Genomic DNA, 144179 nt, shown 5'->3' on the forward strand with positions numbered 1-144179 from the left:
AAAATATGTATAAGGAACTAAAATATGAAAAAACAGAGATGGAAGATCCACATTGCAAAACAAAAGGATAAAATTAATCTTTGGTGTAAACTTGGCCCAATGTTTTTAGGCCTTTGTCTGTACAAGAAAAGTGGCAGTAGTTTAACTAAATTGATCTAGTTAAATCAGTGCAAGTTAAACTACATCAGTCTAAAAGATTTATATTAGTTTAGGTGTATTTACATAACTCGCTTGATTTTAAATCAGGTTAGTTAAACTGGTGTAACTTTGGGGGTATAAACGAGGCCTCACTGAAGGAAGTGGGGAAAGCACAAATCCAGACTATTTTACAAAACTCAGCCAAATATTCAAATGAACAAATATTCAAATGAACAAATGATGGAAATGAAGCAGAAAATCTGAAGCCTATTATACCATCACTAATTTGGCTCTTCCTTTTTGTAGACTAAGGCCCCAATCCTGCAGCTTGTTCCAGGCCAGACCCCTGAGTCCAGTGGAACGCCACTGATGTAAACAATACTCTATGGAGCATGTTCATATTGAACAAATTGCAGGATTGGAGCCATTGTGCCTGCCACATTCTTTGCTTGCTTAGGAGGTGGAAGACCTGGGTGCAAATCCCTGCTGCACATCAGGCAGAATGGGGACCTGAACCCATGGCTCTCACATCCTAGCAGCCTCCTCTATCCACTGACTATGAATCCCTTTTTCAGTCATCTAAACTCTCCACATGCACTGCACAGCAAGCCTGTGCACCTAACTGGGGTTGTGAATTCCGCTCGGCAGCAGGGCATCTAAAAGGCACTGTAATGTGTAGACAAAGCCTATGAGCCCCATTACAGCGTCAATGTCTTTTATCCCAACTAAAGTGTGTGTGGTGGTGGGGGAAGTATGGCAACTACAGGCCAACTCTCCCTAATCCAAAGTTTTCTCAATATATACTTTTCAGGATGCATTTTGCTGGGTGTGCACACTCCTAGGTTGAATACATGGCTGCATCTACTTGAAGAATATACTTTTCAGGATGCATTTTGCATGTGTATTTTTGGTATATGTTTTTCTTCCCCATCTTTTGGATGGTTAGCACACTGCATGTGGCAGAGAAAGAACAAAACAGTAGCTCTAAAAATAGGTCACTAAAATGACAGAATAAACTATAACTGGAGCAGGAGCAACAATCTAATGAGAGTGGGAATGCTGAACAACTCAAATATCAGAGAGGCAGGAATAGCAAAGTGGCTAACCACACAGATCAAAGGCCTGATTCAGCTTCCATTTGATTCAATGGGAGACTTTTCAATTAACTTTAGTGAGATTTGAATCAGGCTCCAAGGCAAAGAGAGAGGCATGCACATTTCCAGTTATGTGGGGCAGGGAAAAATGCTTACCATGGGTCTTAAAAGTAGGCAGATATTTTTCAAATTAAACCATGTTTAGGAAAAACAGTAAAGGTTCTATTGCCCAAAAAGTTAAGCACCAGATTCTAGTTCTCTTAACTAGGATTGAAAAGTACCTTTCTCTGTGAGTCATTGCAATGAAATCAATCAGATCGTTCAGGAAGTAAAATACTACTCAATGTAAGCATGGCAGAATTTGTCCTTAGATGTTTTATTTTTTAAAAAATATTGTAGTTATTTTGCTGATGCACATAAACATCAAGAACAGAAAAGATCTTTTAATATTAAAAATTATCGAATCAGAATGGTTCCTTTAAAATATAATACTGGGATTATTAATTTGTGTAATGGGTGCCCAGTGTACAGGATGGGCACCTCTCAAGCTTTTAGTTTTTTTCAGCTCTATAAAATATTTAATTTAAAATAGGGTTTTTACCAGATAGGCCCAAATGTGTGTCTTCAACTGCATATCCCAAAATGTCAATTAGCAGCTGTTTAAGTATTATTGCAAATAGAAGTAGTTTATAAGGCTATGTATCAAAAAACCTATCCTTTAGAATGGGAAAGTATATTCTAAAACAAAAATAATTACTAGTAATAATTCTACATAATAATTCAAAGTGGATGTGCTGTTGAAATCAACTACCAAAAATCAAAATGGTGGTTGAGGCATAAAGCACCTCCAAAGGCACAAAAATTACTGAAAAAAGCCAAAGGCACAAAAATTATAAAGGAAAAATGCACATTTCAATTAAGCAAGTAAGCAGCAATTATAGCAGTCAAGCGAGCTAAAAACCTATTAGCATTTCACCTACATGCCTGTCAATGGTATCTCAAGTGGGAAAAACTTGTGGGTGTTCATTTTGCTTACCTGCCACAAGCACTTTAGTTAAAAGGTAAGTTCTCTCTCTGTATCCTTGTGGTTCTGGGGTTCGCTTTTGTTTTTTAAATGTGGTGGTTTATTTTCTCCCCTCAGAGAAGTGGTTGATCATCATTTAAATTTTTTACAAAGATGTTCAAATGGAAAACAGATGAAATAGACATTAAAGGTTTTTAGAGTTAGACTCAAGACATGGCAATTTTTTTAATGGCTTCAGTTATTTTAGCCTTTGAGAAACAGGTTTTACCAATGCATACCAAGGGTTCAATTTGCTTTTTTTAGCAGTTTGTGGAAAATGCATGATGATAGTCATAAGGAGCAAACAGGAAAAGAAATTCCCTGACTCTACTCACAGCCAAATTATAGACTTGCTTAGGGAAAATATATAAAAGAAAACTAAATATAAGGCAGAATACCTAGGAAGTTACTTTAGCTTTTCTAGTTCACAAAGTAATATATTCATCATGTCACTTTCAACCCAGTGAACACTCCAAAGCATTTCTTTAATGTAGAGTTAGTTTGCATTACCTTGATGCCTTTGCATTGGAAATCAAAAGTAATTTTTAACTAGTAAGAATATATTTAAAAAAATCCTAGTTAACGTAATCCTCCAAAAGGAAAACTATAGTGATTGAAAATACATGTAAGGACAAGTTTCCCTGTTTTCTGTACGTTACTAGATAATAACAGCAGTCAGTTACCTTTACTGATAAAATAACACCACTGAATGGCTTATGTCAGATTTATGCTTTAAAATTCTTTGACGCATTATGGTTTGTTTCAAATCTTTTTCTGTTCTAAGAAAATGTGTCAGTTTGAGAGTTGTAAATAAAGTTTTAACTGTTGCCTTCCTTTATATTCATAAAGCTGCACAAAGAAACTTAATGATAGGGATGCACTTAAATCTCTTTTGGAGTTATGAATAAATACGCCACCCTAACCAACATTTTTTTTTTTTTTTTGGTGGTGGGGTCAGATGTATAATTAGCTATTTTAGAAGGTTCGTTGAATTCAAATGTTGAGAAAGGGATCATTCTCAAAATCCAAAATAAATTAAATAGGACACTTTCAGGTTAAAAATCATGCTTTGGCATACAAATCTCCTTATCTGTAATATTAACTATTCTTTGTTGCAAGAGAGACTTTTCAAAATCCAATTTACTTTGAAATACATAAGCAATATGTTTCTTTTGTGCAATGCAGAGTAGTTATAGCTGTGCAAGTCCCAAGATATTAGGCAGACAAGGTGGATGAAGTAATATATTTTATTGGACCAACTTCTGTTAGTGAAAGAGACAAGCTTTCAAGCCACACACATCTGACTTGAAGAGCTCTGTGTGGCTCAAAAACTTCTCTCTCTCACCAACAGAAGTTGGCCCTATAAAAGATATTACCTCACCCACCTTGTTTCTCTATTTATGCAATTTATTGGGCTTGGACTGAACTAGAAAAGCCCTAGAGTCAATTTCACTTGTCCATGCAGTAGCACAGTGCTGCAATGTTTGTTGTTCGAACAATACAGGAATTACTTCAATATTAACCAGAACAGTTCTGAGTAAAATTTTTAAAAATGCTTGATACATTTTTATATTAGGTTTTTGAATGATTTTTAACAGCATCTAAAGTTTGGGCCTAAATTACCAGTCAGTTAAGTACTCAGATACCTTAATATGATAGTGATTTGCATAGCATGATAGCCTAAATAGAATGGAAGTGTCCCAGTATTTCAGCAATGGTTTTCAGACTTGAAGATGGGGATCAATAACAGTGCCAAGAAGGCAGATTTACCCAAAAGAGTGACAAAAATTACGTTTAGAGGGCAGAACAGTGGTCGTCGTGGCAGCCATGAATTCCAGAGACAATCCAGGAAGAACTATCATCTGTATGGACATTGAATTCATTGGGTGCTTTAAACTGAGGTGCCTGCACTATCACCACAGCGAGCAATGGGAGAAACTCAGCAAGGGATTTTGGGGTACAGATGTGCCAGCTGTACCCCAGGGTTGAACCCAGGTACTAGCCTGGGACAAGACATTCAATTACAACCATTTTTGGAAGGTAACTTATTGCACGCAAGTTTAGATACAAAAAAGATGGTGTCATAAATATAAAGGGAAGGGTAACCACCTTTCTGTATACAGTGCTATAAAATCCCTCCTGGCCAGAGGCAAAACCCCTTCACCTGTAAAGGGTTAAGAAGCTAAGATAACCTTGCTGGCACCTGACCCAAAATGACCAATGAGGGGACAAGATACTTTCAAATCTGGAGTGGGGGGTGGGGAAACAAAGGGTTCTGTCTGTCTGTGTGATGCTTTTGCCAGGAACAGATCAGAAATGCAAGCCTTCCAATTCCTGTTAAGTAAAGTAAGTAAGTAATCTAGCTAGAAAATGCGTTAGATTTTCTTTTGTTAAAATGGCTGGTAAAATAAGCTGTGCTGGATGGAATGTATATTCCTGTTTTTGTGTCTTTTTGTAACTTAAGGTTTTGCCTAAAGGGATTCTCTATGTTTTGAATCTGATTACCCTGTAAGGTATTTACCGTCCTGATTTTACAGAGGTGATTCTTTTACCTTTTCTTCAATTAAAATTCTTCTTTTAAGAACCCGATTGATTTTTCATTGTTCTTAAGATCCAAGGGTTTGAGTCTGTGTTCACCTGTACCAATTGGTGAGGATTATCATCAAGCCTTCCCCAGGAAAGCGGGTGTAGGATTTGGGGGGATATTTTGGGGGAAGACGTCTCCAAGTAGTCTCTTTCCCTGTTCTTTGTTTAAAACGCTTGGTGGCGGCAGCATACCGTTCAAGGACAAGGCAAAGTTTGTACCTTGGGGAAGTTTTTAACCTAAGCTGGTAAGAATAAGCTTAGGGGGTCTTTCATGCAGGTCCCCACATCTGTATGCCATCTATACCCCAGTGTTGAACCCATGTACTAGCCTGGGACAAAACATTCAATTACAACCATTTTTGGAAGGTAACTTATTGCACGTAAGTTCAGATACAAAAAAAGACAGTCAACTCCTTCTACCTGATCCTCTTAGTTCATGCCCATTCAAAACCATCTGGGTCAGACTCAGTTCTGCAGCCTCATCCAAGTATTCTGTGCTTTGACGTGTAAAGATTATCAGCCCTGATCCAATCGTGTAAAAATAATTAATGACCATGTATTAAATAGCATGAAGGATCATTGAGAGCCGACATCCAGCATGCCTCATAATTCTGATAAATTATGCAGAAGACCTTCATGCAAAGGCTGATGGGATGGTTGGACAGGCATATACAAGTAGGCATCCAGGGCTGTATACAGGTAATCTTGGGGGTAGATCTCCTGAATGAGAAAAGACAATCATCATCTGGATGTGTCCACTGAAAGTGGAAAAATCCATTGTAGTTAAGACTCCACTGTATCTTAATATCACTCCAAATACTTCATGATGCCTATGTTCTATTCCATAATGGGAATTGGGGAATAAGCCTGGATAAGTTGTGCATTGTTTCCACAAAAGCATGTTTTCTTTGGCTTGATGGTAAATGGATAGATCTGAGGGGAGAAGACAAATTGTATTGGCCCTAGATCCTCTGAGGCTCATTGATAGGGTGGAGGGAGGGGGATGCACAACAAAATACCTAAGTCCCACACTGAGGCCAAGACTGGGCTAAGATTTCATGGGTATTTGGAAAGCTAGGCAAATACCTTTGACTTACCCCTGGTTCTCTGAATGGATAAGTTGCTGCTGCAACAACAAATATATTTGGAAGAACTGAAACTGTTGTTTGTATCGCCAAATCAAGTTAGCAGTGGTTGATGAAACTCCAGAATAACTTCTCTTTCTTCTGCCATTTGGGTTTCTGTACTTTCCTCTAGTTGGTGGCTTATTGATTGCTGTACTGAGTTCCACTGAACAGCGAAAGGCTGCCAAAGTTATTGTTAGATCAGATGCTCTGTCTGCCTTCCCACAATGGAGCACAGGGAGAATCAAGAGAAAATAGTCACAAGAACCATCATTTACAAATAATAAAACAACAACACAAGAAAGCCCTCAACATTCTGATATCCTGTCTGTTAGATGTGATTAGAGCACACGTTAGCTTAGACGTTATTACACAGGCCACTGAGAGTTGAAACAGGTATCTCGTAATGTTTTTGTAGGGACTGTGTAAGTGTTGTGACATATGCCAGAAAAACAACCTGTTTCTTGCTGTGTTTGTCCTTCTGGATTTTTTATTATTTGTGGCCCATCCTGCAGTTGGAATGTTTACACTATGGGGTGATCCAATTCGACTTGTGCAGGGGCAGATTCTCATTTGAATTTATGCATTTTGAGAAGGTCCCTTTTCTGCACTGAAATATTTAGGATTAATAAGGAAATAAAAAGAGAATAAAAAACGAGAGAGCAGAAGCGCTGCTGGAGACCAAACATGGAGGAAAACAGGCACCAACTGTGAAAGTGCCTAAAGAAAGAAATTTGCACGCATTAGCTCAAGCTGAAAGTGGGCTGACCCAATCAGCATGTGAATCAAATTGGCAGATGGATGCTCACCTGAGAAAGGCCTTGCTAAACAAATATCATTGTTCTGAAAATGAACAGCTCCTTTGTTTACAGTTAAGCAAAGGACCAATACTGGCTGCATCTGAGCTAGAAAACTGGCCCACAAACAGAGACCACTGGCTTCAGTGATAATGCAATGGAAGTAAACCAGTGTATACTTTTGAATATTTAAATGTTTGATTAACCTTTGCCTTCCTTTTTATATCTTGGACATCACCCAATTATCACCCTTATTATATCACTTGACTAAACCTTGATGCACAAACAGAAATCATCATATCCTGTGTAAGGCGATCTGAAATTATACACTGATCACAAGTTTTATTAATATACGCACTTCAGTTTCCCTGAAAAAGAACCAGAATTATTGTACTATTACATAGGGTGTAATAGTTACAGTTAAATACATAAACACTTAAAACTACAACACTTCTGTAAATGATCATCATCACTTGAACCAAACATTATTTTGAATTTAGGCCTGGAACTTTTAGGTCCACAGAAAATCACAACACTGCGATCCACTAATAGGGCTGGATTAACGCCAGGGCTTTAGGGGCTGCAGCCCAGGGCCTTGGGCTAAGGGGGACCTTGCAGGCCAGATGCAGCACACTGCTTCTTTTCATCCAGCCCACGGCAAGTCTCCACGTCGGTTCCCAAGCCTCGGCACCCCTCCACCCACCATGGGGCTGGAGCTGCGAGCACCAGCTCCCCAGCATGCCCCTGCGGCCCTTAAGTGAGGGACATTGAGGGAATCTCTGCACACTGCCCCCGCCCCCAGCGCTGGCTCTGCAGCTCCCATTGGCCATGAACCTCGGCCAATGGGAGCTGTGGCAGCAGCGCCTACGGGCACGGGCAGTGTGCACTGCGAAGGGGTGCCTGGCTCCTTTGCCTAAGGGCTGGACACGCCAGCCACCTAAGGGAGCAGAGCAGAAGAGTCAGGGATTCTGCCTTAGCCCCACTGACCAGGAGTCACCCGAGGTAAGCACCTCTGGGCCAGAGCCTGCACTCCTCACCCCAACCCCCTACCCCAGCCCAGAGCCCCCTCCGGCACCCAAACTCTCTCCCAGATCCCCCACCCCGAACCTCCTGCTGTACCCCCACCCCCTCACCTGGAGCTGCACCACCTCCTGCACCCCCAATCCCCTGCCGCAGCCCTGAGCCCACTCCCACACTCCAAACCCGCAGGGGCCCCACAAAAGCTAATAGCCCTGGGTCCACAGGAGAGTTAATCCAGCCCTGTCCACAAAGCCTGAGTGAGGCACCTTGGCTCCCTAAACAATGAATAGGGAGAGAAAGGTGATTCATAAAAGCCAGCATGCTAGGTGGGGAGCTGCCAAAGCTAGCCAATGGGAAATGTTGATAAAAGGAGTGAATCCTCAGCCCTGCTTCACCCATGAAGAAGATGGGTGCCAAAGTCTGGGCTGTAGGGAGGCACCTAATAGCCTCTCTCTGCTAGCGATCCAAGCTGGAAACCTGTCTCCTGGAATCAGGCAGCTTAGGCACCTGAATTGTTTCTTGTGAGTATCAGTTGGCTGCCTGACTCACTCTGTACAAAGCAGGGGTGAAGGGGAGAGTGGGAGGATGGCCATCTTATTTTTTGTCCCAGTTAGAGCACTCACTTGGGATGTGGGAAATCCCAGTTCAATTCCCCCCTCTGCTTGGGGAGCAGGAGGAGGAAGGATTTGAACAGGGGTCTCCACCTCTTACGAGAGTGCTCTAACCACTAAGCTATGGGATACTCTGATATTGGGCTCTCAATCTCTCCTGTTCAATGTATTCCTCTTTGGATAGAGTCCTTGCAGTTCAGGGTCTTTCACCTCTCTGTGGGTGCCCTAACTACTGGACAAGTCTCTCTCTCTTTCTCTGGCCCAATTCTTATTTTTTGTAAAGTGGAACAGCTTCAAACTGAGGCAGCCCCACATCAGAGTATCTCATAGCTAAGAGGTTAGAGCACTCTCCTGAGAGGTGGGAGACACCTATTCAAATCCTCTCTCCCACTCTGTTCGAAAGGAGAATTGAACCTGCGTCTCACATCCCAGGTGAGTGCTCTAACCACTGGGCTAAAATTTATGAGGTAGGCCCCACCACCAGCCAGATTTTGAATGAGACCCAAAGCAGTCCCCATATGCAAGTTCGGTGGACAAACCCCTATCTTTCTCAGGTTCCTGGGTCGCTTTGGGGCTTCAGCAGGAGATATGTGCCCAGACACCGAAAGCAGAGCAGCAGTTCACATGCCTACAGGAAGAAAACTTAGGTGCCTAGGGAACTTTTACCTCAAAAATGTAGACACTGAGTTAGTTTAGGCACCTAAAGGGTTCGACAGTTCTGTGGATCACAGTAGACCCTAAAACTGGGAGTTCGGTGCCTAAGTACCTTTATGGATCTGGGCACTTGTGCCTAACAAGTGAACCACTAAAAACATATCTTACACTACCTTTAATGGCAACTAATGTACTGAGAAAAAATGTACATATTGTTTCCTCTCTCTCCATGCATTGTAATGTATTAATACATTTTCACCCCATACCGCTTCAAGGTCTGGAAAACCAGCCATATTGTGAGAAAGATTCAGAGGGCTCTTTAATTTAGCAGAGAAAGTCATAATCAGATCCAAGGGCAGAAAGCTGAAGCTAAACTAATTCAGATTACAAGTAAGGCACATTTTAAGTGACCATAATTAACCATTGGAACAACTTACCTAGGGACGTGAGTGGTACATTCTCTCTGTTACCTGAAGTCTTTAAAGCAAGACTGGATGTCCTTCTCAAAAACTCAACCAGAAGTTACGGGCTTGGTGCAGGAATCACTTGGTAAAATATTATATTGGAACAGACATGTATTGGTTATGTTTTATTGTTTTTAACAATATTAACCTCCCAATAGTGAAATAAGGGCTGAATTTTAACAGTAAGATTGGTATCCTGCTTAAAGCTGCAGTTAACGCAATTCCTTATCTAGTAAAATGGAAATAGCCATCTTTGATTCATGGCCAGCAACAAAATGGTGACACCAAAGAGCTGACACATCAGTTATGCTCCAGCTCTCCTGTGAACCAACTGCACTCCTCCACAAAATGGGAACACTTTTTTGTTTAATAAAAGTTGCTTGTTTATTTTAAAAGTAGAGATAAATGATTTATGAAAAACACTCCTATAAAAAGAAACTGGAACAAAATTGAAGCCAAAGGGTCGTCTTAAAAAAAACATACATCTTTTGCGAGAGAGACTGTAAAATGTTCACGTTTATGTTAAATAGCAAGGAATTTCTCTTTGTAAAAGCCACCTTTATTTCAGATACAGACTGTGTGTTACCACAACCATAGCTAATGTTGCTCTATGAAATTATTTTGCATATAGCGCAATATTTTTATTAAATAGGAAAAACGGTCAAAAAAAATTATAGCAGTACCAGAATTTATGCTGGCACTTCTTGAAATATGCCAGAAATAGAGAGTTGTTTAAAAAAAAAAAAAGTAAATTTGTTTTATGTATTAACCTTTATTCAAGTGCCTTTTCAAGGCTCTATTAACTGATACACAGTATGTAAAAGAGTTTATAATGTGAATGTTAGCAGCCCATTAACAGAGTGGACTAAGTGTTATTGCAAAATTTGGAAAAATATGGTGTGTTAAGAAATAAGCTTGTACAACACAACTATAATCAAGAAAAGGCCACAATGACACAACAGCATACTGCGGAGAGTTGGTGATGTAAAGAAAATCAATGACAACCACCAATTGGAATTCTTCTGTCACAAGCATTCCTTCAGAATTAACCTTTTCAGTGGGATTCTTAGTTCAAGGCATTACAGGGAATAAAATAGAAAGATTTGAGACTGAATACTGAAAAGTGAAAGTTTTCAGATTCACAGCAATTTGCATTTTAGTTCATGGTGTAAAAAAATTCAGGGAGAAAAGTCAGTCTTACACAGCACTGAGGGCAAGCTATGGAACTGACTCAACTGTTACTTTTGTAAAACTCTCCCATTGTGTATACTTACACTATTGCTTTATACACCTTATGCCAAAGGACCCTCTGTTTCTTTAGGTATTACTCATTACCCAGCAATATTTACCAGGTTGTTTTGATTTCTCAGGTGACTAGAAATATATTTATCTTCCTCAGCTATTTTGGGTCTGTCAAATTTATACTAACTATTGCTACAACTACTTTTTCTGGTCTCATATAACATTTTGTGAACTTAATTATTCTCCTGTTGGCACTTCTGGAAGGAATTTTGGAGCATCTTCTGTACCCATAACCAACTTCTTCACATACTCAGCAGGCACAGGACTAAGGTCCTACTAAGGCTTGGCAGTTATAATGACAGAGATCAGAGCTGAATGACCTCCAATCAAACTCACAGGTTGAAAAAAATATTTGGGGGGAAGGGGGAAGATATCTTTATAAGCAAGCTAAGACAGGCTGGTCCAAGAAACTAAAGTCTTCCAGAAGTAAAAAGTTTAAAAAGTAATATAAAAACAAGTTTCTAAAACTTCAAACTGTGATGTTTACAAGTGCAATTTTTTTTTGTCTTAAGAAAAAAAATCAATAATTTATATTATATCAGATTACTCAGAGGCCTGTGCTCACATCTGCCTCCAAGTTTAACTGAGAATCTAAATTGAAGAACATGCTCTACAGGTCTCTATTGTTGGTATGTACTTCTACAGTCTGCATTGCCGGTGCAGATATGTTTATAAAAAGACTGAAGAAAAAAAGATTCTCACATAACACTTATCTGAGCCTTACCTCTTAGGTTTGAAGTTCACTGAGAAGACGCATCACTGAAATAGGAAAACATCAATCATAGTTCCAGTTGACATTTTAAACTGTACTCAGAGCATAACATTTTACAGTATTTCAGCTCAGCTTTTTGAAAGTGTTATGTTTTTATACCGAATGGTAATATGCAAATACTTGAGACTCCTTAATTTGTTGTGTCTGTTTTCATTTTAAGAGCATAAACTATTCAGGGTGTCCATTTGTTTTTTTTTAATATATATATATGGGAATATGAAATTTCTCACCTCTGTACAGTAATCTGACTGCTCGTCAACTACTAAACCAAACTAAAAAGTAGCATTTTCAGATACAGTAACTCAAACACAATATTTACAAAACATCTGAAGTTAAGCTGATAAAAACATTCATTTCAGTGAGATCTTAACTATTTTATTCACAAAATATAAGCAAGCTTCTGTTTTTCTCTCTCTCAAATGAAAATGCTCTTCCAAGGAAGAAATTTAACAGAAGGGTTCTTCACATACAGTGATTCTACAAGATTCAGTACTGAAAACCGTAAGAAGGCCAATAAACTTTACAAATACAAACCTGCACTTTGTACAAAAGCTCCTTTTTTAAAAGAAAGTTCAGTAATAGGGAGTTAAAAATACACAGTTTTAGCTGCACAGAAAATCATTTATTTCAAACTCAGTGGCATAGAGTTATTTTCGCCTATGTGGAGAATTCTCCCTTCGTCTGTCCTCATTTTTCCTGGATTCTCTAGATTGGTCAGAATATCTGCTATACTTCTCTGGGCGTTTCTCTGCACCATTCCGATATCTATTCTCCTGCTCCTCTTCCTCTCTGGGACTTGAATTATTACGGTTTCTTTCTCTAGATTTTGACCTTTCTTTTCTCCTGCTCTGATGTACATTGTCTTTACTCCAGTGTTTGTCCTTTTCATTATCAGAAAAAGAAGTTCTTCTCTCTGCTTTCTTCTTTTTGGAATTACTGTGTTTGTTTTCTAAATCCATATTTCTTTCATAATACCAGTCCTTTCCACTCCGATAACTGTTCCTGTCAGTGGCATCATCTCTGTCATAGGGATATTTAGATAGATCATCTCTCCTATTTGGATCTCTCAAATTTCTGTCAGCATTTCTTTCTGAATCTCTCTCAACATCATATCTACCTTCCTGCTCGCTCCTTTCTATTTTCTTTTCAATTAGTTTCTTTTTACTCCCTTGTTTTTTCCTGGCAACTTTATCCAATGCTTTATTTTTCTTTTGCATCTTCTTCCTTTTTACTTTAGCAGCATCTGAAAGTACAGCATACATGAGAGTTAACTATTTTTTAATTTATTCAGTGTCATTAATTATGCATAATTATATTATATTATATAGAAAGTTCTGGGCGAAATGTTTTGCCAAATTTTATATTCTTAAATGCTTATCTTGCCACAGGGTTCAAAATAATGAGCTTAGAGTTTTATATTTCTTTCCCTCGTGTGAGTCTCCAAAACATGCTGGGGAAATCTGCCCATGCTCTATTAATTTAAGAGAAGGGACTTATCTTTAAATGGCAGTCTAAAACAGGTTTTTTGTTTAAAAAAAATAAAGAAATTCTCTAAAGGAAACCCACGGAAAAAGAAATTTGGTAAACTGGCTATCAGTCCCAAGATTTCCCCACATTTTATTCCTCATTTTCTAGGTTTCGTTGCTGGCCTATACGTCCACTCGTTATATTAATACAAAAACAACAACTTCATTTAGTGACAATAACGTTGCATCTGGACACACTGCATCCACCCACAATTTTAAAAGCTTGGAAATAAAGGGAGTCTTCTGCATTCCTTCCCATTTTATATTGCCCACATGCTGTCAATACCACACTCTATCAACATAAGGCTTCCACTTGCATCTCCAACGGATAACAAAAAGAAATACATATTCCAGCTTCATGAAATGCTCACTCTAACAGAACCTTACCAGCAACCTCAGCACTGTTTTAGATACTAAAAGAGCACTTTTAGTATCTGTTGCAGATGGAAGTAAAAACCTTAGAGTGCTTGAAGTGTGTTATTGACAGCACTGGAGACAATGTGAGGGTGGCAAGGAATGCTGGAGACATTCCCCTTATTTTCATGCTTTTAAGATTTTGGGTGAGGTATGTCCTGTGCAACCTTAACAGTCACTAAAAAAGTTTTTATTTGTGCTACAATTCCTTAAGGACAGCAAAGACAATACAGCTAAAGAAGTAAATTATGTTGCTAACTTAGAAGGGGTCATTTTTTTTCTCTCCATCCCACCCAAAAAATAGTTTTCCAAGTTCTACATTTACCTCACAGAGAAGCTAAGCTTTAAATAACATCTAGATTTCCAAACAGACTAGAGTCTCTCTCCATTGTGGAACAAGTTTTATTTAGCCAACCTACTAATATCTGTCAATACAGAACCTATTTAGTATTCGATGGAATGAACAAACATGGTGGACTTTTCCAAAAACATGGATAGTGTCATTATGTTGACTGGTCACTAAAAGAAGAGCTTAAAGGATGAGCTGCAAATAAAATACAAACATTACATCAACAATATTTGCTGAACATCCCCTAGAGTAAAAAGCACTATAAAGAATACAACTAAAAAAAAACCACCTTTGTTTCTTTTTACTCTAAGCATTGCGATGTCACACTGGCCAGCTCTAGCTCTGCTTAATTGTCTTTTGAAAGCATCACCGCTACCAAGGAGACACTAATACATTTTATTTTAGATCAAATAACTGAATTTTACAGCAGTCGCCTAACCTCTGATGTGGAGAGAGAGGTTGCTGGTGCTTCTCTAATGACATGTTTAAAACCAGCCCATAGGGAGTCACTTAAGTCATATTTTACAATATGTTGTATTTTTTTAAATAGTTTCTTTTTCATTATTATAGCTCTACTGGAATGTAAAAAATAAGAGAGACTTTGTAAAGTTGTTTAATGGATAAAAAAATAACTGACTTATTTGACTATAAGCAAGCTTCATGCTCCTACAGACAATACTGAGTCATAGCTGAGCTGGCAGGGGAAAATATTGGGGGACACAGTAAAAGACAAGTTCACTATTCGTTATGTGCTCAGTGCCCTCTTTCTCTGTTCCATTTCGATGTTCAGAACATATTGCTGAAGCAATTTTCTTTTAAAGTTCACCCTGGAAATGTACCTGAAGAACAAAAACACCCTTTCCAGAATAAATGTTTTTAAATCTGGTTCACTTCCTTTCTGTTGTAAGAAACATGGCATTTCTTTAATTCCTGGCCCACATCCCACTTACATATGCACAGAGTTTCCATCAGCACAGGAATCACAAATTCTTAGATTGTTCCTTAGCAAGAGACTTTTGCCTAGCAACATTTATGTGCCAGGTTTAATTGCTAGACCAGTACTACGCTGGTAAGAGAGTTGACAAATACAGTCCTCTGGGAAATGCTTTTCAGAATACTACTAGGAAGTCCTCATTATAGTCTATGGAAAGATGCAAAACTGTGAAGAACCTGAGATACAACCAACAATTAGCCTTTGCTTTCTAGCAAAACTGTGAAGTTTAAACCACTAGGGAATACAAAGTTACAAAAATGAAATCTGATTATCTCACAGAATTATTATAGTTAACACTGTAATTACTTTTGCCACATTCCTGCTTCTAGCGTACATAAATCAAAGCATACTGCAGAGATTATCAAAATGCATATATTAATCTGTTTTTGGAAAAAGGACAAAATAGTAGAAGAGAGTGTCCTTTTACAAAAAAAGCATGCTCACATTGACAGACTGCAGAATCAGTTGGTTTTTCACTAAGGACTTACCTCTCTGGTTCCTATCAAGCAGCTCAGCCAAGCTGCAGCTGTCTATGCAGAAGCCATCTGGCTCTTTGTGAACTTACGCCTCTCTGACCCGGTTAAACTGTGCCCTCCACTAGAGTTTTGTCATCATTAATGCAATAGCTTTATAGCGATACACAATCAGTTCAGACTTTGTAAAGTAAGCTTGCAACATAAAACAGAAATGCATTTCTAATGCATGTGTAATTCATATTGCTTGTGTACTTTTTATTAATAATTTTTTTGCTGCTAAAATCATAATAAATCAAATTAACTTTGAATCAGCAAGCTTCCTAACTACAGAAGTTCATGCTGTGCTATCATCTGCTCTCCCACCACACTATATAAGACAAAATGCTCTAATTTAGAATAGCAGATATATTTTAGATTAACAATGTTTATTATACTTCATGTCAAATAGCAGATTTTACATCAGCAAGATGATCTTATTAAAAATACTAATTATAATGCATGAAATTCTTGCATAACAAATTGTCGGCAAAAGTTTCATCTTTCTTGGAGAATTCTCAAGGGACAGGAGCCTGGGTTATTATAACAGCGCACCATACTGCTTCTGAGCAATAGGAATGGGAAGTGGATTCAGAAACCTAGACCTGCATAAGAAGCTAAATGAATTGAAGAGAACTCAGCAATCCCTTATCTGACACATGAAATAGCACAACTGTGGTTACAAGGAAGGAAGCCAAAAAAAAAAAAAAAAAAAGAGAGGATTGGAATCCAATGGACAGATCAAGAAGAGCCGTGAGACAGGTCTGTACTAAAAAAATAATAATAATAAAAAAAACAGGTGTGTTAACCTTTACAGTTCACTGATAATCCTGCCAAAAAGATACTGGTGCTAGGCCATTATTTATAAACAAGTATCAGGAAGTCTTAAATTAAATTGGGATATTAACTTTATGCAATGGACCCATCAGTTTAAGGAAACAGCCTCCAATATAATATGCTTCTCAAAAACCTCACTCTCTGGAAACAGGAGCAATTTCTTTTCTTTTAAGATTTCCAGAATTTTATCAAACTTACAGATAGGAATTTTTAAAGTACAGATTTAGCAATAAATAATTAAATATCAACTATAACTATTTCCTCATGGTAAGTATATAAGTGCACACAGTAAAGAGAGAATGAGTTAAATGATAGATGTTTAATACCTGAGACACTGCTATGGCCACTGCTAGAAGAGGAGTCACGGCCACTAGATGATCCTGAGCTACTATTACTGCTGTCAGGATTGGAATCTGAGGAGGAGTCAGACTCTGAGGAAGATGATGAGCTATCTGATGACTCAACATCTTGTTTCTGTGTCATGATCATCTTTGGTGCATTTTTCAGATGTTCCCGTAATTCATCCCTAATTAGCAACAAAAAACAAAACAATCTCAATCCTTAAACAGAAAGTCAAGCAATGTCAAATCAGGATTAAGACCAAAAAAAACAACAATGATTTCTTACGTTAGTCCTCCAAGACCAATGGAAGTGAAAAAATTTATGGCAAATCGAGTGTTTCTTGGGTTGTCCCGAGGCAATAATCCTTCAAAAAAAGGTTGCAGTGTTCTGATAAAAACAAAACATAGACGTTACACCTCACGCAGCAAACTATTCTTAATTTCTACATGCATTTTTTGAAAAATACATCATAGGAATCCCACAGGACAAAAATAGTCTTTGTTCACCATTGTTTTTTGCAGACACTGCAATGGATGAAAAAAAGCAATGCTTTTGTGGGTCCAGCAAAGTAAGTGTTCCTTTAGCAGAATTTTAAAATTTCTTCATAAGCCTGTGGTGGTTTTATTAAAAAAAAAAAAAAAAAAAAAAAGGACAGCCTTTTCCTGTCAGATGATGACAAATTTAAGAGCCTGATTCTGTAGCAGCTCTCCATTTAGAAATTCCATTGAATTGGGCCCTAAGGTAGGTCAAAGTTTGGGCTTCAATGAGTTTTGAGTGCTTGTTTAATTTACCATCATACAGGAGAATAGCTCCTGAAAAGGAGTAAGCCTTAGATCCTCAAGAAATAACCTGAACAATTGGAAGGATCCTCACTGTTGTGTAAGTACTGGAACACACACACACACACGAGAATGTACTACTTTTGTTGTGCTTAAAATAAAGCAATTAATCTTATAAAAATACAAAGTTAATATTTTTGAGGTCTTTCAGGCTCTGCCAAAAAAAAAAAAAAAAAGACTATCCTGCCCCACATCCTTCAGGAATGATGCTGATGTATACAAATAAATGTCCTTCAGCTAGAGAAGTTACTATTCAAGTTGAAACAGCAGTGGAACAAAACCAAGAAAATACAGGTCCTGATCCTTCAAATATTTATGCATGTTTAACTGACTAGTCAGAGCGCGTACACGGACATCAATCGGGGCCATAGTTTGTTATGTATTTTCACTTAGAAATTTTCACTTGAAAATGGAGAGTCTGTATGTACTCTTACAGGGTGAAAGAATTCAAAGGACAACGCTCAGAGTAAAATTTCAACTTACTCATCCTTTAATCTTGCATTAAGATTAGGAAGTCCCATATATTCACTAAGTTCCTGGAAGAATATTTTGACGAAAATTCTACTGGACGATGTAGTAGTTTCTTCACTCAATATTATACATTCAAGGACCTGAAAATGTTAAGAAAAAACAGATTTTAAATATATACACCCAGTTCTATTTTTAGAAGGTCAAGCTCAACCTTTGGCCCGTATATAGAATAGCATCTTTCACCCCAACACTATAGCAATATAGTTTGTAAGAATGTTAATTAAAATAACACATTTTGATTTTTTTTTTTTAATCAGAGTCTTAGTAGTTTAAGTCTCAGGCTTTAAAAAACAAGACTTAAAAAAAGGCATCCCTGACACCAAGCATGATATATTGTAATTTATTTCTGAGAACTACAGACTAGCTACTGAAGAAAGAAGCTAGGACAAAGCCCTTTTCTACTTACACTCCAGGGAAGTGAATCTGTGTACAGAAGATGAGCAAACATCTTGGCTACATTTCTCAATTTGTTTGTTTCCAAACGGTGGATAGTATCATACTGTTCTTTGAAAATAGCTTCAAAGGATTCCATGTATTCTTTTTTTAACATGCAGAAACGCTGAAATAACATTGTACAGTTAAAACAACCAGATTAAATAAAAACAGAACATTAAACAAAAATATATTTAGAACTAAGCATTTATATAGAAGTCTTTCCTTTTAAAAGGAAAGGAAAAAATACCTTTAAATGGAATATAAAGATCAATTTATTACCTCCAGCAGTTGCTCGGAGGAAACTCATCTTGCATTATGAAACAATAATTATCAATTTTGACATGTTACTAGATAAGGTAATTTCTTCTACCTTGCAACATCTCGATTCTAGTAGTCTCACCTGGTGGGACCCCTTAATACAATACCACAGGACATAATATTTTTAATTACATCATTGCAAGTTTATTTGAAACTAGAGAAATAGAAGGGAGCATAGTTAGTGTCAAGACATTTCAGGCAGAAACAGCAATTCCAAGAAATATAAAGAACACACTTTGTTCCGTAATAATCCTGGATATTGAAATATTTTTCACGGCAATCTGTAATAAAGTACGATAAATTTATTCGGTAAATTTCAACATCCAGGATTATTATGGAACCAAGTGCTTTCTTATAACCGGTTACTAGCAAATTATAAGGTAACTGTTAGTACTAGGTGAGTAATAGAAAAAGGAAATATGGTCCTTTGTGCACAGCTACATCAGCAGTAACATTTTCTAAAAATCTGATTGTCTAGAAATTAATGAAACTTCTGTAATTGTAAGTAACCTTGGTAAGGACATCAAAAGTTTTACTTATGTAAACTTTATTAGAGTCAGCTATACTGAGATTACAGATGGAGTAAAAGGAAAACTGCTACTTAATAAATAATTGTAACAAAAGTTATAACCAATTTTACACACACACACACACAAAGAAGAAGAAAACCAGATTTGTTTCTTTTAGTGAGAGAATGGTGCAGGAATGAGCCAAGTCATCCTAATTTGCTAAATAAACTAACTAAGCAACCTTAACGAAGTGGAGAAACAACGGAGAACTCCAAAATACTATCTTTCCTGCTGCAAGAAAATTATTTATAACAAAGCATAGTACTTTGCACTTATGTAGTTCCGTTACTGTTAGTGCTATCCATTGGCCACTGACCATCCTCCTACAAGATAGGAATATTTAAAAAAAACAGGGAAAAAGTGTGCTCCCATTCTGCATTTACTGTGAATGCTTATTACCATCTAATGGATAATCCAACCACCTCAGCTCATATAACCAACTTCAGAACGAAAGAGCCACACGTAATTGACTTATTTATCGTAAAATATCAGATGCTTATATGAAAACTTTTACTGCCATATTATATAAATTATGTTTCTTGCTGTAAAATTTGAAGTCTGAAAGTGGAACTCACCCCTGCCAGTAAACCAAAGAATTTCTCATATGTTCTTTGTTGAGCACAGCAGTCAAGGATCATGTTGCAGAGTTCTTTCTGTTTTAAGATAACACAAAAATTCCTCTACATAAATTCTCTGTAGTAGTAGAAATCCACTCCATAAACGCAAAAATATTAAAGAATGATTTTCGCATGGACGCCATCTTTGAAACAAGCACTTAATTTTTTTCTAAAGAAAGGTCAGAGGGGTCAATTTCAGTAGTTTTCTGAATTTCCACTATTTTGGAAGGTATCTGGGGCTTAGCTATTAACCTTCTCTATCCAAATTTCTCCACCTGCCCAGATCTGCAGGGAAGTTATAATCCTGTAGTCTTACTAAAGAAATGTCATCACAAATTCAACATTATGATATAACTGCAAGATTAAAAAGACAATGGGCTGTAAAAAGGGAAACGACTTTTAAAACACTGATACCTTTATGCAATAAGGAAAGGGTCTTAGAAAGTGAATGATAAAGCCAAGCGTAAATATGAAATTCCTTGAGTAAATGGCAGTTGAGAATGCTCTGTGGTCTCAAGATCAGAACTTAAGGTGTTGATTTTACAAAGAGACTTATACATTTGTGAGTAGTGACTTCTTTAGGACTAGTCATGTGTGCAACATTAAGCATGTGTGAATGGGTACATTTACACTACAGACTACACCAGCATAGTTATGCTTGCATAACCTCATAATGTAGATACAGCCTAGCTGACAAAAGGGGTTTTTCTGCCAGTGTAGGAAGATTTCAGAACAACATCCGTGTTAGTCTGTATTCGCAAAAAGAAAAGGAGTACTTGTGGCACCTTAGAGACTAACCAATTTATTTAAGCATAAGCTTTCGTGAGCTACAGCTCACTTCATCGGATGCATACTGTGGAAAATACAGAAGATGTTTTTATACACACAGACCATGAAAAAATGGGTGTTTACCACTACAAAAGGTTTTCTCTCCCCCCACCCCACTCTCCTGCTGGTAATAACTTATCTAAAGTGATCACTCTCCTTACAATGTGTATGATAATCAAGGTGGGCCATTTCCAGCACAAATCCAGGGTTTAACAAGAACGTCGGGGGGGGGGGGGGGAACAAGGGTAAATAGGTTACCTTGCATAATGACTTAGCCACTCCCAGTCTCTATTCAAGCCTAGGTTAATTGTATCCAATTTGCAAATGAATTCCATTTCAACAGTCTCTCGCTGGAGTCTGGTTTTGAAGTTTTTTTGTTGTAATATCGCAATTTTCATGTCTGTAATCGCGTGACCAGAGAGATTGAAGTGTTCTCCGACTGGTTTATGAATGTTATAATTCTTGACATCTGATTTGTGTCCATTTATTCTTTTACGTAGAGACTGTCCAGTTTGACCAATGTACATGGCAGAGGGGCATTGCTGGCACATGATGGCATATATCACATTGGTGGATGTGCAGGTGAACGAGCCTCTGATAGTGTGGCTGATGTGATTAGGCCCTGTGATGGTGTCCCCTGAATAGATATGTGGGCACAGTTGGCAACGGGCTTTGTTGCAAGGATAGGTTCCTGGGTTAGTGGTTCTGTTGTGTGGTATGTGGTTGCTGGTGAGTATTTGCTTCAGGTTGGGGGGCTGTCTGTAGGCAAGGACTGGCCTGTCTCCAAAGATTTGTGAGAGTGTTGGGTCATCCTTCAGGATAGGTTGTAGATCCTTAATAATGCGTTGGAGGGGTTTTAGTTGGGGGCTGAAGGTGACGGCTAGTGGCGTTCTGTTATTTTCTTTGTTAGGCCTGTCCTGTAGTAGGTGACTTCTGGGAACTCTTCTGGCTCTATCAATCTGTTTCTTCACTTCTGCAGGTGGGTATTGTAGTTGTAAGAATGCTTGATAGAGATCTTGTAGGTGTTTGTCTCTGTCTGAGGGGTTGGAGCAAATGCGGTTGTATCGCAGAGCTTGGCTGTAGACAATGGATCGTGTGGTGTGGTCAGGGTGAAAGCTGGAGGCATGTAGGTGGGAATAGCCGTCAGTAGGTTTCCAGTATAGGGTGGTGTTTATGTGACCATCGTTTATTAGCACTGTAGTGTCCCGGAAGTGGATCTCTTGTGTGGACTGGACCAGGCTGAGGTTGATGGTGGGATGGAAATTGTTGAAATCATGGTGGAATTCCTCAAGGGCTTCTTTTCCATGGGTCCAGATGATGAAGATGTCATCAATATAGCACAAGTAAAGTAGGGGCATTAGGGGACAAGAGCTGAGGAAGCGTTGTTCTAAGTCAGCCATAAAAATGTTGGCATACTGTGGGGCCATGTGGGTACCCATAGCAGTGCTGCTGATTTGACGGTATACATTGTCCCCAAATGTAAAATAGTTATGGGTAAGGACAAAGTAAGGACAGAGCCAGAAGAGTTCCCAGAAGTCACCTACTACGGGACAAGCCTAACAAAGAAAATAACAGAACGCCACTAGCCGTCACCTTCAGCCCCCAACTAAAACCCCTCCAACGCATTATGAAGGATCTACAACCTATTCTGAAGGATGACCCAACACTCTCACAAATCTTGGGAGACAGGCCAGTTTTTTTGGGGGGGAGGAGCATTCATATCAGCACAGCTATGTTAGTCAGGGACATGTTTTTTTCACAACCCTGACTGATGCTGCTGTAACTTTCAAATGTAGACTATGCCAAAATCTCTACAGGATTGGGGCCTAAATTACTCTCTCATTCACATTCATGTCCACTCTAAACCACAAAAATCTAATCCAAATAATGGCTAAAATTATTCCCTTCTTGTATTACAATTAAGGGACTGTTGAGTAATTCAGATACCAAATTTAGGTTTTAGTAAAGCCCAATAGGAACATAAAACAAAAAGAACTAAGAAAAACCCAACAATTAAAATAGATTAATTTTTTGGGTTTTTTTTGGGTTAAGTTTCTTCTCAATGCCAGAAACCCAAATATAAGATCTGGGCTAGTTCATTAAAATTAAAAAGAGACCACATAAATGTTGAAAAGTACATTTGTTTCTCTAATTCTTTTATGTTTAACTGTCAAAATATAGTATAAGGCTTTTTTTTTTTAAAATGACACTTTACTTGACAGTTCCAGTTTAGATATTTTTATGCACATTCTATTCTGCTATGTAGAGAACTTTCTGGCATCACTAAAAGATGGAGTTTTTGAAGAATTTTACAAGTAAAATAATTTAGAAGAATAATTGATTAACAAGAGTAAGTTAAGTTACCTTACAGATAAAATCACTTTGAAACATACCATTTTTTATCTGGACTTCCCTCACCCCAAATCAGAAATTTTTGTACATTTTAATTACTGTACACCAAGGAAAGCTATATAAAACAATAAGGCTCAATCATGGTGTCAGGGTTCCTTCCCCACTCTGAACTCTAGGGTACAGATGTGGGGACCTGCATGAAAGACCCCCTAAGCTTATTCTTACCACCTTAGGTTAAAAACTTCCCCGAAGTACAAACTTTGCCTTGTCCTTGAACAGTATGCTGCCACCACCAAGTGTTTAAAACAAAGAACAGGGAAAGAGACCACTTGGAGACGTCTTCCCCCTAAATATACCCCCAAGCCCTACACACCCCTTTTCCTGGGGAGGCTTGAGAATAATATCCTAACCAATTGGTTACAAAACCATCAAAGACCGAAACCCCTGGATCTTGGAACAATGGAAAAATCAGTCAGGTTCTTAAAAGAAGGATTTTATTTAAAAAAAAAAAAAAAAAAACGTAAAAATCATCTCTGTAAAATCAGGATGGAAAATACTTTACAGGGTATTCAGATTCAAAACACAGAGGATCCCCCTGTGGGCAAAACCTTAAAGTTACAGAAAACAGGAATAAACCTCCCTCTTAACATAGGGAAAATTCACATAAAACAAAAGATAAACTAATCCGCCTTGCCTGGCTTACCTATACTGGTTGCAATATTGGAGACTTGGATTAGGATGGGTTGGAGAAAATGGATTTCTGTTTGGCCTCTCTCAGACCCAGAAGAGAACAACCACGTAAACAAAGAGCACAAACAAAAGCCTTCACCCCCCCGCAAGATCTGAAAGTATCTTGTCCCCTTATTGGTCCTTTGGGTCAGGTACCAGCCAGGTTAGCTGAGCTTCTTAATCCTTTACAGGTAACAGGATGTTGCCTCTGGCCAGGAGGGATTTTATAGCACTGTATATAGAAAGGTGGTTACCCTTCCCTTTATATTAATGACACATGGATTTGCCACAAGCCCTAACAAGGGGAGCGCCTTGTTGCATTGCTCCTTGGAGCAGACCAGGAGATCATGACTCTGAGACTATGTCTACCCTAGAGAGCTTTCAGCTGCGCAGCTCTAAGATCTCTAGTGTAGCTGCTTTATGCAAACATAATTAGTCCACCCCCAATGAGCGGCAGTACTTATGTTGGTGGGAGAAGCTCTGCCGTAGACGTAGCGCTGTCCACACAGGCGCTTATGTCAGCGTCATTTATGTTGAGCTGACATAAGCGCCCCTGAGTGACAAATTATACTGACAGAAGTGGTAGTGTAGACAGCCTGAGTCACAATCTGCTTTCCAGTTTCCCTCTGCTCCACTGGGGAGGATACACTTGTGCAGAAGTGAGATGGGGAAATGGGATATAGCTTCTTTTCTCTCTGCATTGCTATCTGGGTAGCTGTCATACAGGGATATGGGGGCACCTTACACCTCCTTACTCCCTTGCACAATTGTGTAAGCGGGTCCACAATCTGCCCTGTGGCAGCAACTTAAAAACCATTTGTAAAGAATAATTAATATTAAGACAACAGAAGCAAACATTTTCATATAAATGGACAGTGCATTTAACACTGTACTTCATTCAATTTAGTTAACATATTTTATTTTCCCCATAAGATTTAGTCCATTAACAACAACAAAAATGATGGTAGTTCCAAAATACATTATGTTTAAGATGCCAACTTTGTAGATTTTTGCAGATGTCTGATCTAAATCTTGTTATGAAGGATCTGTCTAGCTGTTTAGATCATTTCATAGCATTTTAATAAGATGACTTGTCAGACTTGTTAAAACACAAAAAAAGACATTGCACGCTAAAAAGTAACAATTAATTAGACTGTCAGCAATTAGACCTCTTTAGCAATTAGTTTAAATATGTTTGTCTCTTTAGACTAATTAGAAATCTTAGGAAAAACAGAACACACACATTTATATTTATTTTCTCAAAACTGAGAAGTCACAACAACAAATTTCCCGCAATCAATAGAGAATAAATATATTTAATGCCACTTCAATTAAAAAAAAGTCTAAACACATTTATACTTTAAATATGGTAAGTCTTATATTAAATCTGTTGTAATGTACTCCCATTTGTACCAATCCTTCTATCATGAAATCCTAAAAGAAACATTTTTTCCCATTACACAGCTCAAATACACAAAACAAGCTAACAAAAATAAATAAAATAAAAATAATAAAGGCATAATCTATTCAGTGTTAAACAAGTAACATTCAGCAAATACTGTACCAAAAAAGTTAACTTACAAATCTGTTTAAGGCCATTCTTTTCAACTTAGTCACATTGTGTTAGCTTGATATATTAAAATGCGTATTAACTTTTTTATATTACCCTCCCGTTTTACAGTAATGCTGTAATCAGTTTTCAAACAATAAAACAGGGCAAAGTGCTGATGCCACTGCTAATAAAGTCAGCACGACTTGCAAAACCAATTACTTTTTCCTCATATTAAATGCAATTACAACATTGATATCCCTTGTGGTTTACAGTAATTAAATATTTTAACATTTTAATTAAATATTACAATGATTTCTAGGAGAGTATCTTGAATAACCACATGCATGAAAATAGATTTACCCACAAAGACATTCTTGCTAGTGTTATCAAAACAAGTTGAGGTTAGGTCTAGAGTAACTGTCTTCTAGATTAAAAATTAACAAACTTTGAAATGATTTAATTAATTTTTAGAGAGATGTGACAAGTTCACATTGCAATTTTAACTTCAATTATAGCTTTAAAGGTTACTTCACTAGTTTCTCTGCTCAGAACACTTCTGATAATGCCTATGACACCAACAGTCTGGACTTTAAGTCCATCATTTGCTTTAAAAAGCCAGTGAATTTTAATTTTTATAGACAATTTATATACCAGATAGCTCCAAGGTTTTTACATACTTAATGCACAAATTGCATGCAAAAATGACTGTCATCAATGTTTTAATGATACCTTTCCAATCATGATGTAACTAAGTATTTCAAAAGTATTACAGAGTTCTCGAGTCCCACATGTGAAGTGAATCACTTATTTTTTATGAAGACCTTTAGCTCCAGATGTGATTTTGTATCATGGAAAGGTCACTCCACTTGGAAGTGTCCCTGTGTGTGGGTGGTTGAAAGATAAGTTAGAAGACTCAAAAAAAGGTGCACTCTCCAAAATGCCTGCTCCATTTCTACCTCTATCCTACAGAACAGCGGTTCTTAGCTAGGGTTCCACGAGCAAGTTTCAGGGGGGCCACCAAAATAAGTCAGAGAGTAGGGCTGGCGTTAGACAGGCTAGGGCCCAGGGCAGAAAGCCATAGCTCAAGCCCCGCTGCACAGGGCTGAAGCTAAAGCCTGAGCAACTTAGTTTTGCAGGGCCCTGAGCAATTGCCCTGCATGCTACCCCCTAACACCGGCTCTGGCTTTTAATTTACTGGATATGCAGAAAAACAGCTGCTGTGGGCTGTGAAGTTTTTATACCATATAGGGAGTGCGAGTGCACTCAGAAAGAAAAAGGCTGCTGAGAACCCTTGCTATAGAAAAACCAACCAGAAAAAGACAACTGGGGCTAAAGAGAAGAAAAAGACAGTTACCTGTTCTGTAACTGGTGTTCTTCGAGATGTGTTGCTCATGTCCATTCCATATTCGGTGTGTGTACTCGCCACATGCACCGGTGCCAGAAGTGTTTCCCTCAGTGGCAGCTTGAGAAGCACTGCTCTATGGATATCTGATGTGGGGGGACCAGCAATTTATTTCCCAATGTGTGTGCAGACCGGCAGCCGATGGCTCGCGGACTGGCACCGGTCCACGGGAGAACCACTTTGAGTAGCACTGCCGTAGAGGACTGGCTCTGGCGCCCTCTGGAGTGGCGGGCACATGCTCCGGTATAAGGGGCGCCGCCAGCTCCCCCCACCCTCAGTTCCTTCTTGCCAAAACTCTGACAGTGGGGAAGGAGGGCAAGTCATGGAGTGGACATAAGCAACACATCTCAAACACCAGTTACAGAACAGGTAACTGTCTTTTCTTTTTCAAGTGCCTGCTCATGTCCATTCCGTATTTGGTGACTCCCAAGCAGTACCAATGGAGAAGGGTAGGAGTTCAAGGATGTGTAGATTGCAACATGGCTCTGCAGAACCCAGAGTCATCCAATGGCCTGCTGCATGAGGGCATAATGTACTGTGAACGTGTGAACCAAAGACCACGTCGCGGCTCTGCAAATGTCCTGGATGGGAATGTGCGCCAGGAAGGCTGCCAAGGACACCTGAGCTCTGGTCAAATGGGCCCTCACAATCGGCGGCAGTGGGACCTGTGCCAGCTCGTAACAGGTCCCGGATGCAGGAGGTGATCCAGTTGGAAATACTCTGTGGACACTGGAAGGCCCTTCATCCTGTCCGCTGTCGCGAAGAAGAGCTGGGTCAACCTGTGGAAGGGCTTGATATGCTCCAGCTAAAATGCCAGGGCACGTCTGACTTCCAGGGCATGTAGCCTCCTTTACTCACTGTGCAGCCAGGGACAAAACACCATGAGGAAGATGTCCTGGTTGACATGGAAGGAAAACACTACTTTTGGCAGAAATGCCAGATGGGGTCACAACTGAACTTTGTTCTCGTAGAACACTGTATACAGTGGCTCCAATGTCAGGCCTTTAATCTCCGACACTCATTTAGCTAATGCTACCACCACAAGGAAAGTGACCTTTCATGACAGGTGGGAAAGGGAGCAGGAGACCATAGGCTCAAAGGGCAGGCCCATGAGCCTAGAAAGAACTAAGTGAAGGTCCCACTGTGGGACAGGAGCCTGGACTGGCGGGAAGAGTCTCTCGAGGCCTTTCAGGAATCTGACCGACATGTTGTGCGAGAACACCGTCTGACCTTGGATTGGCGGGTGGAAAGCAGAGATGGCTGCAAGGTGCATCCTGATGGAAGAGAGGGTCAGCCCCTGGTTCTTAAGATGAAGAAGGTAATCTAAGATTGTAAGGAAGAGCATGACGGAGAGATGCTATGCTCAGACACCCAGTCGGAGAACCTCATCCACTTGGCCAGGTGGGTTGCTCTAGCAGAAGGCTTCCTGCTTTCCAGGACGACTTGCTGGACCTCATTAAGAGCAGGTCCGCTCCTCCGGGTTCAACCACGCAACATCCAAGCCATGAGGTGGAGGGAGGTGAGGCTGGGGTGTAAGAGGCTCCTGTGATCTTGCAAAATCAGATCTGGTCGGTTGGGAAGGAGCCCGGGAGCAGTCTCCACCAGCGTGCCGAACCAATGCTGGCACGGCCACACTGAGGCGATCGTGATAACTTGGGACTTGTCTCTCTTGTTCTTTGACAGGTCTCTGCTGATGAGTGGGATTGTCAGGAATGCATTCATCAGACCCCCCTGACCATGACAGGAGGAAAGCGTCAGAGAGAGAGAGTCAGTCCTTGCCCAGATCTTCTGGAAGAGCAATCAGGCTACCTCCGGATGCAGTGACCACTCGTGGTGAGAGAAAAAGGACCTGCGGAGGCACTCTGCCAGCGTGTTCCTGACACTGGGGAGGTGACAGGTCTCCAGTGGATTGCTTGATGCAGGAATCCCACAATCGGAGAGCCTCTTGACACAGAGCTGATGAGCGTGCTCCCCCTTGCCTGTTGATGTAGAACATCGAGGCCGTATTGTCCATCAACACTCTCACCACCTTGCCTGACAGATGCGGTAGGAAGATCCCACAGGCCAAACATACTGCTCTGAGCTCCTTGACGTTTATGTGCAATATCATCTCCTCCGGAGACCACGTACCTTGGGTCTGTGTCTCGCCTAGATGCGCTCCCCAGCCGATGTCTAAAGCATCCAATATCAGTTCAACCGAGTGGAACTCCTTCCAGGAGAGCCTTGGGGTCAGTCCACCATTGCAGGGAGTTAAGTATCCCCGGCGGGATGGTAACAACTTTGTCCAGGTAATTTCTGGACTGGGAACAGACTATTGCCAGCCACAGCAGCAAGGGTCACATCCTGAGCCTTGCATGGCGGACGACATATGTACATGCTGCCATGTGGCCCAGCAAATGCAGACATACCCGGGCCATAGTTAGAAGGAACACGGTATGATGTCCACCATCGTCTGGAACCTCTCCTGTTGCAGGAAAGCTCTGGCACAGGTGGAGTCGAGCACTGCTCCAATGAACTCTATCTTCTGCACCAGAACTAACGTAGATTTCTTGTCGGTCACCAACAGGCCCAGGGACCGGCACATGACCTGTTGCACTGTGAAGTCCCTTTGGACTTGGGACCTGGAGCGACCTTTGGCCAGCAAGTCGCCAAGATATGGGTAGATCTGAATACCCCGAAGCCTGAGGTAAGCTGCCACTACTGTCATGCACTTAGTAAACACCCTCAGTGTTGTTGCTAGGCCAAAAGGGAGGACCGCAAACTGGTAGTGGTTGGATCCCATTGTGAAGAATAAGAAGCATCTGTGTCCTTGGAAGATCGCTATATGAAAGTATATGTCCTTCAAGTCGAGGGCGGCATACCAGGCTCCCTGATTCAGGGAGGGGATAATGGAGGCCAGGGACACCATGCAGAACTTTAACTTCTTTAGGTATTTGTTGAGGTCTCACAGGTCCAGGATGGGTCTTAGACCACCCTTGGCCTTTGGGATTAGAAAGTACTGGGAATAGTTGTTCCTGTAAGGAACTTCTTCCACCACTCCCAGCTGCAGCAGGCCCTTCACCTCCTGTGTGAGGAGACTTTTGTGAGAAGGGTCCCTGAAGAGAGATAGGGAAGTGGGGAGGGTAGAAAGAAACTGGAGGGTATAGCCCCGGGCCATTGTGTGGAGGACACACCTAACTGTCCAAAGTTATTGTGGTCCATGCAGGGAGGAAAAAGAGAAAGGTGGTTGGAGAAACATAGGGAAAACGGATCCAGGGTACAGTCTGGTAGGTTGCCCTCTGGCGCACCCTCAAAATGCCCACTTGCCACCCTGCCTGTTGTGGGTGGAGCCCGACGGGTAGAGATCAGAGGTTGGTGGCTCTGGCAGCGTTTGTAACCTCTGCTCTTTTTATGAGCCGTCTACTGTCTGAGTTGGTTCCCTTGACCCTGTGGTTGTTGCGGCTTAAACCACTTATGGGCTGAACCCGGGACACAGAGACCTAGGGTTTTCAATGTATTACAGGAATCCTTCAACCCATGTAATTTATTGTCTCTCTGCTCTGAGAACAGTGCCTGGCCCTCGGAAGAAAGGTCCTGTATCAACTGCTGGACCTCCGTCGATAAGCCCGAGAGAAGTAACCAGAGATGGCCAAGGCCATGGTGCATGCTGCGGAGTCCGCCACATCCAGGACTGCTTGAAGGGCTGCTCTGGCCGCAGCCTTGCCCTCATCAAGGATCGCCTGGAACTCCTTCCTGGTGTCCTCGGGAAGCGAATCCTCAAACTTGGCCATGGCTTGTCACATATTAAAGTCATAGTGGCCAAGGAGGGCTTGGTGGTTGGCCACCCTCAACTGGAGGCTTGAGGATGAATAAACTTTGTGTCCGAATAAATCCAGCCTCTTTGAGTCTTTATTTTTAGGTGTAGCTCCCGGTGGGCTTTGCCTCTCCCACTCATTAATGGCCATTCCTACCAGGGAGCTTGGGACTGGGTGGGTTTTGAGGTACTCATGACCCTTAGGTGGCACAAAATACTTTCTTTCTGCCCGCTAGGAGATGAGGGGCAGGGATGAGGGGGTTCGCCACAGGGCGTTTGTAATCTTTGACACCCCTCATGCAGGGACAATGCCACCTTGGCCGGTGCCATCGAGCAAAGGACATCGATTAGGGAGTCCGATGGTTCCTCTAGCTCCTCTGCCTGGAGCCCCAAGTTAGAGGCAACTCTTTCCAACAGCTCCTGTTGAGCCTTAGCATCATCCTGAGGAAGTGGGTGCGGGCGACCCACAATCACCTCATTAGGCTAAGATGTGGTAGAAGCCGGTGTCATGGGGTCTGCCACATCCCTTGGTGGGCCAAATGGCTGTTCCCCGGGGTCCACGTGAGCCTGAGGGCTTCTCCCTTCAGGGCCGTCTGCCTCTGGGGGAGGGCGGGATACTGAGGCCGATGTTTTTACGAGGCCCCCGCCACCAGCCTAAGCCCTTGTGAAGACTGGGTAAAACCCCACAGGTTCAATGGGTACTAGGCAGCTGGGCACTGGCCATGGAGTAGTTGGCAGTGCCGCTGATGTAGAGGGTACCACCGGTGCTGGGGTTTGGCAGGAGGTCAACCCTGCGGTGCTCGGGACAGAGTCAGACCTCAACTGCTCCGGTACTGGAGTTAGAGCCGACTCCACCAGGAATGCTTTGAGATGGATGTCTTGCTCTTTCTTAGTCCGAGGCTTGAAGGACTTGCAGATATGGCACATTTTGCTTATATGCGACTTGCCCAGACACCTTAAACAACTGTTATGCGGATCGCTGATAGGCACTGGGTTTTTTGCAGCAATCGCAGAGCTTAAAGCCTGGGGACTGGGGCATGCCTCGTCCATAGGCTGAGACCTGTTCAGGACTAATCAAGTAAAACACACTAACACTATAACTGTTAACTATATACAACTATTTTACAAGAAAAGTTCGTAATACTGAACAAAGCAAAAAGGCTAACCAAAGCAGCAGACTTTCTAGCACCATCACTGGCGGCAAAAAGGAACTGAGGGTGGGGAGAGTCGGTGACGATCCTTATACCTTGGAATGTGCACGCCACTCCAGACGGCACCAGAGCCAGTCCCCTACAGATACCACTGAGGGAAAATATTCCAGCACCGGTGCATGTGGCGAGCACACACACCTAACATGAGCAAGCACTTGAAGAACTTAAGTTTTCTACTTATTCAGACCGCGCATATGTTTTTTTATATTTAATTTTTATTTACTTCTCAAATCTCAGTTTTCACCTCCTTTCATGCATTCTCTTATGCTTGGGAACTGCATGCCACTGAAAGCTTGTTTCTACACACACTTGCACTCATTTAACTAAAGCTATATTTTTAAATGTGATCAAAGTTTGTTTGTTATTTCAGTTTAAGAATGGTTTATTTTGGTTTTGCTTAATCCTGTAAAAACAGATTAATCAAAAACAAATAAGACACTCCTTAAATGGAAATCAGAGTAATTACACACAAACTTTCAATTAAAAAATACAGCTCTAGTTGAATGGGTACAAGTGTGTTTAATGACAAGGATTTAGTGTTAGCCAAGTACCCAACTCTGCACTCCTTAAACTCACATTTTTCAAAAAACCTTCCTATGTTGATCTGCTCACCAACAATATTTTCATGTGTTTAGTTGTCTGAACTGTATAATGCCTTAGTTGGACTGAAAAGTCAACTGGGCAAGAAAACTCTTCTTTTTAATGTACTTTGTAAAGTTAGGACACTTTCTTAATTAGGAAAACAAGATCAATGCTTCATATTAACACTAACTGAAGTGATAACAAAAGATTCACAATACGCAGAGATGTTTAAAATATTTAGGATTTTGACTAAAATGTTGCTCTTTCTAGTTTAGCACATTTTAATTAATTAAGAGTAATTACAATGGTTTATATTTACCCAATAGCATTCTACAGCTATTTCTCTTCCTTCTCTTCTTTGGTTAGCAGGGATACTACTCAGATTCAAGGCAAGCAAAGATGTGGAGAATAGGCCTTTCAGCAGCATCTGGCTTCTTGGCAAACTCTGCAGGCTCTTGTGCTGGCACAGTTACTGCACTCCCTCTTGGTCTGTCATGTATTTATTCTATTGGTAGGCTTCCTGAACTTTCTGTCCCTCTAAAATGCCATTTTCTCTGTATTAACTTGCTTTTAAATTCCAGAGCAATTAGCTTAGAATTCAACCTGCTTGCTGAACTCCTGAACAACTCAGACCTATAATTACTGAACAGCAATTGACAAAAACTGCATTTTGAATTTATAGTATGTTGTACTGCTACATAATGCAACTGAGAAGAATGTTATTTAGCAGTTCAAAAAAGGATGTTGGCAGAATTATATGATAAACCTATACAATACCTGCCTACATTCTGGCCCCAATCCTTCAACCATCTATTCAGATAAACCCCCTGTTTAGCACCTCAGTGATGTTTCAGTACTATGGAACTCTGAAAACTATTTCGTTTAATTATTTTTTCTGTGAAATAATGTAGTTTTCAAGAAAAATATAATGTCAAGTTTATCAAGGGAATGCTATCTACCTCTAGGAAATCCAGAGGATTCAGTGAAAAGGTTCAAAATCTCTCCCTACCATGCATGTAAAGTCCAAATGACTAAAACATTCACTACTGAGCTCACAAGCGGCCATAGCCAGAACTTTAAAAAAAAAAAAAAAAAAAAGTTACCTGACACCGACTAGCCTGATTTCTCAGCCTACTAGCCTTGGTTCAAAAATCAAACATGTAAATACCACTTGTACCACGAGGCTCCCCGAAAAGGTCACTGTTCCAAAGCCATTTCTCCCTATCCCCCACAGTGAAAAGAATAAACAAGCTGTGTACTGTTATATTGTATACCATACTGAACTGTAAAATAAATCAATTCTACCAGTATTAATCTAAATACATTTTTTCTGAGTAGTATTTGACCAGCTATAGAGCTGGTTGATAACCACAAAAAAGTAGTAACCGAATAAGCTTTTTAACGGATACCAGTAAAATTGATTGAATAATATATTTGCCAAGTACTATTCAACCAACTCTACTTATTACAGATCTTCTTTCCTTGGATGCCATAACTCTTTCTATATTATTTCTATTATAGATCATGGCAGATCTTTTTCCAATTTGTCTTCAGTGTGTTTTTTCTTATTTAATCTCTCACCATCTTTCTTTCACTTTCCATGCATTGTGCTCGCCATCTCTCCATGTATTTTGTGTCTCACTTTTGTTCTCTTAAAACCAAACTCGAAGGGTATGTCTACACAGCTACTAGACACCCATGGCTGGCCTATACTAGCTGACTTGGGCTCACGGTGCTCAGGATGCAGGCCTGTTTCACTGCTGTGTAGACTTCTGGGCTCAGGCTGGAGCCCGGCCTCCAGGACCCTGTGGGGCTGGAGGGTCCCAGAGTCATGGGGTTTTTCTTTGCTGTGTAGACGTGCATTAAAAGAAAGTCAAGTACTATTTAGGGTAATTAATCAATCTCTCTCTTCCCCCACTCATACCTACAGCATTTGGAAATTTTACCAGACATCCCATAGCTAAAAAATTAAAACCTACTATCCGCTTAATGAAACAAACAAAACAATTAGGGAGCGATACTGTTCAGGAGCAATATGCAGGGAAACCAAATTCTGTTCCATTCCAGCGGCTGGAAAAGGAGAACATTTGGGATTCCTAACAAAGTGTTGCTCTCTGGGTCTTGCTTGGGAGCTGCAAACCGGAATGTCCGTTAGCCCAGTGTTTCCCAAATGATGGGTCGTGGGAAGATTCTAGATTGGCCACCACATCCAGGGCCAGATTAACCCATAACGGGTCCTGACCTACCCAAACACACACTTCTCCCAGTCTGGTGCGGAGGGGAGGGTCCGGAGTAAGGGGCCATGAGAGTGAGCCCTGCCCTGCATTCACCCTGCAGCCACAGCTCCTGTCCTATAGGGCTGGACCTGACTTCCCACTCCGGGCATTGCAACCTGCTGTATGAGGTCACTGCGCCATTCAGATTTAGCCCAGCCATTCCTACTGGCCAAATATGAGTGGTGCTGCAACCCCATATACCAGGTTGCAGTGCCCAGAGTGGGGAGCCAGGTCCAGCTCCAAAGGACAAGAACCGCTGCTGCAGGTGAGTGCAGGGTGGGCTCACTCTCCAAACCCAATCACCACCCCTCTAGGCTGGGGTTAGGGTTGTGATGCTTGGGCAAAGTGTGTGTGTGTGTGTGGGGGGGGGGTGTATATGATGGGTTATAAAAAAGACAAAATGCATTTGGTGGGTCACCTTAGTAAAACATTTGGGAACCACTGTACTAGCCAGAGCCCAATAATGAAAAATGGAGTCCCGTCAAACAACAAGTCTGGCTTCTGGGATGGAGAAGGGGTATTCTCCTTTCGTCTTCCTCCCCACACCTCAGAACTTCCTGGCCACTGTGAGGATATCAGGTTCTCTCTACTTCACCTCTTTCTCATCTTTCTGGATGCTGAACGGGGAGCATTTGCCACTATTATATCCTTCTCCCAACATTCATATTTTCAGTCGTCTCCCCAGTAAACAGTCTCCGAGCCTGCTTCTGCTATTACTCAAAGCTTCCCCAAACTTTGGCAGAATGAACCTGACCTGAATCTCTTCAGCTTTACTGTTGCCTGCAGGAGTCTGAAAAACAGCAAAAACTGACAAAATTCGTCAGCTTTTGCTTTGTTTCAGGCTGTGGCAGCTCAGGGCAGGAACAAAGGCACTGACGCTGCCTACTGATTTGGGAATTCAGCGCTGTGATGATTTCAACTCATAAGATAACCTTCACATCAATGCAGGCTAGACAGGTGCTTTTTAAAAAGATGAAATCTTAGATTCTGCATTTGCTCAGTGAAGTTTTCTACTCACCGGACCATCATACACATATTGCATCTTTGGCAATTTAGGAGGAGGGTTAGGGAAGTCAGGATGCCCTGATACACAGTGTCTTCAGTGTCCTTATGTGGAGGAGATGGTATGGGTGCTTTGGATACCCTAACTTAGACACCCCAATACACAAGTGTGATTTAAACAAGCAGCTAGTACGCCTGAACAACATCCTTAGTAGCCAGGCTGCAAGGCCTTATCAGTGTGGTAGGGCTTTTTTGTAAATAGACTCTTACGAGAGGGTGCTGCCGGTGCCTGGACCATTTGCAGGTAGTTGATGGTTGTATGGAGTTGTTTGGTGATGCATTAAAGTTGGAGAAATGGTTGTGAACCTTGGGGCAAGTCACCTACTGAGAGTGGTATAACAGCACATACTGTACTGTAAACTGTATTTTCTGGATTTGTTTTTAATAACTAAACGGATTTGCCTGACAACAGGATTTTTTTTCTCTTCAGAATTTTCTGGGTATGCCTCTGGAAATCCCTGGAAATCATAATCCTCTATTGCTGAACATCACATTTATTCGCTGCTGAATCATTTCCTACAAAATGACTTTGAGCTTCAGATAGGGAAATACACAGCAGGATCAGATAACCTCTTAGTCTCCTAGTTATCTGCAAATAACCTTAATAAGAAAACATAGTAAATAGCAAAAATAATTTCTAATGATAATATTTATCAAAGTTTTCCTAAAGGGCGTCAACTGTTTCTTTTTGTCCAGACAAAAGATATTTATATCATATTGACTTCACCTGCACAAATTGTTGCATTGATAAAAGTGAGCTTCATGCATCTCTGGATCATATTTTGTTTTAAATAAAAGAGATTGTTCGTCTTTCATGCATTGAACTTCAAAGTCACAATTCAGATCCCTAAGCTAGAGCTCACTTATCTGTTGATTATTGACAATCTCACCACTGACTAAATACCTGTCTTGGGAATTACGTGGCTATTTAGATCCTGCCCACTGCTTCAGGATCTGGTTTAAGTCATAGACAAACAGCAATTTCCTTTTCAGAACACATAGCAGTCAAATGGATTTTAGATGTACTATCTGCAGACAAACAGTTAGACATTCTTCAAGCTTACACCAAAACAGCCATACTTGGAGATGATTGCTTAATATAGTACATATTGCTTAAACAAGACTGTGAAAGCAACAAAACCTTTTTTAAAGCATTCCCATAAAATACAGGGTGCAATTCCATCTTTTGAAGCTATCACGTTGAATTTCTAGCTGAACAGATAAAATCAACAGCTATCCAGAAACCTACTAAAAAAATCTTCCTACAGAAACATTTCTCTGGCCTCTAAGTTGTAGCTGTTCTATAGCAGTAGTTTTGTCATCTGTGGCAAATGACATCATTTCAACAGCTTGCATAACAAACATTTTTATAAATAGAATGACATCACTTTATAGTTAAAAATGTATATTGAAAAGAAGGAATTTCACCCAACTGTCTGAACTGCTAACCAGTGTTCCCTCTAATGTTTTCCATCCATGTGCGGAATGAATTTTGTTATGTGTACCATATCAAAGTAATGTGCGGATGTGTGTCACCAGTACAAACAAAAAACCTAGATATAATATATATTTTTAAAAAGCTACCATAGAGATAATTACTCCAGCCCGGACAGGTTAGGCATTTTCGAACTCACTACTCAAAAGAATTAAAGTTAAGCATAAGAGAGAAATAAAAATTATGAAATGCATAGACCAGTCACAAAACTAAAACACACTTTTAAAGAAGTATCAAGTAACACCACCACCACAAGTATGTTTGGAAGGTGAGTGTGACAGAGAGACACACATGCTGCCCCTTGAAGTAGATTGGTACTCAGCAGTCTGAAGTCCGCTTATTGAGACACAGCAACAGCTGCCAGCAAGCTCCTTCCATCCTGAACCCTGTTGTGTCACACCCCCCAACCCCACTATGTGGAGATTGGGTACAGGGGCGGGGGACACCCTGACACCAGCATCTCCCCCCCCGGCACAGCAAGCGGGAGGCTCCTGGGAACAGCTGGCCAGGGGCTTCAAGGCAGAGGGCAGGAGCAGTGTGGCAGTGAGGGGAGGGACACCCGAAGTACGCGGCACTTGATAGCTGGCTGGGCGGCCACCCAGCCAAGCAGCTTAGAGGGAACTTAGCTGCTAACTGCTAAGTGAGAAAGAAAAACCAAAAATATCAAATGTCATGGTATTTATCATAAAGATTACAAAATGAGAAACAATAGCTGTAAGAGCAGTTAATTCCATTTTATAAGTAACATGATTGCATTGTAGGTGTATATCATGTGAATATTAATTTTGCTAAAATGTTAATGATCAAATTATACTCCCCCCCAAGAAACAGAAAGGGAATCAAAAGCAAGGCTTACAGTTTGACTGTCAGGAAAGTCCATCTTCAACAATTTATGAGCACATTCTTCAAAGTCTAAGCTGCAAAGAAAAAATAAATAGTTTTGTATTCCCATTGAGTACACATTATGTTAAAAACACATACAGAATTATGCTGATACCAATGATGTTAAACGTACAAACCAAAGTGTTTTAGCATGACAAAAGTATGATGTAATTGAACTTGTTGCTGTTAAAATGCCCTAGCAATGCTAGTTTCGGCTCCTTCCAAACATAAGGGTGGTTGAGGAAATCAGTATTTGAAGTATGGTGACAAATGAAACAATAAGGCGAAAGCTGTCTAAATCAAGACTATGATCTGCATTTTAGAGAAGACTGAATACATTCTCCTTTCACCACACTTTAATTACTCATCAAAAGCATTGTGTTCAACAGCTTTCTTTAAAAGTTCTCAAGCTTAAACTAAAATATTTCCCAACAGCATTCTGCTATTCAACAATTTTATATCTGAAAGTGAATCCAAAGCTAATAAATCTGCAGACATACTAAAAACAAGGTGACTCTCTTTTATGAGACACTGCTATTACATCATACTAAATGGAAATACACAAAGTCTAGTAACAAAAATACATAAGTTCATTCTGACTCACTCCTGTAAAATACCAAAATGTAACCTCTGTACCCATGCCCATATACTTTTCTGAAATTTCTATCTTGATCTTTAGTATCTCAGGTTTCAGAGTGGTAGCTGTGTTAGTCTGTATAAGCAAACAGAACATGGAGTACTTGTGGCACCTTAGAAACTAACAAATTTCTTTGAGCATAAGCTTTCGTGGGCTAAAACCCACTTCATCGGATGCATGCAGTGGAAAATATAGTAGGAAGATATATATAGACACAGAGAACATGAAAAAATGGGTGTTGCCATACACACTATACTGAGAGTGATCAATTAAGGTGAGTTATTATCAGCAGGAGAAAAAAACCTTTTGTAGTGATAATCAGGATGGCTCATTTCCAACAGTAGACAAGAAGGTGTGAGTAACAGTGGCGGGTGGGGATAAGCATGGGGAAATAGTTTTACTTTGTGTAATGACCCACCACTCCCAGTCTTTAGTCAAGCCTAATTTAATGGTGTCCAGTTTGCAAATTAATTCCAATTCAGCAGTCTCTCGTTGGGAGTCTGGTTTTGAAGTTTTTTTGATGTAATATTGCGACTTTTAGGTCTGTAATCGAGTGACCAGGGAGACTGAAGTGCTCTCTGACTGGTTTTTGAATGTTATAATTCTTGACCTCTGATTTGTGTCCATTTATTCTTTTACGCAGAGACTGTCTGATTTGGCCAATGTACACGGCAGAGAGGCATTGCTGGCACATGATGGCATATATCACATTGGTAGATGTGTAGGTGAATGATATATGTGATATATGCCATCATGTGTTAGCAATGTCCCTCTGCCATGTACATTGGCCAAACCGGACAGTCTCTACGTAAAAGAATAAATGATATATGTGATATATGCCATCACTTTTGTCAATAAAACTGTGCATCGTAGACAAGGCCTGAGGAGAGTTTGGAACAATAGTTCTGAGAGGTATGAACTGCCTCCATTCATCTCCGTAAGCTGCCCAGTAATAAATTACTGTTTACTATTTCATTCCTCATGTAGGAAAGGCGAGAGAGGATCACACATCTATACAATTTACTGTGAGCAATGACTCATTTTGGTACCACAAGAGGCTAGCATTTGGCAGATACTACCAGCTATTTTTAACCCTCATGAAAAAGCCAAGCTCAAGGAGCCTAACAGAGCTCATGGAGTATTCAAGAAACAACGAAAGGGAGCCAAGTAACATACACTATTATATTTTGCATATTTACACAATTTGCTGTAAGACTGGAGATTCACACGGGTGAAGCTTATTTTGTGGGCAGTCTGGAAAAGTACTGTTTCCCCGTACCCCCAGTCTGTCCTGACTAAACCAGTGCTCCATAAAACAGAAGCATGATCTAGTGTAACATTTTAAAAGTCTTCACCCAAAAAGGAAGTTTAGAAATGTAATGTACTAAATCGTTTCTAAATTAAGAACTTAAGAATGGCCATTCTGGGTCAGACCAATGGTTCATCTAAAACATCTGTTCAATTTGTTTATAAGACTGTAAGATAATGATAAAGCTATTAACAACCCCATATTCAACAGATTCAGTACAAATGCACTAATTTCTAAAGGACCACACACTTTTTTCAGTATAAATTATATACGTTTTACCTTGACTGAATAGCAAGATAAATTGTACGACGAAAGGAGACCAGGTTAATTTCTGTTTGGTCATGGATAGTCACTTTTTGTCCTTGAAGAGAAAAAATTGGATATTTAGAAATTGAAACACAGACATACATTCTAAGACAGTAGAGATGTATGCATCTTCAGTAAGTCTTCAGTCTATTACGTAATATTGTGTATAAATATATTTAGGAGCATTTAGTAGGTGCTGTAAAGTTTACGAAAAACACTGGTACTTGCATGATGTGAGACTACAACTTAAAAAAAAAAATCAAATTCAAAAGTTATTCACAATTTTCAATGATACATGTATTAAGGTCCTGATTTTGCGAAGGGCAGAACCATATTCCTGTGCAGAATACAGACACCTGTTTATGATCTGGGACTAACTGAGTGAACATTTTCTTTTCATGTGCTGGCTGGCTGATGTTTAGCCATCCAGAACTTGAACAAGGACTACAAAATTAAACCAAAACGTTTAATACAAAACTTAATAAAGGCAATTACTTACACCAGGGATGGGCAAACTTTTTGGCCCAAGGACCACATCTGGGTATGGAAATTATATAGCAGGCCATGAATGCTTATGAAATTGGGGGTTGGGGAAGCTCTGGCTGGGGATAAGGGGTCCGGAGGGCAGAAGGGGGATCAGGGCTGGGGCACGGGCATGAGAGGGATACAGGGGGGCAGGCTCCGGGCGGTGCTTAACTCAAGCAACTCCCAGAAACAGTGGCATCCCCCGCCTGCTCCCCTCCCCCCCCGCAGAGGTGTGGCCAGGCGTCGCTGCATGCTGCCCTATCTGCAGGCGCTGCCCCTGCAACTCCCATTGGCTGTGGTTCCCAGCAAATGGGAGTTGCGGAGGCAGTGTGCGGAGCTCCCTGGCTGCCCCCACATATAGGAGCTGGGAGGGGGAACATGCTGCTGCTTCTGGGAGCCGTGTAGAGTGGGGCAAGATCCCGACCCCGCTCCCCGGCTGGAGCGGGGCAAGCCCCGGACCCCACTTTCCGGCAGGAACTTGAGGGCCAGATTAAAAAGCCTGGAGGGCCGGATGTGGCCCCCAGGCCGTAGTTTGCCCACCCCTGACTTACACAATTGTGTGTATTTAGATCCAGACTCAGTTCCCATTAACATAAACAGGAACCTTTCCATTCACATCAATGGTAGCTGGATCAGGCCCATCGTGGCCCACCAAAGGATATTTGATGTCATGCACTGGAACAGAATTAAAAAGGACTAAAATAGCTAAACAGCTGCTCTGAAGGAAATTAATATCCTATTTCATATGGGAGTTTTCAAATATGCAACAGAAGTGACAACAGGCTTCTGTGAATTACCATCTTTTTCTTCAGCCTACTATCTAAGTAAATTTGTGTTTATTTTTTTTGTACAATACTGTAACAAGCTGGTGAAGAAATGATTCCCACCGCTCTACAGAGTAGAGCTTTCCTTCTACATTTTGCAGACCTATGAAGTAAACATCTATACTTATTCTCATTCATCATATCTTTCTCAGTAATTGCATAAGACGTTCTACAAAATGCACAGACGCCAATACGATTGTTTTATTTGGAGTAAATAACTTGTAACAATGGCCTGTACAATAAATTATCCTGTCTTGAAACTCCCTTTTTAAAAAACCATCAGTTGAAAGGTAATTGCAAACTTGAATTTTGAAATTGACCTTAAAACATTCAGACAGAGCACAAATAGCATGTCCTCAACTGTTCTTAAAAATTCCTTCAGAAAAATTACAATTTTTCTACTCCCTGGTTTATATTTACAGGGATCTTTCTGGAGTGCAACTGACACAATCAAACATACAAAGCCACAAATTCCTCCCTACTCCCGTTTCTCTTTCTATGGGCCCCTGCCCACTTCCTCCCACCTCTTCAGTTTTAGCTTTGCTGTTGCTATAATTGGTAAACACCCTCTTGCAGAGCCCGTGGGAGGACATGCACCATCAACAAAAATGAAACTTAATATGCACAAAGTGCTGTCAAAGACAAAGTAAACAAATTGAAAAAAGAAAAATAAGCATATTTAATCTTGTAACAGTAAAAACAAATTTTAAATAGAAATGTGATTTTTGTTGACTGCACACTTTAAATCTCAATTGCTTCAGATAGCATATAGCAAGTTACGTTCTGAGATTTTCTTTTCTTGATCTACTATAAAAAAAGATCAATAGTAAATGTCTATAATCATACTCCTACCTTCTTCATCCTCTTCATCCTCTTCTTCATCCTCTTCACTGCTTCCAGCATCTTGATCTGTTTCTGAGTCACTACCACCTTCATCAAGAATTTCTAGAAGCAAAATTCCAAAGTAAATATTCCTGGGGTGGACAGTTTGCCTAGTGACGCAGAGATGTGGCCCCAAATACCTCGGGATATGTCTAGTCCTAAGGGAGGGAGAGCCTGACAAAGCTGGAGCATGAAGACATGCTGCAACCGAGCTTCAACAGAAGGAAAGTCACTCTGACACAAGGCTTAGAAAAATGGGACTCCAGAGGGCCTAGATACCGTAGTGACAGGTATATTAAAATATATGGCAGATAGACAAATAAAAGGATCCCCCCCAAAATAGGGATGCCAAACTCAATTCAGGCATACAAGAATGAAAAACTGGTGGAGAGGGAAACTGGTTGGTACTTTTCCAAAAACCTATTTTAAAAATTCCTTTCACTGGTTTGACATAGGCAAGCAATGGAGGGCTCTGTGTTGAAACTCAACTCTTGGTCAGAGGAAAAATCGTTGTGACAAAGGCTCAGGAGGAAAAGCAATGTACTCAGTGCTCTCAGGAGATCCCTGTTCTTGTGGAGAAAAAGCTGCCTTACATTTACTTTATAAAACCAATATTACTTTTAAAATAATAGATTTCATATTTGAAAGCAGAGTTGTTATTTAGAAACACAGAAGTGTTGCCAAAGAACACACAGTAGAAAAATCTTTATTAAGTGTGTATTAAACTATTACTATACGAATCTTTGGGACACAAATGACAGATTAAGAATTGTGTAACTACAACAAGGATGTAAGTAACTGACAATATTTATGGTCCATTGTAATAAAAAAGGTGGTGTGTGTCTCATTGTGCATATGTGCAGTTTACATCATCATTTAAATAAGAAAAATTCAGCTAAAATTAAAACCAGCTTTTACCTCAACAATAAATATTGTTGGCAATTTTTTTTTTCCCCACTACCCCCTACAAAACATGATCTATAAACTTGCTAGAATGCTATAATATGCTTCATAGTTTTATACTCCACTTGAGTGCTTAAATGAACCGGGTTTACATACCCTTCTTAAGGGTTTTGTACTTCTCTTCATTTTCCATGAAGTCAGGATCCATCTTGAAAACATCTTTAAAATAAAATAAAATCTTATTTAAACTAAGAAAAAGAACAAAATTATTGCATGTTTAATTTTCATTTGTTTTCATAGAGAATGAAATTGTTTGAAGTTAAATTTTTACTTCTCACTTACTAAGAACATCTTCTGGGTTATAATCATCTTCTAAAGGTAACATATGAGTAAACTGATCCTCTTCTTCTACTAGGTCTAGTCCCTCTGGAATGATTGGGTGATCCTTGAATCCATCCTTACGTACAGCAAACATAACTTCTATCATGTACTGAACGCGCATGTCAATTTTAGATTCGTGAAGAACGTGGCGAAGGCGGTCAAAGATTGCTTTAGATTAAAGAGAAAAACTAATTCTAATTTGAAGTGATCAGATACTAATAAAAAAAAGACTACAGATTTAAAAGATAATTATACCAACTAATTATACTCACCATTAATACCTCTAGGAGATACTTCTGTTAATTTGAGTCCACATTCCTTTAGAAATCCAATTGCTACTTCAATACTGTCATCTGTTGGTCTTTCAAGAAGCAACGTGAGCATCTCCAAACATAAAACCTCATGAGCCTTCAGGGAGAAAAACAGAAAAGGGTTTTATAAAAGCAAGAACGTCTGACTTCCAAAATAACAATCCATTTTATTGCACTATTGTTATAAAATACTAGTTGACCGAGAACTATGCTTTTTGTGACTGCTATATCTTGTTTCAGTGTGGGAAGTTATCTTGCCACTTCCACATAAACTAAAGTCAGCATTTCAAATAAAGGTTCTGATTCTTATATTTGCACCTTCTTTGTACTGGACATCATTCTACTACTCAAATATGGGTGTCCTCATTCAGTCAAGCAATGCAAGAAAATCTTTGCCATCATGAAAGGAATGGAACACATTTTGAAGGAACACTAACATCAAATATCATTTAGAGAAATAAAGTTTGGCACCTTCCTTTCATGCTCCTCTCCTTTACATTTACTGCTAAAGCTTATTTAGAAGGGAGAAAAGGAAACAACTGCTGGAAACCAATTTGTTTTTAGGTGCAATTAAAGAGGTTGATATTGATCTATAAAGCCCTACATTGTTTAGGTTTCAGAGTAACAGCCGTGTTAGTCTCTAAGGTGCCACAAGTACTCCTTTTCTTTTTACACTGTTTAGGTGCTGACTATTTTAGGCAATGATCCTGCAACTGTCTTTCCATGAACAGATTCTTCTGCCTGTATAGAAGCTCCACTGCAGGCACTGGGGCTCTCTGTGGGCACCAGGATCTGCTCACGTAGTCTTAAGTGCAGAGCTAGGGCCTAAGAGATCCCTGCTCTCCCTAAGCAAATATTATTATTTGTTTGTGGTCTTATTTCTTTAAAAAAGGAACTGCTTCTTTATCAAAAAGTAATAAATTAAGCATCTTACTGTTCAAAGATTGCTATAAGTGTAACTTGTAGTACGACCATAACGTGTGAAACCATATCAAATACAAAATAACATACCACATTCTGATTGATTAGATGTGCAACGAACTTTGAAGCTGTCAGACAAAGTTGCTGAAAAATGAATAAAGAACAGTTAAATATATGTCAATTTCTTCACATATTGAAAGAGCTCTCAACTTAAAAACAGATCTCACAAACTGTGTATTTACGTAAATCACAATTTAAAATTAACCGGGAAGTCCTATGGCTTGTGCGATACAGGAGGTCAGACTAGATGATCACAATTCTCCCTTCTAGCCTTGCAGTCTATGAATCTATTAAAGCACTGCTGCAGGATACCGAAGCATTTCTTTTAAGATTATTAAAAGGATTGTACCCTATAGAATAAAAGCCATTGTTGTTGCATTAACTGAAGTTAAAAAGAGTTTCGATCTTCAAGCTGCAGGGCATAAGATGTGGTCAGTTTAATAAAAAGACCACCATGATATACTACCACTACTTCTAGAATGAATATAGTGCATTTTGCCAGGTTCTGGGTAGTCACACACATTCCTTTGAAACATATATTATTGATCACTCGGTAACAGGATAACACACTAGTGGGATCACTGGTTACAGTGTGGCACTGTAAGTTCTTACATGAGCTTTTCTTACATACCTTATCATTTCTGCGATATCCTTTGCGAAAATTTAGAATTAGCCTCTTGAGAATCAGTTCTCCAATATTTGGAAACTTTGAATTGATAATTGCTACGACTGCTGCATAAACGTGTGTAAAGATTGGAGAGGCACTTTGTGCTTGCAAAATTGATCTAGACAGCAATCCCCTGTAAGTAAGAGTACACACACACACAAGTATAAGTGCCAATCATGAAAATATGAAATGATGTCATTCACCATCTACATTGTAACAGAAGCATATTCTGTGTTCCAGATACTTAAAAGGTAGTTCCAAACAGTGGTTATTTTCATACTAAAACCTTGGATTATGTTTGGAGTACCAATTCTAAATCATATTAATGTTAACAACAGGATTACAATTTACTTAAATAAGATTTTTAAATCAGCGATTAATTGTATGATCTGAGAACTAGAATAGGTTTGTCTTTGAAAAAAATTAATCTTTCTAGATCTCTCTTTCTGAATCTCTAGCTGCCTCTTAACTTAGCCCTAAGTTACAAAAGCCATTCACTTGCAGGGAGGCCACTTTAAAAAGGGACAAGTGTAAATAAACAAAACACAATGGTTACTGTATATTGAGACCTCTCAATTGAAGATTAAACCTAGTTAAATTTCCTAGCCATTATTTCAATGCTATTTCTACTATCTACTAAAAAACTAACTTTTTACTAAAGATAAGGAATGATTTACACTTCCAATTGGTCATTTTAAAAAAAAAAAACCAAACAAAAAAAGAAAATGAAGATTAAAGGTGAAATCCTTTCGGAAGTGATGACATTCTGGGGAAAAAGCTATTTCAAGAAGAAAAAAACCTCTCCTTTTAATTTTTCAACTTAATTTAGAAAAAGTAAGATCAGAGGCAAGAAACTCACTTTAACCTTTTTATTAAAAAGTGAAAGATTAAAGACCGTTTGGGAAAACGTGTGTGTGTGTGTGTGTAATCTAAAGTACAAAAAAAAATTACCCCAAACAAATACAAACTCTAGCTAACAATATGATCTGAAAGCGTGTGATAGGTATATAATGTAACTGAAAAAATATGAGAGCAGAAAATGTCACTAAAATTAGATGAGAATTAATCATTACTTTTTATCTTACCATAAATTGTTTCTTTTCATAACTACATTTTGTAATTGTTGTTATTCAAAAGGCCACTAACACCTTATAAAAGTAATTCTGCTGCTACCTTTTTTTAATTACAGTAAATAAGTGTGTGTGAAAGCAGCTTCTTTGTGGCTTAAGAGTTCATCTGACCTTGTTCCTTACTTCTCAACTGAATTAATAATATTTATTTGTGACAGAATAGCCATCTCCACTGCAGTTAATTATGAAAACAGAGAATTATGACATTTTTAATAATGAGTATACTCAAAAGCAAATGAACGTCTCAGGAATAGAAATCTTGTTTCTATGCAATGTCACCAACCCCCAAAAAACAAAAACAAACCCCAAACCCAGTGTAAGACTAATAAAGAAAATCGGATGTTCAGCAAGACCAGAACAGTCTTCAAATGGTAATGCTATAAATTTTCCCCACATGCACCAGCAAACTTTTAAACACCGTAATTATGCTTTGAACTGACAGCTGGGGACAGAAACATTGTTTCTGAGAATGTAAACAGTGAGACAGGGAGGAGATGATCAAGTGGTTATTTTAACTACTTTCCCACTCACTAAAGACTGCTACTGTTAACTTGGCCCAGTTCAGCATAATTGGCAGACTCAGATCAAAAGAAACCCAACACGTTAATTGGGGTATTGTTGCATGTCAGGATTTAAGTGCACTGGCAAAGCTATGAGGAAGCTAGCAAAATACCTACCACTACCTAATTCTATTAGTTCCTCATTTTCAGGGACTCCAACTTCACCCAAATCATTAAATGGCTACGTTAAGGTTTTGACAGAAATCTAAAAGATTAAGGCACCATCCCTTGCCACTTCACTAAATCATGGTATCACTATGATATCACAAGCACATCAAATGCATTTACCAAATGCAGCATAATATTATTAGTACATGCTACTCATCTGAACACATTACATAAAAACTATCACGATTCAGATATGCTCGACTGTAATAAAAGAGTTAACTTGTCTCAAAGGACATACAGTGAGTACAATAGAATCTGTGTGTCCAAAGACTGAAATATCAGACCTTAAACATTTATTTTCAGGCTAGAATTCTGCATGTCAACTTTTATCCTAAATTTGCAGTTTTGTTGGAGCCATGCTGGTCTCAGGATATTAGAGAGAGACTTTTATCCTGTGAATTGGTCTAATCATAAACCCCCAAAGATCAGGAGTAGATGATTCAACCTAAATTGAAGTATACACTCAAATTGTAATCTGCCAGTTAGTGGACATATTACCAAATTTAAATAATTATATAAAACTGGGCTCAATGCACCACATTTTCATTTTAACTTAGAATCCTAGAATATCAGGGTTGGAAGGGACCTCAGGCGGTCATCTAGTCCAACCCCCAACATCTCCTTCCAGGTAGAGCTGTCTGAAAATTATCCGATTTTTTATGCTGGAAAATGTCAATTTACCAAAATTAAAATGTTTCAGGGGAGGGAATATGCTGATTTTAACAATATTGTCTCCAAAAAAATCTGAAATGATCCTATTGGAATGGAACATGTACATGTTTAGTTTTAAAATGACTGTGTAGAAATTTATTTTAGAATATAAAATTTAAAATTGAAATAGAAAAAAACACGTTGGCAGAGCCCAAACAAAATTTTTTTCACAAATTTCATTCTGCAGGAAATTTCAGAAATTATGTTTTTGTTCCAGTTCAGAATGAAAAATTTCAGAACTGAAGATTTTTTGCATGAAACTGAAATTCTGCTTCCCACACAGTTCTAGTTCCAGAAAATTAATGGAGTAGCAGAAGACTAGGAGTACTTGTGGCACCTTAGAGACTAACCAATTTATTTGAGCATGAGCTTTCGTGAGCTACAGCTCACTTCATCGGATGCATACCGTGGAAACTGCAGAAGACATTATATACACACAGACCATGAAACAATACCTCCTCCCACCCCACTGTCCTGCTGGTAATAGCTTATCTAAAGTGATCATCAAGTTGGGCCATTTCCAGCATTTCTGTGGGGTGTCTATACTCTGTCTTTGCCGGGGATAGACCAGGAATGGAATCTTAGAACTTTTAGTAAATAATCTAGCTAGGTACGTGTTAGATTATGATTTCTTTAAATGGCTGAGAAAAGAACTGTGCTGAATAGAATGACTATTTCTGTCTGTGTATCTTTTTTGTAACTTAAGGTTTTGCCTAGAGGGGTTCTCTATATTTTGAATCTAATTACCCTGTATCTACCATCCTGATTTTACAGGGGGGATTTCTTTATTTCTATTTACTTCTATTTTTATTAAAAGTCTTCTTGTAAGAAAATTGAATGCTTTTTCATTGTTCTCAGATCCAAGGGTTTGGGTCTGTGGTCACCTATGCAAATTGGTGAGGCTTTTTATCCAACATTTCCCAGGAAGGGGGGGGGTGCAAGTGTTGGGAGGATTGTTCATTGTTCTTAAGATCCAAAGGTCTGGGTCTGTAGTCACCTAGGCAAATTGGTGAGGCTTTTTACCAAACCTTGTCCAGGAAGTGGGGTGCAAGGTTTTGGGAAGTATTTTGGGGGGAAAGACGTGTCCAAACAGCTCTTCCCCAGTAGCCAGTATTAGTTTGGTGGTGGTAGCGGCCAATCCAAGGACAAAGGGTGGAATATTTTGTACCTTGGGGAAGTTTTGACCTAAGCTGGTAAAGATAAGCTCCCCACATCTGTACCCTAGAGTTCAGAGTGGGGGAGGAACCTTGACATGGCCCAACTTGATGATCACTTTAGATAAGCTATTACCAGCAGGACAGTGGGGTGGGAGGAGGTATTGTTTCATGGTCTCTGTGTGTATATAATGTCTTCTGCAGTTTCCACGGTATGCATCCGATGAAGTGAGCTGTAGCTCACGAAAGCTCATGCTCAGATAAATTGGTTAGTCTCTAAGGTGCCACAAGTACTTCTTTTCTTTTTGCGAATACAGACTAACACGGCTGTTACTCTGAAACCTAGCAGAAGACTGTGCATTCTATTCTCCTGGCTAGCCTAAGTAACACAGAAACAAAAGAATTATTAATATTTACTCATTCTCTGTAGTGTGGGGGACATGGAACCTAAAAATAATGTAAAAAATGCCTTTACCTATATTATTACAAATGTAACACAGAAAACTGATTTGCCCTCCAAGACCTGGATCTTGAAATCTGATCTATGTACCCACATGGAGCTCTCCACTCAACTGAGCTCTGATTGCTTGCCTTTCAACAGAACTCTCCATGAGTGCAAGAGTTCACTTGGCATAAAAATTAGTCTTATGCTTCTTCTGGGACCATCTTAAATAGATATAAAGATAACTATCAAGACTCTATTTTAACAGCTGAATAAAAAAAAATTGTCTTTCCAATTTTGCATTCACCTTTAAAAACTTGTGGGGTTTTTTTTGGCCAATTTAGGATTTACAATTTAATTATGAGATAAAGCCAAATGGTGCCGTTTTTATATCTAAAATTTGTGCCTGCAACTTAATAAAACTAGATAAAAAAGCTTTATCAGAAGCATACAAAGAACTCCCAGAGACTAGACAACTATTCTAGTAACAGTTATGTAACCCATATTTTAAAAATAATCACTGCCTGTAAGAAAAAAAATACAGTTTTTCAGATATAAAATTCATAAAGAGACAAGTGCTACAATAAAAACTGTTCTACAATAGGCTGTCAGAGACTTTACTGTCACCTCCTGCTAGAAATGATGCCTGGGAGCTAGACAGTTATTTCTTGTTTTTAGATTCTCTGCAACAGTTGGCTCCCCCCTCTCCTCTTCAGATTAAAAAAAAAAATTAGCATACCCAATACATCCCTGTCCTCTAATGGTACATCTACACGGGGATGCAAGCCCCACAGCATGGCATGGCTGGCTCAGGTCAGCTGATTTGGGCTTTAGGACTAAAAAACCACTTTGCAGACATTCGGACTCAGGTTGGAGCCTGAGCTCTGGGACCATCCAACCTTGCAAGGTCCCAGAGCCCGAACATCTATACAGCAAATTTTCAGCCCCGTGAACCCAGGTTAGCTGACCCAGCCCAGCTGCGGGTATTTTATCCCTGTGTAGATATACCCTAACACAGGGTGGGGAACTTTTTTTCTATAGGGGCCACTGACCCACAGAAAAAATCAGTCACGGGCTGCACACAGCCCCCTGGGGTGTGGCATGGAGGCTCGGAGCTTCCCCCCTGCAGCGGGGTGAGCCGGCGATTATGGCTCCAGCCCCATGGGTGTGTGTGTGTGTAGACTGAGGGCTTCCCCTAGGCTCCAGGGTGGGCCAGAAATGAGGAGTTCAGGGTGTGGGAGGGGGCTCTGGGCTGGGACAGGGGTTTGGAGTGCAGGAAGTGGTGAGGACCCTGGCTGAGGGTGTGAGCTCTGGGGTGAGGTTGGGGATGAGTGGTTTACGGAGCAGGAGGGGGCTCTGGGCTGGGGCCAAGGGGTTTGGAGTGCAGGAGTAGGCTCAGGGCTAGGACAGGGGGTTAGGGTGTGGGAAGTGGTGCAGGGTCTTGGAGGGGGTTCCGACCTGAGGGGGGCAAGTGGTTCAGGCTGTGGGCTCCGGCCGGGCAGCACTTACCTCAAGTGACTCCCGGTTGGCAGCACAACAGGGCTAAGGCAGGCTCCCAGCCTGCCCTGACTTCACGCCACTTCTGGAAGCAGCCGGATCCGGCCCCTAGGTGGAGGCGTGGCCAGGCGGCACTGCACAGTGTGCACTGCCTGCGCCCGCAGGCACTGCACTTAGCTTCCCTGATTGCACCTGCACGTACGGGCAGCAGGGACATGCCAGAGGCTTCCAGGAGCTGTCCGGAGCCGACCGGACTTTTAATGGCCTAGCAACTAGCTTCCCCCCACAACAGGGCGAGCCATGGCTCGGGGCTCTAGCCCCGCGCAGGGAGGAAAAAACGGTGCTCAGGGCTTCCGGCCTGCGGCACTGAGACTTGCTGCGGGCTGGATGAAATTAGGCAGCAGGCCAAATCCTGCCCGTGGGCCGTAGGTTCCCCACCCCGGCCCTAACAGTACCATAATTGTAACATTTACATTATAGCAGGTGTTATAGTCTGCCTAGAGCAACAACAAAAATATGTATTTCCAGGTATTTTTAACATTATTCGTTCTAGACATAATTGCCTTTGTTCAAGGCAGAATGTGTTGCTCTTGGTTTTTCTGCTTCTCTTTCTTGCCAACCTTAGTAGAAGACCAAAAGGCTTTTTTACTTCTCACATTAAAAACAAAGAGGGCATCTCTATTTTTCTGGATTAGCTGTTCTGATATCAATATATCTTTATTAATTTTAAGACTGCTGACTGTAGTTTAATATCTATTCTTTATACCAATCTGCAATAACTACTGCATGAGATTAATACTATAAAACTGAGATTAACGTAATTTTTCTCCTTTCTCAAAATGTTTTTGAGGATTTATCTTGCTAGACAAAACACAGAGGTATAAACTGAGGGAGCTGAAGGGGAGGGGGAAAAAGAAAAAAGGACACGAGCCACCTAACACCAGCTGTTAGGTCAGAGATATTCTGCACTGTCTATATATCAGAGAAAAATGGACATTTAGAACAGAGAGGAAAGATGGTTCAGCAATTACAGCACTACTCTAGGATTTGGAAGATCTGAGTTCAAATCCCTGCTCTGCCACAGACTTCTTATTTGGCCTTGCCCAAGTCACTTAGACTTTCTGTGCCCATGGGAATAACAGTACTTCCCTACCTCACAGGGGTATTGTAAAGATAAATGCATTAAAGATTATGAGACACTCAGATGATTGGGGCCATAGAAGTACTATTGATAGACAGGATGTGATTTTTGCTTCCTGCACTGTAACCAACCCAAAATCAGCACCTTATCTAAATTAACTTTTGCAAAGTGCAGATGTCATACATGCTAGATCTTTTGTTTTCATATAACACTCTACTTTTACTCAATCCTGTTTTACTGGGAAGGTCATGCCTGCTGTCCTGATGATATGAAACAACTTTCAACTTCTAAGCAGAAGCAGTGAAGACACAGCATGTGGAGCCTATGCTGCTTGGGAATCTCAGTCAAGCAGCCGTAGACTAAGGCATTTTTTCCCATTAGGTCTGCTACTTTTAGGCTGTGGTCTTCCAGATGCATGGGAAATGCCTCGTGATCAGGGATGAGAAATGAATTTGAAGATCTATTCTAATGCTTGAGATGAAATCATTCCTACTCAATAGGTTCTCCCATCCTATTCCCTAAAATTCTCTAATAACAGTACGCCACTATTATTTAACAGTATAAAACTCAGATCCCCAGAAGTCTGCCCTTCTGGCCTCAGATGATGTTACTGCTACAGTGTGTGTAATCAGAAGTATCATAATAATAATTTAGATGGCCTTGTTCTGCTTGGAAGAATTAATCGAAGTTGGGAAAGTAACAATGCTGAATATTTCTTCTCAACTGTACTACCGCCACGTTGCGTGTCTGCAGCAACATTTTTAGTCTTGGACTAAATCCCCTTTTAATCCTCACCAATTTTTATTAGATTCCTCTAAAAACTCACTGAGCAAGAATTTCATCATCCTTCCAAACTATCCTCCTACAATATCTGTGCTTGCTTCTTTTGATTCTGTAACTATACCTGCTCCCAACTATTCAGTGTGGTTTTCCCTTTTTTATACTATGTCCAACTATTTAAACCAAGAAAAGCAGATACTATATTATGTGAGGTATAAAGGGTCAGCTAAGATTACCTACAAACTGACCTTTCAGAATTGCTTTCAACATTTTAACTCAGTTTTTCAGTTTTTAAAACCATTTAATCATGAAAGACTTTTGATGCTGTACAAAATACCAATAACCTGTTGAATAAAATAAAAGTGTTAAAAGCTATTTAAAACCTCTGTACAAATATAAATTTATGACCATTAGCAGGCAAAAGACAGAAAGAAGAGTTGGCTGTTGCAAGGTCCCTGGAAAGTCAGCAGAATTTGATATTGGGAGATCAAGGGCCCTCCTTTATTTAAATTTGGAGAGGGTTAGCAAAAACACTCCAGATGACCTCAGAGGTAGGAATATTCTCATAAGTAAAATCCAAACTATAAATAGCTTCATAGATCAACCTATTGAATAATACCTAAAAACTAGGAACAAATCTGGTCTTTGAAAAACTGGTATAATATGCTACCAACCACACCACAAGCAACACATTACATATCAGCTATAGTTTCCATACGGCTTGGGAACACACTGCAGTAGTCTATTCCACATGTTACAAAGGCAAGGATAATTATGGCACAGCACATACACATCAGACAGCAGTGATCACAAGCACACTACTAGATGTGGATTTTTTTTTAAAAGTGATTTTCTCCACTGATACACCTATAATTAGGGATAAAAAAAAGTATTCCTAAAATGAAAACCACTTAGGCACAGAGTGGGTAATCCCTTACTCTGTTTTTTCCAACTTACCAGCAGCAAATGTGTTTTCTCTGCAAACAAACCATTCTTATTTTCCATGCAGGTTCTTCTTCTTATAGCATAGAAGAGTTTCAGAGCTATTTAAAAACCTGACTATTATTAGTTTGTCTTAGTGTTACTATTCTTTACATATTATAAATAGAAAAACTAAAGAATTATTTATTATGAAACAATCATTTGACACTTACCTTCCTCTGACAATATTTTCTTGAAGAAGTTCATGGATGATATTTTCTATATTAGAAACGTTCACCTTATTGACAAGACCGTTGATTGACTTCTTCAGGGCTTCCCAACTCATCCTTTGATATGCTAAGCTATTATGAAAATATTACATTAATACAGGTATATCTAGGTACACTATAAATACACTTTAATATAAAAATGTGAAATTAACTTGTAGTCAATAGGAGCCCCAAGGTGCAATGCTCACAATATATTTTGCTGCCTTTTTCAATTTTGGTTTTATGATTATACTGACAGTAACTCATTACTACTAAACCAATCTGATTTACAAAAACCTCTCTCTCTCTCTCCCCAAACCAAATAAAAACTGTAAAGCTAATGCTGAAGTATGGTTTTCTACGGAGAAGACAGACAAGAGAAAACTTTATCCCACAAATCTCTCTGCTAATAGCAAGTACAGGAAATGAACTAGAACAAAAGAACATACAGGAATGTTAAACAGTATTAAACTAAAATATTATACTTCAAAAAAAACCACCACAATATAATTAAGACTTATCTGAAATATTCAATAATAGATTTTTGAAAGACTTCCTAAGGAATTGTGAAAAACATTAAGTTTGTTTGCAAAGAAGACATTTGATTTTGGCATATTTACAGTTCCTGCCAAAATTACTTTGTAACACAGAAAAATGTCACAAATTATACAGACTCATACCCCTTTCCATGTAATCATGTTTCTTATTTATGAATACGTATGATTAATATTTAGTGAGTGTAGATATGAATTCACTCCTCATTCTTAGTGACTAAAGAAAGAAATTCCAGTAGTAGTGTAAGTACTTATAAATGAAAGGAAACCTCCCTTTTTTTTTTTTTAAACAAAATTGGAAAATATATGTATTCCAACCCCTTTTTGCTGTGTATGTCCACTGTATTCATAACTATCAACTTTCTCAAAATATTTTGATATATTTTAATTAAAGAAGAAGATATTCCGAAGCTATTTTACAGGATAAAATATCAACATACACATTTATGATGCATATTTATATACTACTTTTTACTATTTACATTTCAAAGGTAGGTCACAACCCCAAAAATTACAGCACATGGCATCGCTGCTTCAGCATTTCACAGGTTTTGAACAACTTTCATGTCTGATCAGCCAATCAAAAATATTTTACACTTCTGTTTTACAGTGCTCTACTATGCCAGTAAATCCTGTTAATTGTGATATTTGTTAACTTTGACTTACCTATTTTTATCGGTAATTTGTTCCTGCATCATCCTGAGCTTTGCTGGAGGAATGTATGCACCACCTGTACGGGTGAGAATTGGATCCAGCTCTTCTCTTCTCTTCTTTGAAGGGGGTTCATCGTGACCAAGTGAGCTCTGGGGTACTGATCTTTCTGGACTTTTTCTATCAGGTGAAGGGAATTTTTTCTGTTTCCTTCGATCAGATTCCCTCTCTTTCCCCTTCTCTTGGGGAGTTTCTCTCCTCCACCCCCTATCAGACAAAAGTTGGAAAGTAAACGTTAAAGAATTTCCATCTTATGGAGATGAAGGCTGAACATATTGTTAAGAATTCAGACCAAGGCAAGTGTAATGGTTTTACTTTTAAACAAAATACTAATTGTTGAAAATTAAATTAAGCAGAATGAACACCTTTTCATTTTCAAATACTTAATACTCACCTGGCTTCCACAGTTTTATCATCACGCCCCTTTCCCGAATATTCTTGATCATACTTGCTGTGATCAGAGTAACCTCTGTCTCTAGGGGACCAAGACCTCTCACGCTCTGCATACCTACTCCCATCCCCAAACAAAAACCTTTTTAGTAAAGCTTTATTAAACTTCTAGTTTACAGGAATTGTACTCTCTGGGGTTTGTTTTTCAGTCATGGATTGATTGTACACATACCAATGTTTTAAAAACCTGTAGGCCTCGATTTTGTACCAATGAACTGAGCCTCACTATTAATATACAATTCAAGACAGAAAGATGCACACTTTAATAAATCACATAGTCCTAGTGATAAACAAAAATTAATCTGATAGGGGTGTGACCTTTAAAAGAAACATTATAAAAGAAAACTCAGGGCTCAGAGTTAAATGATAAATAGTAATGAAGTTAAATATTGAGTGTACTCAGCCCTATGCAAGTCACAAGACAGCCCACTGAATGTATCCATTCACTATATTTGTCACCTTTGTTTACTTGTGCAGAGTTAAGTATACCATATGTACGGGCATAAAAGAAAACATACTTTATGTTTTAGTATCACAGAATGTTCACTGTAAGTGAAATGGAAGTTACCCTGAAAGAATTTAGTTCATGCCTTATGTATGGTAGACAGCACAAGAAATGGCATTTTTGAGTCTCCAGCTGACATGCATAACCTTGCTATAAAGTGACAACTGTGGTTAACAGCACTGGAGCCATGCAAGAGACTGGAATCCAATTTCCATTTTAGAGCTGTTCAGTATTCAAAATGAACATTGAAGAGTTTTAAAATCTTTCATATTCAATTACTGCTCTCCCATTTTCATCCACAATTAGTGACATTGTATTAAGTCTATAACTATATTTTTCATGTTCACTTATCAGCATAAGTGAAAAATATGGAACAAAAATGTGTTTTGTTGTACTTATCTGATTCACTCTGGATGAAGATAACACACAATTTTAACTACTACTAAATGCAATTACAAAAAAATACTTATTTACCTGTCTTCTGGAGAGGAACTCCTCCGGCAAGAGCTGTGACTCTCTTTTCTTTCATAACTGGAGCCATGCTTTAAAACAAAGTATTAAATTATTTTAGACCACAGTATATTTTATATAATAGTATATTTACTAAGCATATCTATCTTCTTATATGAAGTATTATTTTATGTCCTTCTCCCACTCTGAAATTTTACACCTGCTGTCATGCCATCCACTATACTTTGAATAATCTCCTACTCCACCCATTGTTTAACAAAGATCTCCCTTTTTTCTCCTCCAAATTCCTCTTTATAATCCACTTTTTCCATAATGTCCTCCTCTCCCTCCTAAATTTCTATGCAGTTGCCTCATTTATCTTATCTGTCCAAGTTACACTGTACCCTTTGTTTTCCATTTTCTAAATTATACGTTTATCATTTAAACAATTCTATAAATGTACTTTTCAAAGGTTAAAATTGCAATCACTTTACAAATCTGTCAAGTAAAAAAAATTCACTGTAAAGTTAATACGTCTGTTCACAAAATGAACCAGAGCCGCGCACAGTGATTCAGAATGATCAGTACACTTACAATAGATCTACAAAAGAAGTTACAAATAGGTTCCTACAGCTTACCAAGCTCTTTCACAATTAATTTGGCTTTGCTTAGCAACCATCTCTGTTGAGTTCTACCTTTCATTGTAACATTTAACTCCTCCCTCTGAAAAATATTATTCCCATTCACCAGAACCACAAACTGATACCATCTGGCAAAAAACAAACAAACAAAAAAAAAAACCCTATGAAGTAGAGTAACCCATCACCTTGATTCAGATACACCATACCAAGAGCTGTTTACAACATTCCTGGACTGGAATTCTGTCACCAGTACTCATACAGTATATATATTGACCCCCACTCCATCTATAAGGATGGCAGTGTGCCCACTAACAAGCTGACATACTAGTTTCTATATCACCTTGGAGCCAGTCAAATATAAGTTTAGAAAGCTAGCCAGTTGAATACAAGTGACATCTGCTTAATAACAGGTCCTCCTGATAGACAGCAATACCAAATGATGTTTGAATATTTAACAAAGGAAATTATATTTTTTATTACTTGGAGCAGGGTCTATTTGTGCTATATGCTGTACAGAGTACAACTGGATCCCGACTGAAGCTTCTAGGAGAAATAGTAATACCTGCAAAAATGAAGACTGAAATATCCTCCCATCCAGGGTCCAACTGGGCTGACTCATGCTGGCTCAGTCAGCCAATACTTTGGTTTTTTAAGCTGCTATCATGTGTTCCAGAATCTCAACTTATTTTAAAAAGGCACATTTCTAGCCCTTAGGGTTGAAACATGCCCCCCACCTCATTCTACAGAAAAATATGCAATGGTGAAAAGTGGGCCAGTTGCACCTGTGTAGCACGTCTACAATGGGGTTTGCACTGAAAAAAATCCCAGCATAGGCAAGTCCTTAATACGATCAATGCAATGTCTGCATGAGTTTGCAGGGAATCTGAAACAGCTCTGGGATACATGAACTGCCACAAGCATCTGTATAGGTGTTAACTCCAAAAATGTTTAAACATTAAAAATGTTACCTGATTTGATCAGCAGTAAAATAGTTAAGAAAGCAGAGGGAGGATCATACCATGAACACCTATAGTTTACTGTGAGTACTTTTTCCCTTTCTAATCTAATTTATGGAGCTGAGCCCTTTGGGGAGCCAAGCTCAGCAGAATATCAATGATCATATTTTGAACAGCTGCACGATCTACTGTGAGTGGTGTTTGACTTTTGCATCTCAAGCGGAAAGAGCGTGGAAGAGACTATTCAGCTTTCCCCAACGCCCCATATATAATACCTGCTCCCAGCCCAAACACACTGTCCTTCCAGACCAGGGTTCAAACACATTAACAGAGCTGCATAAAGACGTTTGTATTATTAATGCTTGTGCCATGCTTGTTCTGAAGATAAACGCAGGATTTTAGTCTCCTGCAGGCTTCAGGCTAACGATCAAGCATCTTTCATTAATAAACGAGAAAAAATACTTCTTGATATAATCTCTAAGCATAACATGCATTTCATGACTATGTGATGACCAGAAGACAAAACCCTGAAGAGAGCAATTCTATGCTATAAATTAATTTCTAAAAACTCCATCCACTAATTACTTAATTATTATAATCTCATGCAAGATACACTCCAAGAGCTGGAAAGTAATGAAAAAATTCCATTATTTCTGCAAATATTTAGCTTTCAAAGTAAATTAGCTGGATCTCAACTGTATTGGTAACATTTCTCTATTTTGTTATCTGAAGGGAAGTTTTTATATACATTGTGTGTGAATGAAATTACATGAAAAATATTTAACTTCATAGATATAGCATCATGAAGCCAATACTCTAGAAGAAAGTCTATATTTGCGAACAGAAGTTTTGCTTGCTGCTATATTCCTAACAGTACTGTACCTCTCCCTTCTGAAACATACAACGTTCAGATTCTGAAAGAGCAGGACCCTTCACTGTCAGAAATAAGTTTCTCAGAATTGTAGGAATCCAAATACCATACTTATAATCTTGATTGCATGATAGTAAGATGAATAACTAATATCATAATCCAGAGAAAGATGCAATTAATTTTCCCTCCCCACCATTCTCATAACCCGTCATTATGCCTCAACTCACTCATGCTTTCTACTGAACTGTTTCCATCTTTTATCCACTTCTCTTCACACTTCATTCCCTTCTCACATTGCTGCCAGGTGCACTTGGGACATCTCTTGCTAAGAATATCTGTACATCAACCAGCTGCAGTTTGCTGGTTTAAGTAATAATACTTCTTGTTCTTAATTATGATACAGCATATATTGGGGAGAGAATACATGCAACTCCTATTGAAGTTAAGGGAATTTGTGTTCATATATGAAGTGGAAATAGGCCCCTACATACTAAACTCACACAAAAATCCCCAAACAATATTGTACTTCTCCTGAAAAATTAAACTTCACAATACTTACACTTATGTGTGCCACTCTACTCTTCATTTTTTCCTGTAGCTCACTTAAAGTTCTGAACTTGTAGAAATAATAATGTACTCAACTCAAATGGGGGGTCTCTTATGAAAAAATGTTTCACCTACAAAAGATAAACAACACATTCCATAATTGATTAAACAATATTTAGATTTATTTTTAAAAGTAAAACAATCACTGGAGAAATGAGTTGTGATCTTTACAAAACTTTAAAAGAATCAAGTCTAGGAATCATCTCACCAAAACATTAACTTGAATATTTCTTATTGCTTCACATAACTACAGTTACATTATATTATATATATGTTTTAATCTGCTAAAAATAGAAAAACACGGATAACACCTACCAAAATTCTCTTAAATAAAACAGAAATATTATTCTATCAGAACAAGTCTGTCTGAATTCAGTATTTTCTGATGGTCTGAGACTGAAATCGGGTGTACCTGTGTAAAACAAGATTCTAATTAAAATTTAAAATTAAGTTTTAGAATAATCAAGATGATCATAAAGATATCAAATCCACTTGCAAACAAAGGCAGTATTAATTTCCATTCTGTGAAATGGATATTGTTCATAGAATATCAGGGTTGGAAGAGACCTCAGGAGATCATCTAGTCCAACCCCCTGCTCAAAGCAGGACCAATCCCCAATTTTTGCCCCAGATCCCTAAATGGCCCCCTCAAGGATTGAACTCACATTAGCAGGCCAATGCTCAAACCACTGAGCTATCCCACCCATCTCATTCATCACAAAGCCAAAATTAAGAGAGAGCTTTGTTTGCACAAGTCTGCTCCCAGCTGCAATCTTGTCAGCCTATTGATTATACTGTTCAATAAGACATTGCCTCAAACTCTCATCAGGGGAAGGAAGATTTAACCTCTTAACATAAAATCCACATTGGCAACGCTGAAAAGCAGCAGAAAGCTGAAGACTGTTCCAGTTGCTTTTCATCTCAGTATTTTAACAGCATTTCAATTGCAAGATAACATTTGGCAGGCTAGAAAGAAAATACTCACAGCAGCAGCACTTTTTTATAAATCTGGGGTGAAAACTGGATGTTAGAGCCAGAAGAAAATCACTCTCTCTTATTGCCTTTTGTCTTTTCTAATTTCCTGATTTAAAGATCTTTCCATTCTATATAAAGTTTATAGGACTAGTAACTAGAAAAAAAAATCAGTGAACAAACAAACAAAGAGACAAAGGAAAGGCAGTACATCCATAACTTACTAAACACAGAATATACTGAATTCAGTCAGGTTAAGTATATTTTTATCTTCTGAGTGATATTTTTATCTTATTTAAGAGAATTTTGTCAGACATTATTCTAGCTTCCCTGATTTTAGAAATGCAAGCACAAACAGTTGTATTGCAAATGCAGATAGCCAAGTTTCAGAACTTGACTATTATGGGAGAGAGCAAGGATTGTGGGGAAAAAAGGAGTTTACCAAATACACTTGTCTTTGAAATTAGGTGGTTTTTTTTTTTCTTTTTTCAAGTACTCTGGAAAAGGAAGTGGATCCTAAACAAAAGAGAGGACTCTTGCTGGTGGCCACTCTCACACTTTTTCCTAAAATACTTAATTAGCTTTAGGAAAAACAAAGAAATATGCATATATATACACATCCAAAAATTGTAATTTATTTACTGATAGCTAGTAAGTCCATTGTGAACAGTGATATTAACAAACATACAAGTATCACTTTTCACAGCAGACTTACTCAACCTTGGCAAGCCTGGGGACAAATTAAGCCCTGGATATGGGGGGTAGAGGCAGCAGGGGGCTAGAGCCTGAAGCCCCACTGCCAGAGCCTGCTGTCATGCAGTTGGAACCCGGGACTGGAGCCTGAAGCCCCGTGGCCAGAGCCTGCCAGCCCACCATCCCAGGGCTAAATCCCAAAGCCTGAGCCCCACCACCCCTGGGAAGGTGGGGAACTCACTGGGTGCTTGCTCCTCCAGTGTTGTGCCCAAGGTGTCTCCAGAGGGGAGCAGGGCCCAACCCCTACTGGCAGCCCCAGCAACCAACACCAAGGCAGGGCATCCAGGAGAAACAGGAAGGGTGAGGAGCTGCTACTCTTCTTCCTCCCCCCGAGCCCAGGAGGCTGTGGCCGCAATAAAAGTCCCTGGTGGCCGCATTCAGTAAGGACAAATGCAAAGTACTCCACTTAGAAAGGAACAATCAGTTGCACACATACAAAATGGGGAATGACTGCCTAGGAAAAAGTACTGCGGAAAGGGATCTGGGGGGTCATAGTGGACAAGTTAAATATGAGTCAACAGTGTAACACTGTTGCAAAAAAATGCGAACATCATTCTTGAATTATTAGCAGGAGTATTGTAAGCAAGACATGAGACATAATTCTTCCGCTCTACTCCGGGCTGATTAGGCCTCAACTGGAGTATTGTGTCGAGTTCTGGGCACATTTCAGGAAAGATGTGGACAAACTGGAGAAAGTCCAGAGAAGAGCAACAAAGATGATTAAAGGTCCTGAAAACATGATTTAGGGGGGAAGACTGAAAAAATTGGGTTTGTTTAGTCTGGAAAAGAGAAGGCTGAGAAGGAACGTAACAGTTTTCAAGTACATAAAAGGTTGTTATGAGGAGGAGGGAGAAAAACTATTCTTCGTAACCACTGAGGATAGGACAAGAAGCAATGGGCTTAAATTGCAGCAATGGAGGTTTAGGTTGGACATTAGGAAAAACTTCCTGTCAGGATAGTTAAGCACTGGAATAAATTGCCTATGGTGGCTGTGGAATCGCCATCATTGGAGATTTTTAAGAGCAGGTTAGACAAACACCTGTTAGGAATGATCCAGATCAATGTTTCTCAAATATGGCCACCAGGGGCTTTTCTTGCGGCCACAGCCTCCTGGGCAGTGATGGGGGGGGGCAAAGCAGTTGTCCCTGCCTGTTCCTTCTGGATGTGCCACCTTGGTGTTGGTTGCTGGGGCTGCCAGCAGGGGTTGGGCCCTGCCCACCTCTGGAGACACCTGGGACACAACCCTGGAGGAGCAGGCATCCTGGGAGTTCCCCACCTTTCCAGGTGTGGTGGGGCTCGGGCTTCAGCCCTGGGATGGTGGAGTGGCAGGCTCTGGCCCACCCCCCTTGGCAGCAAGGCCTCATCTCCTGGCTGCAGGACTTCAGCTATATTCCCAGGGCTTCAAGCTCCCTCCTGGAACTACATCCCTCAGGCTTCAGACTCTGGCTCCCCACTGCCTCCTCCACCGCTCATTGCCCCTGGCCCCTGCTGCCTATCCATCCATCTCCCCATCCAGGGCTTAATTTGTCCCCAGGGATGCCGGGGCTGAGTAAGTCTGCTGTGAAAAGTGTTACTATCCCTTTTCACAGCAGAGACTTGTTAGCTAGTTGGGAGGCTGTGAAAAGTGATATTAACAAACGTACAAAAATCACTTTTCACAGCAACAGACTTACTAGCTAGCAATAAATAAATTACAAGGATTTTGATGTGCCTATTTATTTGTTTCTCCTAAAGTTAATTAAGTATTTTATGAAAAACTGTCAGAGCGGCCACCCGCAACAGTTGGTGGCCGCACTCTGAGGCCACCAAAAATTTTGGCAAGGAGTTCCACAGGTTGACTGTACGTTATGTGAAAAAATACTTCCTTTTGTTTGTTTTAAACCTGCTACCTATTAATTTCATTTGGTGACCCCTAGCTCTTGTGTTATGAGGAGTAAATAACACTTCCTTATTTACTTTCTCCACACCAGTCATGATTTTATAGACCTCTATCGTATCCCCCCTTAGTTGTCTCTTTTCCAAGCTGAGAAGTCCCAGTCTTATTAATCTCTCCTCATACGGAAGCCGTTCCGTACCCCTATTCATTTTTGTTGCCCATTTCTGAACCTTTTCCAACTCCAACGTATCTTTTTTTCAGGTGGGGCGACCACATCCACACACAGTATTCAAGATGTGGGCGTACAATGGATTTATATAGCAGCAATATGATATTTTGTCTTATATTCCCTTTCTTAATGATTCGCAACATTCTGTTTGCTTTGACTGCCGCTGCACATTCAGTGGATGTTTTCAGAGAACTATCCACAATGACTCCAAGATCTCTTTCTTGAGTGGTAACAGCTAATTTAGACCCCATCATTTTATATGTATAGTTGGGATGTTTTCCAATGTGCATGACTTTGCATTTGTCAACATTTGAATTTCATCTGCCATTTTGTTGCCCGTCACCCAGTTCTGAGAGATCCTTTTGTAGCTCTTTGCAGTCTCCCTGGTAGCTACAGTAGTTTTGTATCTTCTCCAAATTTTGCCACCTCACTGTTTACCTCCTTTTCCAGATCATTTATGAATATATTAAATAGGACTGGCCCCAATACAGATCCCTGGGGGGGCACCACTACTTACCTCTCTCCATTCCTAAACCTGACCATTTATTCCTACCCTTTGTTTACTATCTTTTAACTAGTTACCAATCCATGAGAGAACTGTTACCCCTGGCTGCTTACGTTGCTTAAGCAGCTTAAACTTCCAAGTGAAGACTGACACAGTGATTTGTGAAGCCTGAAAACAACCTGCAAGCTCCAGAGTCTCTATTGTTCCTGCAGTTTTACCTGCTTTTTTAGGCTACATCTATACTACTTGCACCTCAGCAGCATGGCTACATAGAGCCTGAAGGATTTTTCCTTCGAGGTCATTATTGCACCTTTCTGAGAGGTAGCAGAGAGTTTGATGGAAAAAACCTTCCCTCCACGTAGCCGTGCCTACACCGGGGATGAGATCGAGGTAACTACGGTGCTCAGGGCACGACACCGTTTACAGTCCTGGGCGAGATAGCTTGATCGCTGCGATTTTTAAGTGTAGAGCCGGCTTTTTAGTGACCGAAAGACGCCAGTTCCCACCTCGGACGCTCCCGGCCCGTGAGCAGCGGTGAAACGGCGAGGCGCCCATTCCGCAGAGGCGGCTGCTGCAGCATGGGGAGCTTGGACCCAAAGACAGGCTCGCGAGGGGCCGACCTAGCAGCCGGTGCATAAACGTGGGCGGCCCACTGCGATAGCAGCGCCCTTTCAGGAAAAGGGGGGCTGCATGGGCGCTGAGTCTGTGCGGACACCGGGGAGATACGGGGAAGGGATGGGCGGCGAGCGTCGGCCCCGGCCACTCGTACCAAGGCAGCCCATCCCCCGCCCTCACCATGCTCCACACGCAAGGTGACAGAGAGGTCCCGGCAGGGGAGAGCAGCCGCCGCGCGAAGTGACAGTAGAAGTGGAGATAGTGAGATTCCCCCACAGTCAGAGCTTACCTCAGTCTCTCAAAGGCCACCATCCTACCGGAAGTAACTTTACTTCCGGTGAGACGCGGGGGCGGGGTTTTCCTGCCGGAAGTGCAGTAACACCTCGTGGATCTTAATAATTTTAACGGTATTTATTTGGTGTTAAACCGAGTTATTAAGAGCGAAAAATAAATGCAGAAAATAACCCAATCCTCAGCGACCCCCACAGCAGGCGGGTTCTACGTCAGCAACATGGCGGCCATGGAGCCTCAAACGGCCGAAACGACAGCTCCCAGCATGCAGTGCGACCTGAGCGTAGGCGGGGTTGCGCGCGAGCGGTTTCCCGAGGTGCTGATGGGCGGCCCCAGAGGGCGGGGGTCTGGGGACCCTTGTGTGCGCTTGTGGCTCTGGGCAGCACGCGGGGCCTGTCGCCGCCCCGGGCAGCAGCAGCAGCAGCAGCAGCCCCGCAGAGAAGCGCGCGGTTCCTGGCCTGGGGCTCAGGAGCCCGCTGCTCTCGAAGGCTGAGAAGCTTTGCAGCTACTCAAACGCTGCAGGCCACCTGCCGACCTGGGGGTCCCTGGCTCAGCACAAGCAGGGAGGGGGAGTTTAAAAGCTGGCCCCATTTTTGGATTCAAATGAGCCGCCCCCTTAAAAGTAGTAAGTAGGGAGTATTTTAAGAACCGAAGGAAGATACGTCCTAGGTAACTCTATCCCTGGGTAGGGTAGGTGTGACATGAGCTTTTTAGGAGAACTTGCATGTTGAATTTTGGAGAAGGGTTGTTGAAAGTCAGGCTCTTTGTGAAAAACTAACTTCAACCTTAACTATGGAGCAGCTACTGCTATGCCACAGCAGAGCATGCTGGTGATTCAGACTGTGCTAGCATTAGTCAGCTCACAGCACGCAGAAGTGGTGACTATATAGTCATAGGTAGTATGGTAAGAAAAGCAGCTGCCTCTCTAACGTCCCCCAGAAGAAACCAATTCCACTGACAATTCCTCTGCCGCTTCCCAGGCCCGGGAGTGGAGGGAAATCAGGCATTGTTTTTTTGTTTGGTTGGTTTTTAAAGTTTAGTTTTATTTTATTGGTTCATCATAAATCACAAAATCATATATATGCCTTTTGAGGTAGCTGGTTGATTGATAGTTAGGGCTTGTCTACCCCTGGAAGCTAATCAGAATAGCTATTGTGCATACATTACCCACATACTTATTCCAGAATAGCCCTAATAGCTTGCCAAGTGCATACTTTATTCCAGAATCAAAGTAACTGATTATTCAGGAATAATGTGTGCTTCCAAAGTGGAGGAATTATTCTGGAATAAAATCATTTTTATTGTGTAATAGCATCCATATAGTGAGTTATTGCAGAATAGCTTGTTCACAGTAGCTCTTTTGATCACAATAGCCCCATGCAGTTTTGTAAGGTGGGAGAGAAGTTGGGGGGGGAATTACCAACAGCTGATTTTCCTTGTACATAGAGCAACTTGAAAATAAATGATTTAATGTAAAAACATATTATAAATGCTTTTGTTGCTGCCTCCAGGCATGTACAGCTAGACTGAGCCAGAAAATGTGAGGAGGGAGGCCTGGATGTGGGATTAGGAGGAGATGAGGAGGGAAAGGGATAAGGAGGGACATGGAGAGATGGTGTGTCGTGCTGTACTCTTGTAGGGTGGCTCTGGGGGAGGAAGGAGTGTAATCCACACACCTTGTGGGTGTGATGTTCTGTCCCATCTAGCGGCACCGGGACCACTTAGAGAAAGGGATAGAGAGATTGAGTCTGCTCTACAGCCTTAGCTAACAGCCATTTGGCTTTTAGCTCATGCAGTAGAGGCTCATGCACTAAGCTCCAGCGGTCCCGGATTCAATGATGACTGGGGTCTGTCGGTGTTACAAGAGCACAGGGAGGGAAGCAAAAAACAGACTGAGGAAGTGGTGGTGGGATAAAGATGAAGTGAGTAAATCATGCATGGACATGGTGCATAGAAAAGAAAAAGGGCGGGGAACTGGGTGGGGCACAGAGAAGGTGTAGAAGGGGGTGCAGGAGACTGGGGCAGGAAAAGAGAGAGAGTGTGACGGGTTGGATCACAGAAACCCTCTGGGGGCTGCCTACTGATGTGCCAAGGCTACTTGTGCCCCTGCTTTCCTGCCCTGGCAGCTTGGGACTTCGGTGCCCTGCCTGGTTTGAGCCAGTCTCGCTAGCCTGCTGCAAACCTAGACTCAGGTCTGAACCACATCCCCTAACAGCTGTAGGCTTAATTGAAAGCATCTTAAGAAGTGTTCCTGTCTTTAACACTCAGTTGCCCAACTCCCAATGGGGTCCAGACCCCAAATAAATCCATTTTACCCTGTATAAAGCTTATACAGGGTAAACTCATAAATTGTTTGCCCTCTATAACACTGATAGAGAGATATGCACATCTGTCTGTCTCCCCCCTCCCCCCCCGTATTAATACATACTCTGGGTTAATTAATAAGTAAAAAGTGATTTTATTAAATACAGAAAGTAGGATTTAATTGGTTCCAAGTAACTTCTGAAGCAGAACAAAGTGAATTACCAAGCAAAATAAAATAAAACACACAAGTCTAAGCCTAGTACAGTAAGAAAACTGAATACAGATAAAACCTCACCCTCAGAGATGTTCCAATAAGCTTTCTTTTACAGACTAGTCTCCTTCTAGTCTGGGTCCAGCAATCACTCACACCCCCTGTAGTTATTGTCCTTTTGCTACAAACAGAAGCTCTACACAAAAGACTGATGACCCATCCCAGCTGTGGATGTACTCCAGAGACTTGATTTGAACCTGCAGTTTATTCCATCACTGCGACAAGCCTGAACTAAGAACGTTGCCATTACTGTATGTAATTGATTCCATTTAACCAATTCTAGCTCTCACCTATATCTTTTTCCTTTTATGAATAAACCTTTAGATTTTAGATTCTAAAGGATTGGTAACACCATGATTTGTGGGTAAGATCTGAATTGTATATTGATCTGGGCCTGGGGCTTAGTCTTTTGGGATCAAGAGAACCTTTTTTCTTTTACTGGGGTATTGGTTTTCAAAACCATTTGTCCCCATAACGAGTGGCACTGGTGGTGATACTGGGAAACGAGAGTCTAAGGGAATTGCTTGTGTGATTTATGGTTAGCCAGTGCGGTAAAACCCAAGTCTTCTTGGCTGGTTTGGTTTGCCTTGGTGTGCATAGAAACCCCAGTTTCTACCCTGCTTTAAGCAATTTGTCCTGAATTGGCACTCTCAATTGGGTCCCACCAGAACCAGCATCGTTACACAGACTAGAGGAGGTTCATGGATGAGGCTTTGCAGGTACACAAGGGGAGGCATGGACAGACTTTATAGAGGTGTGCTGGGAAGCTGGAAGAGGCAAAGTAAGAGGAACCAGAGGCTTGGTGACCATGAGAGCATGGGAGTGAATAGGCACAAAAGGTGGCAAGAAAAGGTAGAGATTTTATTCATGTTAAGGAGTTTAAACAAAATGGGCTGAAGCGCATTACTCTGTCCCATTTCAATGGTGCAAAGCAGCCACAACTGGCTTAAGTGAACTTAAGGGGAATCCTTTTGTGGCACACAGCTCTGTAGTTGAATGGTGTTTAAATGAAAGTCTCGTTAGTGTCACCAAAATGAATGTAGACAAATATGTCTAGGTCGACTCAGAATCAGATAAAATTAAAGCTATCTTATGTACCTGTATGGCTCCCATTACCATAATAACTGTGCCTCTTAATCATTTAATATATTCATCCTCACAACAACTCTCTAAAGTAGATGGGGAATTGAGGCACAGAGATCATACAAAGTATGGAGTGGCGCAGGGAACTGAAACTGGGTCTTAGGCTCATACCCTGTCCACTGGATCATATTTCCTTATCTTCCTGCCTCTGTTCGTAAAATTTAGAAACTTTTGTTGAATACAATAGCTAAAAGGTTCTCTTAGCGCTCAGCAACCACAAAGCTGATTTGCAAAACTCTAGCATCCAAAGTCTGGTCTGGATAACACACCCAGAGGAGCCAAAACATAAAATACCAACTTTACCTGTTTCACAGTAATCTCTTCCCGGAAAGCTCAGTCTTATTGATATGCTGTGTTGATAATTTGTACTTTCAGTTGAACTCGGTCAAATGTACTTGTGACACTCTGTACCCCATGTACTCGACTTTTATATGGTTATGATATATTTTGTACAAAGTATGCCTTGTGAGGTATCATTTGAAAACTCAATCTGCTGATTATTATTATCCTGTTCTAATGTATAAAACACAGCATGCAAAATTATTATGTTTTGCTGTATGATTGTTACTGAAGTATGTTGTCGTTCTGGGTAACACCCATGAACCAATTCCTCAGAGACAAAGGCACATTGGCATGCCAGGAAAGTGCTAATGATCTATTACAGGGGAGTTGTAAACAAGAAATTTACAATTAATCTGAAAGACAGTTTAGAGCAGGGGTTTCAAACACGCGGCCTGCAGGCCGCATGCAGCCCGCAGGATTATTTTCTGCTGCCCACCAGTTCCCCGTGGCCCCCCCTGTCCCCCCAGCATTTACCTAGAGCGGCTCCAGCCTGGCGTGCGCCGGGGTCAGGGCAGGCTCCCTCCCTGCCTGCCCTGCCCCTGCGCTGCTCCGAGAAGTGGCTGAGACCTGGGTGAGGGGGGGCACAGGGGTCTGTGAGTTTGCCCTCCGCCCTCCGAACCCCTCCTGCAGCCGAACCCCCTGCCCTGAACCCCCTGCTGCACCCCAAACCCTTCCTGCACTCTGACCCCCTGCCGCACCCCTCCTGCACCCCAACCCCTGCACCCCAACCCCTGCCACACCCCGACCCCCTGCCCTGAGCCCCCTGCTGCACTGCACACCCCAACCCCCTGCCCTGAGCCGCCTGCTGCATCCTGCACCGTCCCACCCTGCACCCCGATCCCCTGTCCTGAGCCCCCTGATGCACCCTACACCCTCCTGCACCCCCTGGGGGCAGGGAGGGGGTAGAGTTGGGTGGGGATTTCAGAGAGGGGGTTGGAATGGGGGCAGGGAAGGGGTGGAAAGAGGCGGGGCAGGGGCAGGGGCAGGGCCTCACAGAAGGGGTGGAGTGGGGGCAGGGCAGCGGGGGACGGGGGGGGGGGTCAGTGGTGCGGCCCTCGGGTCAATGTACTAGTCCTCAAGTGGCCCTCGTCGTCATTTGAGTTTGAGATCCCTGGTTTAGAGCTCACATATGCAATGGAACTGCCTACCCACTTGACCCACCCAGCAAGGATTTTTCCAGCACACAAGAGTTTGGGGTATAAAAAGGGGGGAGGAGAAGAGGGAGGGAGAAATGCCTCTAAACCACCTCACCTTTCGAACATCAATGAATACCTGAAAAATTGTGAACAAAGGGGAGTGGTCCCAGGCCGAAAGGAAATCCTGCCTGAGACCTGTGAACTGAGAATTGCCTGCTGCAACTGGTTTGGTGAGAATGATGTTTACTTCAAATCCGATTTACTTTGATAAAGTTTGGAATTGGCTTGCGGTTTTATCTTATTTCTTTTGTAACAAATCCTGACTTTTATGCCTTGCCACTTAAAATCTATCTTTAATTAATAAACTTGTTAAATGGTTTTATCTAAACCAGTGTGTTTGATTGAAGTGTTTGGGAAAACTCCACTTGAGACAACAAGGCTGGTGCATAATTGTTCCCATTGTTGGAATGATGGACTGTTAATGAGCTTGTACTGTCCAGTGGGCTACTGAACAGTACAAGGTGTACATTTCTAGGGGCAAGGCTGGGACTGACGGATATGTGGGTGTTGCCCTATATGTGATGCATGGATGTCTGGGCATGGCATTAATATATTCAGCTGGTAGTGACTTTACATGCTGGTGCCTGTGAGTGAGCAGAGCCTGGAGGCATTGCTGTTCATTAACAAAGCATGCAGTGTAAAAGGCCTCCCAGGCTGTAGAGCTCCGGGGCTGCAGCAGGTCAGGCTGCACCCCGGGGGAAGGTCAGAGTACTTTAATTGCTGTAATTCAGAATGCCTGCAGAAGCACTAAATAAACAGGAGTCACAACACCTATCCCAAGGGAAAAGATTATGCATTTTGCTGATAAACTAATGTGCATGTTTACAGCAAGAATATATTGCACTTTGTTTCCTGTGATATATGTCATTTGATGTAGTCACTTTAGAAATACAGAATTTTAACATATTAATAATTACGTACAAAATAACTAAGTATGGTCAAATATTTTCAGTACATGAGCCTCTCACCTCACGTACACCTCCTGGGTGTAGGTGCGTCTGTGTGAGCCTCTTGCTCTTGGTGTTCATTTTAGGTAGCTCCCCTGTGCCCCAGGATCATGGTGCCAGGCTACCTTGTTTAGGCCTGAGGGGGAACCTGGGTGCCGAGTGTCCCAACCCAACTCCTGTGAGGAAGGATAGGAGGCAGCAGCAGCAGCCTGAAAATGTCTGTGCAGCAGCTGGCTCTGATGGTGGCAGGCCAGGATTCAGGATCCATTGCTGGACATGGATTCACACTCCATGGTTCCCAGAAGGTCTGTAGGGAAAAAGGCCTGTGGAAAAGCCAACAGCTCTATGAAACAGGCTTAGCAGCATAGGTTGAAGTTCCATGGGAGAGGGCCAGGTTAGTTTTAGCATGTTGAACTAGAAATTCTGCCTCTCAGTGAGACTGATGGCTCTGGCAGACCAGAATCTCAGCTCCAAGAAGCATCCATTCTTGGAAAAACTGGAGATTTAGGCAGAAGGATAACATGGAAAAGAGGGATTTAGGCTGCCCTGCATCTTTCTTAGCTGCTGTTGTCTTCTGTGGGTATGCAGAGTAGGGCACATATATCCAGTGCTATGTGCTATCCCTGCGGTCAGGGTACATTACCACACACTGTTTCACTGCAGTGAGGGTGTTGTAGCAAAAGCAACACATCTGTGTTACAGTTAAAGCTTATGGATCACCTTGGCCATGCTGCACAGCCTGTGCTCTTGCTAAGTCCAGAATCCCATTCTAAGAAGTGGTATTATAAGGGGTAAATAATGATGAGTACAGGAAAGTTATGGCCAGCAATCAGGATCGGTTGGTAAACTAACTCCATCCAAACAAAATGCATTTTAAGGCAACCTAATGCAACATGATATATCTAGGAACAAGGAGTGCAGGCCATACCTCCAGAATGGGGAATGGTATCCTGGAGAACAGTGACCTGAAAAAAAATTAGGTTTCTTAGTGGACAGCTCAGCTCCCAGTGCAATCCTTGGATGTATAAACGTAGGAGTAGAGAGATGATTTAAACTCTGTTTATAGCGTTGGAGAGATCAATACTGCATACAGTTCTGGTGTCTACATTTTAAAAAGGATGCTGAAAAATTGGAGAGACTACAGAAAAGAGCCACAAAAATCTGAAGGCTGGAGAAAATGCCTTACAGTGAGAGGCTTAAAGAGCTGACTCTGTTCAAATGATGAAAGAGAAGACTGAGAAGTTACTGGATTACAGCGCATAAGTCCCTTCATAGGGAGAAAATACTTGGTACTAAAGAGCTCTTTAACATAGTGGAGAATAGCAAAACAAGAACCAATGGCCAGAAGCTGATGCTGAGAGGTAGTTTGGCTAAGCAGAGGACTATCTTTTTGTTCTGTATTTGTACAGCACCTAATGTAATGGCGTCCTGCTCCAAGACTAGGTCTCCTAGGCACTATGGTTATACAAATAATAAGTGGATGAAATTTGCATCTACCCCATTATTAAGAGATCTGGCCTCTATTTCCCGTTCTGCCAGAAATGGCTTTGTGCAGTCTCACAGATCTTCAGTTATCACGTCTGTAAGATGTGGGGAGTGATATTTGCCTGTCTGCTAAGGTAGGGCCATGAGGCTTTGTTTATGATCTCGACTCCTAGACCAATGCACCTTTCCCTAAGCTAGAGGGTATTTGGATGGGCTTTTAAAAATTGCACCCCAAAGTAACTATCCGAAGGTGGCCATGATAGCAGCTGAAAATAGGGCCTCTGTAACAGGGTCTCCCAAAACTGCCCCTGCCTCAGTTTCCCCACTGATGGTAAGTCATAAGGCCTACCCCCTAGCCAGCTGCATCAATGAAGTTCCCACCAGCATCAGTATTTCCTTCCTTTTTCCTAGGGATAGATTTATCGCACAAACACTGCTCATCATTAATCAAAATGGATAAACATTTCCTGCCACCTGGCCCCGCTTAAGGCCTCTGCTTCAGAGGGCTGTAATTACCACTGCTACCTACAGAGTAATATTCTTAACCAGGACCATGACTAGGGCCCTACCAAATTCACGGCCATGCAAAACGCGTCACGGACCATGAAATCTGGTCTCCTCACCGTGAAATCTGGTCTTTTGTGTACTTTTACCCTATTGTATACAGATTTCCCAGGGGAAGGCCAGCGTTTCTAAAACTGGGGGCCCCGACACAAAAGGTGGTTGTGGGGCAGGGCTCACAAGGCTATTGTAGGGGCATTGTATTGCCACTTTTACTTCTATGCTGCCCTCAGAGCTGGGCAGCTGGAGAATGGTGGACGCTGGCTGGCCGCCCAGCTCTGAAAGCAGTGCTGCAGCCAGCAGCAGTGCAGAAGTAAAGGTGGCAATGCCATACCATGCCATTCCATGCCACCCTTATTTCTGCATTGCTGTTGGCATTGGCGCTGCCTTCAGAGCTGGGCTCCCAGCCAGCAGCTGCAGAGCTTCCTGCAGCCGAGGGAGGTTCCTGGAGGTGGCTCTGACCCGCCCCCAGGAGTGGCTCCTACAGGGGAAGTGGAAGTCCCGTCCCTCACCAGTCCAACCAGGACCAGCAGCTGGAGCCCGTTGTATGGTAGGAGCCCTTGGCTAGGGCACCCCCAGCCCTGTCCCTCCCCAGCTCCAGGCCCAGCATCCTGGCATTTGGGGCTTAAAGGGGCCTTGGGCTGGCTGGGGGGGGGAGGGGGGAGAGTGCGGGTGCCCAGCTCTGAAGGCAGCTCAGCCACCAGCAACAGTGCAGAAGTAAGGGTGGCAATACCACAACCCCTCTACAATAGCCTTGTAACCCCCTGCGTAGCCTCCTTTTGGGCTGGGACTCCCCCGGTTATATACCACCCTGAAATCTCAGATTTAAGTATCTGAAACTGTGAAATTTACAAATTTTAAAATCCTGTGACCGTGAAATTGACCAAAATTGACTGTGAATTTGCTAGGGCCCTAGATCTGACACATTCTTCCATATCCATCCCCTAACCCAGCACCTCCTGCCCCATTCTCTCTCTGCCTTCAGATTGCCTTTATATCCCAGCAGGCTTGACTTTGAGTCACAGTCTTCTATCCTGTGACCTCAGGACTTATTCTCTTCATCTGGGAAGTTAGGCTAAGCCTGGAACAGTATGCTGCTTAAAGGCCTTCTCACCCTGCCCTAAGAGGTGCACATTGCCCCACTCATTTCAGTAAAGGCCCTTCTCTAACTCAGCAGAAACTGCGGATTATGTCATCTTGTTTAGTAATATTTGTGTGGTAGAGAGAGTCATTATCTGGGATGGAGGATTGTGAGAAAGTGTTATTAAAATGTTGGTGGCCCACAAGGAGGTCATGGCTTTGAAAAGTTTAAAAAGCCCTGGCCCTGCTGCCTCTTCAGTATTTACATCACTCCTGAATTTGCTCCCAAGTTTTCTATGGCAATGTCACCTGCTTAACTGGGTGGAATTTGTCCCAAAGCCTAGAATTCCATTGGCTTTAAAACAATCTATTGAAAGAGGTCAGATGAAAAAAAAAAAACGTTACCTGAGAGAGGCCCCAGAAGGCCCTGCAAAACTGCTGAGAATTTAGTTTAATTTCCCCTCAAATTAAACCTACAGTTAGAATGGGGGTGGGGGCGCGGGGGAAGAGGAGGGCTTTTTTCAAAGCTTACCACTGATATAAATTGGCATAATGCAGGGGTGGGCAAACTACAGCCCGGGGGCCACATCCAGCCCTTCAAATGTTTTAATCCAGCCCTCAAACTCCTACCAGGGCATGGGGGCCAGGGCTTGCCCGGCTCCATGCCATGGCTCCCGGAAGCAGCAGCATGTCCCCTCTCTGGCTCCTACGGGTAGCGCAGCCAGGGGGGTTCGGACACTGCCCCGCCCCTGCCCCAAGCACCGCCCCAGCAGCTCCCATTGGCCAGGTACCGCCACCAATGGGAGCTGCAGGGGCGGCGCCTGTGGACAGGGCAGCGTGCAGAGGCCCCTGGCTGTTCCTACATGTAGGAGCCAAGAGGTGGGACATGCCGCTGCTTTTGGGAGCTGCTTGAGGTAAGCACCACCCAGAGCCTGCACCCCTGACCCCATTCTGCGCCCCAACCCCCTGCCCTAGCCCTGATCCCCCTCCTGCCTTCTGAGCCCCTTGGTCCCAGCCCAGATCACCCTCCTGCACCCCTAACCCCTCATCCTCAGCCCCACCCCAGAGCCCACACCCCCAGCTGGAGCCCTCACCCCACCATAGATCCCAACCCCCTGCCCTAGTCTGGAGCTCCTTACCACACCCTGAACTCCAAATTTCTGGCCCCACCCCAGAGCCCTCACCCCCTCCTGCACCCCAACCTCCAATTTCATGCATTCATGGCCCGCCATACAATTTCCATACTTAGATGTGGCCCTTTGGCCAAAAAGTTTGCCCAGCCCTGGCATAATGCTATTGAAGTCAGTGGAGCTACCTCAATTTACACTAGCAGAGAATCTGGCTCACAGCATATAAAAGTTTACTAGGACTGTGAAAGATAATATAAAGCATGTTACTAACCACTTAGGTCAAAAAAGAAACAATGCTTTGTAAGGTCTTAAAATGCTTACATCTAATTTTAATGTTTGTGGAAGAATGAAAATTATAAACTATTGGAGGGTACAGTATATTAGGGTCAGAAAAATATTAATTCAGCAAAGAGCCAGATGGTTTTTTGCTGGTACAGCTGCAGTTCTGAGCTGCTTTGTAGGAACCAGAGAGGTAAGACCTTTGTGACAGCTCAGCTGATTCTGCAGTCACCTAGCATCAGAGTGTGTGTGCGCGTGTGCAGTGGCATGGGATTTGTGTTGGGGGAAGTTTAGAGGGCAAAACGGTAGGAGGAATGTTAGAAGAATTCTAAAAATGTGTCCTTTTTAACAGAGGGAAGAACTAGGTCTAAACCAGAATAATTTTGATGATCTTAGAATACTTTTGCATTATGCTTACTCCCAGCAAAAAATGCTGTAGTGATGACAGTCAGCTAACTAGCTCATTTGCATCGGTTCCCACAATAATTTAAATTTACTTGAATGTACTGTATTTACAGCACAATATACTATACCATCACCCCAGGAGCTGTATGTGGAGGGGTCCACGGATCTCCCTGTGACTCTTTTTGGTAAGATCTACCCTTCCTTTCTGTTGGAGTTCAGGGAGTGGAACAGGGCATCAGAGAGGGTGAACCATCTCCCAGAATCCATGGATTTCCACATGAAAATTCTGACAGGGAGTAATACAGCTAAAGCTGTATTCTCTTCCAATTAGTCCACTCTGTGGCAGCTCTGCATATGCAGCGAGACTCAAATCAATGATACTTTGTGTTTTTGGCCCTCTGGGGCACTGCAGTTGGATATATATTCGAGCCCCTTCTGGCTGCTCTAATAAACTGTGTATTCGGCGTATTACACCTTCAATGTAGGAAGTTGCTTTACCTACCCCTGACGGGGCAGAGATTTAAGATGGATGGTGTAAACTGGTGGCTGCCTCATCAGCTCAAGAAAGAACCAGTTCCACACCTAAGTTCAGGCTTTGCTTTAGGGCACAATTTATTGTTCAAACATAAAAATTCATGAACAAAGCAATTCCTTTGCCCAACATGGGCTGCAGTCCCCAGAGACTCTCAGCCTGCACACCCCCTGCTGGGTCATAGGACAGGCAGTAGTTCTTAGCCTTTTCCTGGCTCTTTTACTCTATCACAGCTGGTCACAGTGAGACACTCTTCCATAGATATTACATATTTGCCTTTTAACTTGAACTAAATAAGGATAGTTTAGACTGACAGTACATGCTTTGCTCTTTTTATATGGAGAACACAAAGAAATCTTGAGTACGCTTTTATCTTCTATCCATGCCAAAAATCTAGGTGGTCTCATGTATATTTGTAAACAAATTTTAAACATGCTTTGCAAGGTCTTAAAATGTTTACATCTTATTTTAAAGTGGAATAATGAAAATAATAAACTATTGATTTTGTAAAGCAAAGGCATTTCAAAGCTGAAGGACAGGGGTGCAACAAAATGAGCACATTGAGGAAAAACAACTTGACAGTAAAATGTATTACAGATTTTTGCAACACAACCAGTGAAAAAATTATGGTTGGAAAAAAATGCTACATGACCAAAGTGCGGTAACTACCTCCTGAACTATGACAGGGAATATGCAATTTGTTTTGAAATGGACAGAAATAAAAAATGCTGATGCTAAGAAAAGCAAAATGGTAAAGGTAGTTATAGAAACAGGACAATGAATGTTCAAATTGGTGAGAAAGTAGAGGTGCAGAGTTGTGGACTATAAAAATCAAATGTAATGATGCAAGTTTCTGAAATGACATAGTAAAAGACTATTGAAATGGTGCAGAAAAACAAGTTAGAAAAATACAAGACAGAGGTACTAAACCCACAGTGCAATCAAAGTGCTCAAGGGAGGAAAGTAAAATGAGGGAGTTTCATGAGTAGCTCAACATATTTTGAAGTGAAAAGCAACTGAGGATGTTGAAATGAAAATGCTTTTTTAAAATAGGGATTATAAAAAATTAAGGGCCCAACTGAGTGCTCTTTAGGAAGAGAAAATTCCTGCTGAAGTCCCTTTGAACATAAAGAATGGTGTAGTATGAAAGTAATTCTCTAATATTTATGGTTTTATGTTACAAATATGACATTTTATTTCTCCTAATCAGACTGTTTCTAATGGGTCTTGTTACTTTCTGTAAATAAATTATTCTTAAAAGCTTTTGAAATGTTTGAGTATTTTGTGATAAGCTGATCATTCTTGGTTACTGGAATATTTAACAAAGTCTCATGATAATTTCAGTACATTAGTTTACTTCCTTCATTGATTCAGTAGATCTACAGTCTTGAGTCTTGGGCTTGAAGCATAACTAAGGTTGCTAGTCTGTCAGGGAGGTCACAGATTCCGTGACTTTCTGGGACCTCTGCATCAGTGGTGTGGCTGACCCTAGGGCTGCCCAATCGGGGCAGCCCCAGAGCCTGTCACACCTGCTGCAGTTTGGGCGGCTCCAGACAGCTTGACTTGGGGGATGCCAGAACAGCAGTGGTCCTGGGAGCTGCTCCGGAGCAGCCGCCGTGCCCCGGGCTGCCCCCTTCCTGGAGCAGCAGCGGCACCCTGGAGCCCCCCGCCCCCCAAAAATCCAGCAGCAATGCCCCGGAGGCCCCCAGCGCACCTAAGATTTAGTCAGGGGCAGGGGTGAAAGTAAGGTGAATTACTTACCAGTATGGGGGCCCGGCCTTGGGCGGAAGGGGCGGGGCTGGGGGCCAGCTTCCCCCAGCCAGCCCTTCCATGCTGCCTGGCCTGCGCCGCCTGGGGCTCTGGCTGCGATTTAAAGGGCTCGGGGCTCCAGCCACTGCCGCTTTAACTTTGGCTGTGTACGGGCCACTTCTCACCGGTACACCGTACTCGTCCACTTTCATCTCTGGTGAGGGGTATTTATAGTACAAGTCATGGTACAAGTGAATATTTGTTTGTCAGTGACCTGTCCATGACTTGTACTAAAAATACCTGTGATTAAAACATAGCCTTATGCATAACCATTGAGGTCACTGGAAAGCTGTCCATTGATGAAGGTCCATTCTGGGAATGCTGCGAGGCCTCAGTTTTCTGAAGATGTTGGTGAAAGAGAGTATAGGTTAGTTCAAAGCAAGGCAGGCATATTTGTTTATCTTAATAATGAGGAGGAGAGCTTGTAATCTGTAACTGCTTTATTTGTGAGATTTGTTGTCAATATATATGTACCCAGAGCAGTGTGTGGGCACATTTAAAAAAAATCCAAATATATACATAGAATTAAATTTACACTTTAAATTTTGTTTACTTTTGTAAATTGGGAAATGTAGAGTTGTAGATTGTCAGAGATCTTCTATGACTAGACTACTGAGATATATCTTTTAGAAAACAGAATGCATTTAAACCCAGATCCTACAAACACTTGGTCATCAATCAGACAAAGTGAGCCACATTTTGCCTACATGGATCTCTTTGCAGGATCAGAGCTATAATGGAACCTCTGTCCAATGGAACTATTTATCTGATTGAAGTTAAGCATGTGCATATGTTTTCTGGGTTGGGGCTTTAGTAATTATGGGATTAGTTGGGGCCTTATTCCTTACTTTTTCCATGAAAATTTTGCTTTGTTATTGGATTATCACATTTTTCAAGGGTAATGGAGATGCTTGATTATATGGTTTGCAAATATTAACATAAATATATCATGTCACATTAAGCTGTGTTTGATTCTACCACCTGGTGCTGTGTCATGTCACATAAACTGCAGTGACATGACAATGTTATATCATATAATCAGATGTTTTGAAACACAATGAGCTGTAAGTAACTTCCCCTCCCGCATTTTTTTTAATGCACACTCACAAAATCTATTAGGAGGTACAAAATCTGCGTCTTTATAATATTGAAGTTTGCTGGCTCAAATTTGGTGCAGCATTTTAATCACACTTACCCACAGATAGTGCCAAGCTACAAAATTCATATCTGAATTTTGAATCTCCCTCCCACTCAAAGTTTGAGGAGTGTTTGGGTTCAGGTTTTGGGTTTGATCATTACAGATAGGTTAATCATACTATTTTAATACAATATCCCAAAGCATGGTACTAGAGACCTAGAATGATGGTTCCATCCTGCCTCAAAGATACTACAAACTAAGACCCAGAATCTGGCAATTCAGTCTGTACAGGTGGATTCATGCTCCTGTGTGGAGCCCCATTGTTTTTAGTGGTGCTCCATGCAGGAGCAAGGATCTGCATGTACAGTATGATTTTCAGGATAGGGGCCTTAAAAGACAAAATACATAACAAGAACGTGGGGAAGAGATGCAACATAAAACAAGGTGGTTTGAAGGGTATGGTCCACACATATCTTGTGAGTGCCACAATTTTTGTTGTCATTTTTCTGTCTTCACTTATTTTTAGCATTTATATTATAATATAGCCTCTCCCATATACATATACCCTCTACTGGGATCTCTAGCAGTAACAAGACACACATTCAATGTGTCTGTGGGTCCCCTTTTAAAATAAAAAAATATTTAGCTCAACCCCCCCATCTAAAACCTAATCTACTTCTAGGGTTCAGAAATTTACAATCTAAATACCCTGCTCACTTTTGCAGGTGTTGCTTTCCCACTTGCAAAGCACTTGGGAGTATGAAAGCACAAATCCCATTTATCTGGGAAACAGATGAACAGCTATTCACATAATAAAATATGGCAGGCCAGCATAAGTGAGTGACCTATATATGGTCACCTTTTCCTATTAGTATCTCTCACAGTTGCTGCTCTTTTTTCAGTGTGTGTTTTTTACTTTTCCCCCACTCCTTTTTTCCACACAGTCTCTCCTAAGCAAAACACATAGGGCCTGATTCTCTGTGTAGCTTATGAATAGGCTGCAGTGTGTGCTGGGGGAACAAGGGTGGTGTTAAGTCACCTGCAGGCTTGCACTACTCTAGGGGCGAGTGGTGGAGACTATGCCGCTGTGTGGCATTGCCAGCTAAGAATATCAGGAGTGCAGCAGTACGCTGCAGGGAAAGGACATGCTCAGTATGCCCCCTACGCCAGGGGCTGACAGAGGGGCTGGCACAGATCCTTTCTGATAGCATATCACCATGGGAACCTCCTTTCCCCACAGTTATTCTCCAGGGGCCAGTTCAGCTATCTCTACAGCCTTTATGCTGCCAAAACATAATGTAAGACCGAATTGGGCTCGTTTTCATGACTAATATGTAAGCCACAATGTTTCAAGCATGCCTTAAATTAGACAAAATGACTTTGCCTGTCTTTAATGGACTTCTAACTTATGTCCATTGGGAACTGAACAGTGATCAGATAGTAACAACTATTAGTGACAGCTAACATGGCCTAGATTTGAAATGGTGGCCTATAACTGAAAGATTCTCTCTCATTATTAGTTCTCTGAACCAGCTAATCCTCTTGTTATACATCTGGGCCTGATTCTGACCTTGCTTACACTTGTTTTACCCCCACAGTGAATCCACCGACTTTAATGGGATTACTTTTGATTTACACTGGTGTAACTGAGGACAGAATCAGGTTGTGTCTTAATAAAAAGGCACGCTAAAAATGTATTGATTAAAAAACCTAGCTAAATGTGTTAGTTCTCCTCAATAAGACTAGATTCAGCAGCTGTAATATGCCTAGTGCATTCCATGCACAGCACTGTCTCTGTGGTCTAGTAATGTTACATATTTTAACAAATCTATTTTCTTTGTTAATTCAACTGGGAAAAAGTAGATTTGATAGGACACACTAAGGTATATGAACTAATTTCTTCAGTAACCGCTTGCCTTGTTATATTGACCCTTCAAAGAAGAGATGTGTAGGGTGAAGTACATAGCAGCAGTGAAGGTGACCTTTAGTTATTTTTCCCTTCATTTTTGACTTTCAGTGAATGAACTTTGATTTTAGATGTAATGAAACACCATTTAATTATTCTTCAGCCATCACAGCAGCATGCCTCACATTGCAGTGCCGTTAAGGGAAGTCTATCCTACTGAGAGCACCTCACAGAACTGACTTAGGTCCCTGCTGAAGTCCAATTTTAAAAAAATAACTTCTATTGACATATTAGCTGACAACTATATAATTTTAACTGGAAGTAGTTAAGTTGCATCAGTTCCCAGGGGATTTTGCCTAAACTCTGGCTTCTGTTACAAGCCAGGTTCCATTAAGTTTTCCTGCAGGTTAGCAACCATGCAATTGCAGCCAATGGTATATTAAACCACAGACATGTAAAAGGTTCTTCCAACTTTGATTTCTTGATTAAATAATTCAAGAAACAAAGAGCTTATCAGAAAGTTAACTGATGAGAGATAACTCATTATCATGCTTCAGACATCATATTGCAGTGTAAGAAGCCCATTTACATTACTGATGCACATTTTCGGCCAAACTTTCAAACTGCACAAGCAAAAATGGAGCCCACCTTTTAATCTGATCCATAGCTCATAAAAATGTCCATATTTTGATTCACACACAAACAGCAAAAGAAAATAAACATTTGCATAATGCTCCCTCTAAATCTACAGCACTTCTACCAGGACTATTTTTTTCATTCATAAGAACTGGTAGCCAGCTGCAGCAGTAAGAGTAACTGACAAACCAAAACCACACAGGTTAACACTCAGGGCTGCTTACTGTCAACATCAGTTTCCCACTCTTTTTAACATTACCCAGGATTGTCCAGTAAGCAAGCCGAAGCTTGCCTCAAGCTGAAAATATAATCACCAAAGTGGAGGAATACTATTTTTTTTCTTGTATGCTAAAGAAAATATAAGCATTCCTTTGTGACCACACAGAGCTGTTGCACATATACAAAACTATAAACTAGACTGAAAATATATAATTAAAATTAGTTTCATGTTACAGATTATGCTGTGTAAAAAGAAGCTTTAAACACAGATACTCCTGGGCTGCTTAACATTATTTATTAGATCTGAGTGAATAATAAAAATACACAAACATTTGTCCCAACTTTTGTACATGTTCCCTTTGGCCATGTTTGCTTTTCTTTGAATTCAAACTAGCTAATAACACAATTGTTTGCAGTGTAGGAATTGGAGGAAATTGCTAGGGCGACTTAAATGGTGTTTTTACTAAGAGATTTAAAGCAGTGAGTAGTTACATACACTTCACCCTCCAGAATAAATATGCTGTGTGCTCCAGGGTTGGCTCCCCCTCTTTTATGGTCTCATCTTATACCTACATCATTATTTTAGAATACCTGGTACTCCATGTCCCCTGTCATGTTTTTTTAAGTCATTGTATGGCATCAGGATCCTCAGGTTCACTAGACTGGGGAAGTAGTGTGGTCTAGATCAGAGATTCTCAAACTTTTCTAAAGGGTCGATCACATTTTAACAGAGATATTCTCCTTTGTGATTGTCTGGATCACATGCCTCCTTTTTGTGATCATACAGCCTCCTCACAGCAACTACAATGTTTGCTCATATGAAAAAGTGAAAGTGTACATTGTTAACTGTCGTTCAGGTGATAAGTGTTTTTTCCTTCTTAAAAAAAGTAATCCCAACATTCTACCTTGGTTCTTTATTCCATCTCTCCCCCAATCCTTCTGTTCTTCTCTCTCTGCTCTGGATATGCTTCTCTGCTACCTCATCCCTTTCTTTGCTTCTCTTCATGCACATTTAATTCTACTGTTCCCCTGGACTTAACTGCCTGATTGCCTTTGTTTCTTCTCCCCTAGACTCCTGATCAGTTGCAGCCTCTGCAGGTGGCTCCAGGTTCCTTCTCCTTTTACGTAACAGCAACTACTAGGTGAGTCAACAAGGTAAACGCCTCTTCCTTGTTTCTGGTTGCCTTTAGTTTGGTTAGAAAGAAGAGGATCAATAGACTATGAAGAGGTGAAAAAATGGGAGGGTGACATTATGGGTAATTTCCTTTTTTCTTCTTTTTTTACATTTTGTCTTTTAAATAGGTTTATGCCAATTATCATTTATCTGCACCTGGAACTGAAAGGGTGGATCTTTAATGTCTCAGGAAAAAGCTTCTGTATGACTCATATGGGCTGTTCAGCTTGGGTGGTATGAAAAAGCTTTGAATTACTTACAGCGGAATCTCTTGTGGAGCACTGATTGTGATGATTGCACATTACAGGTCAAAAACTCATTTAAAGGTCATGAGCTAGAGCACATTGGACTCCATGTTAGCAGGGAATGGTGTGCAGGTGTTGTAATATCAAAATATGTATTGACATTATCGCCTGATGGTCATATAAACTGGTATATGATGAAAGAAAGATGTATGTTTGAATGAACCAAGTTTGGTAAGTTGTCCAGGAATCTTTTCTTTAGCTCTCCAGAGGAGGAAATGGTGCGAGAAAGATCAGGTTTGAGTAGATATAGGGTTGCCAGTTTTGGTTGGACATATTCCTGGAGATATCATATAACAATCTTTAAATTAAAGATTAATCTTTAATTCCTGGAGACTCCAGGACAATCCCAGAGGGGTGGTGATCCTAAGTAGATAACTAAGGCTGAGAAGAAAGATACACTTTGATGAAATGCCTGATTGACTTTAAACAGGGACTGTAAAAATGACTACAGAGGGAAACATGTTTATTGTTTTTCAATGACTCAAACTCAAGTTTTCCTAGTTTACAGGTTATAACATCATTGTTTTAAGGGCCAGCCCTACAAACTCAAGCCTGAAAGCCCAACAGTATTTGTCAAGCTGTCTTGAGTGGCTCAGGAACGTCAGTACCAACCTCAGGGAAGACTGTTAAGAAGAAGCAAGGCGCACACATCCCAACATTGGTTGAGAGTTCTATCCTTAGATTCCACCATCCAAGTATCAGCTCTGAACTCCTCACGCACTACAACAGCCTCAACACGGAGGCACAGACAGTCCCCGTAGGTACTCCAATCTATCTTTCCACCTAGGCAAGCTTAACTTTGTGACACATGGTCACTTACACCAAAAAAAATCACCGTAATATTCAGGTTACTCCCAGTCTCAAAGGACTGTTCACTTACCCCAGCTCAGTTGCACCTCAGATCTCACACCAAAGACAACGCTTGTCACCAATTCTGTAATAAATTAACTACGAAAAAGAAATAAGCTATTTCCAAGGTTAAAGCAGGTAAACATACAGACACAAATGAGTTACAGTCTTAGGTTCCGAAAGGTAATAGAGGCTGCTGTAATATGCAAGCTCTATATGTCCTCTAGGGCTAACTCAGGCTAAACAGCTGGTGATCCCTTGCTTATGCTTAGAAATCTTGACCTCCCAAAGTCCAAGCAGCATAGAGATATAGTTTCTTCCTGTCAGGGATTGTTATTTCCTTCCCCCAGAGTTGAAGCTGATGGGATGAGCCCCAATGCACATCTCCTTTTCATGGGTCTGGGGGGTGGGAGCAATTAAAGTCTTTTGTCCTTTGATGTTCCACAATGGTTTGTCTGGTGTCTATGGGCTTTCTTTTGTTGGGAAGGAGATACCACCTCCTGTGGTAAACTAATATTTCACATTTAATAATGGTTCTCTCCTGACTGTGGGGTTTACAGTTTCAGAGCATACAGTGTTACAGAGCAAACACTTAAATATTACCTTATAATGTAGATATTATGTGAGATTAATGCATGTAACAATTTACAAGCATTTCATAAAGTTTAAATACTGAACACATTTTAAAAAATCCAATACCTATTTTACCAATAGTAACAGATAGGTGAGCCAGACAATTTTCCAGCTATGCCTTTGTCAGTGTTCAGTTGAGCCCTAGGGGCCTTGGCATGAGCTGGCACCTGGTCCGCCACCAGCACCACAGTATTATCTCTAACTTGCCCATATGACCAGTAATAAATATTCAAAATACAGTTAATTCTGCTGTTGATGCATACATCAGAATAGAATCTTGCTCATTCTCTTATGGCTTCGTAGTGCTAACAGTAGTAAATAATATTCTTTATTTTTGTCACTGAAGCAAAGAGCTCTTATTCCAAAAACACACAGGCAGCAGATCTATTGGATAAGATGCCATTTTATATGGACGCTTTTCTGCCCATAACCAAATATGAACTGCAGAATCCCTTTTCTTTGGTTTTAGTCAGATTTGTAACTGCAAGTGCTTAAGTGGGCGATTATCCAGCCAACATGCAGTCCATTTTTAGTTATATACATTTTGACAATACAAGTGGTTATGTGCTTTTACTAGATGCTTCACGAACCCACTGCAATACAATATTGGCTGCTGGCAGCCACAAATGCCAGTGAACTCTCTAAGCTTTCACTCTCTGCTGTGCAAGTAATTTTTTTCCTGACACTCACTGTGTGAACAGGTGTCAAATAAAGAGGCATATGGCATAAACGCTGCAGTGCCATCTCAGAAGAAGGGCTTCCTGCAGCTGAATTGCCCATGTAGTGTTATACAGCCTGCCTATTTCAATGTACTGTAAGATAGTGAGCAGAGAGATGGGACATTTTTTGGCAGAAACAATCTTGAGAAAAAGAAAAGGAAACCATCATTCTTCATTGCTTCTGAAATAGATATTTATGTTTCACATGGGAAATACCTCTGAAAAATGAGTGTCTGTTTTGAAAGCAACTGAATAACATGGAGACATAACATTCTCTGACAAGTTACAATACATCTCCAGCAGTCACTTTCTGTCCGATTGATGGAGGGTAGAGGGTTGGTTGGGGGAAGGAGAGTCAGGGAAGGTCATTTTAGTATTGAAGGCTGACTCCTAAAGTATGTCTGTATGGCAAAAAACCCACAACCTTGCAGCAGAGATTCTCAGACTCTGGGTCTATAGCCTGGGGTTTGCGCTGTGGTGCTAAAAAATAGTCCTGTAGCTGTTTGGGCTTGGCCTGGTGCTCAGGCTCTGAAGCTCAGGGAAAAGGGTGGGTTTTAGTGCCCGAGCCAGAATGTCTACATGGCTTAGACAGCTATTTTTAGCACCTCAACATGAGCCCCAGAACCCAGAGTTTGTAGATGCAAGCCCTGAGACTTGCTGCCGTGTTTTGTTTTGTTTCTGTGTAGACATACACTTAGGAATGAGAATCTAAAGATCTTTAACTCTGTGTCCTGTACTAATCTGCATTGTTACAAGATGGAAAGCTGCAGTGCATCAAAGAGATTATTTTCCATTGTGAGTCCAGAGAAAAGTCACAACAGAAGTACAGAATACAGAACCCATAAGGAAAAATATAACAAACTTCCTGATCACCCAGTAAGAGACAGAGTAATGTGTGACAGATATTGCAACCACATGCAGTATTAAGTTTATGAATCACTATGGGCCAGGGACTGTATGCAACTCTGGGGGTGGAGGGTTGCCACAGCTCCAACAATTAAAAACAGTGTGTTGAGTGGTGATTAGGAAGTAAAGACCTCCAGAGAGTACCATACCTGGTTCAGATGGGATTTTCCAGCGACCTGCAGACAAAGAAAAGGCTTTTGGCATTAAAAAGGCTGTGTATAGATGACACACTGGGCCTTCTTTTGATTCAGTGAACTTACAGGACTCTCTATCCAAGGAGGAGCTCCAGCCCTTACAGAAGGGTTGGAAGGGCTTCAGCTTACTAGGACTCCATTAGACTGATGGGTAGCCTCTGGGAAGCTTTTAGCATGCAAATAGTAACATTTTTTGTTTTATATTTTCTCTGTAAAGCTTTTACCCTAAAAATAACTGTATTTTGCTTTGTGAAGGCTGGCTGGCAACTGATATACACTGTTGTAGCCCCTGGAGAAAGGCTAACCACAGGTGCCATACCCTTGTCAGACCTGCTGGGGAAATCACAGTGAGGTATAGAGGGACTGCAAGTCTAAACCTCGGGTCTGGAGGGAGAGACACCCAAGTCTCAGCCTGAGAGAGATGATGGCTGGGAACCTGAAACCTTAAGTCAGTGCCCTTGAGGGCAGCCGTCAAAGATGCAGTTAACCCTAAAACTGTGACATAATTTGTTTTTTAAACACAAAGTAGGATTAGATTCTTGTTTTATAGTAGACTCCAAATCTCATTTAAAACAATTTAAACCATAACACTGCCAACAGATCCTAAGCTTCCCCCTCCCACTGCAGTCTGTTTGAATCCAAGACAAGATGAACTTGGTGGTTCAGACCTAGTTCTATTGTGGGTCAAGCCAGAGCACCTCCCAAATTTTGGGGAAATTAAGATTCTGATTCAAACTTCACAGCTTGGGACCATCTCCAATTGAAAAACATTTTAAGGAATCGTGTCTCATACAACAGTAACACCAAACAGTGTTATAGCAGCAGTGCTGGGTTTAGGCTACTGCAGATCCCAGGACTATGGAAGAACTACAGATAATGGGTCCCGAGTAAGTACAGGAGGCAATCTTTCTTATCTCATGAAGGGCTCTAGCAGTGTATTAGGGCACTAGGTCCAATGAATGCTCCTCAAAAATGTCAGTGCTTTGACACACTATTTGATAGAGATAAGTAAATCATATATAAATTATCTGTCTTTGCGATGGGTGCTCTACTCACCACTAGGATGGTCACTCCTGGTTACTCTGGGGAATAGCTCGCCAGGTCAACTTCCTTTCCCCACAGTTGCACACCGTCTCTCTGCCTTTCTCTCTGGGTCTGCAACATCTCTCTTGCTCCTTGAGCTGCAGCCTCATCTTAATAATTTGGCCCTCCAGGCAAGTCACAACCCATGTTTTCCCCTTCCAAGGTACCAAAGTCTTCCTTCAGTAATCCTGGGCAGTCTTTCCGTTTACTGCTGCATAGCATCACTTCCTCGGTGGCTGACAGAGGAACCCAGGCCCACCCTCTATTCTGGGTTCTGGCTCAGGGACCCTTTAGTCAGCAGTCAAAGGTCAGTTCCCTTTTAGACTTTACTGCCTTTCCCTGAGCCCTTTCCTCACCAAGTGGTACTCTCCCCTCTCTGGGTTTGCCAGCCTCACAACTCCTTCCGCCCAGGGAGTAACTTTAGGCTACGGCCCCAAAATACTGCTCCCTTCTCCCAGTGAGTGACTGAAGATTTTCTCAGCGGCCCCTTCTGCTTCCAATGTCCTGGCTTTATAAACCCAACCTAGCTTGTTCCTGTTCAGTGGGGCTCCCTCCCTCAGTCAAGAGATTACTTAGCCACCTGATTCCCGTGGCCTGTCAGGTTAATTAGCCCCCTTCTCAATCTACATTAACCCCTTCAGGGAAAGTATGGGGTGAACACCCCATCACACTATCTCTCTATATAATGTGTCTATATTGGAAGGCATTTTTAAGATGCTAAATCCAGTTCACATGCTAGAGCTCTGTTCTTTAAAAAGCTGCTAAATGTTAACAGGAAAGAGTATTACATATCACTGCTATATTCGTTATATCCTTCCAAAAGTATCACTCATTCACCCTTTGTTTACAGGGTTAGCACTCACTCTGCAGTGTATTTGGTGGTTAGGTTTATTGTGTCATTATCCTGGCGGCATCCAGCTGGACAGATTTATGGCCTGGGGCCTAATTCTGCTCTCAGTTACAGCATAGATAAATCTGAAGTAATGTACTACCGATTGCACTCTCTCCAGCTGAGAAGTTAGTCAACAGCACTGGATAAAATATCACCAGATATACTGAAAACCAACATCCTGTGAATACAAAATTCTCATTTGCGAAATTTCAGTCAATGTTTTAAAAAATACACCATCGCAATTGGAAATCATGATGGCGGCAGGGAAATGGAAATGAACTACCTTCTGCTACCTCCTATTATTTCCTCATTTATTTACATAAGTGAAATGCTCCCTGAGCTCACAAAGCTGGTGCACTAAATATAAAAGCAGATTTGTGCATTAGGTTATTTCCCCTGAACTCAAGTAGATGTAGGGGAAAAAAAAACCCCACACACTGCACATTATGAGAAACTATTTCTTTAGCAGTACTGATGCACTTTATACAAAAAAAGCCGTGACACCAACTCAGTCTAATGCAAGTTCTTATAGTTGATCTTGAGGATGAATATCTGAAATAAGTTAGTGGTTTGGTCTCTCATTGTACATAGATTCACACTCATTTCACTTTACTCACCTTTGACTTTCATGGAGCTACTCACATGTGCAAAGTTGCGCACAGAGCAGGCTATAGAGTGACAGCACTTTCAACCAATGAAACACAAGATCGAAGCATCATAAAAACACATACTGACTGAATGTAGTGAGACAAGAACACTTATCTAGCTACAATTCAAATCTAGGTCATAGGATGAATATCATCATACAACACTAACTAGTGTCCTAATTTTATTCTGTGAAAAACTTATGCTACAGCTTCTCCTAGACTCTGTGTTATTACTGGTGATTGCCCAACTGCGACCAGAAAGGTGTCTGCTTGAAACAGAATTTAATTACAACATATGGCTTTTTTGGCAGGTCCATCAATTATTGTGAAAGTTGGCCTCTGGAATACTATAACCTGACCCGCAACTCCACTAAAATGCACAAAGCAACAGCTACTTGCATGCTTTAAAAAAATAAATAAAAATGTGCATTGTAAGAAATTGCATGTTTGTTGTAGCTAGATGGTGTTTTAGGATGATTTCATTTTCTTTTGGGATTGTCTGTATTTGCAAGTTATTTGAGAGATTTACTCATCTGTAGGAGCAAAATTTTAAGGTAATCACAAGCCAGTATGCTGTACTCTCAATTGACAGTTAACTAACAGCTTGAGACATGCACAAGGATTAAGGGCACCAAATATCACAAACTGCAAATGTGCTTCAGTGTCAGCATATGTTACACATGCACATGTGGTCTGTTTTCACCACAATAATAGACTCAGACCTAAAATACAATAAGATCCAATTCATGGGTAATCAAAAATAGAGATATATTTTCAGATCAGGCAAATTTAGAACAACGTTCTATGCACTGAAAACATTGAGATCAAGAACAATTCAACTGAAACTAATAGTAATTAAACCAAATCTAGAGACTGTCCCATTATAATCTTGGAGACTTTCAGAAGGAGAGAAAGAATAATGTAGCTAGCACAAATCCAAATTCAACAATTCAGTGCAACACATGATTACATGTACTCCCATTAGTGAGCCATAAGAAAAACAGTCTTACAGGCCATATTGTGTTCCCATGACAGTTTTTGTCTTTATGCTTGAAATAATACAAAGTAAAGAATCATCTCTATTGAACTAACTGGACTGGCTCCTCAGCTGTAAGTTGGCATAGCTCTATTAACTGCTACTACAACTGAATAATAGGGGCTTCCTCTCAGAAACACGTTAGAAATAAACAGTACTACAAAAAAAGCAACGACTACAACACTAAATCAGGTTTCAGAGTAGCAGCCGTGTTAGTCTGTATTCGCAAAAAGAAAAGGAGTACTTGTGGCACCTTAGAGACTAACAAATTTATGCTTATACGCGAATAAATTTGTTAGTCTCTAAGGTGCCACAAGTGCTCCTTTTCTTTTTGCGAACACTAAATCAGTGTATTACCCTGGTAGCAAAAAGCTTAATACAAATGACACATACAGTTAATATTGATTAATTAATCAATCACATAATGACAGATTTAGGACTCTCTTTCCCGATTGTGCATAGTGGGGAAGGAGGATTTATACACATAACTAACTCTCATTAAAACTCATTGGGACATAGACGTGCTTTAGTGTACAGTAGAAATAAGAGCTATAGGCAAGACTCAAACAGCTGGTATGTGACCATATGCTATAATCCATGGCACATCTCTGAAGCTATTTTATTGTGTAGAATCTCAGGTTTCATTTTGTAAAAAAGTCTCTAGTTGTTATTGTTGTGAAGAAAATCTCAAAAGTATGAACACTGTGTAACTGATGCAGGGATATCTCTATGATAGAGAATCTGGAACAATAGCTAATTCATTTAAGTAAGGTGTTAACGCAGATGCTCAGGGATGATTAGTTAAATGTCAGCATTGTTTACTATTTCATTCCTCATATAAGAAAGGAGCAGGAGGATCACAGATCTGCACAATTTACTATGATTGGTACCTCAGTTTGGTACCATAAGTGGGTGGCATTTGAAAGACACTACCACTTACTTTTTGCACAAGGAACCAAGCCAAAGGAGCCTATCAGAACCCTGTGGCACACTGAAGCGCCACAAAGGAGGCCCAAGGAGATCAATGAGCACATATGATCTTATTTCGAAAATCTGCACAATCTATGGGAGCAGCAGCTCATTTTAGCCACCTGGAGGTGGAGCTTATTTTGTGGGTGGAATTGTGAAGAATGCCACTATCTTTTTTCCTCCAGTCTGATCCCTATTTGTACGTTCCAGTTAGCAGTGTCAGTGGCAAAACATCCATCTCAGGTTTAAAGGGACAATACATCTTGTGACGTTGCACTCCATAGATTTATGGAAATATGCTTATGAGTGTGAATATAATGTAACTGGAATATGCTCTATGGAAAAGGTCTCTTGTAAGGTATACAAAGCTTATAATCTACTGAGTGTGTTCAACCTATTTGTATGAAGGTATCATTCTTGTATCTGAAGCTAGAAATATGAAGTATTACTCTGAAGTCCTATTGTAATTATGCAAAGTGTAGGCCATTAATGGTGGCTTGGAATCTTGATGGCTTCTATTGACTAGGACAGTTGGTTGTGAATGGCTCAGTTTACTTGCAAACCTTCCTGGAAGAATGAAGGCTCGTGTCTCACAGGATATGTGACCACATCCATCTTAAACCTGGTGTTTTTCCATTTAGAAGGAAGGGTGGGGACCCAGAGAGAGACAAAAGATTCCCTCCTTGTGCCAAAGATATAAAAGGGGGTGGAACAGAACAAAAGAGGCTGCCAGTCACAAGACATCCCCTAGTTATCACCTGAGCTGGAATTAACAAGGACTGTAGCAGGGGAGAGGATTGGGCCCAGACTAGGAAAGAGTCTCATCTGTGAAAGTAACTTATTGGAACATCTCTGAGGATGAGATTTACCTGTATTCAGGTTCTTAATGTATTAGGCTTAGACTTGTGTGTTTTGTTTTATTTTATTTTGCTTGGTGACTTGCTTTGTTCTGTCTGTTATTACTTGAAACCACTTAAATCCTACTTTTTATACTTAATAAAATTACTTTTGTTTATTAGTAAACCCAGACTAAGTGATTAATACCTGGGGGAGCAAACAGCTGTATATATCTCTCTATCAGTGTTATAGAGGGTGGACAGTTTATGAGTTTACCCTGTATAAGCTTTATACAGAATAAAACGGATTTATGTGGGGTTTGGATCCCATTGGGAGCTCAGTGTCTGGGTGCTGGAGATAGCAAACCTGCTGTGCAGCTTTTGGTTAAATCTGCAGCTTTGGGGGCATGGGTCTGTGTTGCAGCAGGCTAGCATGTCTTGTTGAACAAGACAGGGTTCTGGAGTGTCAAGCTGCCAGGGAAAACAGGCTTAGAGGTAATTCCAGCATGTCAGGTGACAATCCCAAGGGGTCTCTGTGACCGAACCCATCACACATCTGTCACACTGTCTGGAGTGGTTTATGACCATGAGTGCCAACCTCAGGGCAGACTGTTCAAGAAGTGGGGCCAAGACCCCAAGCTGGTTGTATGTTCTATAATTAGATTTTACCACCCAGTAACAAATATGAACTTCTGAAGCACTGTAAGTCTTACCATGGAGTCACAGATGGTCCCCTTGGGCGTTCCAGTCTACCTTGCCATCGAGGCAAGCTGGATTTACTGATATTGGTTGCCATACATCAAAGATCACAAAAGATTCAAGTTGCTTTCATTTCCAAGAGAGCAGTCACTTACCCTAGGTCAATTTGTACCTCAGATCTCACACCAAACACAACGCTTGTAGCCAATCCTTTAGTAATATAAGGATTTGTTAACTAGGAAAAAGAAATGAGAGAGTTATTCACAGGTTAAAGCAGGCAAACATATATACACAAATGAGTAACAGTTTATGGTTCCAAAAGGTGACAGAGTTGCAGTAATGTCTGTCAGCACAGAATGTTTTTTAGGGCTAACTCGGGTTGACTCGGGGATCTCTTGTTCAGTTTCATAGCTCCAGCCCTGGAGCTGGATTTTATTTTTGGTCAGCTATCTTTGTTTCCTTCTTCCAGAATTCGAGCTAAGGGGAACAGCCTTGTTACATGTAGTGTCTTCCTGGGTGTGCAGGGACAGTTGTAATGTGATGTCCCACATTGGTCCATTGAGTTTTCATAGTCCTTCCGGATGGGCAAGAAGTAATACCTTTCACAGGGATTTTGCACTAGGTAAAGTTTTTTCTTGTTTGGTTAGTTACACAGTTCAGAACAAATATTTTCCAGCTATATAGCAAACAATTATTACCTTGTAGCATGGAATACAGATATTATAAGTAGGATTAATACATGTAGCAATTTACAAACATTTCGTAAAGTCTAAACATGTCGTAACTCCAACACCCATCTTAACTATACTAACAAACCGGTGAAACAAAGTGCTTTCCTGCAATGAATTTGTCAGTGCTTATCTGAGGCCTAAAGCCTTGGCAAGAGCTGGCACTGGGTTTCCAGTGTCACAACATCTACTGGGGGAAATGTCCTGCATGTTGCAAAACTAATCACTACCTTTTTCATGTAGATGCCTCATGTTGTAACCCTTATTCTTCCTTGCCCTATCCCCTTGCTATTCATCTACCCCACTTGTGTCACACCTCATAGATAAATTGTAAACTCTTTGTGATAGGGCCATGTCTATCTTTGACTTCTGTGAAGAGTTAGCATATCTTTGGGTGCCAGAAATTATTTAGATACCAATTTCATCTGTTTTCTGATATCTGCAGTGACATTATGTCAGCTGCTTCTCAGAGTAATCTAAGTCTGCACAGTTGCTGTTGAGAACAGTTTCCTATTACATAGCCTTAGATTTTCTTTTTTCTTTTCAAAAAAACTTCAGGACATTGCTCTTGTCCTGCCATCTTCTTGGACTGTGAATAATTCCTGTCCTTCATTTATATTGTTGACCTGAAGTTATCTCTCGACTGAACACGTACTCCCTGTGCCTTCTTTTTCCAGGCAACATAAATCTAGTGTCTTCATTCTCTTTTCATGTTTCTCACCCTCCAATCCTGGTTCCATTTTGGTTCTCCATTGTATTTTTTAAAAAATATATCGTTCCTAAGCTTCAGGGACTGGAGCCACACAGAATATTCCAGGTGAAGCTCTATCAGTGATATATAGAGTGACAGTATTACTCTCCTAATTTTACTTGCTCTATGTAATTCTAGAATAACAGTAATTATTTTTCACAAAGGCCCTAGACTACATACTTATGATACAATCGAAGATTTTCACCCTAAAGCCAATGAAAATGAAGACTGGAGGAAAATGCTATATACCAGAATTAATCTGTGTGAACTCCGGAGGTGAATTTAAGTATACAGTTGTTTGGGAGTTTTACCTTATTTGGTGTTTTATTTCCACTTAATGAAGTTTTTTCGTGCTGAAATCTTTTATGTATCTCTAAAAAGCCACTTTGTAAAATCTTATTTTGTCATCTCTTAATTTTTAAGGTCACAATGGCCCTTAAAGTTGCAACACCTTACTTTATTCATATATATGTATGTACACACACACACACACACACACACACACACAAAATGAAGTTCCATCTGGTCTCTCAGTTGCAAAAAAATATTCTCCAAGGCCTAGAAAATGCCCCTGAAATTTTATTCTAAATTAAGTAACAACTGTTCCATAGAGTCCAGTGGGATTGGTACATGCTTCTGTACACCGGGCTAGACCTGGCAATCTTTGCTGTTCTAAAAATGGGAAATGCATACCTCTCTCACAGTTGTTACTCACACTGGTAGCCAAAATTAGCTACCCCTAATATTTTACGATATATTAATTGACCATTCTCTCAATATGGTGCAGTCACGCAAATCTTTTACTGAATGAGACAACACAAAGATTTCTAAACCCATGTCACATCCTCGTGAGTACTCTTGCACTTTGATTTATTTGGTGTTGGTCCTGCTTTGAGCAGGGGATTGGACTAGATGACCCCTAGAGGTCTCTTCCAACCCTAATATTCTATGATTCTTTGCATTCTCCTGAAAGTTGATTCTCCTCTACGTCCTCTTTTTGTCTTCTCACTTGAGATTTTGTAAGAGTCTAAATTGGCGTAGCTTGCAATGTGCAATTTACTCCACTTTATGCATCACCTCCAAATTTGACAATAGTATTCTAAGGATCTAATTGTAGAAAACCAGATGAAAGATTTCAGACTATTTTTTTCAGTAGACTGTTCCAGTTGATTATTTCTGAGCCTCCAAAAATAATTAGAGAGAAAATCTTTGATGAAAGTCTCCTATGAAAAGGACCACACAATGCAGAGACTTTAAGATACTTCCATAACAATTTTATATTTTATTTTATGATAAACTATAAAACAGAGAAAGTTTTAGCAATAAATTATTCCCAGTCCACTGAATTAATTATAGGAAGCCAATCTTGTTGCCCACAAAAATAATTACTAATAGTATTCTTTTGCCTGTGTTCTTTCATTCATAATTCTTTGTCAAATTAAAAATAAACACATTTTGAGAAGGCCAAAGGGACTTGTCCTGAGAATACCCACACATGCATTATCTGTAGGCATGTCTCCCCTTTCCAAAGTAATATCTTTCTTGCTTTACTTGTAAGGCACTATACACGTCGCTTGTTCCAAGGCCTTGGTGTGTCTGGCTTGATCCCAGAATTGCCTTTCCCCTTCATTGTGAGCTCTGTTGCTCCCCCTGACCCACCACCTTCTTTTCCCTTACTTTCGTGTTTTACAGGAGGTCAGACTAGATGATCATCTCTTCTGGCTTAGGAATCCATGAATCTATTAATACTTTCCACAACTGCCACACTGAACATGTAACCTGATCCTGTAATGGGATGAGTTCCTCCATGATATAAACACATTCTACCAACAAGAAAACAATACTTACCTCACCGTTGAACTAATGTAGTCCAGTTATTTGAAACTCTCCTGGAATTCAATAAGTAAGCTTTAAAAAGTGTAAAAATTAAGATGCATAAGGAAAAGACAGCACTAACCAACAAACATCTTGGAATACTGGCTAGCTGTTGTAGAGGAATCTAACATTTTAGTAAAGCTCGGTTAAATTTTAGTACTTAGCACTGATTTTCTTGATTTAATTTCCTGGCTTTCTCTTAATTGCATGGCTGCTTTATGTATGGTAATATGCAACGTGGAGAACTGTAGGCACAGGCATTGATGTTCCAATGTGCTGTGGGGGTGCTCAACCTCTGGCTCTGCCCCCGGCCCTGCCCCCACTTCACTCCTTCCCCCCAAGACCCCGCTTCTGCCTCTTTCCACCCTTGCCCTGCCCCATTTCACCCCTCCCCCTGAGTGTGCCGTACCCTCGCTCCTCCCCCATTCTCCCCCCCCAAGCATCCTGCACACAGCAAAAGTGCTGATCATGGAGCGCGGGAGGCACGGGGAGGGAGCGGGAGGCGCTGATTGGTGGGGCCTGCCAGTGGGCGGGAGGCGCTGGGGGAGAACTGCTAGGGGGGTTGCTGGTGGGTGCTCAGCACCCACCATTGTTTTCCCCATGGGTGCTCCAGCCCCAGAGTACGCACGGAGTCGGTGCCTATGACTGTACAGACTTTTAAAGAAACCTCACATTTTATTGCTGAACTTCCACCAGTTTTGCTGTGGTTTAAACTCAGTGGGATTAGTGCTTACAAAAAAAAAAAAACAACCTACCCAGAAATTTTATTTGGATCAGTTTTATCCAGAAGGAGTCACTATAGTGAACTCCTTTGAGTTTGTAATGTAATGACATGATACATTTGTTAATTACCTTTTCTTCACATAATAACAAATCTAATTCATAGCTATTGAGTACTGCAGGCAAACAGTAGATGCCTTACTGAATTAATTCTGACTCTATATGATTTGAAGTATATCTCTGCAGTGCTGTTTTAAAAAGAAAATAGCCATCAGTCTCACTAAGAGGAAAGCATAGGCTGGGAAACTTGATGGGGCTGGCGATGAAAGGGGTATGGTCACAGCAGCAAGGGTGACAAAACACTTGCTAAGGGCCAATAGGTAGCTCCTCCCCCCATAGTCTCTGGCACGTATTGGCCAGCTAGGGGAGAGGAGAGCCGATGGGGAATGCTGACAGACCTCCTAGGATTTAACTCAATGCAAGGGCTATGTGGAGCCTCTTGCAGCTTCATTCTAGCGTCCCACTCTGTCCAGCTGAACTAGGAATGGAAACCCAGTCTGACAGATGCAGTGGGTCACCTGTTTAGGGGGTCAGGAAGGAATTTTTTTTCCTTCCATGGACCAATTAGCAGAGGACCAGGGAGTTTTGGGGTTTTTTTGCCTTCCTTGCAGCACCTTCAAGCCACGGTAGGTTAAACAGGAACACGCTTACTACCTAACAGAGATGCCGGGGATGGATTTTTCATCCATTTTCCAGTACAGTTGAGAGAATAAAATGAACTGTTCCCACGGGTAAAAGATCTGGGATTTTGGTGCGGGACTTTGGGCTCATGTGATAGGGTGAGACCTTGTGGCCTTCACAGGGTGAGGTCAGACCATGCGGCCCTTGGAAGCAGAGGTCCCCACCCTGCTGCACCCTCTGTCCCCCTCATGGTGGGGAGGGTGCTAGGACTCAGAGACAGCAGAGTCTGGGGGGCAGACTGAGGAGAGCCTACCCTGCATTATGGGTTATATGGTAAGGATCTCTGCAACCCTTGTGCTAGTTACAGGTATTATGGTAACCCCCACACTGGAACCAATTAAATGCCTGATATAGGAGAGTATCAGTGATAGGCAGGTAGTGCCTCTCTTGTGTGTTAAAGTTTAATAAAAGTTGCAGCTTGTCACTTAATTCCATGCATGTATCTATCCTCATTTGGCACTGTGTCCACAACAAGGTACTCCATGATGCGGAAGTATATTTGAATTTCTTATACAATATTCAGTACATTGGATTATATGTTTAAAAATTGACTATAAATGTCATTTTTGTTTATAAAGCGACACACGTAGCATCATTTGTGGCACAAAAAACATTTTTCACTCACAAGAGTGAGAAACTGCACATACACAAATAGTAATTTGCTTAAATATATTACCCCCAAATGTGTCAAGTTCAATGTACTGGCTCATTTATTTTGAATAGTTAAATAAGTAGTAAGATTTTTTCTCTGTTTAAAAAAAAATCAGAACACCTGAAAGATATCAAATTTATTTGAGCATAAGCTTTCGTGAGCTACAGCTCAATGAATGCATCCAATGAAGTGAGCTGTAGCTCATGAAAGCTTATGCTCAAATAAATTTGTTAGTTTCTGAGGTGCCACAAGTCCTCCTTTTCTTTTTGCGGCTACAGACTAATGCAGCTGCTACTCTGAAACCTGAAAGATATCAGTTATCTAGTAGTTGTGCCAGATTGTCATATCTGACCAGTAAAGAAAACATTTCTTGCTTTTTAATGTACTCTCCCATTAAGTGATTTGTTAGAATCAAGGTATACACATCTCACAGTTATTTTCTATTTTGAGTTGAACCCTTAGTGTTTTTGCAGAGAAAAAAAAAAAGAAAAAAAGCTGTTAATATACATGATGAGGATGATTTCCAAGTAAGCCTTTGGCAACATAGCTGAATGAAGTGGGACCAGGGTAAAAATAAACTGGCTTCATGTCTCAAATCTCTATGGAGCTTAACAATGACTTCGGCAGAGAAACTAGGTTAAGGGAAGGACAGCCCATTTCCACAATTGATAGACAGGCTTGAGAGCTAAAAACACAAACAAAAAATCCAATCATTCTAAGAATCAGTGCAGACCTAGGAAAATAAAATTATGAATCCATAAGAACCTAATGCCTAAAACTCTTACTTGTATGAGGTGCCCTCTGCAGGACTTGTGTGAGTTAAACCTAAAGGAGGTTACCTCTTAAACAAATTAACCCATCTTAAAGCTGAATTGACATTATAAGCATCCACAGACTTAATGTTAAAAGCCAGTCATTTGATAAAAGTCAATAAAAACTTACCTGTTTTCTAACATGGCACTCCCATTTCCTTTTGTAGCCTGAATTGTTCATAGGTTCCTTTATTTAGTGTGTGTGTTAGACCATTTGTTTTTGAGGTTTTTGGGTCAGAAGAAGTTGTCTTGTTTGCTGGTACAAGATTTAATTGGGGAATGGTGCCTTTTTAATCAAAGTTATTTTTAGGTATTTAGACATCTCCAGGCATGGATGTCCTATCAATTCACAGGTATTATTATTTCCTGCCAAATATCTATTATATTGTTACTATTCCAATTGTTAGCAATGATATAGATTTTCATTATCCATATTCCTAGCTGTAGCTATAATTAGCTACTTGTTTTTGGAAGTATTCTCATGGGCTTCTTATATTTCTATATCACCGTTGCCAAGGTCACAGTTATGAATAACCTTAAACTAGATGCTGGGTCGCTACAAAACATAATTTTCCCTCTGTTGATACTCACACCTTCTTGTCAACTGCTGGGAATGGGCCACATTCTCCTTGATTGAATTGGTTCATTAGCACTAAAAAAAAGTAATTTCCCCTATGTTGATATTCACCCCTTCTTGTCAGCTGTTCGGAATGGGCCACATCCACCCTAACTGAATTGGCCCTTTTAGCACTGACCCCCCCACCCCCCAACTTGGTAAGGCAACACCCATCTTTTCATGTGCTGTATATTTATACCTGATGAATGGGTTATAGCCCACAAAAGCTTATGCCCAAATAAATTTGTTAGTCTCTAAGGTGCCACAAGGACTCCTCGTTGTTTTTGCTAATGTAGTAGTTTTGGACATGGAATACTTTTCATTGCTGCAGAACTTACTGAAACTGTTCCCTGTCATTTAAATGTAATTCTCTGCAACGCTGCTGTATCACTAGTGTTGGTAACAGAAGTCATTACTTCTGACAACATAAGCATTTGATTTTTTTAAAATGAAATACTGCCCCCCTGTGCTTCAGTATAAAAAGGGGAATTTTAAGGAAGTTAATTTAAGCCTTTCACCCTCCAAAAAACAAATCTATGAAGATACTATTCTGATAAATATTTTTGCTAGAGGGATTGGCTTAAACAGAACAGATGGAAATAGACAGTCATTTTCCACTGCTTTGCTACAGTTGGGGGACTTAAAATGGGGATTTTACATAAATAGAGTATAATTAATGGATGAATTTTACTAGTGTTTCTAAGCTTTTAGCAGATGACTTTGTCGGTAGTTTGAAAGAGAGGGAGATAGATGGCTACCTGCCAAGTCTGCAATATACTTTTTTTGCAGTTGGAAATATCAGCAGGTTATTATTGTTTTTATTAGTGCACAGGTTTTGTTGTTTACCAACTGCCATTGTGAGTGTTGGTAGCAATCCAGTAGAGATCAAGAAGAAATGTTTGTTTATCAAAAAGTGTGCATGAAATGAGGAAAGGGAAAGAGCAAACAAGGAACAGTGTTGGTTAAATATAGCTAACAAGATAAAAATTTAGAAACCTCATTGAAGTGGAGCTCTCTACTAATATATATATATATACACAGACACACACACACACACTCACAGAGAGGAGAAATATTGTAAAATAGAAATGAACAATGCAGGTATGCTTTATATATTCCCTTGATTCCTGTCCCCGCTGCTGGACAAACCCACAGGCTAGGAACTAGCAGAAAGCCAAAATGATGCTGAGGAGCATTCTGGGAGGACAACTATTCACAATAGGAATATTAGTGAGACAAATACAGTAGCTATGTGGCTACTAAAAACTGGACAGAAATTACAGGTGAACTGGAGGAAACAGGACAAGTTCACACAGGTAAATTCTGGAAAGGAAACAGTATCAGACAAAGGAGTTAAATACAATGATGTAGAAAAAATGATCAGAATGAAAACTGTATGGCCCCAATCCTGCAAACACACATGCTTAACAGTAGCCCCATTGAAATGAATAAAACTTATGATGGCAGTAAAGCATATGCATAAATAGTTTGCATGATCGGCATCTGACTGTCTAAATACCAGTATGAGAAGCTTAAGAGCAAAAATTTGGTAACTGAAATGCCTGGCAATAGAATAGGATCTTGACACAGTAGGCATTTCTGAAACACATCAGTATGACAGAAATCAATGCAATACTAACAATACCTGGCTACAAACCAAACAGATAAGGAGATGGAGCTGCAGGAGTAGCGCTTCACCTGAAGAGGTTCCATAGAATAAGAGAAAAATTCTGAGTGGAAAGGACCCTGCATTAAATTTTGCATGGATGCATCTTAAACCAGTAAGGTTACACTATCAGCTTCCCCATCAAGAAAAGGATAATGAGTGCATAACATTAAGGGAGATCAGGGAGGTAAATGAGTCTAATAAAACAGTAATAATGGGAGGTTTCCAACCACCATCATATAAACTGAGGAAATGACATACCAGGACAAGGTGTAGAGAAGCTATTTCTAAACACCTTAAAGAATCACTTCTTGGAACAACTAATTCAACAGCTGACTAGGGGAAAGGTGATTCACAACTTTGCCTAAATAACACACAGGTGTTGGTTCATGACATAACTATAGCTGACCCATTGAGGAATAGTGACTATACAAGTTGATCATCCTCAGGGGGAGAATTCATAGCAAAAACTAGGAACGAGACATTGCATTTTGGAAGGGACAGGGGGTTAAAAAAATTAAGAAAACTAGTTACAGAAATCCCTAAATTAAAATCCTCACATATGGAGACTACTTAAACATTTCTTACTGGCATCTTAGAGAAGATATGCCTAGGCCTAAACAAAAAAACAAATAAAAAAAAAAAAAGCAGGAAGACAAGAAAACAATCCCAAAGCAGTAGGGTTAAATGTCTAATACAAGAGACTATTAAGTGACACATGTATCCTTTAAAAAGTGGAAGTAATGAAATGTACAAAATGAGAGATGACCTTGTGCTGTAGAGAAAGTAAGCATGCATGATAATGCCAAAGGTTGGCCTAATCAAAGCTTGTACCATATTTTCAAAAATGATTTCTTTACTATCCCCTCTGTGGATATCCAAAATTCAGTAGAAATTGAATGCATGCATCTGAAGAGAATTTTACTGTTAATTTTCACAAAAAAACCCAAACCTGCTTTGTATCTGGCATTAGCTGCACGGTTTATGTGGAAAAGTAGTTACAGGGTCTAGCTGCAGATGAAAGTGGTGCGTGTATTTAGTAATAAGAAGAAGCTGTTTGCAGATTACCTACAGTAAACATGCAGGACAGTTTGAACTGCAGATCTTCCTGGAAATGATGAGCCGCAATTTAATCTGACCTTCTGAGAGGACAATCACTTTGCAGTTATTTGATGAGATGGGTACACAGTTAGCATTTTTTATGGTTCAGAACACTGAATTATTCAATACAGTGACACAAGAAGTTTATAAATACTGTGTGTGTATGTTGCTTAGAACTGACCAAATTGATTTTTTTTAAGTTTAGCATCTGAACTGAAAACCCCAAAGATTTTTGGTTTTCGGTTGCTCCCAAAAAATCATGCTGGGTCTCACAAAGTGTTTGTTTGGATCTGATCTGAAATTTGGTGGTTCCCCCTCTCCCCTCATTTTTGGGAATATTTTGCCTTTTAAGATATAAAAGGAGGTAAATTTCAAAATGAAACGTTTCAAAAATGAAAAGCTGAAATATTTAATTTAAAAAACTCTTGAAATGAAACGTTAAAACTTTTGGAAAAAGTTTTTTTTTTTAAAAAAAGGCTCTCCCCCCCGCCTTTTGGCCAATACTACTTGCCAAATTTGACCCGAATTGTGAAGTTTCAGTTGACCCCACACTGCATTTGTCAGAAAATAACCTGTTATTTTCCCACCTCAGTTCTAGTATAGTTATGCTGGAAGGTGTCAATGGCTGGAGACCCCGTTACAGCTGATGAAGGCTAAATGGAAAGAACAATTAAGTGTCCCTTTACCTAGATATCCCTGAAACAATAGAAACCTACCACCCAAGAGGCTGACCTGCAGGTCAAGGTTAGAGCAGAGTTAAACTGCATGGCCCAAGGGGTTTTCCTGGGACTGACTATGAAACACAGGGGAGTCAAAGTGCGACTCTTCTGCACAGTCCCTTGTGGCCCTCCCTGTGCACTGTCAGTCCTCTTGGATTCCTTCAATCAATTACCAGACTTAGGTTTGCTTAAGAACATGCACACCCTTTGTGGGGTCCGATTTATTAATTTGTCTACAAAGGGTGACTTTGTTAATTGCCCCAGCTCACCCTGTTCTGGGTTCCTGTACAAATCCTGGTCAGCTCATTGTCCTGGTTCAGGAGACAACCATCACCTTCCTGGAGCTGGGACTGGGCTTCAAGTAGTCACTCTCTCTCCATGTAGCAGGAGCTCCAGCCGTTCTCCCTGGGGCTAGGTTATAATTTATCTTTCTGTTGGGTCTTAGCCAGCTTCTTCCTTAGCCAGCCCCCTTTTCCCCTCAATTAATCCTCAGGCTACCCTGAAGACCCAAAAGGCAGCCTTCTCCTGTTGGTGTCTGCTCTGTGTTAACTCTGGGTTCTTCAGGGGCCTTCTTACTCCCTACATCATCTGCAGACATCTACCTTGCTACTAGGGAGGAAGCAGCATTTATGCTCATCCCCCTTCTCCCAGCTCATTCCTAATTGATTGAGCAGGGGGGAAAGAAGGGAGCCTTGCCCTGTCTTCTTTGCAAGGCTCCAAGCCCTTAAAACTACAGTGACAGAAATATTTCCCAAGCACTGTTCATTCCTGGGACTGCTAACTCTCTCTCCAATTCCCCTTGGGTCTTTATGTTGGACCTTTCAAACCCTCAAAGGGGCATGGCACATAGTGGGGTGGGCTGACTAGTGGAGACTACTGCTTTTAAGGGCCAGACTACCCCACCACAAGGGGCTAGGGATTGATTGGTTGTAGCTGTGTGTGTTTTTGTATGAGAGACCAGCAGAAAGCAGGAGAAGCAGTCATGAGCACGATCTGGGAGGAAGCCAAAAGACAGAGCTCCTTTTGGGCACAGGACTCTCTGGAAAGGCAGACTTGGGGAACTGCCTGCTGTTGTTTGGGTTCAGGGAAGAGGACAGTGTGTACATTCTTGGTAAATAAATAGGATTGAAATAATTGATCCTTATCATCAGTTTCTCCCCCTAAAAGAAACAACTTGACATGGCCTTGACCATTGGCTTTTAGAACTGCCAGGCCTGACTTGGTCACCAGGGTAGTTAAGCTGTGGAATAAGCTTCCCAGGGATGTTGTGGAATCCCCATCATTGGAGGCTGGACAAACACTAGTCAGGGATGGTCTAAGTTTACTTGGTCCTGCCTCAGCACACGGGCCTGGACTTGATGACCTCTCGAGGTCCCTTCCCGCCCAACATTTTTATGATTCTATGAAGGAGTAAAGACAGGTCTCCTACAGAAGTCTAGTTTGGCTGGCTTCACAGCAGGGAGCTATGGTGAGAGACAGGGCTTGTGGGTGCCCTAAGATCCAGTTTCAGACACTTGGAGGCTACAGGCCTGACTCTGTGGAACTGTGTGGGTCCTTGAGGCCTGACACACTAAAGGGGTCACTCCCCAGGGACTGATTACAGGCTGGGGTATAGGCCAGACCCTGTGGATCCATGACAGGGTCCAAACTAAGACTTTAAGTTCCACCTAGACACTACCGCTAGCAATGCAGATTGAGAAGCTCCTGAGCAGTAGTCTCATGATGTGATATGATGCTGAACTCTGTGCCAACTTCAGTTTCTAAATTAATTTAAGAAGTAAAGTAATTATGTTAGAGCCTCCAATATTTACCTGTTGGATGTTTCTCTGTTCTTTGCTGCATGACTTGTCATTTTGAGCTGTCACGGAAGTCAGTGGGAATTTTGTCTTAGAATTCAACAGGACAAGAGCAGGTCCTTAGTCCTGAAAATTAGGATTCAGTGCAGGAGGCTGATGTACCCATGAAATGGGTCATCCAAATGGATAAATATTAATACAAAGGCAAAACATTTCTTCCTGCTCTTTGGGAAAAGGTTCACATTAAATAAAAGATGGTCCAGAGCTGAAGAAACACACACAGGCATAGTTGTCAGACAATTCCCTCTGATTAGGTAGAAAAGGACATGAAAAGAGTAACAGCCATGAGATACTTAAATGACAGTGATTTACTTTTTTTTTTAAAACAAGAGGGAAGAGACCACTGATAAAACAAAAGACCAAACCTCTTCTCCACCCAAGCCTCTCACCCCTAACATTTCACTAGGAAGTGTAAAAAAGTCATTTAAAATTGCAAATCCTAACCCAATTGATACATTTACTATAGTGTAGTTAAGTTACAGTGTACATCTTGAGTTGCACACCTTCATTCAGATCTTTGTGGCAGAGATGTCCTTAAGAGTATGAACAGTTTAACACAAGAGGAACTGAAGACTGAGCATATTAGGTACATCTTATATATATATATATATACACATGTACATATATATATATATATATATATATATTATATATATACACACATCTTATGCTATGTCTATATTCCCCTGCTCATGTACATATACTTCCGCTAGCTCTCACTGAGTTAGCATGCATATACCTAGCAGTGTAAGCTATGGTAGCCTGGGTAGCAGCAATGGATTCACAGCTGAGCCATACTGAGTAAAAACCTGTCTGAAACCTGTGGCTACACTGCTATGTATACTCACACTAGTTTGAGGAGAGCTAGTGTGAGTACATATACACAAGCAGGGGACTCATAGCCCTATCTCATAACGTAGACATAGCTTTAGCTGAGCCATGAGGTACCTTTAATAGTCAGTTCTTGGCTTATCTCTGAGGGCTATCGCTCTATAAAAATAAAAACATACATAACTCACAGTCAACCATATATTTTAATCACAAATATAAACAGAAATACATAGCACAAATACTCCGCGTATACTATAATTGTAGTAATTTTCACTATGAAAGGCAGATTGCAACTGTACATAAAGATAAGAAATGGTCTCCAAGAGTAAACAATAAAAAAAAATCACAAGTAAAGAAGAAATCGCAATAAGGAGTGTACTTTCTTTATTTTGACAATGACAGTTTAGTTTTAATTATGAATATTACTTCCTAGTATACTGGTAAGATTACTACAGTGCAACTCCAGTTTTCTAAACTGCAACTGTCCAGAACTCTGGGCTAGCCAAAGATTGACTATGTTCCTCTGGGCTTGCACTGACCGAAGCGCCAGTCCCATAGGAGTTCCTAAGTACCAGAGATCAGCTTAGGAGAACCACAGGAACTTAGCTTCAATCTTTCTCTGCTTACAATAGATCTCTACTTTCTCTGTTTATGATATGCTTCCAGACTCTTTAAGTTACCTCAGGTTATCAGTAGCAGCTACACATTTGTAAAACCAGAGCAATGTGTGTTTGTGGAAATTACAAATTTCATAGATTTGGTCTACAGAGCATGTCAGTTACTCGTCTCATTCATCTTAAAAACTTCATTATCTTACCTTATTTAGGTAGACAACAATGTTACTGCTGATTTAAGGGATTCTCTGACTCTTTTTGATGTTTCTTAGTTGGTTATTCACCTGACCTTTATGTGAAAAAATTCTTTCTTGATGTATCAGAAGCAGGGCTAACAGGATTTGCAATAAGAGTTTATTTTATAATTCCGCTGTTGAACAGGCATACGGGTGACAATCTCTTAAAGTTATTGTTGGATCCTCAGATAAAGGTAAACAAGTTGTACCTGAATTACTCTGTTGAGCATTGCCTTCTGCTTTATGGAACTTAGTATCCATAATAGTTACAGATCTATCTGCTTCAGCCAATGTTCCCTCTAATTTTTGACAGGCCGTGTGCGCGAAAAATTTCTTCTGTGCAAATTTTTGACAGGCCGTGTGCGCAAAAAAATTCTTCTGTGCAAATTGTTGTGCTTCTGTGCAAATTATTGTGTGCACGGTGTTTCGCCGTGTGCACGGGGTTTCGGATCTGTGTGCACATGCACACGTGCACAGCTTAGAGGGAACAGTGGCTTCAGCCCCTTTACATGCATTAGGGATGGAAGAACAAGTTCTGTCAAAATAAGAACCTGCCAAAAACTTTGCACTGTCCTTTAATGAACCCCTTATAGTTATACAAGAGCTCTTGCTCTCTCTCTCTCTGTCTCTCACAGAGAGTAGCTTGAGTATTGCGCTTGAAGTAATTTAAAAGTAGGGCAACTGAGGTGCATAGAGCTGGGTATCACATCAAGTATATGCATGGGGGGCCTTTTATTTGCCATTCATTTATTCACTGTAGTTTTATGACTGGATCATTATATATTCTTGAGCCATAAAACACATTAATCTAATTTTTATTTTTTTAAAAAAGTAACTTATTACAGTTGTTACACAATTTTTAATCATGTGCAAAACAGAGGAATCATTAACATCTATGAAAACAAATATATAAGTAGTGGTGTAAAGGAGACAATGTCACCTTCCATTAGGAAAGTAAAGTATGTCAGTGTCCATTATATCAATACCTGGAGGTTTGTTCTTTTTAGTATTAACACAAATCAACATTACTTTTAAACACGAGAAACTTCAATTGGTGTGTTAAAAAGGTTAGTATTTGCTGTGTTTGTAGAGCAAACGATTGATTCTGGCTGTTCTTGAGATTTCTTTCACTTATATACTATAAGCTGCATTTGTCCATTGGATACTGGTAATATCTGGAAGCAGTGACACACAGCAAATCAGTGGCAGGGCTGAGAACTAAATCCTTGAGCCCTGACCCCTAGTCCCCTGATCTAACAACTTCACTTCAATGCTGAAATATGTTATACATATTGTTGTGGTGGAGGAGGTGGTGGGATGTTGGATGAATATACGAGTTGGGGAAATTTGATGGGAGGCCAGAAGCTGGGAATGAGTGACAAGGAATGGATCACTTGATGTTTACCTGTTCTGTTCATGCCCCTCTGGGGCACCTGGCATTGGCCACTGTTGGAAGTGAAGTTCTGGAACAGCCTTCCAAGGGGAGCAGTGGGGGCAAAAGACATATCTGGCTTCAAGACTAAGCTTGATAAGTCTATGGAGGGGATGGTATGATGGGATAGCCTAATTTTGGCAATTAATTGATCTTTGACTATTAGCAGTAAATAAGCCCAATAGCCTATAATGGGATGTTAGATGGGGTGGGATCTGAGTTCTACAGAGAATTCTTTCCTGGGTGTCTGGCTGTGGGAGTCTTGCCCACATGCTCAGGGTTTAGCTGATCACCATATTTGGGGTCGTAAAGGAATTTTCCTCCGGGGCAGATTGGCAGAGGTTTTTTCGCCTTCCTCTGTAGCGTGGGGCACAGGTCACTTGCTGGAGGATTCTCTGCACCTTGAAGTCTTTAAACCATGATTTGAGGACTTCAATAGCTCAGACATAGGTTAGGGGTTTATTACAGGAGTGGGTGGGTGGGATTCTATGGCTTGCGTTGTGCAGGAGGTCAAACTAGATGATCATAATGGTCCCTTCTGAGCTTAAAGTCTATGAGTCTATGAGACAGGATACTGGGCTAGATTGACCCTTGGTCTGACTCAATATAGCCATTCTTATATTCTTATGAGGTGGTTAGTTTTCTACTGTCAGAGGCTCTCTTCTGGCGTCAGTTTTTTCCCCTCTTGATTTGGCTTTTGGATAGCCGTAAAGCTGCTAAAGAAGAAACAGTTGCTGGTGCAAGAGAGATAATAGCTGGTTTTGTAACTGGGGTGGAGTGAATTTTATAAGCTCTGGGGGGAAAAGGTGACCTCTGTTCACAAGACTCCCTGCTCATTAACAGATGGTTGTAGTTTAAGGATTCCACTGTGCTGGGGAGAAGGAATCAAATTAGATGTTGTGTGAAGCTGTCATTACACTGTGTTTTTCTCTGTATAGTTCCAGTTTAAAGCATGTCATTCCTTTCATATCAGTTCTTCAGATTACTGAATCTCATTTTTTTCACATCAAAGCTCTGTCAGCACTTTTATATTATAAAAAGAGGATGCAGAGCTAATATTACAATAGATTCCCTTCAAACAGCATGGACTTGTAGTACATTTTATTTGCAGGGTATCTTTTTTTCCTTAGATTTGCAAAGGGAGCTATGCCAAATGAGAAACATCTAAAAAATCTCTGTCAAAACTCGAACAAAGTAACTCTGTTGGGATGAATTTTTAACATTAGATAATTCTAAACTACAATTTTCAATATACATTGCTCAGAAATGTGGACAATTTAGAGGGTGGAAAATGTGATAGCTGATTTGTCCATTGACTGAAAAGTGTGGATGAGCTGTTTGTTATTGGTACCTGAAGAAATAACCTGAAAAATGGCCACATTGCAGCAAATATTGAGCCAGCTCCCACTCCCATTGTAGTGAACTTCAGTTGAATTCAGAAGGAGCAGAGTTGGGCCTATTGTGTCAGTATTACTGCTGTAGCATGAAGGAAGAAAATATAAACAAATATATGAAGGAGAAGAAAGAAAAAACAGCAGAGAGGGAAAGGCTTCATAACTTGCTCGCTAGGGTGGTCTCTTACTCCTACTCCACCATCAGGTTAGGAAGGTACACGTTTCATAGATAAGTGATCAGTAGTTCTTAGAAAGGTGTGTATATCTTGGTATACTGGCATCTCAGATTGTAATTACTAGCTCGTTGGCCACCCTACTTTGTGAAGAAGGTTGTCACACAACTGACAAATGGAGGCAAAAGGAATGAAATTGTGTAAATCAGCAATGCGTGAATCTCAAAAAGGTTGGCAGGCTGCATTTTGATAAGCATCTGAAAAATTTCTGGGTGAGGCCATGTCATCCATTTCTCATTGCAGGTATTCTCTGAAATGGAGTTTGGAGTACACCAAGTACTACTTTTCCTCCTTCCTCTGGTAGAAATAAGTCGTTGTTGGGTTTCAGTATCCTCTCTGCAGTCATGTTTTTTTCAAAATGAAAAGCATCCTTGGGTTTCCCTGGATTTTCCCTCCATTGTTTCATAAGCAGAAAAAGTTATTTCACTGATCTCAAAATGGTCTGGCATTTCAAGAACCTGCAATGCACAAGCTCTCAGGAAGCCCTGGAGCATTACATAGTGTGAGAAGAGTGATTGCAGTGTGGCCCAGAGCAAGGATTCTGGATACTGCACCGTAGCTGCTCCAGAGCAGGCTGCCTGGCCTTTCCCACTTGATGATGCCGGAGGTTAAGCTGGAGGTGAGACAGACTCACCAAGCCTTTCCTGAAATATATAAAAGGTTTAATCTTGAAATCCATGTGAATTAGACTAAGAGAAGAGTGCAGTAATTGGCTCCAAATACTGAAGTTCAATTAGAGGAACAGGTGAAGGTTTGGGAAAGTCTTATTTTCTCAGAACTGGATGAAAATAGAATAAACTGGTCCAACTCATGGAAGTCAAAATCCAGAACTAAAGTGTATCTCAGTGAGACCCGTCTCTGTCTCAGATGCTGTTCAGAGGACTTCTGTGCTAGAAGAGCTTTCAGTCCTACAATGACCTTTCCTTATCATGACCTTCTACTGCTTTACCTGCTCAATGTCTTTTGAACCTGTGCTGATCTGGGCTGGACAAGTAGCTCTGTGTGTCCTGGAACACAAATGAAGAGCACTTAAATTAAATGACTCTCCCTTACATTGGTGTAAATCTGGAGAAGCTCCTCTGAAATCAAGTTATTCTGGTGTAACAGAGATGGAATCTGGCCCAAGGGTCCAATTCATTTATTGGCAACATGCAAATTGCAACTGAAATGAACCTTCAAGGATAAATTAGATATCTGTGAGGGCACACAGTGTGAGAGGTAGTCATTGGTGTATGCTTGGGTGGAGAGTGGCCTGATCTGTATGATATAGCCATACAGCTAAGGCACACCCAGAGAAGTTTTCAAGGGGAGTCAGTTGTTATGCAGCCAAGCAAAATTAGGGACAAAATGCTTTTAGAAAAATCAAAAGATGCATGATTATGTCCCTGGTAGCCCCAGCAGTTGGCATCCCTGAATAGATCTCCTTTCTTAGAAGTTTTTAAGGTCAGGCTTGACAAAGCCCTGGCTGGGATGATTTAATTGGGTATGGGTCCTGCTTTTGAGCAGGGGTTTGGACTAGATGTCCTCCTGAGGTCCCTTCCAACCCTGATATTCTATGATTCTATGATTCTATGCTGCTATTGTGGGCTCACTGGGACTGTTGCCAAGTTGCTTTAAGAATTATAATAATTTTTACACTGTTGAATGTTTCTGTAATGGCTGATAAGAGCTCGGTGTTCTATTTTAGCATCCTGCAAACTTGTGCATTGAGCTGGGGCAGACAGTATGCTGCAACTTTAGCAAACTCAGGCAGTTGTTAGGTAAGATCCCTTGGGAAGCAAATCTGAAACAGTTAAAGAGAATAGGCAGCATTTCAAGGAGACATTATTAAGGGCGCAAGAGCAAACTATCCCACTGCACAGGAAGAACGGCAAGAAACCACATTGGCTTAACCAGGAGATCTTCAATTATCTGAAGCTCAAAAAAGAGTCATACAAAAATGTGGAAATTAGGTCAAATTACAAAAGATGAATATAAACAAGCAAGCATGTAGGGACAAAATTAGGAAGGCCAGGGCATAAAATGAGATTAAACTAGCTAGAGACATGAAGGGTAACAAGAAAACATTCTACAAATACATTAGAAGGAAGAGGAAGACCAAGGACAGGTAGGCCTGTACTCAGTGGGGTGAGGGGGGCAAACAACAACAAGAAAACATGGCAGAAGTGCTAAATGACTTTGTTTCAGTTTTCACCAAAAAGGTTAGTGACAATTGGACATCTAACATAGTGACAGCCAGTGAAAATGAGATAAGATCTGAGGCTAAAATAGGGAAAGAACAAGTTAAAAATTACTTAGACAAGGTAGATGTCTTCAAGTCACCATGGCCTGATGAAATATATCCTACATACTTAAGGAGCTAACTAAGGAGATATCTGAGCCATTAGTCATAATCTTTGAAAACTCATGGAAAAAAGGGTATAATAACCACTCAGGGAATTATAGACCAGTCAGTTTAACTTTAGTACTTGGAAAGATAATGGAGCAAATAATCAAGCAATTTGCAAACACCTAGAAGATTATAAGGTGATAAGTAACAGTCAGCATGGATTTGTCAAGAACAAATCATTTGTCAAACAAACCTAATAGCTTTCTTTGACAGGGTAACAAGTCTTGTGGATGGGGGGGAAGTGGTAGATGTGGTATATCTTAACTTTACTAAGGCTTTTGATGCTGCCTCTCATGACCTTCTTATAAAACAAACTAGGGAAACAATCTAGATGGAACTATTATAAGGTGGGTGAATAACTGTTTGGAAAACAATTCCCAGAGAGTAGTTACCAATACAGCTGTGTGTTTGTCACAGAAGTCATGGATTCTGTGACTTTCCGTGACCTCCGTGACTTCTGCAGTGGCCAGCAGAAGCAGCAGTTTAGGTGTGTGGGAGGGGGCTCAGGGCTAAGGGTGGGGGGTTGGGCTGTGGGCTGGCGCTTACCTCGGGGTGGGGGGCTCCCTGGCTCCCACTGGCATGTCCCTGTAGCTCCTAGGCACAGGGGGGCTCTGTGCACTGCCAGCAGGCCCCACCCTGCAGCCAATGGGAGCTGCGGAGCTAGCACTTGTGGCGGGAGAAGTGTGCGGAGAGCCCTTGGCTGCCTGCCCCCCCCCCAGCACCAGTGGCGGTCCCGGGCCGCATGCCACTGCTCACCCCCCCTAGCACCAGCGGGGGCCCCGGGCTGCGTGCCCAGAGCACCCCCACCCTGGACCACTCGCGCTCCCCCCCCCGCAATGCAGCTGTGATGCGGTTTAATCTCTCGTGTAGCCGCTCTATGCCAGCGGAAGAGAGCTCTCTCATCGACATAATTAAACCACCCCCAATGAGTGGGGGTAGCTATGCAAGTGGGAGAAGTTCTCCCACTGACATAGTGCTGTGCACGCTACCACTTATGCCAGCAAAATGTATGTCGCTCAGGGGGGTGTTTTTTACACGCCTAAGTGACATAAGTTTTGCCAACACAAGTGATAGTGTAGACATCGCCTAAGTCTGGAGAAGAGAAGACCCAGAGGGGACATGATAACAATTTACACGTACATAAAAGGCTGTTACAAGGAAAATGACAAAAATTGTTCTTTATAATCTCTGAGGATAGGACAAGAAGCAATGGGCTTAAATTGCAGCAATGGAAGGTTAGGTTGGACATTAAGAAAAACTTCCTAACTGTCAGGGTAGTTAAGCACTGGAACAAATTGCCTAGGGAGGTTTTGGAATCTCCATCACTGGACGTTTTAAAGAACAGATTAGCCAAACACCTGGTCTAGTTATTACCTAGCCCTGCCTTGAGTTAAAGGGACTGGACTAGATGACCTCTCGAGGTCCCTTTCAGTCCTACTCTTTTAAAATTCTGCCTGAAGGCAGTGCTGTGCCAGACAAGCAGAGGGCTGTGGCAGTTTTTAGAAACCAGGGTTAGTGAGGTTAGAAAAGCTTATGCTTGTTCACACCATCACTGCATGAGCTTACTTGTCAGAATGGGCAAACACCCTCCATCCACAAAAACTGCACCCCTTTTCCCACTACCTTGCCTCTCCACCTCCCAACCCCAACTAATAGGCTATTAAGATCATAAAGTAGCATATTGCACCAGTGTAAAAATTATATGCCTCTCCACCAGGTGAATATTTTGCCCACATATAAATTACACCAACTTGTACACAGTGAATTGAGATCCAGGTCTCATATGTCTGCTGTTAATGGCCCATCTAGTTTGACAGTCTCTATTGTCCTCACTAAAGTATTCCATTAACTAAACTAGATACTCCCGGGATTTGCAGTGGCTTTTAACCCTTTCTGCAGGAAGCGTCCTCCGCATCTCTCAATAGCATCTCATAATGAATCCATGAGTTCCAGAGCTTTGCCATATAGTCGTAAAGTGGCTATTACTTTATATAAGAGGAAATATAATTGAAATAGAAAATGGATTTTTGTCCTCTTTTCTCTCAGTGATATTTTTTCTCTCTCCAAACGTGGATGCAAGTAAGAGTGGATCACAGCAATATTGTTTGTTCATTTAAAATCAAACAAAATCATTAACTCAATTATTGAACAAAATTGAACCAAATTTGACCTTTAGAAGAATTTAGCCCATTTTTGAGGTCAACCACCTTTTCTGTACTATATGAGTTTTGAAAAATCCAACAAATCAGAGAAAATTCCCAATTCTTTTTGTTCGCTTTGGAACATTTAAAACCCTTTTGAGAATTGTCTAGTCCTGCTACAAAACACACAAAAACTTATCACAAACAGTTACTTGGACTGCACATTTTACAGATCTTTCAGCAGGTTGCTAGTAGTTGTGCATAATGACATCTCCAATCCTTAGCACAGGCTGAGCCGATAATATTAACACATATTGCTTATGCATGTTTGTTAGTTCTTAAATAAAAAAAAGTTGAAGTTCTAAGGAGAAATCTGGCCATAGTTACTCCCATACATCACACTTTCTATTAATCAGCAAGCCCTTCTGATTAATAAATCAGATTTGAGGTAGAAAGGTGTCAAACTGAAGACCATGTCTCAGCTGATGTTTTAGGCCCTGCTTAATCACATACTTAAGTGCTTTGCTTGAAGTTATGCACATGCTTCAGTACCTTGCTGAATGCAGGCGTTAGAACCAACAAGAATCACAGAAGTGCCAACAGGTGCTTCCACATATGCTGGTCTTATTCCAGCCCAAATTATCTGAGACTCAGGTAAGGAGACACTGAGACACCGTTAAGGAGAAGTAGCTCAAGTTTGGGCCACACTTCCAATTTTAAGCTGTTTTAAGTAACAAACAGGGGTTTGCAACTTCCTGATGCAATTACTAACCATGATACAATAGTATGGAACATGGTGTTAATTTAGTAGGTTCCACCACCGTTCCATGGATCTGCTATATTTGTATTTGAAATCAGTCAGTCAGGAAAACAGTTTTCTTTCATGAAGGTTAGTTGGGGAAGGGTAGGAGATTAATAGTTTAGGCTGAGCTACAAGCCATGAACCTGTTAGGGAGGATCATTAACACTGTCCTTGAAAAACTCACAGTTCGTGGAACAGTGAGGTCAAAGGGAAGCCCCTCCATACTCCCAACCTTCCCTTCTCTCCCCATCTTCAACACTCCTTCCTTCCCATCCCATCTTTTCCCCTTTGTCCTTTTCCACCTCAGTTCACAAACATACTGCAGCCTTATTGAATGAAATAAAATGAGTTAGCAAACATCACTGTGAGGGCACACAAAACAAATAGATAAGAATATTATTTCATCTGTTGACACTAGATACAAGTGGATATAAAATGACAGGCAATTATTTATCTGAAAACACTGAACACGATCTCCAAAATGACACTCATGCAGGCCTATTAAGCACATAGGGCTGTCTAGGAGACACATCAGAGATATAGGGGCAATTTTGTAAGTGGGTATATTGGATCTTTTTCTTATACCAGGACGCAATGTAAACAGCAACCCCATTGAACTGTAGTCCACATAGGGAACTGCTAGATGTGCAGCATTAATTTTCCCTTGCTAGCTATGGATACTAGATGAATCTGAAAAACGTATCCATGAATCAAACTCCTAAACACATCATCCATCATCCCTTTCAAGTAAGGACATTAAGCATAAGTCAAAGAAAAACCAATACTCATGTTCGGATTCCCCACATAGGAACAGTCACTTCTAGACCAGATCTTGCCAGCTTCATCCTAGACATTATCACTCAATGAGTGGCAGATTAGTTATCTATCAGAAGTGATCACTTACTGGCCGGAAGCCACCACATAAATAACTTATTTAGGGCCTGATCTTCCACAAGGTATTTCTTGTTGAGTTCAGTAGAATAATGGAGCAAAACCCTTCACAGAATGGAACCCTTAAAGAGTTACATTGTCCTATGCCAGCCAGTGAATGTAAGTTCAAAAACCTTGCATCAATTGTTGAGTCAATAACCATTATAAACCTTAAATAACTTCAGTGAAGTTAATCAAATTATTTCATATTTACACTGGTGTGTCAGAATAGAATTTCACCTATTGTTGTGTCCCAAGTTTCACCCTTGGATGCACTTCCTTAAATACAAGATATGACAAAAATATATAAAACACTTTCCTATTGTTACTTTTCCTATTCTTACTATTTATATGGTAAGCTCTTTGGGGAAAGGGGGTGTATCCTGTGCTTTGTACATGTTAGCTCAAGTTTTTAAAGAGATGTAGAAGTTGCTCTGCTCTGTGTTGCAATGCCTAACTAATTTAGGAGTCTAAATATCATTTTCAAAAGGGATTTAAGCACTTAGGTACCAAAATGCATCCACTGTCAATGTGATTTTAGCACATAAGTGCCTAAAATCCCTTTTGAAAAGGGGATTTAGACTCCTAAATTAATTAGGCGTTGCAACACGTAAGTCTCTCTAAAAATCTAGACCAGTGTGCCTAGCATAATGGGGCCACATTCTTGGCTGGTCATAATAAACAGTGATTAATAATTATCATCATCATGTTTCCATGCAAGAAACTTCTGTAGTTGCCATAGGGATATTAAGTGATTGTGAATCAGAGGAGAAATGTCTATTAGGATGTTTTACACGCTGTGATAAAGTTGGAGGATGCCTGTTTTATAGAATTAAAACCAGTGCCATTAAAAAAAAATGTTGATGCAATACATTTGCTTTAATTCAGTTGCCATGAGGAATAATTGAGAAGAGAATTTTGGTATTTTTTGTTGTTTTAAATGGAGATGTGTTTGCACTGTTAAAAAGATGACTGTATACAGGGGTTAACGATAAAGAGTTCCTGTGTGATCTTTAATATTGACCTCCATTTGAGAAGAATAGCTTTAACATAGCTCCCTGATTTTAAATGGCCGCACTGCATTTGTAGTGCTGACTTGCATTCAGTGTGTGTTCAGCTGGTTGCAGCAGGTTTGGTACCTCTCTGCTTTAGACACTAGCATTTGAATATTTTTTCTTCCTCAAGAGGTAAATTATTTATATAGTACCAAGCTTTTTTAACCTAGCGTATGACAGGCTGGGATTTCTCCAGTCTCAGTTGAAACTGTCTAAATAATTTATTATGTTCCTTCAAAGTACAATAAATTCTGAAGCCTAAGAAATGTTAAATGAGATTCTTTGCCCTTCTTCTGTGAAGTGGGTCACTGAGGTTAAGCTAGTATTTTCTTTGAACTTCTCAGAACCTTGTTTTCTCCCATTGTGTTAAATCCCTTTTTTCTTTTCTACTGTGTCTTTTCATTTTTTTGACATTTTCTATTTATCAGGCTTTTCCTTTGTCTCCTTGTATCTCCTGCTAACTTTCCCCTTGCTGATGTCTTCCCACACTTTTTATTATTAGCTACCAATGAGAAAGTTGTCCCTTTTTATGGTCCTCTACATACGGAAATCTTTGGTTTCTGGACCCAAAGTTGTACTGGCAGTATCAGAAATCCACATGAGGTCTCAAGAACTGGAAGTTGCAATTCAGTCTCTGATTTAACTGGAACACGTGTAAACAAAAACTAGTAATGGGCAAAGCTTAGAAGTCTGGAGCTTTGGCATAGATTAGGCCAAAAACTTAGGAAGTAATAAAAACTCTTGGTTCTGCAATGAACAAGCTAATAAACTTGCAAGCAAGGACTTACTTGTGGGATGTCTGATGCCTCCATTTTACGGTCAGATTAGAAATACTTCAAGGATATACTTTTCCATTGTTTTGGGGGTAATTATGGCAGGTCTTCGTCAGATCTGAAGAGTGCACAAAAAAAGAAAAATAGTAATACAATAACTGAACTGTTCCAAACTTCACAACAGATATAATTCTGTGTGGTTTTCGGTAATTATTCAGGTGGGTTCATATTGGATTCAAATCAGCTCGCTCAATTTTGCTTATATGGTGATTATGGCAAGGATTGTGGCATTTGACTCTCTGAGGGAAAATATAATGAATGAATCTCACCAAATAGACTTTTTTTTTGAAGCAGTGCTCACGGCTAAGCGTGGTTTCCCTGACCCATTAATATTATAGGACCATGTTTCTAGCTATGCAAAGTCTTCTTACAATTACATGCAGCAGACAAGGGCTGGGAAAATGCAAGGCAAGTTTATTCTTAAGTCTAAAACAACAATATGATCTATGTATGTATATAATTGGGGCTGTACAGGTGTAACTGAGGGCAGAACCCAGCCCCTATTATTTAGGAATGCAGAACATGGAGGATGTTTGCCTGACATCTCTGAAGCCACACGCTTATGAAAGTTCGTTAGTATTTCCTTACCTTGTGTATGTCATTTATTGTAATTATAAAGAAAAAAACAAAGATAAGTTAAGGAGGAAGGGAAGTGGCCTAACAACCTCCCTCAAACATCATGACAGGATCAAAGAGACATTGTACAAATCAAATTGGATTTATTTAGGGCAGGTGTCACAGAATGGTTAGCTGCACCTCTGACCCCTTCTCTGGCCTCTCTTAGTGTGCCCCCTCTCAGGTATGAGGCTTCATGCCTTTATCTCCCTATGGTAGAATCACAGGAGTCTCCCACTGTTAGACTGTTCTCATACTACCGTACCCTGTGGACCAACTGTTCTTACCCAGCAGGTCCAATTGGGTTCAGATACCAGCAGCTCTTCCTTTCAGGAGTTTGTGACTAGTAGTGAAAGCAGTAATCCCAAACAGGCTTTTAAAAACAAAGTATTGTTTAACCCAAACTGTAGGAACAAAGAAAAGCATGATAAATAGGACTTCAAAACAATGAAAGAGCTACAAGTATGTCTATCTTACCTAAAGTTTTCCATTGCCCTGGAAGCTTAGGAAGGCCTAACTTCTTCAGAACATCAAACAGATGTCTGTGTTCCCAATAGTTTCTCTCTGTGCTTGAGAGCCTGTCTTGAATCTGGGCAAAGTTCTTTGTTTCAGTTTTCCTGGGCTTGGATCTCTGACTCCTGCCACACTGGTTACAAGTCTGGGACCTCACCCCTGCCACATCTTTGCCAGACTGGTCCAGTGAACTCAGCAGGAAGTTGGAGATGGCACTTCAAAGCAAATGACTTTGGTATTGTCCCTGAAATGTGGGGAGGTGGGTGGCTCTCCGAAGCCATTTTCCTCTTTCCTGTGTATACGAAGCCAAACTCATTTTAATTTAACTCCTCATATTCATATAATAAACTCCACAGTCAGACAGAAAATATAATATTAAGTTATGACAGAGCAGCAGCCTCCAAATCTATCACACAAGGTCATTCAAAATTCTCAAAGTAAGCCATATTCCTGTCATGAGAGTTTGCTCATGATGAACGTTATCCAGAGCCAAAAAGATTCATTTCTCCATATCTAATAACCTTTTCTATAATGTGGGATGCTGTCATATGATTGTACTTCCCTACTTTCTGTGCCTAATATGGCAGCTGAATGTAGCCATTTCTTCTCATAAGTGCTATTCGCTCAGTTAGGTGACCTGGTAAACGGTTACTGGATACGTTACGTAACAGACAGATGAAAGGGAAACGTCTGGTCACAAAAGCTTGATGCTGTCCCCAATGATCCTCAGCAGGATGATTTAAAAGCTGCTTTTGGAATAATTTAAACTGTGACTTGAATGGAAAATGAGATAAAGTATCACTGGATATTGTGTTTCAATGACCTCTAGCCCAAACTCAAAGGTGCATAGAAGGGAGGGTGCTATTCAATATCCTGCATAACGTGAGCTGTGCTCCTTATTTGCCTTGAACTCTTACCCTGCAAAGCATTTCTGTCTGGTTTTCCAGGGCACCAAGAAGCCCATCAGACGTTTGCTTCTTTTCTAACAACATATCTATATAGAAAAGCAAACCTCGTGGGCCAACTCCTCAGCTGCCACCGAGCTTACACAGGAGGTGGAGAATGATGGTTTAAAATACCAGTCTAGTCCCCTGATTCTGGGATGGCTGGGGGCTGTTTGCCAGGGACCTCAATGTCATCCCCCTCATGGAAGAGTTTTAGCTAATTTAACAGAAGTATTTGTGACAGATTTGAACAGGGTGGTTACAAAGCGTACAGAATTTACTCGTGAAGTACAATCAGCCTTTTTGTAGAAGCCCATTTTTTTCCACCCCATTAAATTCCATAGGAATTTTCATAAGGATCAAAACAAAACTCATGCAAGCACTGTGTCTTTCTGGCTTTGACCAAAAAAACCCATGAGCCAAGATTACATTGTCTTTTCATTGGACACTTCCCCCCCCGCAAGAGACTGTGTGAACCCCTTATCTTTTCTGACTTCTGTGGAGGGACCCAGGGACTTGCAAGTGAAGATGCTGGGAGAAGGGCACAGAGGCAGTTGGCTGGTCTTCTATTCCTACATGAAATCTTTGGAGTGGGGCGAACAAAGTCAAAGCACAATACACCGATTCACGAGGAATCCTAAGGAAAGCAATCTGTCTGCTCCGTTACTCCATGTCAGACTTAGAATCAGCAGGACTCGAAGAGCCTGCTCCAAAGCCCATTGAAATCAAGGAGAGTATTTTCACTGACTTCACTGGGCATTGGCTCAAACCCTAAATGAAGGCAGGACAACTGTCACCACTAGATAATACTTTGCAACACTTCTTCCTCATTCTGGGCCTGATCTAAAACCCACTGAAGACAAAGGGAATGTTTCAAAAGGTTTTGGATCAGGTCATCTAACTGGGTCTTTTTCTCCCCCTTATTATAATCATCCTCACTGATACTCTGTTTCAGTGCTCTAGTGCAAACCACTAGTCAGTGTCTTATGCGGTGACCTCTTTGCCTGATATAGCAAGCATGCGAGTCTTATAGACTCCAACTGCAGAGCTGGGCTCTTTAGCTCAAGCTGTAGAGACTCACTCTTTGCTAGATGCTGTTGCTCCTGTCCGCATCAGAAGATAATCATTTACAAACGCCAGATGAGAAGAGAATGACAGCACCAGAGTCTGACAATGAATTTCAAACATAGCAGGATCTGCCAGTGTGGGCAGGGCTCAGATAGCTAGCATAATTTCTATGTTGCTGCTTCACACAGTGGCAGCCCGTAGTGTACTAACTATAATGGGCTCTTCGGTCTAGCAAAGAAAGGTATAGCATGATCCAATGGCTGGAAGCTGAAGTTAGTCAAATTCAGACCGGAAATAAGGCATACATTTTTAAAGGTGAAAGGAATTAACCATTGGAACAATTTACCAAGGGCCGTGGTGGATTTTCCATCACTGACAACTGTTAACTCAAGATTGGATGTTTTTCTAAAAATTCCAAGAGCAGATCTATTTTGGGGAAGTTCTAGAGGCTGTATTCCACAGCCGGTCAGACTAGATTATCACAATGGTCCCTTCTAGCCTTGGAATCTGTGAACTAACTACATTTCAGGACAGAGAAGCAGCATTTTGCCAACTATTACTCTTAGTGTCTTAAGCTGAAGAAGAGTTTAGCTCAGAACTCCTTTTCCAAATTATATAAATTAAAATTACCAAAACCCGTAATTTTCAAGCCTGGTACCTAAATCCACATTTATGCACTTAAAAGTGGTCTGAATTTCAAAGAGGAACTATAAGTTGTCAGCACTTCTGAGGAAACAAAACAAAACAAAAAAGTCTCCCAAGAAACAGGCTACTTTGATTTGCCATCTTGGATATAAAGTTAGGTGTTAGATTATATTGTGTTTAGATTTGAATGTCAAATAAGTAAATTACAACATTCCATAACTATGCTTAAACATCACTCCAAAAACAACCCTAAAAGGAAAAGACAGACTGTAATCTTTAGAAAGTCAAAACACTTTGATTTCACTGAGTTTTGCCTGAATAAGAATGGCAGGATAGGAACCTGAAAAAACAGAGAGAGAGAGAAAGAGGAAGAAAACCAAAAGTGATAAAAAGAAGGAGGCAAAAGTCAAAATGACTAGCATAGAACCTGCTTATCAGTATCTGAGAATTTCAGATATTTTTCAAATGACATTTATTTCATGCTCACTGAGTTTTGCATCTTCAGATTTGGGGCTGGTCTCATTTTCTAGAAGAGGAATGAGTAACATAAAACAATTCACTCCCACAAATCACATTCTAGCTCTAAATCGTTAAGGTTTAGGTTTGCCTAAATGTTTTCTTAATTCATACTTTTGGGATTGTTATTTTGGATTTATTATATATTTAATACAAGAATCAGTCACACATAGTATTACCCTTAACTTGGAATGTTACAGCACTGGTAGTGTCTCTACCTTAATACTATATAAACATTCCAATATTTAAAAGTGTATTATATGAAATTCTTATTTATATGAGATATGCAACAAGCTTATTTTTATGTATAGATACCAAATCATGCAGATCCTTATTTTATTTATTAAATAAGAGTCTATGTAAATTTCACAATCATCTCTTGAACACATAGGTTATTGTTTCATTTCTCATATTTGATGTATGCATAGAATAATCACATCCCAAGGCTTCTAGATGTGTGAATCACTGATAAACTACTCCCATTCCTCCTGCCAACCCCAAAATACTATTTTCTACATAATTTTGTTGTTTCTGGAAATAGGAAGTGTCCTCTCATTGTTCAGAATTTTCACTAGATGGTGCTCTAAGTATAGAAACATTTCTCATACCAAACCCTTCTTTGCTGTTATTCTTTAAAATTTGCAAAACTTATTACCAGTTCAAATGTACAGGAAAGGTTTGATAATTTTTGGTGTGCCAGCAGCTACATCTGATCAGATTATGTCTGTTCTCACAAGCTAAGCAGTGATAATTCTGTTCGGGTGGTGTGATAGGACATTATGCTAACAGAAGAAGTTGCTTTTGGAACGGGTTGGGCAAACTCTTTGGCCTGAGGGCCACATCTGGGTATGGAAATTGTATGGCGGGCCATGAATGCCAAGTGCGGGAGGGGGACTCTATGGGATGTAGAATGGGGGGCTCTACAAGGGATGTTACCGAGGTTGGGGGGAGGGAGAACTCATGGGCTGTGGCGCAAGGGGCTCTATGGCTAAGGTACCGGGGACTCCTAGGGGCCCTGCCAGCAGTGACACCTTAGGCGGCCGTACCAGGCACTGCCAGGGGCAGAGGCAGTGTAGCTGGGACAGGTGTGGCCCCTGAGCAATTTTGAGGCTCTCGAGGGTAGAGCTGTAGGAAACCAGGAGGGGATTGGATGTGCTGCCGTGTGTGGGGTCTGCTGCATAGAGGCGGGATTCTGATCCCAGAAATAGTGCGGTGAAGTCCTGCCTATGCAGTGTGGTTCTGCGTGCTGAAAGATGGTGCTCATCAAGGGAATTGTGAGTCAGGGCCTGGGGAGCGCTGGGTGGGCAGAGCGGGGCAACCGCTGACCCCACTGGCAGGAGCTCGAGGGCCGGATAAAAACATCTGACGAGCCAGAAGCGGCCCACGGGCCGTAGTTTGCCCACCCCTCTTTTGGAATAACTGTAAAACTGATATCCTGACCCCCTTGTAATTAAAGATACATGGCACTTTTTCTACTCAAAGATCTTAGCCACAGCACTCTGGCCAAATTCTTTAACTGGGCAAAATTACATCCTCTGCAGTTTCAGTTAATACAATATCCACTAGTTGCCCCAACCTGTTGCACAGCAGTGTTGTTGCTAAGAGCCAGCAGCTGCAGTGTTGCACGACAGTGGGATTAGTAATTTACATCCCTCCATGCACACTGTTTTTATATATGAAAATAAAAATCACTCTCCTCCTGCCCTCCCATGTCTATTTACAGTTACACACGTTGTGTAACACTCTACAGAGGTGATCACAGAACATTTATAAAGGTCTTTAAGTGCACACTGTTGCTTTACAAAAGATGTAAAGCAAAGTTGTAGGCTACCAAATTGTGCCCAGGGTATTTCCTGTGGATGATGTGCAATTGTCAGGTTTTCATCATTTGGCCCTAGCAGAACACATACCCAAGAGCAGTTCTCTTCATTGAGAATGATTTCCCTGCCAAATTTCTAATTTCTATCCACAGCACTAGAATTTCCATGTTATTCATTTTAAATAATTAGGAGAGTGTCTTTTTTACTCTTCTCATCCAAAGAAGGCTGATTTGTTTTTGCTGAAATTTAAAATAAAATCATAGGACTGGAAGGGACCTCGAGAGATCATCTAGTCCAGTCCCCTGCACTCTTGGCAGGGTTAAGTATTATCTAGACCATCCCTGATAGGTGTTTGTCCAACCTGCTCTTAAAAATCTCCAAAGATGGAGGTTCCACAACCTCCCTAGGCAATTTATTTCAGTGCTTAACCACCCTGATAGTTAAGAAGTTTTTCCTAATGTCCAACCTAAACCTCCCTTGCTGCAATTTAAGCCCAATTACTAAGAATTTCAGTTGGAAAGGTCATCATTACAAGCAAATGAAAACAGGGTTAAAAAAAGGCTCACATAGCCTCAAATGTAGCCACTACTAAGGTTTCCTCAGTAAAATAGTATGTTGATCAACATAATTGAAACATTTGATTGTTAAGGTTTAGAAAAGAGCAAAACAGGCAAAGAAAAAAATCAGTAGTATTAACTTTCTAATTTGAGGGCACCTTCTGTTTACAGAATTGGGAAACTTGTCAGCAACAAGTTCTTTCATCTCTATAAATGGTAAGGTTTGTAAAATATAGTAAATTAAAAGGCTGATGCTTGTAACATTTTAATAGATGCTTTTATTTTCATTGTTCCAGACTGTTAAAGTAGTTCACCCTTGCACTTCTCATTCTAATAAAGGAATTTCATCAGGTAATGATGGTGTGACATGTTGATGGGAGCAGACTTGATCACCCTGCTGTGTCTGAGCACTGAATAATGTTCTTTTAATCAATCATTCACATATTGATTTTCTATATAGGCCATTACAGATACAGCAAATCTATATAGTAAACTAACTGGTTTCTTATCCTCATTAATAAATGAAAGTCTATTTACTTATATTGATGCATAACCTCAATCTCTTTTAATACTTTCCATTTTGATTGACCTCATCTTGTGTACTGAAATGACTTTTACCAGTTCCGTCACTAGAGAGGCATATTGTGTATTTACAATGATGTTCCTTTTCTGTGCTGGTGTCATTTCTCCCACCAAAACTTATTTTCAGCACTATCTTCTCTGTGTAATGTACATACCAGTTCCGTCATATGTTAAAAACAACAATACATTTAAGGAATGATGGCTGACATTCTTTTGTTGCCTTTGATGTAGCAGAAAGTTCATTACTTAGATATCAGAGGGGTAGCCGTGTTAGTCTGTATCCAAAAAAACAACGAGGAGTCTGGTGGCACCTTAAAGACTAACAGATTTATTTGAGCATGAGCTTTCGTGGGTAAAAAACCCCACTCCTTCAGATGCATGGAGTGAAAATTACAGATACAGGCATACCTGTATTTACACATGAAGAGAAGGGAGTTACCTTACAAGCGGAGAACCAGTGCTGACAAGGCCAATTCAGTCAGGGTAGATGTGGTCCACTCCCAATTATTGATGAGGAGGTGTCAATACCAAGAGAGGGAAAATGGCTTTTTGTAGTGAGCCAGCCACTCCCAGTCCCTATTCAAGCCAGAATAGCAAGGGGTAGGCTGGATCTCCCTGGGTAACTACTGGTATTTCAACATCACCAATGGTAATCCACCAGTCAAGAAAGTCTCTGCTTGCAGCTTTCTGAACAATCCTGTGTTCTTAAAGATACCTGCCTCATGTACCTTCCCAAACCAGTCAACAGTGATGTTGGTGAAGTGTCCCTGATGGTCCACTAACACTTGCATCCAGAGGTGAAAGTAAGCCGGTACACCCTGGTATGATGTACCGGCAAGCGCCGGTGCACCGTACTGGGGCAGCCCGGCTTCCCTAGGGGGCAATTTAAAGGGGCCCCAGGCCCTTTAAATTGCCTCCAGAGCCCCACTGCTGGAGCACTGGGGTAGCGGCTGCAGGGCTCCAGCAGCTATTTAAAGGGCCCATGGCTCCCCTGCTACTACTACTGCCTCGGCCCTTTAAATAGCCACCAGAGCCCCGCTGCCGCTACTTCAGGGGTCCGGGGGCTATTTAAAGGGCTGGGGTGGTAGAAGCAGGGGAGCCCTGGGCCCTTTAAACAGCCCCCAGAGCCCTAGGGTAGGGGGGAACTCCAGCTGCCTTCCCGGTCCTTTAAATAGCCCCAGAGCCCCAGGCTGCTTCTGCTACCCCAGTGTGTGTGGGGGGGGGGGCGCACTTACCTTACAGAGTGGGCTGGCTCTGACCCCATAAACCCCGCCCCTTCCGGGGGCCAGAGCTGGCCCCATCCTACCGGTAAGTCACTTGACTTACTTTCACCCCTGCTTGCATCACAATAGAAAAAGTAGCCTTTTTGTTGATATACTCTCGGGCCCAGAGGGCTAGTGCCAAAATAGGAATATGCACTGCAGCAAATCCATCCATTATGTCCTGCACATTGCCATGAGTCACAGTCCTGTGTAGCAGGAGACGATTAATGGCCCTGCATGGTTGCATGACAACAGCCCCTACACTGGATTTGCCAACTCCAAAATTATTTTCCACTGATCAGTAGCAATCTGGAATTGCAGGTTTCCACAATGCGATTACAACTTGCTTCTCCACTGTCAGTACAAAAGCAGAGTCTGGAAATGCTGTCTGGAATAAATGGAAGTTCTCACCCTGTTTAAGCCATATGTATTAGTTAGAGTCTATTCTACTAATTTGAAGGTTAAATAGCTGATAAAACGTCTAATCTTACAAGGTAAAGAGCATCCTTGACTCCCACTAAAGACAAGAGGAGTCGGAGCCCTTAAAGTCTCATAGGCCTGGATCTAAAGTCTGTTAAAAGAATGGCTACTCAGGTGGATAATGGATTGTATGAAAAGGAAGGGACTACAAAGCATCTTGTTGCTGCTGAATGAGCAGAGGTGACAAACTAAAAACAGTTATAACCTTGAGAAAATGTTATAATGTACATATCAGTAGCATATTTTATTTCAGAAAACCCATTATTGTATTTTGGTTTTATACTAGTTTACTAGGAAAATCATATTGGGATGTAGCATCTCAGTTGTAAGGGAATCCCAGGATAAGAGAAAATGAGGCAACCATACACAACTTTATGAACAATTAAGATATAATTATTATAATAAGCAACAGTGCATCAGCATCAACTCTGAGCAATAAGCTATGCTGCTAGCGTATCATTTCTCAAAGAAAAATTTGTTCTGAGCTGTTAGCAGATGTTAATTTTTATTGCACTCAGAGGTACTCTTGAGAAACTACTGTTTGAAATTAGTCCTGAACAGAAGATATTTTCTTAAGTCTGCACCATGCAAGTACAGATAACACAAAGTGCTCTTCAGTTCCTTGCAGATTTGTGCCCTTGGAACAGAAAGCTGACTTCTATGCTCGGGTGAAAATTCATGGGAATTTAGAGGTATTCTTTTGCTCCCTAGAAGACTTCCATATTTTGCTGACAAAAGTAGTTTGACCAGAGGAGAATTTGCATTCTTGGAGTTCAGTTGGATGAGCTGTAATATGCATTCAAAACACATTATTTCCTTTATTTCCAGCTTTTGAAAAGCAACAACTTTATCAAGAGTGTGAACAAAATTGGGTGGTGGCCTATCAATGTTTGCATATAAAAATTAAGGTACCTGTGAGGTTTTGGAAAATTCATGAATTTGGTCAAAGGTGAAATTTTGTCTGTACTTTCAGTAAAGAGTTTCCATGGTGGAATAATGACTGGAGACAAAGTGAGAGATTGACAAATTTGCCTCAAGTTATTGTCAGTGTGGAAAAATGGTTTTTTATTGCAAAGTGATCAGGAAATAACATTTCCCTCCTCATTTCTCCCCCATCCCTTACACACATAGACATCTGTTGTACAGCATTGCACAATTGGCTGAATGTATTAAGAATCCAATCCTGCAGACATGAGCAACTCTAGTCACAGGAGTAGTTTTTGTGGACTCTACTTGCAAGGCTAAAGTTATTTGTGTGTAAATGTTTGCAGGATTGGGACCTATGAAGACTAATCTTTCTCTGAAGTACTGGATTCCAGTCTTCTGAGGCAAGATAAAGGCTTAATTAGTGACCTGCATCAGTGTGGCACATCTATGTTTGGCTGAAAACAATGGCCTTGGGCTGTCATAGGAGCGTGAACAATAAGAGGCCAACATGCAAATTGGATGGTGTTTTCCCGCAAACCTGCAAAGTGCAATTTTTGTGCCCAGCTCTCATTCTAGGAGAACACTTACAATTAAGTTTTGGAAACGTGGTGGTCCAGCAGAAGGCTGCAGAGAGAGTGCAGGCTGTGGGTAGTTGGGTAGGAGTTAAGTCTAAAATGACTGCCTGTTATCTGAAAAAACCTTAGATTTCTATCTGCTTCCATTTTTTAACCTACGTGCTTCTATGGCCCTCATCACAGTGGCATCTCAGCACTACCCACATTAATAGAAAAGAAAACAGCAAACAAAACAATCTGCCCTATCTGCCTGCAGGATTATCTTGAATGTCACACTGTCCCCCATTCTCCTTCTCACTGAAGATATGGTACAGCACACTCAGAAACCATTCTTGGTAATGGCAAAACCTCCAAGACAAACACAAGGTACTTTGCAAGAATCAAATGTATATGGTCATTTCTCACAAATGAAGGAATTACTGGCCATGATGACTATTCTCCACAAGATGGCAGTAGCTTGTGTGCAAAAATCTTTCCAGTCAAATATATTCCTGGAGTCTTTGTGGATGTAGCTTAATTTAACTCTCTCTCTGCATTTAGTGCCTGCAGAAGGTGCTCCATGCTCAGCTGTCAGACTGGGAGACTGAAGCCCACCTACCAGGTACAGCATGGATAGCAGCAGTGCAAGTTTCCCCTCAATGCCTCTCAATATAGGTCTCATCTTTAATCTGGGACAAGCAATTTGGAGCAGAGACTAGTTCAGTATCTGTACCCATCTGGTCCCTGGCAAATGACAGCACTAGTTGTCATTGTGGTGGGGTTGGCTCTGTCCAGTTAGTTATCAATGTTCTTTTAAAAGTCAGGCCTGAAAGAGCTATTTCTGGTAAGATAAGAAAACATCAGCAGGGGAGGTGGCCTGTTAGCGTGGTATTATGACATGTGGCATGGGTATTTACAAGAAGGACACAGTACCCTATAAGTCAAGAAACCTCTTCAGCGGTGAGGAATATTGCTCGGAAACTCTGACATGAACCTCCTAGAATCTCCTGGTTCCTCTGCCTCTCCCACTCCTCAAAGCAGATAGTCCAGCTTTTCCAGTCACCGTGGAGTGATTAATCTTCACAACAGCTGCATGTGGCCCAAGTAGCCTGAAAGAGGTACTGTGGTACTGCAAGAAGCATGCAGTAGGAATGGTGCTTTCAGAACCATGTGCAGAAGTATATCAGTGTTTCAAATATTCTTTGAAACTTGGATGCATTATTCAAATACTTGACTATCTTTGGATACTGAGAGTGATTAGCTGTGGGATCATAACCTAATATTACAAGAACCAGAAATAAATAATATATATTTATGTTGCTTGCATATTTTGGTAAACCAGGACTGACAGTGAGGGAGAACTCAACCTACTGTGTTCCTCCGATTAGGGATACTGATTCAAGGCAGCCTGTAGGACTCTGGAAAACTTGTTCAACTTGTCTTTGTGTGTGCAGACATATAAAAACACCAGTCTCCAGAGACACACATTTACGTGGAACAGAACTCAGACTTCCAGAATTTTACTGTATGTGGCTTAAGATTAGAGTGGAAAAATCAGGATTCCAGGTGGGAAAATCCTGAGCTCTTTTTTTCAGGTTTGTTAGTGGATTTACAACAAGTCACTGAAGTCTTTTATATCCATTTTATAGATGGATAAACTAGGACATAAAGAGGTTATCTGTCTTCTATAGGTGAATATAGAAACGTAAAAAGCACTATAAAAAACAGGAAGTTGAAATGCTGAAGGGATAACCAAAACCAAAAACAATTCAAGCCACCATAGATGCACCAATAGAAGAGTGAATTAAGAAATGCCCATAGAATCATGTGGAATGTTAAGAGTAAATTAAGGAGTGTTAAAAAAAGTCAAAGGACAGAGTAGTCTCCAAAAAGGATAAAGAAAGAAATGCAATACTCCCTTGAGGATTTAGGATAAAGGATCCCTCAGTCCTAGGTAACAGCACAAAGCAGGTTAGGGAACTGTCTGTGGCAATATAGAAGCAAACACTTCAAAAGAACCAAGAACTTGAAAAAGTTGAAAAATGCAGTTAGCAACAGACTTGGATCTGAAGAGGAAAAAAAAGCCAGAGCTAGCACAGCTGGATGTGAACTTTGATGTTGAATTAAACAAGGTTAAAGAAGAATGAGCCTTTAAAAGAAATGGTCATTGGAGATTCCATAGGGTCAATCAAGGGGTTAGGGAGGGAAGAATCTCTTCTACTCTCTTGCGACCAAGAGCCACAGGTTAGCAGTCTTCTCCGTTAGAAGCTGAGCCAGCTACTCATGCTGAACTTGTGCAGAGCCTTGCAGATCTGGGGGTTTATTTACCTTGGGATTTTATACAAGCAGCTGAGCAACAAGGACAATATTTGGCAGTCAGTACATAGGAGACAGCTCTGAGACAGTGCTCTTAACCTCTTTGCAAGGTCTTCCAACCAGGCAGCACTTTCGAGGGTCCAGTCCAAGGGTGAATGATAAGGGACAATTTGTTCGAGCTAGAAGAAGATATATCTATTTACTTTGTATCAATCTCTGTATGACACCAGTCCCCTAGATAGGGTCTGAAAACTATCCTTCCCTGTTTCCAGAAACACGATGTGTGTGATAGAAAAGGAACCAACAGTCCTTCGAGCTACAACTTGCTGAGAAAGTGGAGAGTTTGTACTTTGGAACCAGGAAAGGAAAGAGGAAGAGAATGTTGGTACGTTGAATGAAGGTGTGATGGGTGCTCTACTTACCACTAGTCTGGTGCCTCCTCCTGGCTGCTCTGGAGATTAGCTCATCAAGTCATCACCCCTTCCTGCAATTGCACACTGTCACTCTACCTCTCTCTGTGGTCTGCAGCCCCTCCTTCGCTCCAGGAACCACAGTGTCCTCTTCACGTCTTGGCCCTCTGGCCAGGTCACTCAGCATTCTCCCTTCTGGGGTATATCAAAGTCTTTTCTTTGGCAATCCTAGGCAGGCTTCCCATTCACTGCCTCAGGTGCCACTCCTTCAGTGGCTGATAGGAGAACCCTGGCCTGCCCTCTACTATGGGTTCCACTCCAGGGACCCTCAACCCAGCAGTTCCTGGCTTTCTTCTCTCTGTCCTCACTGCTTGCTTGCTTGCTTGCTAGCAGCTGCAGCCACTGCCGCCACCGCCCTTCTCTAGGGGGTACCAGCTCCAAACCCTCCTCCCTCTTCCCAAGGAATGACTGCTTCTCCAATCTGTTGCCAGCTTCCTGGCTTTATAGGCCCCACATCTTTCTTTCCAGATAAGCCTGCTTGCAATCAATCCTTGCTCCTTGGCTCTTCCTCCAGGTGAAATCAGTGGAGTTAATGGGCCCACCTGGCCACCTTAACCCCTTTCAGTCCTGTGTAAGGTGAACATCTCGTCACAGAAGGAGAGAAGGCCGCACTAAGGCCCTTTCTGCACCAAAGCCCTTTCTACACTAATCGAGCAACAATGGTTTTAGGAAATGCTTAAGAAGTGTGGTTCTGTTTAAGACAGTGTGGTGTGAGTACGCTACAGACAAAGACTAAGCAGGCCCATTTCAGACTGTGTTCCGAGGGAAGGTGTAGGTGGGAAAGAGCAGGGAAGAGAAGCAGGGGTCTGCTGAGGAGCCCCTTGTCATTTATGAGAGAAGAGGAAAGTTCATTGCCCACATACCCCGTTGTCAGATGTAAGTGAAGGGGTGGGAGAGAAGGGAAGAGACCCCTCCTAACCAAGGACCCTATCGTCTTTCATACCCCAAGTCCTCATGGAAAAATGGGTCCTGTGTTGTGACCTTTTCTTTGTTTTTGTATGGAAGACAGAGGGCCCCCAGCAAGTCTCTGTGGGAGAGGGGGAATCCCAGAAAAGCGACTCATGGGGTCTTGTATTCCCCTTCTTGTACTCAGTTGAAGATGGTGTTTCTGGGAAAGGATACCTCCTTGAAGGAAGGGGAGAATCTCCCAAAAGATCTGGTTGTTCTCCCCCTTAGGAGATGGATCTTCATGTAGCATAAAATGGGATTATGAAAGAACCTCAGGGGAGTTAGGGACCCAGCTTCCACTGGAAGTGAATGAGATCTGAGCTCCTAACACCTCCTCCTCAATATCCCATCTATGGTTGTTCCTGTCCACGTGGGTACCTTTCAGCTACGGCAGACTGCAACTGCTTATTCAGAGGTTTACACAGGAAGTACATGACACCTGTGCACTGTAGTCAGCAAGACCTTTCAGCTGATTTCTGAAGTAAGTTCAAGAAGTTGGTTTCAAGCTACAAAGCCCTTAATGGTTTGGGTCCTTCCATCTTAGCAACAGTCTCTCCACCCAGCTGTGTCTATATTAGCAATTTTCAAGAAGTTTCCCACTGTTGCTCTAGCACTGGTGGCACATTGGTATAGACAGACTCAGGCATTTTTTTTTTTTTTACAGATGGGGGCATGGACTAGTTGCCCAAGTATGTACCCAGGGACCTGGGGAAAGCTGGGGGGGCTTGTCCTCAAGCATCTAGCCCATGCCACTGTCTGTGCTGTCATGGCTTCGCTGCTGTTTTAGCAAACTAGCTTGATTAAAGCTAGCATGATAGGTAGGGATTGTCGAATCGTGGAAGTCAATGAATGGCGACGCAGGTGGTGTCGGAGAGAAGGCTTTGGATTCTTTGACCATTGGATGGTGTTCCAAGAAGGAGGAGTGCTCGGCGGAGATGGGCTCCACCTAACGAACAGAGGGAAGAGCATCTTTGCGAGCAGGCTGGCTAACCTAGTGAGGAGGGCTTTAAACTAGGTTCACCGGGGGAAGGAGACCAAAGCCCTGAGGTAAGTGGGGAAGTGGGATACCGGGAGGAAGCACAAGCAGGAGCGTGTGAGGGGGAGGGCTCCTGCCTCATACTGAGAATGAGGGGCGATCAGCGGGTTATCTCAAGTGCCTATATACAAATGCACAAAGCCTGGGAAACAAGCAGGGAGAACTGGAGGTCCTGGCAAAGTCAGGGAATTATGTTGTGATTGGAATAACAGAGATTTGGTGGGATAACTCGCATGACTGGAGTACTGTCATGGATGGGTATAAACTGTTCAGGAAGGACAGGGAGGCCAGAAAAGGTGGGGGAGTTGCACTGTATGTAAGGGAGCAGTATGACTGCTCAGAGCTCAAGTATGAAACTGCAGAAAAACCTGAGAGTCTCTGGATTAAGTTTAGAAGCGTGAGCAACAAGGGTGATGTCGTGGTGGGAGTCTGCTGTAGACCACCGGACCAGGGGGATGAGGTGGACGAGGCTTTCTTCCGGCAACTCGCAGAAGCTACTCAATCTCATGCCCTGGTTCTCATGGGCGACTTCAATCATCCTGATATCTGCTGGGAGAGCAATACAGCGGTGCACAGACAATCCAGGAAGTTTTTGGAAACTGTAGGGGACAATTTCCTGGTGCAAGTGCTGGAGGAACCAACTAGGGGCAGAGCTCTTCTTGACCTGCTGCTCACAAACCGGGAAGAATTAGTAGGGGAAGCAAAAGTGGATGGGAACCTGGGAGGCAGTGACCATGAGATGGTCGAGTTCAGGATCCTGACACAAGGAAGAAAGGAAAGCAGCAGAATACGGACCGTGGACTTCAGAAAAGCAGACTTTAACTCCCTCTGGGAACTGATGGGCAGGATCCCCTGGGAGAATAACATGAGGGGGAAAGGAGTCCAGGAGAGCTGGCTGTATTTTAAAAAATCCTTATTGTGGTTACAGGGACAAACCATCCCGATGAGTCGAAAGAATAGTAAATATGGCAGGCGACCAGCTTGGCTTAACAGTGAAATCCTTGCTGATCTTAAACACAAAAAAGAGGCTTACAAGAAGTGGAAGATTGGACAAATGACCAGGGATGAGTATAAAAAATATTGCTCTGGCATGTAGGAGTGAAGGCCAAATCACATCTGGAGTTGCAGCTAGCGAGAGATGTTAAGAGTAACAAGAAGGGTTTCTTCAGGTATGTTGGCAACAAGAAGAAAGCCAAGAAAAGTGTGGGCCCCTTACTGAATGAGGGAGGCAACCTAGTGACAGAGGATGTGGAAAAAGCTAATGTACTCAATGCTTTTTTTTTGCCTCTGTCTTCACGAACAAGGTCAGCTCCCAGACTACTGCATTGGGCAGCACAGCATGGGGAGGAAGTGGCCAGCCCTTTGTGAAGAAAGAAGTGGTTCGGGACTATTTAGAAAAGCTGGACGTGCACGAATCCATGGGGCCGGATGAGTTGCATCCGAGAGTGCTAAAGGAATTGGCGGATGTGATTGCAGAGCCATTGGCCATTATCTTTGAAAACTCATGGCGATCAGGGGAAGTCCCGGAAGACTGGAAAAAGGCTAATGTAGTGCCAATCTTTAAAAAAGGGAAGAAGGAGGATCCTGGGAACTACAGGCCAGTCAGCCTCACCTCAGTCCCCGGAAAAATCATGGAGCATGTCCTCAAGGAATCAATTCTGAAGCACTTAGACAAGAGGAAAGTGATCAGGAACAGTCAGCATGGATTCACCAAGGGCAAGTCATGCCTGACTAATCTAATTGCCTTCTATTATGAAATAACTGGTTCTGTGGATGAAGGGAAAGCAGTGGACGTGTTATTCCTTGACTTTAGCAAAGCTTTTGACACGGTCTCCCACAGTATTCTTGTCAGCAAGTTAAAGAAGTATGGGCTGGATGGATGCACTACAAGGTGGGTAGAAAGTTGGCTAGATTGTCAGGCTCAACGGGTAGTGATCAATAGCTCCATGTCTAGTTGGCAGCCGGTATCTAGCGGAGTGCCCCAAGGGTCAGTCCTGGGGCTGGTTTTGTTCAATATCTTCATTAATGATCTGGAGGATGGTGTGGATTGCACCCTCAGCAAGTTTGCGGATGACACTAAACTGGGAGGAGTGGTAGATACGCTGGTAGGGATAGGATACAGAGGGACCTAGACAAATTGGAGGATTGGGCCAAAAGAAATCTGATGAGATTCAACAAGGACAAGTGCAGAGTCCTGCACTTAGGACAGAAGAATCCAATGCACCGCTACAGACTAGGGACCGAATGGCTAGGTAGCAGTTCTGCAGAGAAGGACCTAGGGATGACAGTGGACGAGAAGCTGGATATGATTCAACAGTGTGCCCTTGCTGCCAAGAAGGCCAATGGCATTTTGGGATGTATAAGTAGGGGCATTGCCAGCAGATCGAGGGACGTGATCGTTCCCCTCTATTCGACATTGGTGAGGCCTCATCTGGAGTACTGTGTCCAGCTTTGGGCCCCACACTACAAGAAGGATGTGGAGAAATTGGAGAGAGTCCAGCGGAGGGCAACAAAAATGATTAGAGATCTGGAACACATGACTTATGAGGAGAGGCTGAGGGAACTGGGATTGTTTAGTCTACGGAAGAGAAGAATGAGCGGGGATTTGATAGCTGCTTTTAACTACCTGAAAGGTGGATCCAAAGAGGATGGATCTAGACTATTCTCAGTGACAGCAGATGACAGGACAAGGAGTAATGGTCTCAAGTTGCAGTGGGGGAGATTTAGATTGGATATTAGGAAAAACTTTTTCACTAGGAGGGAGGTGAAACCCTGGAATGCGTTACCTAGGGAGGTGGTGGAATCCCATTCCTTAGAAGTTTTTAAGGTCAGGCTTGACAAAGCCCTGGCTGGGATGATTTAGTTGGGGATTGGTCCTGCTCTGGGCAGGGGTTTGACTAGATGACCTCCAGAGGTCCCTTCCAACTCTGATATTCTATGATTCTATGATAGGCCTACGTGTGCTACAATCACACCTCCAATTGCAGTGTAGATATACCTGTGTCAGAGCAGACAGACTTAGATGATATGGTGGTAAAAACCCCTGAGGCCAGTCTACATGACAGCTCTCATGGTTCGAGCTGCATGAGTACTAGTGCAAAAGTAGAAAATTTTCCCAAAATTTCCAGTGTAGATACCTCTTCAGTGGTCAGCTGAGGAATCTGAGCCATTAGTGCTCAGGAGTGAGTTTAAATGGATCAAGGTATTTTCATTGAGGAGCCAGTCCCTCTACTGCGTATCCATGATCCCTGTCACATGTCCACATTACCCTTTTTTCCTAAATTTTCCCATCATTGCCATGACTGGTGCAGCCAACTTTTGGGGCATTAATATAGACTGGATATAGATGTTTGAACCATTATCTTGTCCATCCTGAAGCATGCCAGACACAACAGTGGTTCAAATGCCTGCAGACACTAATGCAGCGTCTATACTCATGCTCTGCAACTTTGTTCCAGGGTAGTCAAATATTAGAGGCATGGGCCAACATACAAGCAGAGGTAAGAAATCTTACTCTGTTAAAAATACCTTCACAAAAGTATATTACCAAAGTATCCATTGAAAAGGAAAACAAAACCCAAATTAGATTCATGGTGAAATGCAAAAACCTGACCCTTTCCATATAAGGCCCCAATCCTGCAAAGAGAAGGTTAATATAAGCTATGGGAAAATCTGAAGGGTCACTATTGCTGGGCAGCTGGACAATAGGTTCCGGCCCTCTGGAAGACATGCTGGAGAGAAGGTATATACTACAAAAGTGTGTCTTGGGACCTCAAGATAGGGCAGTGACTAGTCCGCATGTGCAGACTTTCAATGGGGCTCCACTTGGTCCACCTGCATAGCTCTCTTTGCAGGATGAAAGCCTAAGAATTCAGATATTAGCATGAGCTACATTTAAGCAACAAAATTGTAGTTGGAATAATTGAAGCATTATAAAAAGAATTGATGATTCAGAAGTTAAAAATCTTTACTGCAATTTAACCAGAAGTGATAAATTTGTTATTAACATGTCAACTTGTTGATACAGGATCAAGCATGGTAATACTGATTTAAAACCACACATGGAAAGCAATAGAAAATGGAATAATTATTAAAAGTAATGATTGGGATCCCAGTATGTGGCAAACTCAAACTAGGTAGAAAATGAGCTCCATTAAAGTAATACACCAAATTTAACTTCTAGTTTGGAATAAATACACTAGGGCTAGAAGCACAAGCAACAGAGATTTCTGATGACTAAACGAATGTTATTTTGTTTGGATTGTTCATGATTAACATCCATCAAATCTACCTATGTTAATTTTTAATCCTCTCTAAAGAGAGTGCACATTGATCAGGTTTCTATAATTTCACTGAATGAATGAAACCATTCAGCATAACATTTAGCAAGGTCAAATCACCCTTGCTACTATTTAAAGGTGTTACTTTACTCCAAATAAAGCTAGTCAATGTAATGACATCAGCAGGCTAAGATTATGTAATATTCAGGATGGTAGGTTTTATAGCAAAATCCCCATCTCTTATTGAATTAAGAAATTAATCAGTCATTTTAGTAGATGCCATTTGAGTAGCCTATATGACACTGAGATATACTCTGCTAAGATAAGGCTGTCTCCTCACATTTCATCATTTTACTGCCTACTTGACTGGTTGGCAGCTAAAGACTGTCAGGTTAATCCTAATTTCTAAAGCAGTGTCAACTACTATTTCTTTCCCTGGAAATGATACAGAAAGCCCCTATGTGGTTTATGACGCCACACTACTGAACATGAACCTTAAAAAAAGTCTTGTCTCCAGTAAAACCTCCCCTTCTAAGTAACCAGCAAACCTAAAATAGTGAAAGAAATCCTTTAACTAATGGAGGTAGGGGGTAGTTAGAATGAACAGAGAAATACTGCCAAATTACCTTTGATCCTTTCACCTATTTGTTGGGTCCAGGCAAGAAGAGGTCCTTTTATACTGAGCAGACAAACAAGAGAAGTTAGATATAAAGACCTATTACATCATTGATTCTCTCTCTCTTCCAGTGTAAAACAAGGCCTCGAGATGGGACATACCAGATATCAAACAGGTGCTAGATTTGCTTGAGGCAAAATGTGGTTTATGTTTACTAGGAATTGGGAGAATAAAAGTGATTCATGAATATTTTCACACATTTAGAGTGAGTTCAGTTAACTGTCATTTGAGAGGTAACATTCTTAGCCTTTTTTCAGTATTTTAACGCCTCCCAGGTATCTGAAAACATTCATGAAGCCCAAAAGCTTCACTAATTTCAGCGCAAATGATCACTGGACCTAACATTTGTACCGGGAGTAATGTATTCACTGTTCATCCTTCTTTTGTTTCAAATGTTTTTTCATACAGAGCTAGGTTGTGCCTTGCCACAAGCCCCCAGTGTATGGGACACATCACTGTTTACAGCCCAGGCAGTAAACTGTACCTTGTCACAGTCTACCTCCAGCAGGATGTACCATGCACCGGCCTTCACCTGATGCAGCATACCTGTCGTAGTTGCCAGTGCATCTGAACTGCCCAGAATGTAGGGGGGTGAGCGGAGCCAACGCTCCATCCCCCAGCCCCACCCACACCCACCTGCATACATGTGACAGGGAACAGTAACTCTGTGGAGCTTGCTTCCACTGACCTACTCATGCTGCTACCCAAGATGCCTTGTGCCCCCCACCCCATTCCTCTGAGAGGGAGCCAATTTCTTGCTTTCTTTTAATTAGGGAGCAAAACCAATACCAAATTGTTATTTAAAAGAGGGTTTTCCACAGCAAAATGTGAAATTCTGAAGCCTTACTCTAACAGCAGTGGGACACCCCAGGGTATGAAGTGTCATGTGATGGCTGAAGGCACTCTATATAGCAGAGATCTGTGCCAATAGCCTATTAAGGCACACTCTATTGTAGTTATTCTGGCTATATTGCTGTCTGTTGGTGGCATGAGAGGAGCTGATCAGTATGATCCTGGGGGGCTTATTAAAGACAACTGAGTTTCAACAAAATCGTGCTCCTGAAGGAGTCTCCATACATTATGTAACAGACTCGGGGCCGGGGGGGAAGGTCCTTCATATTGCATGTTTATTTCAGTATTACAAGGAAGTGGGTGAGTCCTGAAAATCACCAGAAATAACTTACATAATGTATGGACAGCCCCTGCATGATTTCAGCTGGTCATCCATTTTGGATTCTGACAAGAAATTTCTCCTGTTATCTATCATGAAATCCCATTGTGCAATACATCTTCATCCGTGTGAATATTCTTCTGTTGCTGACTTCTTAGTATCCAGGCATAGGGCACTCAGATGCCATTAAAGTCAGTGTGATGCTGAGTGCCCCCACTTTACAGGAAGAACCCAACACCTCACCGGATCTGGCCCTTAGGTCCAATCCTGCAATCATAAGCATGCTTACAATTTTTTAAAATTACCTACACTCATCCTTTGACCCTCAGTTTCTCTCTGTACTCTTATATTCCTTGATTTCTTTAACTAAGCAGTTATTGACTGGACCTGTTTCAAAACCCAGCTGACAAGAAATGAGTCAGTCCCCCTGTCCAGGGTCTAATAACTAGAACTGGTCCAAAAATATTTTTTTAGAATGTGGGAATTTTGAGAGCATTTTCATTGTCTTTTCTTTAAGCTGACCAATTTTTCACTTTCCGAAACCTTCCATGGATGTCTTGAATATTTTTTCCTTCCTAATTTTAATATCATATTTTTTAAAACAAATCTTCAATTTTGTTAAAAATAATCCCACCACATACCTAAACTGGCCAATAAAATTGTGCAAAGAAAAAACCAAACCAATATGCTAGCAGACAAAAATGTAGAAAAACAAAATAGTTTCACAAAAAATTTGATTTTGAAAAAAGGTCATTGTCTGATGAACACTTTTCCACTCAAAAAGTGTCCATAATTTCCATTTTTTCCATTTATTCTGTGTCCTTTACACTGCCTGCCTTCTAGTGACTAAAATCATTTTTTATGTAGTGTAAGGCAGTCTCGAGGACAGGAAAACACACTTGTAAGCTCAAGGTTACATTGCCTTTTCTACTCCCTTATTGACTTATTTTTATTCTAGTCTTCACAGTTTTCATCATCTTAATTCAGCACATTAGCATTCCTCCAATTTTTAATTATTCTCCTGGTAATTCCTCTAGGCCCTCTACTTGAACTTACTTTCTATACTTGCTTAACTCTTAAGTAGTGAGCACCTACATTTTCGGAGTTTAGCCCCTGTGATTCTCTTTATTTCATGCATATGTTGCAAGCTGTCCCTTCTAGGGAGAGGCCTTCCAGTTTGAAAGAAATGGGCGTCTATTCTTTCTCATCTTATTTCATTGTCAGGTTGACTACTGCTGAAGACAGAACTATGACAGTGCACAGTTTTGAACCCAGCCATGAAAATGGCTTTATCATAATCTTTACCAATGCTGCATTACATGGTACTGGACTTGCTTCTGGGCCAGAGAGTCTTCTCTCCGTCTGTAATTCTGATTTATGACCAAATTATTTTTGAATACTTTACTTCATGCCTAATACTAGGAAAAATAGAATGGTGCATTAGAGGCTTACCTGTAAAGGTGAATCTACAGTATTCAATTTTCTTGCAGTAGTACTTATTTAGTATAACATATACACAATAGGATTCTTTTATAATATGTACTGAGTGTATCACTTCCTTCCCTACTCTACACATCTTCTCATTTCTATGATCAATTTTACTATTTCTTCCTACTGATTAGAATTTAATCCTAGTAAGTCACTATGCTTGTGGTACGTGCACATCATGCACAAATACACATGCCTCTGTAGATTACCATAACTGCCTTTACTTTCCCTCTGAACTAATCCTTATAACACCCCGCATGACTGTGGAAAGCTGAAAATGCAGCAGAATTGCCACATCTTCCCTGGGGGAGGGGAAGAGGAAGCAGAAAAGATACCTGTCAGGTTACAGCAACCTCCATGCTGTCTCTGCAGCAGTGCAATATTTGAGAATGAGTTGAGGGAATGGCAGTGGCAAACTGCCTGGAACCAATAGACCATGACAAGGGACAGGGAACAGTCTTACAGCCCATGCACTATAGTGGTACCTGTGGCCAGTCTATGCATGTGCTCTACTTCTTACATCTGGGGCTCTGGTGGGTGGGTGGGGAAGGGAGAGGATTCTTTTCTCCACCCCCAACCAGTCACACAATTCCCTTTGCAAAGCTCTTCCTCAGACTTGGTTCAGGAGGAACAGGATTTAACCTGCTACAATCATAAGAGTCAATACTTCAGATAACAGTGTGTACGTCTTCTTTTGGCTGTATTTGCATGGCTGTGTCCCTTCTCTTTAAAATTGCACATTACCTGGCTGGGATCATACATCAGTGATATGTATGCTGAATAGGTCATTTTAATCCTATTCCTTCCATACAAGGGACAGGATTTGACCCAGTATAGCAGGGGTGGCCAACCTGTGGCTCTGGAGCCGCATGTGGCTCTTCAGAGATTAATATGCGGCTCCTTGCATAGGCGCTGACTCTGGGCTGGAACTACTGATGCCAACTTTCCAATGTGCCGGGGGGCGCACTGCTCAACCCCATGCTCTGCCCCAGGCCCTGCCCCCACTCCACCCCTTTCCCCAAGGCCCCTGTCCCTTCCCCCGAGCCTGCCATACCCTCGCTCCTCCCCGCCAGAGCCTCCAGCGCATGGGAAACAGCTGATTGCGGGAGGCATGGGAAGGCACTGATTGGTGGGGCTGCCGGCGGGCGGGGGGCACTGGGGGCTGGAGGGGAAGAGCTGTTGGGGGGGCTGCTGACATATTACTGAGGCTCTTTGGCAATGTATATTGGTAAATTCTGGCTCCTTCTCAGGCTCAGGTTGGCCACCCCTGCAATACAGCTATTAAACAGAGTAATGACATATGAAAAATTAGACAAAAAGATTTCACGCCTTAGTTCGGCAAAAATTATCTTGAAAGTGACACAAAGTAATATTGGATACTCTACACTGGAAATATATGGGGCAACATAAATTGCAACCCTGCAGTTACCGTTCAGTCAAGTAAAATATACAGACATGTGGTGCACTGTGCAGAGCAAATAATGGCAATCTTCTGCATGGCTTGCCAACCCAACCCTCTGCCCCACCCATCACCCCACCTTTGAAACCAGAGTTTTACAGGCACTGCAATAGGAGAGTGTACTTATTACAGTTTACAAAACAGTGGCAGGTATGGAACAGGGTAAATTTAAATTAAGGCACCAGTAACTCATTTAAGATGGTATGTACACACACACCTTGCTTACCTTATTTCTATGTTAATCACAAGATGTAGCTTAAGACCTTTACATTTGAATTCAAATGTTTCTTTATAAACACTTGATTTTGTGCTTTGCATGGCACAGGTTATAGATCATGTACCATTTCTATCTAACATCTTGGATTTGCAAACATCCTTCCCAGGGAACTTGTGATTAAGCTAGCTTGGATTCCAATAAGGTCAAATCACTATATGAAGATGAGGAAAGTCCTTCTACATCAATTTACATGATGGACTCAGTGTCAGATATTGCTGATCAGCTGTAAAGCAAAATGTCCTAGATATGTCCTCCAGAGGAGGAGAAGAATCTAAGTGGTGATTACAATAAGGAAGAGCCAGAAAGTTATTTTTAGGTCCTTTTGCAGACAGAATCAGATGCGATTTTTTGTGTAGTATACATAGCACCTACATACCAGAATGATAGGTACATTAGAAATGCAAACAGATTGATACATTAGGCTGGCAATTGTAGTCTTGCTGTCACTCTTTCCACATTCCTTCTCTTCATTTAAATTAAACCCTTTTCATTTCCCCTCTCCTCATCGTTTCACTATTTTAATGGAGTCATATCAGTAACTGTGTGATGCTTCAGTGTTACACAGTG

At 41.2% G+C, this 144179-nt stretch overlaps 1 protein-coding gene across 5 annotated transcripts; it reads right to left on the reverse strand.

Annotated features, from left to right (window-relative positions):
- Positions 1-5154: 5154 nt before the first annotated feature.
- On the reverse strand, positions 5155-65592 carry CWC22 (CWC22 spliceosome associated protein). Of its 5 annotated transcripts, XR_013347488.1 has the most exons (22): positions 65555-65592; positions 60269-60386; positions 57266-57333; positions 56231-56344; positions 55792-56043; positions 54536-54664; positions 45763-45931; positions 45162-45215; positions 44112-44247; positions 43801-44007; positions 43615-43677; positions 42526-42618; positions 40298-40379; positions 38047-38107; positions 19867-19944; positions 18376-18528; positions 17922-18049; positions 16885-16986; positions 16584-16783; positions 11578-12868; positions 5979-6223; positions 5155-5601 (listed from the first exon to the last, which is right to left on the reverse strand). XR_013347488.1 is itself a non-coding variant. In XM_077829912.1 (20 exons), exons 2-20 carry the CDS (start codon positions 60293-60295, stop codon positions 12273-12275), a joined length of 2712 nt encoding a protein of 903 aa, XP_077686038.1. In that variant the 5' UTR covers positions 60296-60386; positions 65555-65592; the 3' UTR covers positions 9908-12272. The 5 variants fall into 5 exon arrangements, 4 of the variants coding, with proteins under 4 accessions (XP_077686038.1, XP_077686040.1, XP_077686041.1 ...); XM_077829912.1 differs by lacking the exons at positions 5155-5601; positions 5979-6223 and having other exon boundaries at positions 9908-12868; XM_077829914.1 differs by lacking the exons at positions 5155-5601; positions 5979-6223; positions 65555-65592 and adding an exon at positions 65446-65465 and having other exon boundaries at positions 9908-12868.
- Positions 65593-144179: the final 78587 nt, after the last annotated feature.

Source organism: Eretmochelys imbricata, chromosome 11 (genome assembly GCF_965152235.1).
Source record: "Eretmochelys imbricata isolate rEreImb1 chromosome 11, rEreImb1.hap1, whole genome shotgun sequence".
NCBI lineage: Eukaryota > Metazoa > Chordata > Testudines > Cheloniidae > Eretmochelys > Eretmochelys imbricata.

What these genes read in the sequence shown, in the direction of transcription:
- CWC22 (XM_077829912.1), bottom strand. Translation starts at nt 60,295, where the DNA reads ATGAAGAGTAGAGTGGCACACATAAGT. An exon ending in GTAGAGTGGCACACATAAGT is followed by an intron (nt 57,334 to 60,268) that starts GTAAGTATTGTG and finishes TTTGTTTTAAAG; the next exon opens with CATGGCTCCAGTTATGAAAG. An exon ending in GATATCGCAGAAATGATAAG is followed by an intron (nt 45,216 to 45,762) that starts GTATGTAAGAAA and finishes TTCATTTTTCAG; the next exon opens with CAACTTTGTCTGACAGCTTC.